This window comes from Ochotona curzoniae, unplaced genomic scaffold (genome assembly GCF_017591425.1).
Source record: "Ochotona curzoniae isolate NIBS_2020 unplaced genomic scaffold, NIBS_Ocur_1.0 scaffold_1852, whole genome shotgun sequence".
Taxonomy (NCBI): Eukaryota; Metazoa; Chordata; class Mammalia; order Lagomorpha; family Ochotonidae; genus Ochotona; species Ochotona curzoniae.
This window is the reverse complement of record NW_024467087.1, coordinates 10,849,382-10,993,560: the sequence shown is the minus strand read 5'-3', so window position 1 is coordinate 10,993,560 and position 144,179 is coordinate 10,849,382. Positions and strand designations below refer to the sequence as shown.

Below are 144,179 nucleotides of genomic sequence, written 5' to 3'. Positions count from 1 at the left end.
AGATGTTATGAGAAAACACACACACACACACAAACACACACACATATCGAGTCGGCAAAATCCTGTCCAGCTTAAGGCCAATTGAAGAGATTTTCTGGGATCCCAGTATGTTGGCATTAACGGAAAAGTCATGCAGAGACTGAAAGACGAAATCATTTCCTGGAAGTGAAGAATAAAAATTACTTGAAACTCATAAAAGGAGGTGAGGCTGGCTTCCCTGGCAGCTACACTCAATCATCCTGATTTGTGACTATTTCCTTTAAAACCTATCTGGATGTATATTTTAATTTGATTTAATCTAGATTTTAAAAAAATGAACTGCAGTAACTGCAGAAGGCATTCTGAGGTGACTTTTCCAGGCCCCTACTGATGCTTACTGAACATCCACCATCTCAGTCCGGTCTCCTTCAACTTCACCATCTCCAGCATTTCTCCTGCCTGAATGTTCATTAGCTGGTCTGTGTGACTACAGGGACTCTTCAATCCCCCTCCCCACAAATGCTAGAATGATGACCCTTAAACATAGCACTCACCATTCAAACACTCCCTGGGGTAAACTTTTCAATGACTTCCAGCATTTCCAACAGCAGAAAGTTGAAATAGTCCACCCAAACTCTCTACTCAAGCCTTGGCCTGGCACCCAAACATCTTTATTTCCTACAATTCTTAACATTTTTCTATATCGTCTGTTTTTTTTTTTTATCAACTGTGTTCTATCAGAAATTGTCATATTACAATAGAGCAGCTGTCCTCACTTCATTCACAGACGTATTGTGGACCTAATCTGTGCAAGGATTTTGATGAGATGCAGATCACAAAAGTGAACAAAATCATTTCTAACCGTCCGCTGCAAGTGACAGGTGAGCTGGCAATTACTTTGCAGCATGATAAGTGGTGTGACTAAAGAGGTCCAGGATGAAGTGCGAGTCCAGGGTAGAGGCACCTAACTCGAGCCAGGGAGAATAGGAAGTGACTCAAGTAGTAGCACCACAATTCTCAGAGATTAAGGATGAATAAAAGCTATCCAAACAAACGCTTAGGAAGAGAATGGGGTAGTCCCAGCGAAAGAGCAACACTGACAAAGGCCTGGAGGGCGATTCTGACCTGTGTGTGGCCAGGCCAGTAATTCCAACAGCTGAAATGTGAAGTGCTGAAGGGTGGTGGGTGGGAAGCAGCTGCATTTTGAGAGAACACCAGGAAAAGCATTTGGTTTTGTCTACTGGAAGAAGGGGAAACCAAGGAAAACAATAGAGATTGCAGGGAGTTTGAATGTGTCTCAAGTATGTTCATATTTTGTAGGTACCTGGCACTTCCCCACGTGCATGGAACCACTCAAGAACTGAGCCTCAGTTCGCCATTGTGTCATTTCAGGAGCTGAGCCATTTGATTTGTTTGGGAGAAGAAATGATTTATTAGTTATGCTGTGGTAATAACCAATGCAAAAAAAAATCTTGGTTTGACTATAATGGAATTTATGTCTTCACTCCCATAAAACCCATTTTAGGTACAATTAACACTTTGGAGCAGTTTTCCTTCAAACAGTAACTCCAGGACACCTGCTGCTTTGACCTTGTGGCAGCTTCCGCTCAGTGCATACCTCCACAGTCATTGTTGGGAGGGAAAGAGAGCTTGGAGTGTCACATTCAGCAATTAGATACTCTAGACATGAAACAGGTCACATCCTCTCACAAGCCATCAGCCACAAGTCACATGGCCCATCTCAGTGGCGAAAGCGGAGATTGGGATACAGGCTCCATCCAAATGCTCAGAGGGAAGAGTTAACCAGCTGAGTGCTGGATTTCACTTAGACATTTTATGTTATGCTATGTGCTGAGTATGTACCATAGGGTTCATAGGTTGGACCGTAATCACCAAGGCAATGATATCAGAAAGTCATGATGAATATGGAGTATTGCCCTGATGAGAAAAGTCCCATAGAGCTGCCTTGTCCTTCCTCCCCTGTGAAGATAAGTAGAAGGTCTCAACCATGTAGAGCACATATTTATCAGATACCACATCTGCTAAGACCTTGCTCTTGAACCTCACAGCCTCCAAAATTGTGATGCATGGATTTCTATCACTCATAAATTATTCTGTCTACATCAGCTTAAATGAATGAATACAATTTAGTGATATTGTAGGCTGAGTTGATCTGTTGGCTGCTGGCTGCTAGGCTTGGAGAAAACTCAAATGGCTGAGCTTAGATTGTTCAGTTATAGTTGCTGCTTTACTCAGTTGGAAACTATGCCATCAACTGTTCTTGGATTTGAACCCACAATTCTAAGTCATCTTGGCAGACCTGTTACGTTACTTGAGTCACTGTAGTAGTAGTAATGCTGTTCTCATCATTTGGGAAGTGTGGTTTGTATATGGTGCAAACAAAGTAAGAGTCAAGTGACAGGCCTGGGACAGATGCACCACACACTATAAGGTCTTTGATCTCTGATGCAGATTTTGTTCCACTATGATTTTCCTATTAGCTCTTGCAAGTCTGGCATTAAAAATAGTTACTCTGGGGCCCAGCACGATAACGTAGTGGTTCAAATCCTCACCTTCAATGCACCGGGATCCCATATGGGTGCCGGTTCTAATCCCGGCAGGCCCACTTCCCATCCAGCTCCCTGCTTGTGACCTGGAAAGCAGTCGAGGACGGCCCAAAGCCTTGGGACTCTGCACCTGTGTGGAAGACCCGGAAAAGCTCCTGGCTCCCGGCTTTGGATTGGCTCAGCTCTGGCTGCTGCGGTCACTTGGTGAGTGAACCATCAGACTGAAGATCTTCCTCTCTGTCTCTTCTCCTCTCTGTATATCCGCCTTCCCAACAACAACAACAAAAAATCCTTAAAAAAATAGTTACTCTATTCATTTGTGACTTTTGTAAAGATTTACTGATTTTAACTTGAAAGAGACAAAAAAGAGAGTGAGGGAGAGAGAGATCTTTCATCTGTTGGTTTACTCCTGAAGTTGTTCCAACAGCCATAGCTGGACAGGTCCAAATCTGGGATTCAGGAGCTTCATGCAGGTTTCTAACATGGGTGTAGGAGTCCAAGGACTTGCGCTATCCTCTGCTGTGTTTCTAGGCACATTAGCAGGATTGGGATCAGAATTGGAACAGCCAGGATTCGAACCAGTGCCTGTATGCAATGTCAACACCACAGAGACTTAACCTACAAAGCCATGGTACTTACCTCTCATTTCTATCTTTATTGCTCATGTATTTTCTACACACATACACACACACACACACACACACACACACACACACTACATGTATATATCTATGTAGCAGGTACATACCTGGTATGTATTTAGGAGTGAGTATCCAGCATGTCAGGCTTTGACAGCTCTGTGAACTTTTTGAGGGTATTTGTAGACCACGTGGAAGAATTACACAGGCCAGCTAACATTAGCTTTCTAATTCGTGGATGCTGATTTGTGATAAATATTTCCCATTGTTATAGACAAGATTTTAAAATGTTACGGCACTAAAAAGGGTATGGTTAGGCTAGCACACTCACTGAAAATGCAAACTGTTCTAACATCTTCACAGGTTATCTGGTGGGGCCGCTAACAGGCAACCTTTCAGACCGTGAGCCAATATCTCTGCTGCTAGAAATGTTTCATATGGAAGCATCAAATGTGCAAATTTATGCACAAGGCTGTCTATTTCAGTATTGTGTGAGAAAAAAAAAAGAAATAATTCAAATGATTATCCATTGAGGAACTGAGAAAATATACAACGGTGAATTATTTTGTAAAAATAGCATTTTTGCATGTCAGTGAAATCGGGGAAAATAGTCAATCAAAAGCAGCCTGAGTAGTTAACAATTATTCCTCCTAACAAATGATACAGTATATATCAGAAAAGGGCCTAGCACCTGGTGGCACATGTGACATCTGAGACTGGGAGTGGGCCTGATGGGGGAACTTGGAACTTCCCTGGTGAGCCATAGCTCCCGCTGGTGAGCATGTGATTCAGACCTGGGTGTTAATCAGGTTGGGCAATGTAGCTCCACTTGTTGACAAGTGTGTGTGTTGGTTCCGGAGGGGGTGGACTGCCAACCTTAGCCCACTGGCAGGTGCAGGAGCCAGGCTGGAGTGTGGATCACACTGGGCTAGGCTATCATACCTGCTGGTTTGCATGAACCAGGGATGGGAGCAGACTGAGTAGGGCCAGCTTGCAGCACCTGTCAGCCAGAGTTTGGACCGGGGGCAGCCTGAGACAGGTCAGGCTTCAGCATCTGATGGCAAAAACCAAGATAGTAGGCCCAGTGTGATGGCCTAGTGGCTAAAGTCCTCGGCTTTAATGTGCTGGGATCCCATATGAGCGCCGGTTCTAATCCCAGCAGCTATACTTCCCAGCAGTAATACCTCCCTACTTGTGGTCTGGGAAAGCAGTCGAGGATGGCCCAAAGCCTTGTGACCCTGCACCCGCGTGGGAGACCTGGAAGAAACTCTAGGCTCCTGGTTTCGGATTGGCTCAGCTCTGGCTGCTGCAGTCACTTGGTGAGTGAACCATCAGACAGAAGATCTTCCTCTCTGTCTCTTTTCCTTTCTGTATATCTGATTTTCCAATAAAAGTAAATAAATCTTTTTTTTAAAAAAAAGCCAAGATAGTGGATAGGCTAGTTCAAGCTGAGTCAGAGCAACCATTGGCATGCGCAAGATCTATGGCTGAGAACAGGCCTGGCCTGGTTGTGCAGCTTAGGGAATACCTCCGCTGGATTGTGGTTCCCACTGGTGCATGTGAGAGCCAAAATGGGGTGGTGATCTGGACTAGCATGGGTGTAGACTAGGTCTGGGTTATGCCAGAATGGGCTAAACTCTAGTACCTGCTGCTGCTAGTGAGAGTCAGGGAGGCTGTAGGATAGTTTGGATCTCAGTACCAACTGAACCATGCAAGAGCTGTGTCTGGACTTGGACCAGGTATGGGTGGGCTACAGCAACCAACAATAAGAACCAGCATGGGTGTGGATTAGTTGGGCAAGGACACTGTTCCAGCCAGGACAGGAAGTGGACTAGGTCAGGCTGGGCTAAGGACCCACCAGTGTGCATGAGATTTGCTACTTGGAGGTGGCCTGATAGAGAAGCTTGGAACTCCTCTGTCAAGACACTGTCTCTACAGGTGAGCACAAGAACCAAGGCTGGGAGCAGCCCATACCAGGCCAGGTTATGGTACCTGCTGGCAACTTATAGGTCAGGTCTGGAGGGCAGGCCAGGTTGGGCCAGTCAATAACACCCACAGCAGATGTGAAAGCCAGGATGGGATGCAGGACAGACCAGCTTGGGCCACAACATCAGCCAGTTTACATTAGGGCTGGAACTGGAAGTTGGCTGGTTTGGGCTAGGCTTCAACATTCATCAGCATGAGCTGGAACTAGAGATAGACCAAGCCAGGCCAAGCTGCAGCAACCACGAGCAAACGCTGAGTTGAGGTGGGCCATGCCAGACTGGGCCACAGCAACTACCAGCACACACAAGACCTGGGTCGGGGGTGGTGGCTGTGAGTCCTTTGGGGAGGGGCGGCAGGCTCCCCTTCTGAGTCCTGCCCTCACAGGCAAGTGTGAGAGCTGGGATCAGGGGCAGATCAGGCTGGGGAAAGTAACACCACCTATTGGCCTGCAAGTAAGCTGGGTTAGAGGGAGAGCCAGGCTGGGCTAACCAACTGTACTCACTGGTGCATGCATGGGCCAGAGTGGGTGTAGGCTGGTTGGGCTTTGCCACAGCATCAGCTGGCAAGTGCTGAAATTGGGGCAAATCTTGTCAAGCTAGAGTGCCCTGGAAAATGCATGATCTGGGAGTGGGCCTACTAGGGAAGCTGTGGGCACCTCTGATGAGTTGCAACTCCCACTGGTGAGCCTAAGAACCAGGGCTGGAGGCGGACCTGGCTAGACAGGTGGTGACACCAGGCAGCATGAGTGTGGGCTGGATAGTGGGGTTTGTGGGGTTGAACGGACTTTAATGCCCATTGGTGTGTATAGAGCTCAATGTGATGTGGGACAGATTGGACCAATCTGCTTCATATATTGGCATGCACAGAAACCAAGACTGGGAATGAGCTTAGTGGGTATTATTGGGGGCCGCTCTGACTAGGCTGCAATTCCTGCTGGTGTATATGAGGGCTGAGTGTGTGGTGGGCAGGGTCGGGCTGGGCTGCAGCATCCATTGGTTTGTGTAGGAGAGTAAGAGACAGAACTGATCCAGCAATTGCAACTACCGCTGTGTGCATAGGTTGATGTTGGTGACAGACTAAGCCAGACCCTGTACTGGCAAGTACTCACATGAGTCATTTTTGGGATCACTTCAGACAAGGTTTCTTCAGGGATCTCCCCAAATAGATCATTGGGCTCAGAATTCCAACCATGGGAGAAATGCAGGATCTGACCATGGAGTACATATGTCATTGCTGAGCCTCCTCAGTGGCTTAAATGGGGCAGTGGATGGTATACCCAAAAGCACATGAAGGATATGGCAGTCCATTGGAGTTGGCAGAGGACATCAGGTACCATAAGAGGAAGGAGGGCAGAATAAACAGATCAACTACCCCATCTAAACATTGGCAGAAAATATCTGGGCAAATGGAGATTCTAAGTTGAACTATGTCAGCCAGTGGACCTTGGAGGGATTTCATCATCCTTGGAGCAATGAGATCTACAGCATTTCAGAACAAATGAGCTATTGAAACCACTTGAACATGACACTTGGAGCAGGTCCCACATCTGGGACCCTGGGATGACATGGGGTGGCCATTCCCCGTCCTTGGATACAAGAAGAAGAAAAATGTGGAAACGATGGTCTCACCCACTTTTCCCTAACCCTGGACCCTTCCCACCATAATCAACTATGTAAACATCATCAAAAATAAAAATTTTTTAAACAAGTTCAATAATGAGAAAGTCTTGGTCTACCCTTGAGTTCAGGAGCAGATTTGACAGTTCTTTACTTGAGCAGCCTAGTGGAAAGGAGTGGTGCTTAGCCAATGGCTCTCAGTAATTAAGGCTGAAGAATAATTATCAGCCATCAAAGCTTTGGATGAAACTGGGCATTGTTGCCTTTAATCTGTTTTCTGGCCCCAACTTCTTAGTTCTCAGAGTTTGGGTCTTAAGTATAAGTCCTTTGATCAAACCACCTCATTTTTCTTCTTAAATGTTTTAGCCATTTTTTTTTCTTTATTTGAGAGAGAAAAAAAAAAATAAGGAGAATCAGAGAGAAAGAGACAGCCACTTAGAGAGCTCCATTCTGCTGTTTCACTGCCCGAATCCCTGCAAAAACCAAGGCACCTCCAGGAACCCAGAATGCAATCCAGGTATCTCAAATATATGGCAGATAACCAAGTTTTTGAACTATCACTACTGCTTCTCAAGCTCTGTATTAGCAGGAATTTTGAATCTGAAGCCAAAGTTAGGCACTAAACCCAATTTCTGTATCTGGGATGTAAATGTCTTCACTTGTAGGCTAAATGCTCACTCCAAAACATTTTCTTTAAAACTGTTCATGGTTACCAGTTACATACAGAAGGAAAGCTAAACTGTTGAACATGGATTCATAAGAGTACAGATTTCAGAGCTTTAGCCAGATCCAGGATTAAATTTCCTGTCTCACCCCTACTCTAACAAATGTGTTTTAAGACCGAATTATTTTACCTTTATGTCCCCATCTTCCCAGATCCCAGTCAGAAATCATTAAACAATTTACCCTTCAAATTTCCACATAATGTTTGTTGTCTGTGTGACTCTCATGGCACTTACCCTTTCTAACAAAGTACTTTCTTTGCCACGACGTTCCTGCTAAAATAGCAGCTCCAAGACAATAAGACCCTCCACAGCGCCCAGGACTTAGCTTGCATATACCAGCAAAGATTTGTAGAAGTTTATGAATAAATGAATGACTTTTCCTTTAAACAGTCACTCTGTCAGTTTCTCATGCTGCCAGCAAGTGGCAGTAGTCTCCTTTGGTTCTTCTGGCCATTCCGGAAACAGTTTCATCAAAGCTTAAAATCATTCTACAAGCAAAGCAATTTCCAGTTTAAGATGGCTTCGGCAGAACTACAAATACTTAAGTCAAGGTGAAGTAGCCTAGCCTTTAGATCTGCCACTAACTAGACAAGGGACTTTCGAGCAGATGTTTTTGTCTGCAAAATTAAAATGTAGAATGGATAATTTGCAGAGCCTGGCATTCATGGTTTTCATGCTATGCAACAACAACTTAAGTAGAGCTATAAGGACTGGAGCAGAAATGTCTGCCACCTTGCCAGGAAACAAAGCTTAAGGGAGTTTCCTTTTCCTGTTCTGAAGATAAGCTGAAAACTAAGGACCCGTTCCTTTGACAGTGACCCAGAGATGACATCAGTGTGGGCCAGTCTCCTAGCTCTAAGAAATGGGGATTGATATGTTGACTCTATTCTTTCGTTCTCTCCCAGAGAACCTGCTCCAGGAAGAGTGTGGAAATAGGAGCAAACCCCATTTTTACATTTTGAAATATATAAATACAATTAATTATATTTTTTAAAAAGATTTATTTATTTTCATTGAAAAGTCAGATATACAGAGAGAAGAAGAGACAGAGAGGAAGATCTTCTGTCTGATCATTCATTCCCCAAGCTGCCACAACGGCTCAAACTGAACTGATCTGAAGCCAGGAGCCAGGAGCTTCCGCCACAGGTGCAGGGTCCCAAGACTTTGGGCCGTCCTTGACTGCTTTCCCAGGTCACAAGCAGGGAGCTGGATGGGAAGTGAAGCCACCAGGATTAGAACTGGTGTCCATATGAGTTCTCGTGCTGGATGGAAGATCTTCCTTTCTGTCTCTCCTCCTCTCTGTATATCTGAATTTCCAATAAATAAATAATAAATAAATGATAAATAAATAAATAAATATTTTAAAAATTATGTTCTGTGAACAGCAATAGCTGCTTTTTAAAACAGACTTATTTTTATTTTACTGGAAAGTCAGAGTTACAGAGAGAGAGAAAGAGAGAGAGAGAAAGGATCTTCCATAGACCTAGGGCTCTGAAAAGCCGAAAGAGCTTCATCCAGGTTTTTCATGTGAGTGGTAGGGGTCCAAATGCTTGGGGCATTTTCCTCTACTTTTTCCCAGGCCATTTGCAGGGAGCCAGACTGGAAGTGAAGTAGCCAAGACATGAACTGGCACCCATATGGAATGACAGTGTCACAGGTGGTGGCTTTATCCACTACACCTTAACACCAGCCCCAATAATTACTTTTTATAGCAACTATGATAATTAAACTATTTAACTGTTAGGATGCTGCCTTCTTGAGAAATAAGTAGAGGTTTCAGAAATGTTATACCATCTCCTTGGCTACTTGACTAATTATTGCTGCGGCTTCTAGAATTAATGAGGTGGGTAATTTTTGTCCCTGAAGGCCTTATGTGAATACCTCTTTGATCTTACCTTAGAATTTTTTATAATCAATCAAGGTGGATAACCTTCAATTAACAGTATCCCAGGGCTATCTCAGGTACCAGGTCAACAAGTTACGCTCTATTTGATTTCCCATCTAAAATGATGCTCAGTTTGATTATCTCAAGAGAATCACCAGATGGGATTGTATAGTATGTGCCAGATGCTAACATCCCTCAGAGTAAACTACACTTCTGACAAAATTAATACTGTGACGGTCCAGAACATGAGCTCTGAAGTCAGCTAGATCAAACTAATACTGGCTTTGCCCTTCTTTTGGGCATGCAGTACAAAACTTTAAAATGTTACTTTCCTCATCTGTAAAGTGAGACTGTTAATAGCTAGGGTTTGAAAAGCATCTAACAGCAATTGGAAAAACGGTAACTGTTACTGCTGTTTTGTCATTTCCAAAAGAAGATATTCAAGTAAAATTATTTACAAAGAAGTCTACCTCATACAAGTCTGCTCCAGCACTGTTCGGAGCTGTCTCAAGAAGGAGCTATCTTGAGTGAAATATTCAGTGTGATTCTCAACTAGTAGCAGTCTTGCTCACTAGGCAATATTTGACAATGTTTGGAGATGATTTGGTTTATTACAGTGGAGGTGGAGGGAGGGGATGCTAAACATCCTAAATGTACATTACCACCACCACCCCTGTCCCACACACACACATTTTGTAGTCTGAAATGCCAATTAAGTTGAAGCCTGGAGTATCATTTACAGGAAAATACACAGCTCCTTCAACACCTCTGAAATTGGGTTACTCAAACCCCACGATTCCTCTCTTCCAAAACTCGTAGAGCCATCACAATCTATAGCACAGCCAGAATAAATGTTGACCCATTTCTAACCATAAAAGGAACAAGATAGAACATCAGCATAATAGTTCATGTTTATTCACTATTCATGTATTTTATATTCAGGATCTCATGTAGTACTTACAGAATGAGAAATGTAAGTTGAGTACTATTGTAATTGCCTCCAATGTTACGCTTAAGAAAATTGGAGGTCAAAGAAGCAAGGTGACATAGAAATAGTTGAGATTCCTTTCTTGAGTTTTGAGGGATTATTTTTGTCTACCAAAGGCAAAGAATAGTAACACAGCGTGGTTGAATTAAGAGTTACAGATTTCAACAAATCAGAAGACCTAGAAGAGATGGATGGATTTTTGACATGTACAATCCACAAAAATTGAATCATGAAGCAATTAATAATCTAAATTGACCTATAATATGCACTGAGATTGAATTGGTAATTAAAGCCCTCCCAACCAAGGAAAGCCCTGGGTCAGATGGCTTTACTGCTGAAATCTACCAAAAGTTTCAAGGGGAACTTACTCCAATTTTCCACAAGCTTTTCCAAACAACAGAAAAGGAGGCAATCTTTCCAAACTCTTTCTACGAAGCCAATATCACCTTAATACCAGAGCCAGATAGAGACACAATAGAAAAAGAGAACTACAGACCAATATCCTCGATGAACATAGATACAATGATCCTCAGCAAAATACAGGCCAGCAGGATCCAACAGCTCATCGGGCAGATCATTCACCTGGACCAGGTGGGATTCATCCCAGGCATGCAGGGATGGTTGAACATTTGCAAATCAATAAATGTGGTACACCACACGAACAAATTGAAGAGTTACAGATTTCCCTGGCTTGATAAAAATGTAAAGACATATTCTTCAAGTTGCGCCTAAAATTTTATTTTGGGTATCTAGTAACTATATTGATGTCCCACTGTTTTGATGTTTTACATTTTTACCAGGGAGATATGAGCACAGGTACCAAGGAATTTAAATGAGATATTAACTCATTTAAAATAAATATTTGGATATTCATGTGCACACTGTAACACAGTAGTCTTCATAGTGTGGCCTGTGGACTAACATTCTCTGAGATACTTCTGGGGAGTCCACAAGAATACAAATAAACAATAACATCAAACTATTATTTGCCTTTTTCTCTATGTGGAAATTTGCACTGATGGGGTAAAAGCAACAGTGAATAAAACCATCAGTCCTTTATAAGCAACAGGGCAATGAAGCTAAACCATTAGTAGTTACTGCAGAGAGTAATAAGATGTAGTTTTCACTTGAAAATAACTTTGATGAAGGGTAGAGCCTTGGGTCAGAGAGTAAAACATGGAGGGTTAGCCTGTTGAACCACAACACCAGCTCCTCCATGAACTTCTTAAAATAATCTCTTATGGGCCCGGCACGGTGGCCTAGCGGCTAAAGTCCTCACCTTGAATGTGCTGGGATCCCATATGGACACCAGTTCTAATCCTGGCAGCCCCACTTCCCATCCAACTCCCTGCTTGCAGCCTGGAAAAGTGGTCAAGGATGGCCCAAGGTCTTGGGATCCTGTACCTGTGTGGGAGACCGGGAGGAAGTTCCTGGATCCTGATTGGCGCAGCACGGGCTGTTGTGCTCACAGGGGGAGTGACTCATCAGACTGAAGATCTTCCTCTCTGTCTCTTCTCCTCTCTGTACATCTGACTTTGCAATAAAAATAAAATTTTAAAAATGATTTCTCATATATACAATCTTTAAAATGGAACCAAAATTAACTTATCTTTTAATTCTATTATCCGTGAAATTTTTGAAGTACTCTCGTGTGGCCTTGGCAATAAAGTAAACAGCAGTGAACTATACCCTTTATAAGCATGAATTTTATGGTATGTGAATTCTATAGCAACAAAAAATTCTATTTGGCAGATATATGTTACAATAACTGGAATGGTGCAATACTATACTTCAAAAAAATTGCAAATACTGATGAAAGTCACCAAGAATTTTAAAATATCCACGTGAATGATTTATTCTCATTTCGGCAGATCACTGTTTCTAAACTTGTCTGATAAAACACTTGAGAGCTTATTGAAACTGCAGGGTCCCAGACCCTATGGGGAGGATTTAGGTTCTCAATTGTAATCAGATGAAGGATGGTGCCTGTCATCCATTCTTTTAACAGTACTTGGGGGGGATTCTGCAAGTTTGGGAAACAGCTTTAGAAAATGTGGAGCCACTGAAAGCTTTTTCTCTTTTAATTGAAAATACTTTATTCCTTGAAATAGCTCATTGTTTTGGTAGCAGTTCAGAATAGTTAATTTATCAGAATTTTAATTGACCACACATGTTTGTGAAGGAGCAATTAAGTGTTCTTACACTGTGAGCTGTGTTTAACAATGGGAAATGGTCTGTGTATTTGTAAGTCCATTTGATGTTAAGTCTAATTACGTCTCTGTAGTAAGTTCCCATAGTTAACAGATGTGAATTTGTGTCAACTGCAGATTTGTTACTGCTTTCTTATTGTTTCCCCTTTTTATCCTTTTTCCTTTTATCCATGTGCGCATTTCTAGAATTTACATCATTTATGCAATGTTTTTCAGAATGGAAAATTTCTCTTTGTTTGAAAATTGTTTTTAATTTACACAATGAAAGATAGAATTCTTCATATACTCTCCTATTTCCCAGAAATGACTTCTGTTAAAGCTATTATACATAACTTTCAGACACTTTACACACATGCAAAAATAGAATCATACTATAACTTCCTTTTGTTCCCTTACTATGACATACAACTTATCTGCATTATCTACTTTAATGATTGTGTGTCATTTCCTTCTATGTCTATACTGTAATCTATATAAGCCATAGTCTTTTCAAAAGACGGGTTGCAATCCATCTTGTGACTGCTATGATTTTTGCATTTGTGCTAAATATTAAAACACTCAAAATATAAAATTATGAGTGTGCTAGAACATGCTACATTTCCACGATCTGATATTAGATCTTAAACAAATAATAAGTTACCCAGAAGCTGTGAACATTTTCTGATCAAGCCTGACAACAGAAAACCTGCAACTTTTAACTGATACCCATAAAAAATTAAAGCATGTGTTAACAGATTGGACTAAATGGTTGCAACACATGGCAGAGGTAGATCCTGATCAGTATTGAGAAAAAAAAAAGCAAATTTCAGTAAGCAAACTGGTAAAGGAGATGTGTCAATTCAGAGGAAGTAAAATACAAGCGGCCCAGAAACATGAAAAGCTGTTCTACTGCCCTAATTAAATAAAGACAAATTAAAACAACAATGCATTCGTATTTTGGCCTAGTTTGTGAAAATTAAAAATGAGTAATACCCTGTTGAGGCTGCAGTGTGGGAAAGCGGGTATTCATACACTGTTCCAAGGGTGAAAGCTGGTCAAACCACATTAAAAGGCCAATTTTGCATTCCCTCCCAATATTGAAAATGTGCACATGCTATGATCTAGTCACTCATTTCCAGGACTCGCGAAGCAGTGTGAGAGTGTAAAGGCACATGCACCATGATTGGATAGTAAGATGGAGAAAAAGCGAAATGTTTTCACAAAGAAATAGTTGCCTAAGTGATGGTGTCATATTATACAACTTTATTTTAAAATAAAGTAGAACTGCATGGGCTCTTAAGAAAAGATATCGAGGTACTAATGTTAGGTAAATACACATATAATTTCAGGAAAATTCGGTGATACTGTTTTTGTAATGAAATATTTCTTAAGTGTATTTTATTACACAAATGAATGTAATATGTAGCTCTGTGTGTTTGACATGTTTGTATATACATAAATAACTTGAATACACAAGAATAAAAATGCCTAGAATATAATATACCAAAAGTTAACAGTAATTGCTTCTCGTGAGTAAAACATTCTCTGTGGATTTGTACAATACATATGTATCATATTAATCATTGCAAGAACAATTATTCTTTCTGTGAATTTACTTTTGTAAGTATATTTTAACATAAAGTATACAGAGTTTATATATATAAACAATGTATATATGTATGTGCATATACATGGACCAGTGCCCATTTGGGATCCCTGCAGTTGCATGGCAGGGATTTAGTCACTGAGCCAAGGCACCAGGTCAGACTGGTCCAAGTTTTTGGAATCCTGCCAACCAAAGAGGCTCCTTACAATGGGTCCCTGACTCCTGGCTTCAGCCTAGCTCACCTTTGGCTATTGTAGACATTTTGCTAGTGAACCAGCACATGGAAGGTTTTTCTTTCTCTCTCTCCATCATTCAGATAAATATTTTTTTAAATATAATTTATTGAAACAGATTTAGAGATGTCATTAACCTGGATATAAATGCCAAAGTAGTTCATTTTGAGGGGGAGATGACTAAACTTACATCGATGCACTAGTTATTTAATACTATAAAATAAGTTAACCCCAAATTTAAATAGTAAGAATAATTTCTCCTTTCTACAGTTTTCGTGGGTGAGCAAATCCGACTCAGGTATGGCAGGAAAACCTATCTTGGCTCGGTCATGTATGTGCCCTCAACTGGAAGAGCCAAAAGCCTGGAGCTGGAATCATCCCATGGTTCTTTCATACACACGCTGGACGGCTGACAGCAAACTGGTGATGGTGTCGGCTTAGGAATTAGTTGAGAGTGCTGGCTGAGCCTCCCCGGAGCGAGCTGTGTCCATGCTGGGCTGCTTCTATCCTGTGTCTGCTCACAGGCACTCAGCACCCACCCCCACCTCAATGTTGTTCACACAGAGTAGCAGAGATAAACTTAAGCTTAGGCTCAAGGGCAGGTAACAAACCAGCCACGGTTCTCCATCACCCCATCCTGGCTGAGGAACAAGAGTTGCTGCCCGGGAGTCAGATGTGCAAGCACCCCACCCCAGGCCCTGCACACAGTTCTAACGAAAAGAAGCATTCACAACTCCAGCAGGTTCCCCAGCACCGGCAGGAGCAGCTTCTTCCTGATTGGAGTCATTTTTGTGTACTTGCTTCAGCCAGCTCACCTTTACTTGCGTAACCCACAGATAACTAGAACACATCCTGTCCACCAGCACACAGCCATACCCTACTTTTTTTTTTTAATCCTCACCAGATAGACTATGTTTAGATGTTTATTTGCTGATGTATTTCTAGCTTCTGTAACAAAGCCCAACACATGGTATGTGCTTAATTAACGTTTGTGTAATGAATCCCTTCCTGAATGCATCTCTTCCTTTGTCCCGTCTCTCAAACAATGACCCCACAATTTCCCTGTTGCTCAAGCCAGAAGAATGGTTGGCCTTCACTCTTCCCTTTACTTCATCACTTATGCTCAGTCAGTGACAGGGGCCTGCATATCCACTACCCAGTGTACCGGCAGCCACATGTTCCCTTACCTCTCACTTGCCGTCACTGCAATTCAGCGCACATCATTTGTCAGCCCTCAGTTGACATACTCTCCATGCTAAAGATTGAGTGATGTTGGCATATCACGATCTATTTGCTTCCTTGCAGGAATGACTCAGCGCTGCGGCATCTGCCTCCTGCTCACCTTTCCAAGCTCATCTCTAGCACCGGTCTCCCTGTCCCATTCCACACTCCAGCTCCCCTACATTCTGGCCAGGGAGTGCTCCCTGCATGGAATAAAGGCCCTCTGTATGACTTGCGTCTGGAGCCTTGGCCTAGTGGCGAACATTCCTGACAGCAGGGTTTCTTGTTCAGTGCTTTTCATTATCTTGCAGTGCTGAGGTGAGTGCTTTGCCTCATGTATACCATTCCTCACAGCTGCCAATCCTCTTTCAGCAAGTACTTCCTTTACTCCTGTTACTGACAACTTCAAAATCACATGCTTCCAGTTACTAATTTAATTTATGCCGTTGGATTGATGAGTTTAAGCCATTTACATTCAGGGCTAACATGAATAGGTGGTATTTTGGCCCTGTCATTTTAGCCCTGTTCATTGTTGGCTTTAGTCTTCTGTTGTTATTTTACTGGGATGATCTTCACATTTGCCTTTGGTTTTGGTGGGTACCATTACTTTCTTTTGTGTGTGTGATTATATTTATGTTTAGCAGGTTATAGTATTCAAGCGAGATTTTCCAGCACTTCATGCATTTAGGATAATCAAAACTGATTTATACAAAGCCCACCTGTCTCTTGCCTATACGGGACACATTGCACCAACAAAGATCAATAGAAACTATGTCTAATGGATTTTGATGTTTTTGTTTTTATTTTCATTTCTTCAAAGCAGTTTTTCCTCATTAATGTCTTCACTGACTCATCAGTCACACCATGTCTGCAAGGAGGTTCCTGATACTCGCCTTCGTTGTTTCACTTACGTATTAGTCACTCAATAGCAGGTGATTTAACTTCATGGCACTGTAAATTTCTGTTTTTCTTCCTGCTGTTGATTTTGTATTGTGGCTTTTCATTTAAGGGGATGTATAGTAACTGTGTAATGGAGACTATCATATCCAGATGTGAGGATACAATGCAGTATGCATCCACTTCCAGAACAAAGATGGATTCCCCATGGAACGGCTAACTATATCTTGACAATAGGATGCTGGACTCCCTGCCATTGTCCATGCCCACAATGATGGATTTATGGCTGTTTATGAGGAACTATACTACTGCATTAAAATAGGGGAAATCAGTGGGGGGATTTTGGGGGAGGGAGAAGGGAAATCCCCAAACCTATGGAACTGTATTATAAAATAATAATAAAAAATCACATGCTTCAAATAAGCCTTTTCTGAAACACCTATCTCTCCACCCATTCAATAGGTTTGTTCTTTCTCAGTGCATCCATAGTATCCTATATTTCCTCTCACAGCACTTCATACAATACTGCATCTATTGTATTCTCTGTCGCCCCACTAGAATGTAAACTCTACGACATTCATGAGTCCATTCTTGTTTTAATTGACCACTAACACTGAACTTTCTAGGTATTAAGCCCTTCTATAAGGTCTTTATAAGAACTAATCCATTTGGGGCCCGGTATCGTGGCCTAATGGCTAAAGTCCTAGCCTTGAACGCACCAGGATCCCATATGGGCACCGGTTCTAGTCCTGGCAGCTCCACTTCCCATCCAGCTCCCTGCTTGTGACCTGGGAAAGCAGTCGAGGACAGCCCAGGGCCTTGGGACCCTGCACCCGTGTGGGAGGCCTGGAAGAAGTTCCTGGATCCTGGCTTCGGATCAGCATAGCATCGGCCGTTGCACTCACTTGGGGAGTGAATCATTGGACGGAAGATCTTCCTCTCTGTCTCTCCTCTTCTCTGTGTATCTGCCTTTCCAATAAAAAGTAAATAAATCTTTTTTAAAAAAAGAATTAATTCATTTAATTCTCATAACAACCCTGCATGGTGCTAATTAATACTACTTTACATATATGATGAAACTAAGGCAGAATGAGCTTAACTAACCTGTTTAGGATCACATAGCTAGCAAATGGCACAACCGAGATTTGAACCCCTAAATCGATGCTCTGAACAATATAATGTTGCTCTCCAGTGGATTTTTATTCCCTCTAGCATAGAAGGCACATCCCTGAAAATACTTAAATAGGGCCGGCATTATGCATAGTGGATAAAACCACTGCCTGTGTGGGTGCCTGTTGGAGCCTCAGCTGTTCCACTTCCAATTCAGCTGTTGCTTATGTACCTGGGAAAGCAGCTCAAGTCCCCCGGCTCCTGTAAGCACATGGGTAACCTGGGAGCAGCAGCTCTGGGTTTCTTGCTTTGGACCAGCCCAGCTCTGTTCTTTGTGAGTAACCAGTGGATGGAAGATTGGGCATATGTGCATATATGTGTGTGTGCACGTGTGTGTGCGTGATGTCCGCTCTGTAAACTTTGTCTTTCAAAGAGACAGATCAGGCTCGGCATGATGGCTCAATTGGCTAATTGTCCACCTCCAAGCAAATCCCGATCCTATATGGGTGCATGTTCGTGTCCCATTTGCTCCACTTCTCACCCAGCTTCCTGTTTATGACTTGGCAAAACAACAGAGGATGATCCAAAGTCAGAATGGAGACTGGGAAAAGGCTCCTGGCTTCTGCCTTTAAATTGGCTCAGCTCTGGCCAGTACAGTCATTTGAGCAGTAAAGCAGTGAACAAAGGATTTTTCTTTCTGTGTCTGCTCCTCTCTGTAAATCTGCCTTTCCAATAAAAAAATAAATTTAAAAGAAATAAATATTTAGGGGCCCAGTGCAATAGCCTAGTGGCTAAAGATCTCACCTTACACTTGCCGGAATCCCATATGGGCACTGGTTCATGCACTGGCCACCCCGCCTCTCTTCCAGCTACCTACTTGTGGCCTGGGAAAACAGTAGGACGGCCCAAAGCCTTGGGACCCTGCACCCATGTGGGAGATCTGGAAAAACCTCCTGGCTTCAGATCGGTTTAGCTCCAGCTGTTGCGGCCACTTGAGGAGTGAATCAGTGGACAGAAGATCTTCTCTGTCTCTCCTCTTCTCTGTAAATCTGAGTTCCCAATAAAAAGAAAAACAAATCTTTTTCAAAAGGAAAGAAATCTTAAAAAAAAAAAAAAAGGAAAATACTTCAATAAATACTGTGGAAATAATTCGCTTCATTGTGGAAACATTGGAAGGAAAAGAGAATAAAACAAAGATTAAGTTGAAGGTGGAAAAAAAATAGGTCAATCTGTGTGAAGATTCCAGGCAAAGTGACAAATAATGAAAAGCAAGATGGGGAGAAGTTCGGAGGGGGGGAGGGTCAGTAACAAATAGTTCTGCAGTCAGCAAGTGAAAATTTAGAACAGACCGTGGGGCTTGGCCAGGTGGCCAGGAGCACGCCGCTGGGGGGCGCACAGCACTTACTGCAGAGTGCGGCAAGAGAGAAACCAGACTGCAAGGACTTGAAGTGGGGAGTAGAGAAACCACAACGGGAGCTTCCTGTTCCCTTGGGGTCACGGAAGGCGGACTGGGGGGATGCTCATCCAGGGAAGTAAGGTCTTCGTCAAGACGTGGTGATTGGGGCCTTCTTAAAGTCCGAGGGAGACAAATGTTTGGACAGTGCGAAGCCAAATCCACCAAAGTGTCCGCTGTTGTGAGCTGGACCGTCGTGCGCTCAGCCACATAGAAGAGAAGCACGGGCCAGCCGCAGACACAGGCGTGAAGGGAATGGAAGGCAGGGAAGCGTTGCTAGATAGCAATTCCTTCCTAAGAGATGTGTGATAACCGGAGGCATGATTAGGGAAACCTGGACACAGGAGTATGAGGTAGTAAAGGGAATTGATTTAGGAGCTACTTGTGAAAGAGAAAACAGATAAAGAGCAGAGCCCTGAGGAGGAAAGAGGAAGGTATTTTCAGAAGCTTGCAAGTTCAAAAAGCAAGAGAAAACTGGAAAAACGGCAAGTTTGCCCAAGCTATACAGCTGCCACAGGGTTGAGAACTGGGGGCTGGAATCCACTAACTGGCCAGAGGGCTGGCAGTAAAAACAAGCTTGAGATTTGGCCAGAAGATTTGACTGAGGGAGACCAGCAATCAGCATTGGCCCCAGAAAGAGGCGTTGCATAAGCAAGCGTGAGTAGAACAAAAGAGAAGCTGCCAGGACTGGTGGTGGATCCGAGGTGGCAGTGGGGTGGGGGGCAGTGTTCATTCAAGCACTCTGGCTGGGACCATCTAGTGGGGCTGAAGTCCGAAAGGCCCGGGATCCATAGAAACAGAAAGTGCTGCCTGCAATCTCGCTAGGGTGTAGAATGACAGCCTGGGGCAACAAGGTGAGGTTAGGGCAGCAGGCTTTGATTATAAGGTCTTCCTGCTCTCCAGGGGTTTACACTGCAGCAAGAAAGACAAATCCAAGGCACATATAACTTACAACACTAAGGAGCTGATGTTTTGCAGCTGAAAAAGATGTAGAAGAGGATCCTGAGGTGTTAAATGTTGATGTGTGAAAGAAATGGGGCAAAGGTGTCTACACACAATAGAGCAGGATGTAGTTTACCCTCTTTCAGGAAGTGAATAACGGAGGCTGCGTGCTGAAACCTGAATTTGGTTTAATTTATACAAGCCTGTGTGTCTACTTAATGATTATTTTTATATGCAGAGTGACAGAAGAGAGCAAAGTTCAAGATGAAGAACTTCCATCCCCTGGTCCACGCCTCAGATGGCGTCATAGTCTGGGGCTGGTCCAGGGCAAAGCCAGGAACCAGAAGCCACATGATAGGAAGTTTTTCTGGGTTTTCCATGTCACTGTCTGGATCTAAGGAGTTAAGGACCATTTTCTGCTGCTCTCCCAGGAATGTTATCGGGGACTTTGATGGGAAGTAGAGCAGTGGGGACTCAAACCAGTGCTCATATGGGATGTATAGCAGATGGTGACCTAGCTCACTATGCTACAACACTGGTCTCATGTTGTCACTTTTATTATTTATAATGAGACCCAGATAGTTTTCAGCTTCTATGTTTAAATTATTTTGATTCCATTTGAATCTCTCTCTCACACACACAAACCTAAATGAGTTAAAAGTTACTCATGTGCACAGGGAGAATATATTTTACTCAGTGTCTATCATGTTGAACCTACACAGGTCAAACACTTGAGAATTGTGTCACTAAAATCAGCTGTGCTTCCCGAGTGCTGGTAAGTAATTTTGAAAATTGGTTTCAGTGGCATTCATGTTGGAGGGACTTTTTTCAATGTGCTGTAATTTCTAACTTAAGATCTGTTCTGATAATAAAAATAATGCACACCCATTGCAAAAATGTTGCAATCAAACTATGAAAGAGACTTTTTTTGTGTAATCTTAAAATATGTCTTGTGACCTGGGGCATACCATGGCTCAACAGTTCTTGTGTGATGTATGTGTGTGTGTCACTTTTTAAAAATTCACGAAGGAGCCAGAGTTAGAAATGTGGCGTAGCAGGTAAATTTTCCCCTGCAATACCAGCATCCCATATGGGCAATTGTTTATGTCTCAACTGCTCCACTTCTGATCCAATTACCTGCCAGTATCCTAACAAAAGTAGTGGAGGATAACTCAAATGTTTGGACCCCGTGACCCATGTGGGAGACCAGGAAGAAGTCCCTGGTTCCTAGCTTCAGTTTGGCCCAGCTTTGACCATTTGTGTCAGTCTGAGTTTCAAATAAATAATCTCAAAGAATTAAAATTTCATGGAGGGACAGACATTGATGCATTGGTTAAGTTGCTACTCGGAATGCCTGCATTCAAGTCTCAGCTCCACTTCTAACATTATTTTTTTTAAGATTTATTTTATTTTTATTGGAAAGGCAGATATACAGAGAGAAGAGACAGAGAGGAAGATCTTCCGTCTGATGATTCACTCCCCAAGCGGCCGCAACGGCTGGAGCTGAGCCAATCTGAAGCCAGGAGCCTCTTCCAGGCCTCCGAAGCAGGTGCAGGGTCCCAAAGCTTTGGGCCGTCCTCGGCTGCTTTCCCGGGCCACAAGAAGGGAACTGAATGGGAAGTGGAGCTGCCGGGATTAGAACCGGTGCCCATATGGGATCCAGGGCATGCAAGGCGAGGACCTTAACCACTACACCATTGCACCGGGCCTCTTCTAACATTATTTTTAAAGAGTTACATATTAAATAAAAATATAAAAAATATATATTTATAAAAAGAGTTATATATTTATTCTAAAGGTAGAGCAAAGAGAGAGGGGGAGAGATAGACAGAGAAAGCCATTTCTTATCTGAGGGTTTACTCGGGAAGTGCCCAGAGTGGCCCAGGAGGAAAGCAGGAGGAAGCCAGGAGCCATTCATGCCTCCCACTTGGCTGGCACGGGCTCAGGGACTCGGGCCAGCTTGTATTGCTTCTCAGGTGCATCAGCAGGGAGTTGGCCTGGAAGCATGGGAAAGCAGCACTGTGACGTGAGCTGCTGTTGCCTCACATGTGGCCAGATGTGCTGTGCCATGACAGCCCTTGGTTTTTCCACAGTATTAACATTTTCCACAAACTTTTCAAAAATATCTGTTTATGGATATTGGTGTGAATGTACTCACAAAAATACACATTTTAATAAGGAATCTTGTAATTCTTCAACCAAAAGATTGTTTAAGGAATCAGCCAGTCCATCATACTCAGTTGATGGGTTAGAAGTGGCATATCATTACATAGGTTGATTTCAATAAAGACCCTGGTCAAGGCAAAGGTTTTTTTTTCCAGGCAATGATCCCCTCCTGGTATAACGTGAGACATAATTCTCAAATGGCTTTCATGATCTGCACTGCTTGATGCTACAACCCTACATAACCCAACTCCTTTTCTGAGTGTGGGCAGGACCTATTCCTTGCCTCTGGTCAATACAGTATGGTAATGGGTGTGATGCTCAAGATCATGTTATAGAATCTAAAACTCTGCCCAGCTGTGAGGCATTTTTGGGCTGGTGAGGGAAGGAAACAACCGTGTTGCAAACAGTCAATAGAGAAGGCTACAAGACAGGGAACTGCAGCAGCGGATGGCCCGGAAAGTAGCCTCCAAACTCCATTCGGTAATTAGCCACAGGGAAATGAATTCAGCCTTTAATCTGGATGGACCTTGCAAGTTGATTCTGTCCCCAGGCGAGCTGCCAGATGAAAATACAGTCTGGCTCATATGATGATTGCAGCTCTTCTGAGAATGAGCAGAGACCCCAGCTAAAATGAGACACCCGATGCATGAGAATATGGAGAGAATAAATGCCAGGGCTGCTGAGTTCATGCTAACTTGTTCCCAGCAATTTTAAAAAACCAACACACCATTTTCCACTAGTCCTGTACCTGAGTACCATGGCACATATAGGCCTTGCCTTTCTCCAATAATATTTTTTATCAGAATGGAAATGGAGGTTTCAACCATTCCTTATTTTTTCATTAATCCCCTTATTCCATTGGACCAGCCAGAAATGCACCATGCACAATACTCTCTCTAGCTGAATTTCTTTAAAATATATTAATTTATTTCAAATGCAGAATGACAGAAAGAGAGGAAGAAACACACACATACAGCGAGACAGAAACAAAGAGATCTTCCATCTGCTGGTTCACTCTCCAAATGGCTGCAACTGCCAGGGCTGAGCCAAGCTGAAGCCAGGAGTTAGGAATTCCATCTACATCACTTACATCATGGGGTGGGGAAACCCAAATATGTGGGCCATACTTGCTGCTTTTCCAGGTGCATTCACAGGAAGCTGGGACTCAAAGTGTTACGCAGATATTGGATGCACATGGCCCAAGCAGCAGCCTAAACCACCACTCTAGCTGAATTGCTGTTCACCCAATTCTTTTCACTGCAGATTCCCGGCCATCATCATACTTCGGACCATTATTTTCATATTTTATTTGTGTCAATTCTTTGTCCAGATCCACTTACTGTCATATGATCTGTTTTGAAAATGTATTTCTATGAAAACAATCATAGAATGTACTGATGTAAAATACGTATAGGACATACATATGAGGGCACTTAGCGTTTTTCATGGAGAAATTGAATTAAAAGATAAGGTTTTTTTGCTTCCAAATTTTTGAAATTCATCCATATTTTTTCACAATATTTTCAATGAGCTTTTTGAACTACCCATGCATATATAATACACGGAATGCATATTTGAGCATATATAATGTGAACCTAAAATATATGTGTATGCATCTGTGATGTTTCTCTCAGTTAAATTGAAAGCTCATCGAAGCCCAGCATTCCTAGTATGCTGCCAGGACCATACACCTTCGTGTCTTAAAATTGTGTCACATAGGGCCCGGCGCGGTGGCTCAAGTAGTTAAGTCCTTGCCTTGCACGCCCTGGATCCCATATGGGCGCCGGTTCTAATCCCGGCAGCCCCGCTTCCCTTCCAGCTCCCTGCCTGTGGCCTGGGAAAGCAGTCGAGGACGGCCCAAAGCTTTGGGACCCTGCACCCGCGTGGGAGACCCGGAAGAGGCTCCTGGCTTCGGATCTGCATAGCATCGACCGTTGCGGCTCACTTGGGGAGTGAATCATGGGACGGAAGATCTTCCTCTCTGTCTCTCCTCTCTGTATATCCGCCTTTCCAATAAAAAATAATAAAAATAAATCTTTTAAAAAAGATTGTGTCACATAAAGTAATGAGGCAGCCCTGGGAGCACCTCCCATTGTTACCCTAACTGATGAGATTGTGCAGGCAAAACAGTGGTGGAGTTATCACCAACAGCCAATGCTCCAGAGAGCTCAAAGAAACTGGAGAAGTCTGTACATCTAGCATACTAGTTGATGTCACTGTTTAAAGTTTAGTTTAGTTTTTTTTTTTAATTTTCAAAGTAGATATATGTGGAATGAAAAGCCAGCAGACATCGCACAAATACTGATCAAGAAAAGGTACAGGAATCTAAAGGAATGCAAGTCAACCTGGCCAGGAGATAAGTTTAGTGCTTCTGATGTGTGTGTGTGTTTTAGGATTTGCAGGGTTGGCTGCAGTTAGGAACGCATTTTCTGTGCAGATTGTTTATTCGTCGGCTTCTGCGCTTCTACACAGTTGTTGCTCAAATTCACCCTTCCTTTCGAATCATCATGTTTGAACAGCTGGAGAAAATCTGCAAAGCACCCCAAATAATAATCCCGATTGCTCCCGATCCTTTAAAGGAGAATGCTACGGAGGGTCCTTAGCATTTTTCCCTTACCCCCTGTTTAGGTTCAAACTTCAACTCCCAGGGTTCGCCCAAGTCCCTCCTCTTGCCCTGTCATCTAATGCATATGCAAATATCACATAATTGGCAACCAATGGCGTGGGTTCTGGTCACATGGTGTACATGGTAGGTGAGAAGAGAGAAGTTGTGTGTTGGTGAACAGAGAGGGCTCTCAGTCTGGGGCGAGAGCTTAAGTGAGCACACACGGATGCTTAGGCAGTAGTGCTGGCGGTGGCGGCGCAGCAGCAGTGGCGGTGGCGGTGGCTGCAGAGGTGGCAGGAGAGAGGCGAGGAAAGGAAGGAGGAGGGCCTCCGAGGGCTGTGCACGCTCACACTTTCAAGTTCCCTAGGAGGGAGTGGAGGTGGGGCTGCAGCAAGAGGAGGCCAGGAGAAGTCCTGTCTGTCCTGCCCGTTCTGCCCCCTCTTCCTCTTGCTCCCTGCTCTCTGGCTGTGCCAGAGTTGAGGATTCGGGTAGCCATACGTGGCAGTGAAGGCAAGAGAGCCAGGGGTGCAGGGGAAGATGCCCATCCTGCTGTTCCTGATAGACACATCTGCCTCTATGAACCAGCGCACTGACCTAGGCACTTCGTATTTGGACATTGCCAAAGGCGCTGTGGAGTTATTCTTGAAGGTAAACGGAGGGGAGAGGGAGAAATGGGGAGAGAGCCCGAGGGACTGCGGGATGGATTTTAGGTGATTCTGTAACGTTTGTATCGTCTCCTTCCTTTCCTACCCGATTCTTCTGTCATCCCTCGCCCCGCAGCTGCGCGCCCGCGATCCAGCCAGCCGCGGCGACAGGTACATGCTTGTCACCTACGACGAACCTCCGTACTGCATCAAGGTAAGGGGTTCATCAAGGGGGTGCTGGCGGATGGGAAGCGGGAGCAGTCGACAGAGGCTGCTTGTCCCCCCTCCCTCCCCCGCTTCCACCCGTGTCGGTCCTGCGTCGCCTGGCGCGGGGAAAGGGGGGCTGCTGCGCAGAGGGCGGGCGGAGCGGTGTCGTCCGCGGCTTCCGAGTGGCGGCAGCCCCGGGGGTCCCGGAGGGCGTCCGGGGGTAGGGACAGCCTCGGGGAGAAAGCACCGAGAGTAAGCTCATGGCGCGGCGACCGCTGCCGCCTCTGAAGATGGCGGACATTTTGCTTTTGTATGAACCATGGGGAGAGAGACTGAGGGCGCTGCTGAGATGGAAAGGAGGGAGGGGAGGGGAAGGAGGGTCCGAGACCCGGAGGGAGGTCGCCAGGCTGGCCCGCCCCTTCGGGGCGCCCCACGCGCGGCCGCGGTCCCGGAGGCGGGAGGAGCGGGCCTGGCGGGCGACTCCGCCCAGGGGCGTTCGCGGCCGGCCGCGCGGGCTTTCCTAGCGCCGGGCTCCTCCTCAGGCCCGCCCCATCGCCCTGGCCCGGCGGACTCCCTGCCCTTCTCCTCCTCCTCCTCTCGGCGAGCTCCCGCTGCCCTACCCTTCCTGCTGCGAGCGTGGCAGGCCCGCCGCGCGCCCTCTGCCTCGGCGCTCCTGCTCTTGTCCTGGGGGGCCGCCAGCCCGCACCCGCCCAATCGGAAATCTGTCCGCCGAGCCAGCAGCCCGCCCCTCAGCCGCCTGGACGCTCTTGGCGTTTTGGCGCGCACCGTGGGACTTGGTTAGGTTCTACCCGGTGCTCAGTTACTGGAGCTACTGTTACGAGCTCATTTGGGATCCCAGGGAAGCTTAGAGGCGGGGGTGGGGGTGGGGGAGTGGGGAGGAGGAGGAGGGAGGCGTGGGTGGTCAGGGATGCCAGACCGAATCTTCTGGAGAAGTGTAGAGCTTTTTACCCACCTGGCCTACCTACTTACATCAGAAATTAGAGTTTGTACAGTGTCGTGACACAGGCAAACAGCAAAATGTTGCAACTGTGACTGCAGTTGTAACAATATGGGGGTAAACGGGAATGAGGAATGCGGAGGAGAAAAGCAAGAGAAAGAAGGGAAGCCTTGTACCTACAAAACTGCGTATTGGAAAATAACAATAATACTAAGAAAAATAAGAATAAGAGAAATTAGGTTTCTGTCGCCTACATAGGGGTCTGTCTAGGCACACACACAGTAAGAAGGAAGGTGCAGAGTGGACTCTGAGCGGAAAAGTAGGAGGGACTTCGCTTCAGTGAGGAAGTTAATTTATGCTCCTATAGTGAGGAGATAATGAACTGCTCTGCCTGCTCTGGCTAGATAAAATAGAACTCGAACTGTACAGTGAACGTGCATGGGAGTCTTGTTTGTACATTGAAAAATTCTAGAAGCTTTTATCATAAGCCTCCATGTCTTTTGCCAGTCTCTCTCTCTCTCCCCCGCCCCCCCCACCGCGAGCACTCCAGAATTATCTTAGACGCAGTATGGACGTGTCCTAAGCCATTTCAGTACAGGATGACTTTTTTTTTTTTATAAAGGGGTATAATAACACATCGGATTCTGAAGGTCATAGCAAATGCATGGTTATTACAATTCTCATCAACTCCCAAGTCAATGTGATATTAATACAAAGAGGGCAGCTTCACTTTAGTCCATAGATAAAATTCTCACTGGAACCTACTAAACAGTGGCCCAGTCACACTGTTACTTTACAATAAAGAAAACCAAACTTGTTTCTTGAAATTCCAAGCCTCTATTTATAGTTTCATAAATATGTTCTCCTTAAAACTAGCCTGATTTTAAAAAATCATTTATTTGAAAGTGAGGCTTAGAGAGGGAGTTCGAAAGAGATTTTCCGTCTTCTAATTTGCTCCCCAGGTGATGACAAAGGCTGGGCAGATTAAAACCCAGATAAAGTCAGGGCTTTGTCTATGTCCCCCATGGGTGAGGAGACAAGCACTTGGACCATCTTTTGCTGCTTCCCCGTGTACATTATCAAGGAGCTTGGTTGGATGTGGGAGAGTTGAGACTGGAATCGGTGTCTATATATTGGTGCCCATATGGGCTGCTGGTATCACAGCTGGTGACTTAACCTGCAGTGCCACAACACAGAGCACAGGAAAATTTAACAACCATCACAACGCCATCCTTTTTCGTTAGTCCTTAATCACAGTACACAGTTTACTTTATGTTCTTCTTTTCCTACCAGTTTTATCCCATAAGTGAGCGATTCCAAGTTACTATGTTGTCTTCACACAGAAAATTTTTATTGGCTTTGGTGACATGTTATGGGAGAGGCTCCAGATAGTTCCATGGAACACAGGGAGGATGTTGGATGTTGTTTTTAGTGGAAGTTTCACCTGTTACACTGTTTAGCCTATCTTATTATTTACTATTTTTTTCTAAAGCAAAAAAAAAATTGAGTTTTATTTTACCTCTGGGTAAATCAAGTATGGGAAGATACTGTGTGTGACATAACTGTATTATTGGCTAGCTTCTTTATTCAGTTTTTTAAAATTTTATAATTAGATGGTGATAATACTTTCTAGGTAAAGGTTGCTAGTCTTTTTTTTTTTTTTAGGTTGTATTTGTTTTTATTGGGAATGTGGATACACACAGAGGAGGAGAAACAGAAAAGATCTTTTGTCCAATGATTCACTTCCCAAGTGGCCACAATGGCTCGAGCTGAACTGGTCTGAAGCCAGGAGCCAGGAGTTTCTTCTGGGTCGCCTATGCAGGTGCAGGGTCCCATGACCTTGGGCCATCCTCGACTGCTTTCCCAGGTCACAAGCAGGGAGCTGGATGGGAAGTGGGGCAGCTGGGATACGAACCAGCACCCATATAGAATTCTGGCACATGCTAGGTTACTGCACCCAACCCAAGGTTGCCAGTCTTAACAATATTCTTGTCATTTTGCTTTCTACACCTGACTCAATAGCGATATACCAGATTTTATTAACATTTTATTTTGCTGAGTCTCTTGCTAGCATTTCGTTTCATGCACATCACACCCGTTCTCTTGGCATTTGGTTCTTTTGCTTTGAGGATTTGGCCGGATTAGTAACCGTGCAATTTTAGAACATCCGGTACTTTTGCCCTAAAAATGAATCTTTGACTTTCGAAAAGCCACCATGTCTGTTTTCTGTTACTTTGGTTGTCATGTAGCTTTTTCTTTGCTAGCAGGAGTGTTAGTTGCTGCTTAAAACTTCTGTGTTCAGTAAAGAGCCTGAGATCCTTAACAGAACATTGTTAGATAGGCTTTGATTGCTAGTTCATTCTTCTGCAGAGCAATCGGGTCTATTTCGCAGTTTCTCTAAGGTTGAAGACCCATTTTACCTCTTAGGATAACTGCTTCTCAGATCTGTTATATCCAACTGCAAATACTGTGAAATGAACTCTTTTTTCTTCTTCCTTTTTTTTTTTTTTAAATAAGGAAGGCATTGCTGTAGAGAAAGGAAGAGAGAGACGCTGAGAGATCTTCCCCCACTGGTTCACTCCCCGAGGGCCAGGGCTGGTGTGTGTGGGTCTCCCACACAGGTGGCAGAAGCCCCAGCGCTTGGCCCATCTTCCCTGCTTTCCTTGGCACATCAGCAGAGAGCTGGATCTGAAGTGAAGCAGCCTGGACTGGAACCAGCACCAGTCTGGGATGCTGGCATCACAGGCAGTAGCTTCATCTGATGTGCCACAGTGCTGGCCCCATGAATTTTATTTTCTACTAGAAGATTCATTTTTATTGGTGTTAATAACAGACATGTGTTGTACATTTGATTGGGGGCTTTTTTTTTTCCTTAATAGGCATGCAAGTATTCCCAGTATATCCACTTACAAACTGACAATAAATCTTGTTATGAAAAGTTAGTGTGACAGGATTTTTTTGGTTAACATACTGTTGAGAATTGAATACAATGTTTCACCAAAGACATAATAACTTTTTACTACTAACACTTAGTGTATAGCTATGTATGTTCGTTTAGAAGTAGTGGGACTTGTTGCTTGAAGTCAGCATTGCCTGGGTAGAGTTAAGGTTGAGTTGGGATCATACAGACAGCCTATGAAATGCAAGCCTTTGTGTGCGCCATCTGCTTTAAGTGTCGCTTCTTAGGCAAACTTTACATTTCCTGCTCCAAGTTAACACTACATTTCTACAATAGCATTTTTTGTATATACAGCTAGGATGAAACCTGTTCAAGATTTTTGAATTATTGATGTATTCTTAGAAGATGAGTATGTGGATTTTTAAAATGGTATGTGTAAATTTATATATATATATATATGTATATACATATAATAGCTCTAATCTTGGCTGAGATTCTGCTGTCTTAAATGTCTTGCTATGATTCATGGTTTCTCTTTATTTAGTGTGGGAAACACAGACTTGTCATTACTATTAACTTGAAAGAAGTAATCTATTAGACATGATTGTAAGTATCCACAGTAGTTTTGTGCTTCGAACTACTTTGTTGTTATTAAAGAAAATTATCTTTAAGATAAAATGAAAATTTTCAGGCACAGTTGAAGAAATGCATACATGGTAGTCAGAGGTTTCTATTAATAAACAGGAAGAGACTTTTTTTTCAAAGAAATATCCCTGTGGTTTAAAAGCAACAGCATTTGAAAACGTCAAATTTGCCCTTGCTTGTTGCTTTTACAAATCCTGCAGCTAATTTTGCTTATGGTGTCCATGCACCCTTGTCAACACGTATCAGCAAGAAGACAGAAGTTTTCCTTACACTTTTAGGACTAAGCTTCCAAGATTTAAAAATGCTATTTGCTGTACACATTATTGACATTTTTAGCTAAGGCATAACTTTCTCATATCAGCATAAATGTATTTTATGGGCCTTATTTGGGCAAAGAGCAGCTTTCAGGGGAGGGAATGTTTCATTCTGGTGCAGAAGCTGCAAGAGGAGAGTTCTTGATGAAGTAACAGCAACATGGCTTGTGAAAGAATCTTGGACAAGGGAAGAGACGGGACAACTCAGATGCTGTGGAGACTGGGCTGGTGATACGCTCTTTCTCCTACGGTTTTGCTTTCTTTTTCACCTTCCTCCCTGGCCATCTCAGACTTGTAGGGAAGCTTGTTTTGAAAGAACAGGGAAGAATCAATGGGAGAAGCCTAGGTCTCTGAGCAAAGATATCAGTGTAATCTTTAGACTAGGAACCAGCTGAACAATGACTAGGGACACTGACAGCATTGTGGAGGCTGGGGAGGGCTTATGGCGCAGAAGTTAAAATGACACTCATGTCCTATGTTGAAAGGCCTTCGTTAGAACCCTGGCTCCACTCCCATTTCTAGCTTCCTACTAGTGCACACCGTGGGAAACATCAAATGGTCACTCAGAGAATGGGTCCTTCTACTGAGGTGGGAGACCTGGGGAAAGTTCCCAGCTCCTGATTTCAGCCTGGCCCAGACCTGACTATTGCAATCATTTGGAGATAGAACCAGTAGGTGGGAGATGTATTTCTGTGTCTGTTTCTTTTGAGTTCTCCACTTTTCCAAGGAAATGAGAATACATAGATAGAATTTTGTAAAACTTACTGAGACCTGTCTGCTCTCTAGCCTCAACCTGCCTTGTATTCATCCACTCTACTTTGCTCCTTGCTGCCACTTTCATCATTCTCCACCAGGATCATTCATTCAATTGTTCTGTCATACAAAATGTCTTTCCCTCAGGAAAAATCCTTCAGTAGCTTCCCATTATATTTCAGAATAAAATCCAAACTCTTAAGCCTGACCTCTAATACCTTTCATGATCTGTTTCTCTTACCCTTGCAGGCTTTATCTTTTAACTCTCTTCTAAAAATTATTTTAAATGATTATTTATTTGAAAGTTTGAAGGCATACAGAAGGAGTGTTCTCCCAACAATTGGAGCTGGACTGGGGCAAAGCTAGGAGCCTGGAACCCCTCTGGGTGTCGCATGCCGGTCCATGGCGTTAGCAGCTGAGTCACGAATCGGTGCCAGAGTCACAGGCGGAGGGTTTATCCAGAAGGATAGCCCGCAAACTAATTTCCTAACCTTTATCAGTTCTGACACTGTCAGCTGGATTTGTTTCCACCACCGCGTTGGGGGCTGGGGTGCTTGAGGTACATTGGCCATCACTTGCTGTTTCTCAGGATACGCGTTAGCAGGCCTCAGGAGCTGAGCAGAGACGCCAGGCCAGGAAGCAGTTGCACGCAGCTTCTTCATTGCTGCCCCAAACACTGCCTCTCTCCACTGTGCTCGCCCTCAGCAGGCTCCAGCCACAGTGAGACCGTAAGCTTGGGACTCAACCTGTCTGTTGCTTCTGTGCCACAATCTGTGTTGTTCCCTCTGCTTGGAACATACTGCCTGGCCTGACATATCTCAGCTCTTGCTTCTGCCTGCTTGCAAGTCATCTGGTCCATGTGCCCCACCCCTCTCCCAACTGTAACTACTCCGCTATGCATCCTCAACTGTTTGCCAATGCCTTAACTATAGAGCACTTTAGCAGGTTATATGGGGAACAGTATTGTTCATGTTGGCCCATCTAATATGAGCCTTTGAATCCCTATTACCTAAGGGAGTGCCTAGATCTTGGTAAATTACCAATGTCAAAAAGGGTTTCAAGTGATATATAAGTATGGAAATCTCTCAGTTCCCCTCCCACATCCCACTTCCGTTATTCTTGCCCAGAAAATGCTCACTATTAACTATGTGAGATGTTTGATGCTTATTACAACCTGCATTTTTATGTTCAGGTTTACAAAAAATAAAACCATGTCTAATTTTTACAAGATCAATGTATAAACTTCCTCTTTCTTCTTTGGTTTATTGAAGCATACATTACATATAGCTAAATACGTGAGTCCTAGTAATTTGGTGCATTTGTTTTTATATATTGATATAAGTACCACTACAGGGCAAACCATAGAACCAGAAAATGTCTTACTTCTTGCAATCCCTCCTTCCTCTGCAGTTAACTGCTCGCTTCATTACTTTTTTGAAATGTTTATTTATTTTTATTGGAAAGTCCGTTCTACACGGAAGGAGAGATAGAGAAAGATCCTCCATCCGCTGGTTCATTCCTCAGATGGCCACAATGGACGGAGTGGAACCAATCTAGGAGCCAGGAGGTTCCCCCAGGGCTCCCACGTGGGTGCAGGGTCCCAAAGCTTTGAGCCTTCCTCAGCTGCCTTTGTAGGCTACAAGCAGGGAAATGGGGCAGCTAGGACATAAACTAGCAGCAAATGCAAGGCAAGAACCCTGGCCGCTAGGCTTCTGCACCAACCCAATTTGACTTTTTAAAAAATTGTTTTATTCAAAAAGCAGGGAGAGACAGAGAGAGTCCATCCACTGCTTCTTTACCCAAATGGCTGCAAAAGTTATGGCTGGACCAGACTGAAACTAGGAGACGAGAATTCCATCCAAGTCTCCTATCTGGGTTGCAAGGACTCACGCACTTGGCCCATCTTCCACCACTTTTTTTCCCAGGCTGATGTCATAGATGGCAGTGTAACCACTGTGCCATAATGCTAGCCTCTGGGCTTTTAGTACCATTGCAGTGATGGAATCAGAATGGTGTTTCTGAATTTGTCTGACACTGAACAGCTCCTATAGCAACTGAGTTCTCATTTACCATAGGTTTATGGAGCACACACTGTGTGCCAGGTTTCTTTTATAACAGGCCTAAGGTGGCACAAAAAAGGCCAGCCTAAGAGGGGACCAGAATAGTAAAATACAATGGCTTACTTGTCGATTAAGAGGTTAGGGGAGAACAGAGGTCAGGATACAGAAGATGTCAAGGGCAGTGTCCTGGTAACCAAAAGAGGGGAGGAGAGGGGAGTGTGCAAAACTCTGAGGATTCAGTTTATTTGGTGAAGATGCTTGGGAAATGGGCTTTGGAACCCATAAATTAAAAATTGTACATTTCTAAGTGGCATGGGGAGGGGAGAGTGAAGTGTTGGGGAGAAACAGAAAGATGCATTTGAACTTGTCTAGTTCTGCACTAGTTTAGCTGGCTGCCTGAGATTTGGGGCCTTGGGATAGGGATTGGGGTGGGAGGATGGCAGAGGAGAGGGTGCAGGTAAGGAGAAGGCAAACACTTTCCTTTTCCATTTGCCTCTGCTTGAGAAAAATCATATACACTTCTCAGAACAGAGTTCTCAGTTTCACAGTGACCAAACATGGCAGCTGGTCCAAATGTCAGGCAGAAATGTACTTCCTCGGGAAGGACTGGGCTTGAAGGACTCTTCTGTATAGGGGTAAGAGGTGGGAATGGAAAGAATCGACTTATTTCATTTCAGTCCTTACATGGAAAAAATCCCTCTTTGTAAACATGGCTTCCTCTTTCCTTTTACCAAGACAGTGTAAATGAGAGATCCAGGCAAGCCCTTGTGTGTACATTGGGGCTGGAACACATTCTCTCCTGGACACAAGGTTGGAAATGGTGATTATGTTCCCAGACCTTCTTCCCCAGGAAAGCTTTCTTAACTCTTAAAGTCACTTAGCCATACATCTATTTTGTTCATTATTATTTCTCCTGGGAAATGTGTTTGAGTTTGCAACTCGATTTGTTAAAAACACATCTTCCCCGTAATCCCAACACACAAACACACCTCCCAACATCTCTACGTGGCCGAGTACTTTTCATGAGGTGTGGGGACACTGTGAGGGTTTCAGCAAGGAGAGAGGGGCCTGATCTGGCATTGGAGATTGGCATAGCTTTTGAAATAAGCCAGTCACTCATGTAGATCAGCTGTATTGACACCAATCAGCACAGTGTCTGCTAGCTGTAAGTGCTTGTTGAGCCCTGGAAAGGTGGCTCATCTGTGAGCACATACTGTACCAGTGTTAAATTCAGAACTTTGGATAATTAATTATTAACATTATTATTCATTTTTGGCTATTTTTAAAAAATGTGCCTCCTTTGGCCCGGTGCGGTAGCCTAGTGCCTAAAGTCCTCGTCTTGCACGTGCTGGTTCTAATCCCTGCAGTCCTGTTTCCCATCCAGCTCTCTGCTTGTGGCCTGGGAAAGCAGTAGAGGACGGCCCAAAGCCTTGAGACCCTGCACCCGCGTGAGTGACCCAGAGGAAGCTCTTGGCTCCTGGCTTAAGATTGGCTCAGCTCCGGCCATTGTGGCCGCTTGGGGAGTGAATCAACAGATGGAAGATCTTCCTCTCTGTCTCTCCTCCTCTCTGTATATCTGACTTTACAATGAAAACAAAATAAAGAAATGTGGCTCCTTGAAAATATAAAAATACATGTGTGGTATGCGTTGTATCTCTATGAAACAGCAACTTCAGTCTGTATTTTGCTGTTAAGATTTTTTATGGTATTATGTCCTGAAAACTGTTTCTGAAGGAACCTTTCTCTTGAAGTTCTGTTTAAAAGGAACATGGCCATAAAGGACTCATTTGTGCATGAAAGGTTTTCATGCAGTTGACAGTGGATAGCTTAATCAGCCTTGGCCCTGGAGCAGAATATGAAAGCATCCCATTCTTGTTTGTATTGAGAGCCAGGTTGGTTCCTTCGCCTTTTGGATGCAGTTGGTGATCCAACTGGTTGGGTTAGAAGTTGTTTCCTGGCCATGTATACTCACACACACACACACATACACACACACATATATTCTGTTAGTTCAATATTTGTATTTTATATATTTCAATATATTTCAAATTGAATATGTTTATATAGTTCATTATGTATTTTATACATATACATAATGTAATCTAATGTAACTGCAGTAGTTCAGGATTCTTTTTATGGTGTGTGCTCATACGTGCTTTCAAAGTTACTAGATAGATGTGTCATTTCTACTATCACACTTGGATAGCTATTTTTTTCCAAGAATTCTCAGGATAAAGGGAAAATTCTCTAGCTCAGCATAGTGTAAAACCTGCAAAACGAAGGGGGGTTTGCAATGCTTCTCTTCCTGAAAGCTTTTTTGGGCTTCTCTAGCAGGACCCTAACCTTACATTGTGGGGAGTTATTAGTGGCATCAAAGGAAAGGGAAGTGCACGTGGCAGGCGGGCTCCCAGGATTCTGACTTGTGGCAGTTGTTAACTTTCTGGCAGACCAGTCCTTCTAGTGTTACAGGAGTGGCTGATCATGATGGTATAATGTCCCTCTGTTTAAGAAATGAATACCAGCATTTAATTCTGAGCCTGAGTAGAAGTACAACTGTCCTGATGAATAACCTGTGAGAGTATAAGAGGTCGGACCAATTTATAACCCTGCTTTTAGATGCTCTAAATCCTGCCTTATAGTCAAAAGTGTTATTTGTATTTTATCACTTATCTTTATGTTTCAGATATAATTGTATTTGTGTCTGCTTCCTTATAATAATGAACAAATATCAGCTTTTTAATAATAGCAGCTGGCATTTTTTTGAATAATGTTTATGTACAGGGCAATGTGCCAATGAAGGTAAAGTTTATTTAGTTTATCTTTCTGGTCAGTCTTTGTCACAATTTCTATTATGACTGCCACTTTAATAGATAAGGAAATTGGCACCAGCCAGTGTAGCACAGCCCGTGCTAAAACAAAATTGTCTTTAGAGTATTAATTAACCACACCATGTTTTATATCAATTGTGATAGAATATCCCTTTTGGTAACTTCTAATGTATATTTTCTCTTTCTTTCCTTAGATCTAAGATCAGATTTCTAGCAGCATTTAATATAATCGGACTTGGGGATAGAACACTCAGTGAGCAAAAGTCATTGATCCGGTGTTATCTTTTGCATTATTTGCCTATTTCTGAGTAAATGTCGTGGTGCATTTGGTTGTAAAATCAACTTCCACCTTTGATGCACCCAGTTATGCTCTGACTTGGTCAGCTGTCGAGGAGTTTGGTTTCTAATTTGCTGCAAGCTTACCTAGTATTTCTTCAAAACTTTATGGAAAACCAAATTAAAGCATAGGTTTGTTTTGTTGCAAAACTTTTTGAAATTCATGCATATCAAAGATTTTCAAAAAGTTCATGGAAAACATCTATTATGAAAACACCATGTACAGATTTGAAAATTTTGTGTACCAAAAAAATTTTTTTTGAAATTCCATTTCCTATTACATTTGTTTTAAAACAATGTATGTATTTTTATTGGAAAGTCAGATTTACAGAGAGGAGGAGAGACAGAGAGAAAGAACTGTCCTGTTTCACTCCCGAAATGGCCGTGACAGCCTAAGCTGAGATGATCCAAAGCAGGAGCCTCTTCCTGGTCTCCCACGTGGGTGCAGGGTCCCAAGGGCTGTAGGCCATCCACTACTGCTTTCCCAGGCCACAAGCAGGGAACTGGATGGGAATTGGGGCCTCCGGGACACGAACCAGCACCCATATGGGATCTTGGCATGTGCCAGGCGAGGACTACTGGGCTATTGTGTTAGCCGTCTCCCCCACTCTCTTACAATTTTGAAGTGCCCTCATGTGTATTCGGAAGGGAACGGTGAAGTCTGGTGGCCTTCACTGAGTAAGCCCAGGAGGAACAGGCCCTGATTGTCCAGTGACCACTAGAAGCTGTTATGCCGTGTTTACATTACAAATCTCCTGATATATGTGCTTCCTACAGAGCAAAGAAAGACATTCATTCAGCTTATGTAACAGTAACCCATGGAGAATGTGTAACTGGTTTTTGCCAATTCTTGAATGCACTATCCTGCCCTCTTGCAGTGTCGAGCATCAGTTGCTGTAATCCTCCTTTCATCTAGAGCACCCATTCTAAAGTCGCAGCCTCTCATGGCCAGGATAGCTTGGCTTCGATGGCTTAGTTAGATGGTTGGTAGCAAGCGCTGGGATTCAGGGAAGAAATGGGAGACCTAGCAACTCAATCACTGGGATCTGAACCAGAGAAACATTCCAGGAAAACTTTTGTGATAATATGCCAGATCTCTGTATAAAATGTGGAATTCTGGGATGGGTATTTGATGTGGACAGAGGTTAAGGTGCCAGTTAAAGATGTGCCAGTAAGGGTGCCTATGCTCCACATTGAAGTAACTGGGATAGAACCCCTGCTCAGCCTCCCAGTTGCAGCTGCCTGCCAGTGTACACTCCGGGAAGCAGAGCTTATGGCTGCAGCAGCTGCATTCCTGCCAGCCCTGGGGAGGCCCGGATTGTGATCTTGACTCCTGACTTCAGCCTCTACGCTACTTCCAGTTTCGGCAAGTATCTGGAGAGTGAAGCAGTGGGTGGCAGTGCATGTTTCTCTGCCTCAGAACTAGTAATAATAACAACAATAATAATAATAATGATAAAACAGTGATTTAGATAATACAATGCTATATGTTTAACCATATTTGGTTATTTATACTAGTTATTAGTGTCAGTTACTCTTTCATATTTATATAGCCCTGTTTAGTTTGAAAAGCTTAAGTGAATTTTATACCAAGAGCCTGTCTCTGAATACTGTTGACTAAAGACACAAAACAGTTTGGGTTTTTCTACTGAGGAATAGTAATATTGAGTTGTAATATGATTTAGTGAAGGTCTTGAGGATTTCCTTTAGTGCTACTTGGGATAGTTTATCAATGTTTATTCTCCTTGTCCTTGACTGCATTTGAAACTAACTGCGTCTTTCTTCTAGAAACTTGGCACTTTATTCCTCCACCCCTGCCTCTGACAGTTCTTTCACTGTATTCCAAAATCCTTTGTTGACTACATCTTAGCTCATGTTTGATTTCAAATATATCAAGTGTCTCAGTTGACTACTGTCCATCACTGGCTTAGCTATCCTGACATCAGCAAACAGCTATACCTCCTGTATCTCTAAAACCTGTCCCCACTTGCATACTCTGCATCTATTGGTCGTCCAGGATTGAAAGGTCACCATTATTCCTTTCATGTTCATCTAAGTCCCATCCCTCCCTCATGCCTTTGAAATGTTTCTTGTATATGCTCCTTTAATTTAAATTCTATGAAGCCATCACCATCGATGCAGTCCAGATCCTCACTTTTTTTTTAAAGATTTTAAAATTTCTGTTTATTGGGAAGTCAGATCTACAGAGAAGAGGAGAGACAGAGAGGAAGATTTTCCATTCGCTTACTCACTCCCCAAGTGGCCGCAACAGCCAGAACTGAGCCCATCCAAAGTCAGGAGCCAGGAGCTTCCTCTGGGTCTCCCATGCGAGTGCAGGGTCCCAAGGCTTTGGCTTTCCCAGGCCACAAGCAGAGAGCTGGAAGGATGTGAACCAATGCCCATATGGAATCCTGGCACATGCAAGGTGAAGACTTTAGTCACTAGGCTACCACGCCGGGCCCAGATCTTCATTTTTTATGTTTTGTCCACTTACTAACCTTGTAACCGTCTTCTAAGTTCCTCTCAATTCTCTGTCTACACTAAGTGCTAACTTTCAAAAACCAAACAAAAACAAAAAACAAAACAACCAAACTAGTCTCTTCATATCATCCTCCTAACAGGCCTTCCAAGATCCCTTATCCCTCCAGGGTCAAGTCTGAATTACTCAGGTTTACATTCAGAGCTCTCTGCGATCTGCTCCATGTGCCTGTATAGTTATTTCCCATCACTTGTGCAAAAACTCCACACTTCGTCCATACCTGTCTCTTCCACACCAGCAAGTCTCCCTGTTTCTGATGACAACCATTAGAATATCAAGCAAAGGAAGAGGGCATCCAAAGGCAGACAGCTGAAGGCTTGGGGCACTGGAGGAAGTGAACTGAAAGCATTCCTTTAAGGATGCGACCTGAGGAGGAGGATGTGACAGGAGGTGCTTTTTTTTAAAAAGATTTATTTTTATTATTTTTTCATTGGAAAGGCGGATATACAGAGAGGAGAGACAGAGAGGAAGATCTTCCGTCCGATGATTCACTCCCCAAGTGAGCGCGACGGGCCGATACTATGCCGATCCGAAGCCAGGAGCCCCTTCCGGGTCTCCCACGTGGGTGCAGGTTCCCAAAGCTTTGGGCTGTCCTCGACTGCTTTCCCAGGCCACAGGCAGGGAGCTGGAAGGGAAGCGGGGCTGCCGGGATTAGAACCGGCGCCCATATGGGATCCAGGGCGTGCAAGGCGAGGACCTTTAACCACTTGCGCCACCGCGCCAGGCCCAGGAGGTGCTTTAAAATGCTGTTATAACCAGGGGAAGTTGCAGAAGGAAGGGGAGAGAGAACAAGAGTATAACCTTTACAGGATAATTAGCCTGAGCGGGACCAAGATGGTTCAATTTAAATTGCCCTGAAGTTGAAGTTGCCTGGAGGCACTGCTGTTTAATAAGTCTTATTTTCTATTTACTTTTCTATATCTGTCAGACAGCCTACAGAACTAGGTAATATACAAAAGGGTTCTAGGGAGAGTATCTCGCATTTAAAACAACAAAGCATTGGAAAGTTGGGGTGCCTCCTGTACTGTTTCTTAAATGAAAGTACTGACAATGTCCTAAGCAAAGCTCTCTATTTTTCTTGAAAACTTACATTTGTATGTAGACATTGTCCACTTTATTTCAAATTGATGTTTTTGAGCTGTATGTTAGAAGGAGAATCAGAAAATTACTTAAAAAAAAAAAACGAGTCAGGTTTTAGAGGTGGGGCTTTTGCACAGCAGTTAAGAGCCTACTTGGGACATCCATACCCCATACCTAAGTGCCTGAGTTTAAGTCCCAGCTCTGCTCCTGATTCCGGCTCCCTGCTGATGCCCATGCTGGCGAGGGGGCCCGTAGGTGATGATCCATCACCTGTGTCCCTACCTCCCGCGTGGGAGATTGATTCCTGACTCATTTGGGAAGTGAACCACCCAGTGGTTGAAAGATTTCTGTGTGCCTCTGGTTCTGTGCCTTTCAAAGAAACGAAAAGAAATACATGGAAATTTGAAAAAAAATTAAATAAATAAAAACCCTCAACGATTTCTTAGATCGTATTTTTAAACATGGTCAGTACGTCCAATGGTCCTATCACGGTAAGCTGTGTCACTTCAGCAGCTCTGTCAAGAGTGCTGGACTGCAACTCTGAAAATTGAGTGCTTGGCCTGAGTCTGCTACTAATTATACACGTGACCCTAGGGCAAGTCACTTAACCTTTTATGGTGTTAGTTTCTTCATCTGTTAAATAAAGGGATTAGGCCAGATTACTTTCCGGGTTCCTACGGAAAAAGTACAGCAGAGAATTGTATAACTGAAAGACAGGAACTGATATAATTGGAGCTTGGAATTCAGGGCCATTTCAAATTTGCTTTACATTTGAGAAAGTAGTTCGTGGATGAGCTTAATGTGCCACATTGCATATTTAGTGGTTAAATCGGTAAATGTCACTCCTTATTGGTGTCATTTCTGTTTGCTGCTAACCGTTTAATTCTCAGGACAGAGTCCCTATTAGTGGTTATTTCAGGAGAGTGCATTCCACTTTTATTGAAAAAAGTTCATTAATTTTTTTTTTGAGGAGAGGGAGAGTTTTTTAAGAAAGCATTAGTCCGAGGGAAATAGATGTTAGTCAATCTACAGGAAGAACCCTTCCGTGATGTTATTCCGCGGACACTTTGTGCGGTGTTTGGGTGGTTCCATCTCCTACCTTCTGTGTGTTTTGCCCAAAGACGCCTTTGCTAATCACTGTTGTGCATATGCATCCGCAAAAACCTTGCTTATCAGAAGCCCAGCTGAACAACTGAATGACTGACCCACACAATAGCGTTGTTCCTGACACAGTGGGAATGGCAAGCGACTGGGAAAGGAAGCGTGTAATGCATACGTCCGCCCAAGTTCACCAAGTTCTGGGGTGTTTCTGCAGCACTCGCAGTGCAGTTGGATTGTGAAACGGGGAGGAAAGTCTCTCCAATGACTGGTTTCTGTGTGTTGCCTTCCACCGGCGAGGATCAAATTTCTTTTGATCTTCTCTCACTTCCCAGGAAACTCTGAGAGGTGTGCTGATTCATAATCTGATCTTTGTTCCTTGGTGTGAAAAGTAAAACTTCACCCTCACAAACACAGCAGATTCTCTAGAAAAAGTCCTTAGGATTGTTTATCCAGTAAAAGAAGTCGTTAGGTTATTTTAAAGAGTCCGATAATGCAAAATGGTGGCTGACTGTCAGCACAATCATGTGTTTGTCCCGTTCACTTCAAATATGTGGCCATGTGAATATTTGTTGAAAAACATTTCAGTAGGCCACAGACTGTCAAATAACTGTATGCAGTGTATTAGGAGTAATTTCTTAGGAACTCTTTTTGTGAAGTGGAAAGCTCAAGTAGGCTAGCTATCTTTTATGTGGTTTGGGGCTGGCAGTGTTTCCTGAAGCATGCAGATGGAAATTGGTAGACCAAACCTCAGAATGCAAGCATTCAGGGTTCTCGGGGGGAGAACGAGTTTAATCAAATCAAGTAGACCATTGGAGTAACACAGTAGGCCTGTGTATGCCCCCCCATGGCATCCATCTTCCGACCCCCAGAGATAAACACGACTCTGACTTTTGTGTTAGGATTTGTTTTCCTACATTTTAAGGACTTCAGGATATTAAGAAGATGTCTTAGGGTAGTAGCTTTAACCAAATATTCTTAAAATAAATGGTTTTATGGAAGAAAAAGGTATACTAATACATGAAAAACACAGGATTAATAAAATGTCTCCATTGAACCTAGAAGTCTTGAGCCAAGTAAGAAAACCACAAACAGTAAAATCAAAACAAATTGCTAAAGGGAAAAAGTGTGTCATAGGGTCAGAAAATATGTTGCAAAAAGGGAGCTTTAAGTGCACGAACAAGAAGCAAGACAATTCTTTTATAATTATATAGTGTCTTCATAATGTCTACTTCATAATTTTTAACAAATTCCTTTATAGATGTGCTGGCTATAAAAGTTATTTTAAAAGCGTTTTAACATTTTTAGACTATTCAGTTGTCATGTGCTTTGTTATCTAGGAAGGCAATTCACCGTTAGATTGTATTGATCAAAATTGGAGTGCATTTTCACTGCAAGAAGGTAATTCTTGACACTGGAAATTTGTAATTTGCACAAATATTCTATATTAGACTAAGGGAAGTGACCACGAGAAAAAAGTCATCTCTCCTTAGGAGAAAGAGTTGGTAGAAAAAAATGAGACTTCCAATTTTTCACATCGTCCAAACACACTGGTCAGTTTTACCATTCGAGGATAGTTGTGATGACAAAGATGATTGAATGTTAGATTTAAGGAAAAAGTAAATTGGTTGAACAGCAATTTATTTATTGAAATTCTCTGGGTTGTTAAGAGAGCAAGTTTTCCTTAAACTTACGAGAAGCAGATGGAAAAAGGAAAATAGTTTATCTTTCAACAAGAGAAATGATGGCCCTGCTAAATTTAGACTCCGGCTTTAGCTTGTGACATCTGGGAAAATACTCAGATTCGTTCACCATCTAGCTTGCATTTACCTAGAAGAGCCTGAAGTTCAGACTAGGCCTCTAACGAGGGCTTATGAAGGCAAATATTACCAAGCTGATTTCACTTCCTTTAATAAAAGATAACAACATTCTTGTCACAATAGGGAAAGCAATATGCACATAGTCTCGAGAAGCTCATAGGGAATGTGCTTTGTGAAGACACTGTACATGGATTTCAAAAACATTTTTACACAAAGCAAACATTTCATTCTTTCATACTCTTTTTTTTTTTCCTGCAAGGGAGACACTTGGGGTGAGAGACATTGACAGAAAGGAATTGGAGGAATTGGAGAGACAGAAATTAGAGGCCGATCTTTTCATCCCACTGGTTCATCCAGGTCTCCCAAATGTAAGAAAGTTGGCCAAATACTTGGGTTCTCTTCCACTGCCTTCCCTGGCACTTTAGCGAGGTGTTGGATTGGAATCAGAGTGGCTGGGACTCTAACTGAAGCTCCTGTATGGGTTGCTGGCCTCACAAGCGGCAGCTTAAACAGCTGCACTGCAGTTCTGGCCCCTTTCCGTGAACCTTTTGGAGCTGCCATTCTGGATGTCAGTGAGATTTTTTATTTATTCTTTGTGAAGGGTTTCCTAACAAGAGGGGAAACTTGGGCTGGACTGTGCTACTGTTCAAGGTCCACTGGCTCCACTCCAAGTTGGGAAAACAGCAAGCAGTGCCTTCCTGAAAGTTCTCTGTGACGATCTGTGATCTTCAAGGAGCCTCCTTTTTCTCTTTGAGAAGAGTCACTTCCTATCCCTGTTAACAGTTACCTCCCAGACAATCTTAATTACTCAATTATTCTTTGATTTACAGATTTCAGTTTGCCTAGTTTATAAGGAGAACTTCTTTTGTGGAAAGTTAGATACGCTTGCCCTCAATATCTTACTCAGTTACTTTGATGGGGAAATGAATAGCTTGTTTATTAAGCCTGTGCGTTATACTAACTCTAGCAAGGCTGCTACTGTCTGGGCCGGTATTACAGGTGACCTTTAGAAAAAGAGCAGGGGTTTTCCGGGAGAGCGCTAATCCCAATCCCACAACCCCTTCACGGACAGCTGATCTGTTTTTATCTCTTCCACTTATTTACACACCCTGACAAGATTTTGATGAACGAAAAGGTTCCTGTATTTAAAAAAAAAAAAAAAAAAGATAGAAATAAATAAATAATTAATTGGAGAAAGGGGCTGGTTAAAACTGGGGCAAAGTCTTGGACAAATACTAGGAGGCTGAGGTTTATGGGAGCCATCAAATAACATCCATGCCTCCGTTTGAAACGAACAGAGGAGTAAGACACAGGAGCCAGCCAAAGTGCTAAATAACAGCCATGCCTCCTGAAAGCTAGATCAAAGGCTGGCGTTTCCATGGGTGTTTGTGAAATGCTTCCGAAAAGTTCACCTATTGACAGATCTTCCCTGCTGGGGGCAGCAGTTGCCCACTCCTTAAGTACTACACGTCCTAGAACAAACCAGAATGAAAAAGAACTTCACAAACAGGCCTAAGTTGAGCCTGCCTGTTTCCAAATAGCACTCAGATAAGAAAATGAAAATGACAGTGCTGACCATCCTTGCTTTTATGCTTCACCCCCTGAGGAGAGGAGCATGCATCCTCTCCAGCTGTGGTGGCAGAGTGCAGCGGGTGGCGGGGGTGGCTAGCGGCCACTCCCATAGAGCCAGGACCAGGTCGCTGAGGGGCTGAAACTGCTGTGCTCTCTTGGCATGCCAGGACGTTTTTAACTGACCATACAAACTGAAACCACACCTGACAACGAGGCAGACGGTATTTGATTTCTCTAAGTCAGTTTTATATAAAGGGTGGTGGCAGTAGAGAAGGAAAGGTTATGAAAACTGGAAGGGAATTCAGAATTGTTTGTGTGACCTTTTCATTCGTTGGGTGAGGGCACAAGCACCGCGGTGGGACCAAGTGATTTGACACTACTGGCTGAGCTAGTTGGCTGCAGTCAGGCACACAGACCAGGGTCTTCTCCTTCCTAATTCATTGTTTTTGCACACCCAGTGGTTCTGTATTTAGACATCAGAAAAAGTGAGCTTAAATTAAGTGAAACTTGGCGATTCCATTAAGTGTGGAAACTTTTGACTTACTCTAATAAGACATGTCTATGATGTGAATATGCAGAATACATGTAAGAGTCCTTAGTCTAGTGAACTACTGGATGGAACATCTTTCTCTCTGACCCTCTTTCTCTGTGCATTTGCCTTTCCAATAAAAATAATTCTTTAAGAGAGAATGAGAGAGAGAGAGAACCAGTATTGTGGCATGTGAGTTAAGCTACTGCCTGTAGCATTAGAATCCTATATGGGTGCCAGTTCGAGTCCTAGCTGCTCCACTTCTGATCCAGCTCCCTGTTATTGTGCCTGGGAAAGCAGTGGAAGATGACCCAAGTACTTGGGCTCCTGTACCCACATAGAAAAGCTAGAAGAAGCTCCTGGCTCAACCGTGCTCAGCACTGACCATTGTGGCTACCTCAGGAGTGAATCAGAGAATCAAAGATCTCTTTTTTTCTCTCCTTCTCTATGTAACTCTGCCTTTCAAATAAATAATTTAAAAAAAGATTAAGATGTAAAAATGCTTCAAATGCTTTATTTGCATATTATAAAGGAAGATTTAATTATTCTGATGAGTATGACTACTAACAACTGGGACACATTTTTTAAAATAGCTTGCAGGCTGTTCTTAAATCTTTATTTTTGCTTATTTAATGGTATATGTAATTTTAAAATTTATTATCTAATGTTTATGTGAAGAGGAAAACATTTTTGTTCGCTGATTCACTTCATATAGCACATTCAAGACTGAGCCAGGCCAAAGGCAGGGGTTCAGAACTCCATCTGAGTCTTCCATGCAAGTGACAGAGGCCTAAGCACTTGGGCCATAAGCTGCTGCCTCCCAGGGTGGATTGGAAGTGCAGGAGACAGGACCTGAACTGGAACTTCAGTCTGGGTTACTGGCATCTCAAGCAAGGGCTTAACCTGCTACATCACAAGGCCTACCTAGCCCAGGAGACATTATTAAATATTGATGAGTTACAATTTGGTATCCAAATCTTATCCCATCCAGCCTTTTATGAAATAAAGTAATTCAATTACTTTTCCTGCATCATGTGGCCCCTTTAGGAATTCAACATTTATATATAGAACTGTAAGTCTGCAGTGTGGAGGTGAGATTGGTAAATGAAACAACTACAGAAAGGGTAGAGTACAGAAATTACGGTTTCTGGGCAGAAGGACCTCACTAGGCATGCGTTTTTCCAAGGGAAACCTCAGTACAGTGCACAGGCCCCCTCTACCACCCGTCCCTGTAATTAGTTATGAAGCCCTCGCGACTGTATCTCTGAAAGGATTCTTTAATCTGCAGCCTCCTCTCCAGCTCGGCTGCCCGAGCTCAGGCCTGCATGACTTCTTTGAGGAGCTATTGCAACAGTCTCCAAACCAGTTTCCCAACCTCGAGCTTCAGCCTCCCTTCCACCCTACAATTTATTCTCCAACTACCAGCAGAATGATCTTGCTGAAACACAGATCTGATCTCTCCCTAATTAGAAACCTCCAGTCCTTCTCAGGGCCAACAGACACAAGGCAAACTACTGAGCGCTTTCCAATCAAAGCCCCATTATCTTTATCGGCTTTACTTCCTGTCGTGTACCCAGGACATTGATAATTAGGCTGGCTACTCAGGGTTTGCCAAGAAGTCCTATGCTTTTATGTACTCTCTTCCTTGGACTGTCCCTTCCACCCCTTCCACCAGGGGCTCTTGTGGAATCTTCATCCTCATAGGGTTCCTCAAATAACCCATGATCTGTGAGTAGCGTTGCACACACTCTCTGGCTCAGTTGTTATTTTGCTCTCTACAAGTGCCTCTCTTTTTCCTTCGTGACAGGGATCCCTAAGGCGCGAATTCTCCTTAATATCCTTAACAGGTGCTATTCTGAGTAGTAGCACATGGTTCATCAGTAAAGATGTGCTGAATAAAGAATTGAAGCTACACTGTAACTCTACACCTTTCTCTTTTACTCCAAAGAAGCCTGCTTTCTGAATGCAGTATGCACTGATACGTTCAGATATGACAAGGCACTTTCAATCATAACCCTTACTTTTTACTAACGTTTAGTTGCCTAATCCACAAAGATTTTGCTTGCAACATAAGAAATTGGTCTCACTCCCTACTTTCGCCAGGTATTCAAAGTCATATATACATATACAATTTGGCCACAGGAGCATGTTTAAAGATTTTTTTTTAACCTTTTGATCTTTGACCTGTAGGATGTATTAGGAATGTTAAAAGCAAAAACATGGGGTTAGTGTTGTGGTGCAATGGCTAAGACAGTGCTGGAGAAACCTGCACTTAGCTTCAGAGTGCCTGCTTCAAGCCTTCTATGTCTGGTCCAGCTTCCTCCCGATGGGCTGGTGGTAGGTGCCAGCTGCAGTGCTGGCTCCATACCACCCACGTGGGAGACCTAAACTGTGTCTCTGCCTTCTCCTGGTCCAGTTCTGGCTATTGTGGCCATTTGCAGTATGAATCAGCAAATGGAGTATCTTGAAATGAATATCCCCCTTTGTATGTGTCACTTTCTCCCTTATTTTCTTCCTTCTTCTTGAATATATTAAAAATAACAGGAGCCAGCACTGAGGCATAGTAGGTATAGGCTTCACCTGTGGCACCCATATCCCATATGGGTGCCAATTCTAGTCCCAGCTGCTCCACCTCCGATCCAGCTCTGTTAATGTGCCTGGGAAAGCAGCAGCAGATAGCCCAAGCCCTTGGACCGCTGCGCTCACGTGGGAGAACCAAACCAGCCCAGCTCCAGCAGTTGCATTCATTTGGGAAGTGAATCAGCAGGTGGAAGGTTTCTGTCTCTACTTCTCTCTTGCTCTGCCTTTCAAACAAAAATAAATATTTTTTAAAAAGATAACTTTTTCACTGTTTATTCCTCTATGTGATGCTCTTTTTCAAATAAATAAATCTTTAAAAAATAACAACTAAGCACATTTTTAGTTTAACAAAATCCCAGACCTGGAATGCATTTTACCCCCAACCGCCTTCTCCTAAGGTGGTCATGCAGGTTGTGAAGTATTTAACCCCTAAGAGAGCCATTCTCATAGATCACAATGTGACCTGCATTTTCATCATCACTCAGTACCCTGCTTATCTAATCCGTCCATTCTTCCCCTATTTTAAAAAAGGATTTACTTATTTATTTTAAAGTCAGAGTTACAGGAAGGGAAGGATAGACAGAGAGATATTATCCATTCATCAATTCTCTCCTCACATGGCTGGCAGCATTAGGGCTGGGTTAGGCCAAAGCCAGGAGCCAGGAGGTTCTTTGGGTCTCCCACAAGCGTGCCAGGGGTGCAAATATTTGGGTCATCTCTTGCTGCTTTTCCAAGGCTGTTAGCAGGAAGCTGGAGCAGCTGAGCCTTGAACCTGTGCTAAACACAGGATGTCAGTATATCGGGTGGCAGCTTTAGCTGTTATGCCACAATATTGACCCATTTCTCTTTTTTAAAAACAGAAAAAAATATGTATATCTCTATGTGTGTGTGTATATATACATATACATATATACATATACATATATACATATATGTATGTATTTGTTTGGAAGACACAGAAATAGAGAGAAATACAGAGAGAGATCCATCAGTCACTGGTTCACTTTCCTAATGTCTAATGCCCATAATAGGGCTGGGGCAGGCCAAAGCCAGGAACTAGGAACTCCATCCAGGTCTCCTTCTTGGTGTCAGGGACAAAGCACTTAAGCCGTCATCTTATATCCTCCCATGGGTTTACATTCACAGATAACAGGATCGGAAGCAGAAGCAGGGCTCAAACCCAGGCATTCCAATATAAGATGTGAGTGTATCAAGCAACATTTTTACTGTTGCACCAGATCAAATAGTGAAACTTGGGTTCTAAGAGGCCAGTGGGTTTGCTCAAGAGCACACAGAAGTTACTGAATTGTTCTCATTAAGCAATAACTTGCTGCCTTTGTAGCTCTCAGTCATTCTCCTAATCCCAGTTGCATTGGTAGACCATGAGACTAGAGAAGAGTGTTTACTGTATTTGTATGGCTAATGGTCTGGAATGCCTTAAGCTAAGCATGCAATGTAAGTCATTTAGCATTTCTCTAAATTTAAGTTATTGCTACTCCTTTAAAAAAGAAAATTTTCTTTGCTTCAAAATCAGAGAGAGAGAGAGAGAGAAAATTTTCCACCCATTGGGTTACCCCTCCCCGGAAGACAGTCTGGGAGGGCTGGCCCAGGCTGAAGCCAGGAACTTGGAAGTTAGTCTTGGTCTTCAATGTATGTGGCAAGGGTCCAAACACTTAGGCCATCATCCAATACTTCCCAGGCACATTAGCAGGGAGCTGAATCACAAGTGGAGTATCCAGGACTCAAACCACCATTCTGATTATGGGGTGCCTGTCATGCAAGCTACAGATTAACCCACTGTGCCCCAACACTGGCCTCTTGATTCCCTCCTCCAGCTGTACTGCATGCTTGACACAGCATCAGCATGCACTATAGCAACCAGTTGCCCTCAAGGTTACTGAAGCTCAGGTAGCTATTTAATCTACCATGTTGCCAAGCTGTGTGTTCTTGATCTTGCTGACCCTCTCTGATTAATCATTGACTGCTGTCATCTTGTGGATTCTGTTTTTAGCATTGCTTTCTGCTTTGCTTTTATAACTCACAGATAAGCACAACCGTTTTCTTTCTTCTTTTAAAAACTGTTTATTACATACAGACGGAGCCAGAAAGTAGAGAAAGACAACCTGCAGCTATGTTCTTTTAAAAATGTACTTAGACAAAGGGGGAGAGAGAGAGGGAGGGAGAGGGAGAGAGATCTTTCATCTGCTGGTTCACTCCCCAGGTAACTACAACAGCTGATGCTGGGCCATGCTGCCGGAGTCCAGCTCCAGCTGAGTTCGGAATTCGCGAAGGGTGCGTGGATGAGGCGCAAAGAAAGAAAGAGACGGACCACTAGGAACTCTTGACCATCGTGGACGACGCACAAAAGCTGTCCGCTTTATACAAAATCAGTCAAACTCTGGCTCAGGCTTTTTACATCACGCTCAAGCGGGGGTTTCTAAAGATAACTCTGCCATTAGTTTCACCTAAGGCTAGGTTGCTATTCACCTGGCACCTGGCGCCTGGCTAGGAAAAGGTACTCAATAGATGGTGCATATCAATCACTAACACATTCCTACCACAATTGCTTTACAGCTTGGTCTTGAGACAGTCAAGGAAGGAAGGGCCCTAAAAGATCAAAGAAAGAGGGAAAGAATAGATTCCCACTACACCTGAAGACAGAACACCCTTGATTAGCATAGGACCAAAAGGGGAGTTAGCACCCTTGATTAGCATATTGCCACAGGATGCAGCCATAACAGCGATAACAGCTTTTTGGCTAAAAAACGGCAACAGCAGCATCAGCTTCTAAGTTCCCATTGATATTTAACAGTAACTCCGCAGAGGCAGACAATGCCTAAATAGATTACAGAATACTCAGTGGGGTTGTCCGGTGTCCATGCAAAGGGAGGCAGAGCTGCATTCAGGTATTGTAGAGACATCCACTGGGCCTTGCCACACAGCGGGACATTCCTTGCGGCCTTGTCTGCAAAGGAATGATACTCTTCACACCTTCCCTGTCTTCCACATCCATCACATGGACCCCAGCAGCATCTCCCCCTCTCTTATTATTAAGTTGGAGGGTGCGGAGTTCTCTGCGAGTGGCTTGAATCGTGGAGCTCAAACGTCAGAAGATGACTGGGCCAAAAAACAATACAAAAAGGAGAATAATCAGTGTGATTCCTAAATTTATAAAAAATGAGAAGGAGGTCTTATCAGAAATAAAAGATGAAAGAGATTGTAAGAATTGATTAGTAACACTTCCTGCAGAGAGAGCTTGCAGATGAGAGTGAGAGATGGCAAAAATCTGGCCATGTAATTCCTGAATGCTAAGGCTAGTCGATGTGTCATTCCATACACCTTGGAGATGAGTCTTAACATTACCCCAAGGGACATGCGAGTCATTATAAGGAAGAGGAGTGACACAAATCCATTTGTAACTGCTATGGCAAGTAGTACCAAACCTGGTTTTTAAATGTTAAGTTTCAGTGCCAATATAAATATCTGCTTCTTCTAATGCACCAATCTTGGCCTCTAGATTTGTCAATACTTTCCTATGAACTTATTGCACCAGCTGTAAGAGGTCCAGTAAGGGTAACAAATGCAGTCAGGCCCAAATATAAACCACAAAGCATGGGCGAAGTTGTTGAAAACAATTCCAAAGCATAAAGATCAGCATCATACCATGGTTCAGTCAAATTTACAGGTAACATTACATATGAGGACCTTCTCAAGACACCAAAGGTACCAGGCATAAAGTTAGAATTAAGACAATCAGTGACAACACACTTTGCACAAGTTACAGCGTATACAGCGCCATCTCAGGAAAGCGAGAGGAAGCTTAAGGCTCCATCTTGTAAGGGAGGAATGTTACTTATCAGCAGTCCTTTTGGAAGTAGCTTGAGTCCTGCATAGGGATGTCTTCGGTGGTAGATGGTAGTCAGCAGATGTACACGTGACGTGTCCTCATGGCAGGTGTTGATCTGTGCAAACTTCGCCTTTAAAACATTTCCGGGTGGAAGTCTGTTGACCTCAGCAAGGGTAGCACTGAGGCTAGTGAAACTTTCTGTTGTTTTGGCCAGAGGGAAGCAAGAAGGAGAGATGGCATCAGGGTTCCTCCTGGTACCTAGCTTACTACTCTTCCTCTGGGCCTCTGGGAAATTGGGCTGTAAAGGCAGTCTTTGGGATGTCAGGTTTATAAGTTAATCATACCTACATAAATTCTGGAGGTCTACCTGTATGTTCTGAGAGGCCTTTTGGAGTTTTTAGAGAAGAAGTGGAAGAGAAGTGAAGAGAAAGCTAATCATGCTTAGTAACAATATCAGGTGAAAACTATTAAATAATAAATTTAAAATAAAGATACAGGCTTAAATAGTACATTGAAAAGGCAGTGAGAATATACCATGAGTATCCTGGTTATTAAGTGAACTTCAGCACAAGCATTTGGATGACTTAAAACATTTTCAATGACAGTCTGAGGCTTAAATTATGTGAGCCAAAAGCAACCTTAATTTAGGAAAAAGCAATAAAATAGTCTCAGTAATGATCTAAGATCTTAGACATTTTGAAATTATAAATTGGTTAGAATAACCTGTTGTTTGTAGTAAAATAAGTTTGCATGGTTATTCAGTTGGTTTATAAATATAGATGGAGAATACAGAGTGGATTATGATAAAGATTTCACCAAGATGACTTAGGGAACATATATCAGGCAAGTACATCTGTTCTCTAAATAATTTTTGTTACAAAAACTTTAAGAGTTAGTTAAAATTATAGCATTTCCCAACTAGCAAACAGACAGCAACGTCTAATAAAAATTAAAAATTGTGTTTGCAATAACTACCTGGGAAAGAATGGCATAAAACTAAGATCTATCATGTGCCCATTTCTCATCTGATCAAGGAACATTGAAGACAAACAATAAAATACACACATCACACATACACTCCTTTTTTTTTTTAAACTATAGAGTACTGTAAGAGTAAAATTTCAAACAATTCTGACAGAAAGACATACAGTAAGATAGACATAAGTGGCCACCACACTCATTCAATTTTAAATAGCTAATGAGGGTCTCATATGACCTTGACTCAAGAAGTTGTGTTGTATCCAGCCCTCTTGAGTCTGAGATGAGGATGAGTACTCAAAACAAGCAAATTTGGATGATGATGTAACTGTATATAGGCAGAGGTCAGTGCAAATCCTGCGAGCCAGGAAGCCAGGACTGGCAGTGGGGCCGTGTAAATCATCACGGTGGCCTCCCCAGATGACCAAGCCAGGCTCCAGAACACAGGATGGCTACTACCCTCTGACTGAGGCCTCCAAAATGTTACAAAATGCAGGACAGATCATGTCAGATACATTTAGGATTTACTAAGGTGTCTTTGTAAACCAAGCTTGGTGATAGCAGTACCTATTAAAAAATTAGTAAGCGAAAAGTCAACAATGATAACACAGTCTGAATTGAAACCCTGAGAGAAAAATTTGGTCATTACTGAAGACCCTGATTTTAGTTATCTTAGCAATATAGATTAACCCAAGTCAGCAGTCTAGACATATTTGCAGAACTAAACATTTATCCTTATCTGGCTTTTTGTTGTTAAGCATTACCTGTCCTGGAACTTTTGGAAATACAGACATTTGAATTAGACTACTGTAAAAAAAAAAATTTTTTTTGTAGTATATATTGATGACAAAATTTTACCCCACTTGGCATCTGACAGTATCTTTAATACAACCCAAATGCCTACTCAGTTGTATCTACTAAGTAAAACTTTTGAATTTTTAAAATGCATAAAGGATGTCAAGATTTATAACATCTAGTTGAAATAGAATCTCGTTATATAACACAATATAGATGAGATGTAATTATTGGCATTAAGTGATCACTTTAAATACCTATAAAATAAGTACATAACTTTTATCAATCTGAAGCAATGTGAACATACTGAAAGGCAGAAAACACAAAGATCACTTCAACATAGAATCTTATCATATTCTGAGACACTTCAACAAAGTCAGGTCTGGAGTTCACTGGAGCTAACTAGAAGGATGTAATCATTAATTAGATAAAAACAATTAAGAGGAGATGTTATAATAATATGTGCTTTCAAAACTTTGTTGTAATAACAGAGGATCAGACTTTAATTCCATGAAGCAATAATGAACATTTTAGAAAACGCTGCAAACAGTATTTTAAAGTTGATATATTTAAATATAAAGACTAGCAGATAAAAGCACATGGGTGCATCCCATAGCTGGAAAAAATTTAACAATGGATTAGATGTTACTTTGATTCCAATTTATGTTTGGTGTAAATGTTACACTTTTAAAGGAATGTCTTAAACATACCTTAAGTTATATTCATAAAATTCAAAAATTCAATATAAAGATTCAATAGAGTTAAAAAAGAGATGTTACTTATGAGAAAACATTATTTATAAAGTACAAGATGCTAGATATTTTTCTGTTTACCCAAGTTAGTTCATCTCCTACCCTGCCGCTTTTGGCTAAAAAAGGTTGGAGGTGGGAGGCTTGACAAAGGGAAAAAAAGTAAAAGGTCCTGGGGAAACTGCACCTGTGGGCTGAGTATCCTAACAGAGAGGAGGGGGAAGAGGTTAGGGAGAGTGATTGTACCTGCTGGAGAGAAGAGAGTTTAACCCTGAAGTTGCTGGGCAGGAGGAGGAACTTCTGTAGAGGTGCTTGCCGCTGCAAAATGGCAAGTGGGTGGAAATGCAAACTGGACAAGGATGTCTAATCAGTCGATCAGGAATCCACATCAGCAAGTCCATGACCTGTGGAAAAATGAAAGCATTCCCTCCTCCAAATTTTAAGAGGAAATTGGGTTCTTTCCATTGGTCAGTAAGGATATTTTCAAAATCTATGATTAGAGAAACTATTTTGTTAGATGACCCATCTGTAAAGACTAAAGAAGCAGGTTAAGGAAACAAAAAAGGGTTAAAAACAAAGGAGTTAAGGAACATCTTTTGAAATATAACCGGATGACTTTTAACAAGAAGGAGATTTTTAGTTAAATGGTATGAAATTGTACCCACAAGGGTTAAGAATGCTATTTGTCACGTCTCATCCTTGGGTATTAGATAACTAAGCTATTAAGAGCTATAAGAAATAATTATTTAATTTACATCTTTGCAAACAGGCTCCTATTCCTATGATATCTCTTAATAATTAATGTGGAGACCAAAGCACAATAAGGAGTAATAACCTTTTTATACATGGAAAGGAGATGCAGCCACTCAAAAGACCCTTGTTGCCACAAGCATCTAGTTGGGGTATGAACAGTAGGTAGCATAATTAATTGCCAAGGAAGATACCAACTTTTAATTAGCATTTCCATAATCAATATCAGATTTTAAGTCTGTTACTCTTCTATAGGCACAGCTTGGGTAAAATATTGCTGTCTTTTAAACCTCTGATTATTCAAGGCCTGAGACTAGCCCCACCAGGAGTTTCCTGACAACAGGCGCTGGCCATCATGATCAATTTTTGATTTACATTTACATATTTTTGCCCAATGTACACCTCTGTGACATTTAGAATTTATCTTAGGGCATTGATCCTTAACAGTATTAGTGCCACATTTTTGAGCTAAAAGAGGTGCTGCTTGGCATTGTTTTGGAAGGTGGCTGGGTTTCCCACAGTTAGAACACTTAGCATTCATTTGCTTCTGAATAGCAGTGGTTTGAAACCTTGCAAGGTGAGTAGGGTGTTTGAAAATCCCCATGTTACCACAGGCTTTTAGATAACCCATAAGTTGTTTACCGGATTTTTGGGTATTTGATTTCCTACAATCTTTCCACATATGTCCCAATTTGCCACAATTATGACATTTAGATCTATTTTGCTTTAAACCATTGCTTAATGCAGCACTCATCATTTTAGTTTTGTACCTTTCAGAGACAATATCCATACATGTCCTCATTACTTGGGGGGCCCAGGACAGGGCCCATCTCTCGTTTCCCTGCACCTCATCCTGTATAGACTGTTTACTCAATTTAGATCGACTGCGAGGCAGTAGAACTGTCCCATTCTTGTGGAATTTAGACTGACAAGTCTTTTGCCAATGAAATCCCTTCTCATACCGTGGACAGACAGTGCGAGGAATATTTAAATTGGGCTTAGAAGTGTCCCTATAAGTTTTTCCTGTCTGAAATTTTGGGATGAGTTTCTGGCAGGACGGCTGTGGCTGAAATGCCCTACTCCACCACAAGAATAGCAATTGTTTCTTTTTCTATTTCTTTGATTGCCTCTTATGTTCTTTAAAATCTGAGTAGCAGTTTGACCCTGAAGAGCTGCAGCGATAGTTAACACTTGCATATAAGATGGAGTTACCTCAGCACAAGCTCGAACATAGTCTGACAAATCTCCTGTCCTTCTCACTGGCTGAATTAAGATTTGGCAAGTTGGAGTGGCATTCTCAAAAGCTAGCTGTTTAACTATGAGATCTGTAGCTGTATTGTTAATTACTGTCCGGTTCACGGCCTCGGTGAGTCTAGCTACAAAATCTTCAAAAGGCTCCTCAGGCTTCTGCTTAACATTTACAAAACCTGGAGACTTTTGATCTGGAGATGGCAGGTGTTTCCACGCTCCTATTGCCAGGGAGGAGATAAGCTGTAATGTCTCCTTAGGCAGAGTGAGTTGTTCTGCAACGCCAAGATGAGTGCCCTGTCCTAAAAGCATGTCTAAGGTAAAAGAAAATTTGCCACACCTCACAGATCTCTGAGACTTTACTTCTGCTTTAGCTAATTCCTCATATTCCATTTTCCACAAAAGGAAGTTTCCGCCAGTGAGGCAAGCCTTAGCAACCTGAAACCAATCATAAGGAGTCATCCACTTTGCTGCTAGGCTCTCCACTATTGCCATAGTGTACGGGGAGTTTGGCCCGTAGTCAGAGACAGCATGCTTTAGTTCTTTAATAATCTTATAAGACAGTGGCTCCCATTCAGGTTCATCGCATTCATAGACAACAGGAAAACAGAAAAAATCACCTTCCTTCTGTGCCTGCTGCATTGCTCCTCTAAAGCCAACCTTTGCTGGATCTGGTCTTGCTGGAAGGGGCTCACAAGGCTTAGCAGAATACCTTGAAGGCTTATCATCAACAGAAGGAGACCTATTATCATGTAACTCAGCCATTTGCCCCTTTTCACAATCTCTAACTCCTGATCTAAATATTTCTGGTTTAAAAAAATCTTCTTCCTCATCTGTTAAACCTCCATGATCAGTTTTACAATATTTTACTTTATCTTCAGGACAGACACTTTCCATTGAGCTATAACTAAGGCCTAAGCCTCCCTTCTCAGGATCAAGAAGGGGAGTATGTTCTCCCTGCTGAGCTGAAGGCGCAGGATAAGACTCAGGACCCACATCTAGTGCCTGCCGTAAGACATTCCAAATGGCATATGCAGAGGATGGCATGCCCACTCGTCCATTACTCCGATACCACCTTTTCATATCATTCCCTACCTGGTCCCATGTGTTTAATTCTAAAGTGCCCTGCTCAATAAACCATGGGCTAACTTTTTGTACAAATTGTAAAAATTCTAATAATTGCTTCTTGCTAACTTTAATGCACTTCCTATATAAGGTATGTTTAATAATATCAGCATATAAACTTCTTTCACTAGAATCGTTCTGGCCCATTTTTACAGCACAGAGGGTACATAACTTATCAATATAAGTTCTGACTATTCACCCCTCCTAACCTGACCTTCTGTCAGGGGGCCTGCAGCACCCTGGGTGAAGTCCTATCCACGCCGCAAAGAGAAAGAAAAGACTTACCTTCGTCGAGTCCCTGTTCAGGCGCCACTTGCTGCCGGAGTCCAGCTCCAGCTGAGTTCGGAACTCGCGAAGGGTGCGTGGATGAGGCGCAAAGAAAGAAAGAGACGGACCACTAGGAACTCTTGACCATTGTGGACGACGCACAAAAGCTGTCCGCTTTATACAAAATCAGTCAAACTCTGGCTCAGGCTTTTTACATCACGCTCAAGTGGGGGTTTCTAAAGATAACTCTGCCATTAGTTTCACCTAAGGCTAGGTTGCTATTCACCTGGCACCTGGCGCCTGGCTAGGAAAAGGTACTCAATAGATGGTGCATATCAATCACTAACACATTCCTACCACAATTGCTTTACAGCTTGGTCTTGAGACAGTCAAGGAAGGAAGGGCCCTAAAAGATCAAAGAAAGAGGGAAAGAATAGATTCCCACTACACCTGAAGACAGAACACCCTTGATTAGCATAGGACCAAAAGGGGAGTTAGCACCCTTGATTAGCATATTGCCACAGGATGCAGCCATAACAGCGATAACAGCTTTTTGGCTAAAAAACAGCAACAGCAGCATCAGCTTCTAAGTTCCTATTGATATTTAACAATAACTCCGCAGAGGCAGACAATGCTTAAATAGATTACAGAATACTCAGTGGGGTTGTCCGGTGTCCATGCAAAGGGAGGCAGAGCTGCATTCAGGTGTTGTAGAGACATCCACTGGGCCTTGCCACACAGCGGGACATTCCTTGCGGCCTTGTCTGCAAAGGAACAATACTCTTCACACCTTCCTGTCTTCCACATCCATCACATGGACCCCAGCACCATGCCAAAGCCAGGAGACAGGCGCTTCATCCTGATCTTCCACTTGAGTGCAAGGACCCAAGCGTTTGGGCCATTTTCTGGTGCTTTCCCAGTCCATTGGAGTCTGGATCAATAGTGGAACAGCGAGGAGTCAAAGTAGTACTCATATAGGATGTTGGCATCACAAACAGTGGCTTTTCCCATGATGCCACAACACCAGCCCCCTTTCCTTTCTTCTGTTCTCCAAACCAATGCGTAACCGCATGTTGGCTGTTGACCATGGGTCCTTGGTTCTTTACTGCTGTCTTCAGCTGTCTGGGATGCCTTTAGGATATTGGTTCTTTGCCAAAATAATTTGTTTGTCTCTTCGTTGCATATGGGGGTGTTGTGAGTGCTTGAAGATGCCAGCAAGGTTTTCTCCAAATAAGTGTGACTCTGGTCCTATAATTGTCTCTATATGATCATTTAAATACGAAATATTTCTTGGGAGAAAAAAATCTTGTTTAGAAAAATTCATGTTGAGCAGACACTCTGTGACTAATTGTTGGTCTGTAAAGGAAAATTCATTGGAAAAATACCTACTGCTTCTTCTGTCCCTTACTCCATGCTCATTGGTACCACGCTGAGAGTGCCGTGATGGTTTTGGTAGGTTTGCTTGAGCATGGATAGAAAAATGGACGTCTTGGACCCAGTGCCATTACTCAGGAGCTAAATCTTCATCTTTCAAGCGCCAGGATCCCATATGGACACAAGTTAGTGTCCTGGCAGCTCCACTTCCCATCCAGCTCCCTGCCTGTGGCCTGGAAGAGCAGTCAAGGACGGCCTAAAGCCTTGGGACCCTGCACCCATGTGGGAGACGTGGAAGATGCTCCTGGCTTCAAATCAACTCAGCTCTGGCTATTCCAGCCACTTGGGAAATGAATCAGCAGATTGGAGATCTTTCTGTCTCTGCTTCTTTCTGCAGCTCTGCCTTTCCAATAAAAAGAAATAAATTTTTAAAAGAGGACTTCTTAAAGCCCTAGCTCTGACTATGATTGAGGATTATGTTACTTGCTTGAATTCTTTGCTTTGGATTACTAAAGCTAACTGATCTTTCTGAACGAATTGCATGCTGGAGTTAATCAGTCAAGATATAAAATTGAATTAGGTTAAGGAGCAGAAATTTTGTTAGAAGTTTGATATTTGCTGTTAGTGGTTATTGGCACTTGTTTATTGTTCATTATATAATTAGGAATTTCTTTGTAAATGTTTTTCAGGCTGGTTGGAAGGAAAGTCATGCAACGTTTATGAATGAATTAAAAAATCTTCAGGCTTCTGGATTGACTACTCTTGGTCAGGCTCTGAGATCTTCATTTGATTTGTTAAATCTTAATCGATTAATATCTGGAATAGACAATTATGGACAGGTAAAAAAAATTTGAGTGAGTATAGCTAATTTATTTTGGTGACTTGGGATAAGAAAATTAACTTGAGTATGTTTACCAAGCTTTCTGCTACTTTTCATAACTTCGCAGAAGAGGTACATTTATCTTTTAAATACATCCTTTCAAAAAGAGTCCCAGTTTTTAATTCTCAAATGTCGCTTGGTTATTTAAATAAATAAATAAAGTTGCCTAAAATTAAATCATTGGACAACTGAGAATTGGTTGAGTAAATTACTGAGAAATGTTGGAATAAGAAAATTGGAAGGTTTCAGTATTGTTGACTGCCCCATCACTTGCAATCTGATGAAAAAACTCTAGTATGAGATGAAGGCAGAGTAGCATTCACTGCTACCACCATTGTTCTTTCATATTCTAAAAATTCTTCTCACAATGGTCAGAGTCCAAGTGCAGAGCAGGAGTTACTCCTGCCCCGTATCTTGCAGGTTTTGACTCACATGAATACATTCATGAGTATGGATTATCCCACTGTTACAACTTCCTTAATATTGCTTTCTGGCTACTTGGAAAATAGAGGGATAGAGGTGTTTAGATATTGTAGTGTGGGGAATTCCTGAATTATCAGAATTTGTTTATACATAGCTTAACTTTTCAGAGATTGTTATTTTCATTCCCTGATTTTTGCTGCTAATATTTTTCTTTTTATCCTGGCAATTTTTATCATATACTTGAGAAATCATTGGCAAGGCAAATGTAAAAGTTTAAATACATTTTATTACCTTTCTTAGATTAATGCTTTCTAAATGTATTTTAGGGGAGAAATCCATTTTTTCTAGACCCATCTATGTTAATCACCATCACCGATGGAAAGAAGTTAACAAGCACAGCTGGTGTTCAAGAAGAGGTGAGATTTAATGCTTCACATTTGTTTTAATGGCAAAGACAATGCAACCATTTCTGAGGAAGGTATGTATTTCCCCTGGAAAATAGGTTGGGGGCTGGCTTTATGTCACAACAGGTTATGCCACTGCTTGCGACACCAGCATCTCATTTATAAGTGCAAATTCCAGTACTGGATGCTCCACTTCTGATCCAGCTCCTTGCTAATGCACTCTGAAAGCAGAAGATGACCTGGACCCACAACAGGTTGCTTGGACCTTGCCACCCATTTAGGAGACTAAGAAGGGGTTCCCAACTCCTAGCTTTGGCCTGGCACAGGTCAGGATGTGGTAGCCATTTGGAAAGTAAATCAACAAATAGAAGATTTGTCTCTCTCCCTGCCCTGCCACCTGTCCCGCTGCTGAGAAGCCCACATCTCTTGTTGAATTTTATTGGTTTATGTCTCAGGTTTTGCCCCTTGGAAACTGTAATTTTGACTCTCTCTCTGGGACATCTAAATTGAGCTCCTGGCTCCAAACTTCAGCCAATCTCAGTCCTAGCCATTATGAACACTTGGGAATTGAATCAGCAGATGGTAGCGTACTATTATCTCTTTGCCTTTCAAATAAATAAATAAATATTTTATTTTAGAAAGAATAAGGGATGGGCATTGAGGTGTAGTGGTTTAGCCATGTGTGCATCTCATATTTTGAGTGCCTGGTTTGAGCCCCAGTTCCTTTCCTTCTAATTTAAATTCCTACTAATGTGTACTCTGGGAACAGCAAGTGATAGCTCAAGTAGTAATATTCTTGCCACTCACGTGGAAGACCCAGATTGAGTTTCAAGCTCCTAGTTTGGCTTGTCCTTGTCGTGGCTGTTGCAGGCATTTGGGAAACAAAACAGCAGATGGAAGACTGATATCTCCACCTGCTCACCTACCCCACTTCTGTCTTTCTCTGCCATTCTGTCTTTAAATATATTTTTTTAAGTTCATTCAAACTTGGTCATCTTTGAAAGATTGCTTAATTTTATTGAGTTACAGGAGAGAAAATGAAATATTTAATGCTTCCTTCTCTTTTGTATGAATTGCTCTGGTGAAATTTTCAAATTTTACCTTATCAGCTTCATCTTCCCTTGAATTCTCCTCTGCCTGGAAGCGAACTAACCAAAGAACCTTTTCGTTGGGATCAAAGATTATTTGCCTTGGTGTTACGTTTGCCTGGAGTGGCTTCTACTGAACCGGAGCAAATAGGAAGTGTACCAACTGATGAATCCGCCATCACACAGATGTGTGAAGTCACAGGAGGTATGGATAACGTTTACTATTTCTGTAAGAATTCAGAACAACAGAGTGTAGCTTTCATGAAGTCCAGTCTTGTTTTCTTTAAGAATCTTTTAACTCTGCTGCTTAAACTCATGTGGTTGTTACCTCAAGTGATATTTTGGATTCCAAATGCTTGTGTTTTATTTTTATAGTAATTTTTATAACAATGTTTGATTTTTAGCATACTTGATGCTATTGTTTCTTCTTCTGATATAGGTCGCTCCTACTGTGTTAGAACACAAAGAATGTTAAACCAGTGTTTAGAATCTCTGGTTCAAAAGGTTCAGAGTGGTGTTGTTATTAATTTTGAAAAAACAGGACCAGATCCACTTCCTGTTGGAGAAGGTACAGTAGATTACTTTTTTAACACTAAACTGTTATATAGAGGACTGACCTAAGATTTAGAAGACACTAGACAAATTACAGTAGACACAGTCTTCACTTTCTGAATACAGTAAGTACTTCTAAACATTCATCCAATGACTTCCATATATCACTGCCTATATGTATGCTTAGGTAGCCAATTTATAATAGTTTTCATCTCATGTTGAATGTTCCCAAGAATATTCCTCCTTTCAACAGTCCAACTTATAATTCCCTGATTCCAATCTTGGGATGATACTGACTCATTCACCTTTCTATTCAGAATATTTCTTGAAATTAACTATGATTAGTCACTTAAAGTAGTAATCTGATTTTTACCTTTTAAGTGCCACATATCTTCATGTTCAGTGTTAGTTTACCATCCTTAGAAAAAGGTTGTGAATGTTTACCCAGGGACTAATTATATAATCTAGAAGATTATATACTCATATATTCTAGGCCACGTTTTAACTGCAGAACCTTGTTCTTCAAGTAAAGTTGTCAGGAAATTGAACATTTAGACGTAAAGAACGTCATGAAGTTCATAGAAAAATGAAACTAAAAGATAAGTTTCGAGGCTGGTATTGTGGCACAGTGGGTTAAGCTGCAGTTTCCAATGCCAGTACCTCATACTGAGGTACCGGTTCAAGCACTAGCTGTTCTGCTTTGGATTCAGCTTCTTAATGATGTGCCTAGGAAGGTAGCAGGGGGTGGCTCAAGTACTTAAGTCCCTGTCGCCCACATTGAAGACGTGGATTGTGTTGCTTGCTTCTGGTTTAGCCTGGACCAGATCCACTTATTGTGACCATATTGGACGTGAATCAGTAGATGGAACAGCCACCCCCCCCCACCGTCTTTCAAATAATTTTTTAAAAATTAGAGTATGTTTATTACAGTGCAAAAATTAGATACATATACCTAATTACTTCATAATATGCATTTTCCATGGATTATTTTTGAAGTCCCCGTGTATATGGATATATTCATATTATGATTTATACTATGATATTATGTAGTCTGATTCACACATTATTTATTACTTTAACCAAACCATAAGGGGTGAGTGTGCAAGGCAGAAAGCTACACATTCTTGAGGCAATGGATTCTGTTTCCTGGCCTATTTATTTATTTATTTATTTACTTGCTCTTTTTTCATATCCCTTTGAGAAGCTATTGTAAAAACATAGACCCACTTCCCTATAAAAACACACACGTGGCCACTCACGCACACACACATATATAGAAACACACATTTTTACATGTGGGTTTAGAGATTTCTCAGATTCCTAACTTAAGATCCTCCTTCCCTATATAACAGTGTGCCTTCACAGTTTATTTAAAGTCAGTCATACTGGCAGGACAACTTATATTGCTATCAATTGACTATGCAGTCGAGAATTTTGTGTACCCTACACTAACTTGAATCAGCAACTTTCATATTGAATGCTAGTGGAATTTTGTTTCATGTAAATAGCTCAGCTTGTCTTTCTAGGTGTAATTCTCCTTCCTTCACAGTTCTTAACTTTCAGATTCTAATGAGAGAAATAAACTTTTTATCAGAAAAACACACATCTTCAGATTTGTGAGATCAACTTCAAAGGAATCTTTTTTAAAGATTTATTTATTTTTATTACAAAGTCAGATATACAGAGAGGAGGACAAAGTGGAAGATCTTCCGTCCGATGATTCACTCCCCCTGTGAGCACAGTGGCCGGTGCTGCACCCATCCAAAGCCAGGAGCCAAGAGCTTCCTCCTAGTCTCTCACATGGGTGCAGGGCCCCAAGGTTTTGGGCTGTCCTCAACTGCCTTCCCAGGCCACATGCAGGGAGCTGGATGGGAAGTGGAGCTGCTCGGATTAGAACCGGTGCCCACCTGGGATCCTGGTGCATTCAAGGCGAGGACTTTAGCCGCTAGGCCATGGCGCCGGGCCGCAAAGGAATCTTTCAAAGCTGTTACATCATTTTTCCTAGCTGTCATCAAACCTGGTCTAAAATATTGTGGTCTAAGTAGCTCCCTGGTAAAGCAGTTCGTGAATAAGTAAATCAAATGACTGGTAATTTAAGAAATGTGAGACTCAAATGGTTGAAGCATTTCTTTTACAAATAATTTATGCTGATAAATCATCATATAAAAGATTATATAACTGTCTTACCATGCTTATTTTTGGGGAGTGAGGACTAATGAAATATGCAGTTTAAGTAATTTAAATTCATTTTGCATACATTATTCAGCAGGATACTGCTTTAAGGACTGCTTTTTGTTCCTGCTCCCCAATACATAGAGTATGTGTGTGTACACATATTATATAGAGTGTGTGTGTATTTTTTTCTAGTAGCTCTTTCTACACTGAAGAGAATTGAACAATTTTTATCTTGTCTCTGTGGTCTTGGTTCTATTTGTTCAGTTAAAAATGATCTAATTGGGAAGAGAACAGACATAAGGTATTTCAAAAAGTACATTGAGATGGAATTAAATAGTAGGTTGATTTTGGTGCAAAAATGTTGAAATCTATTCATTCAAAGAGTTTTCTAAAAGTTTATGGGAGTGTACTTTATGATTAAAAAACCTAATAATAGATTTAAAACTTTTTGCACCAATATAAACTTAATTGCTTAATTTTCCATACTTTTCGAAGCACCCTGATGCATAAATGGAATTTGCAATCTGTTTTGTCAGATTTCAAAAATGTAAACACCACACCAGGTAATAGATGATTTCATTTACACAGTTTGCTTATTCTTTAAAAATAACCATTGTCTTGATGTGTTCAGGTATTGTATGTGTTGAAGTGTAATAAAATTTAAAACTGGTTTCACAATAATTTTAGTATAACTATAATCTTACGTTAGATTTTGGATTAGAGAGGATGGATTAGATGGAAAGAGTTGTTAGGGAAAATATTTAGAAGTCTTACTAGAAAATTTTCCTTGTCCATTTTCCGTGAAATATGTTTTGTTTCATTTACTAATTTTTTTAACTTGAAAATTTGTATAAGTAAACAGCTATAAAAAAAATCATGACAGTATATGTCTTGTTTAACTTTTAGATGGACTTATGGATTCATCAAGGCCAAGCAATTCATTTGCTGCTCAGCCATGGCATAGTTGTCATAAACTCATTTATGTACGACCTAACTCTAAAACTGGTGTTCCTGTTGGACATTGGCCGATTCCAGAATCCTTTTGGCCAGATCAGAATTTACCTTCACTAGTAAGTGTCATGAAACAAAATGGTAAACATTATTCTGGGATTTCAATCCTCGAATCACAGTGAAAATTTTAGAATATGGGTGGGCATCTGACATGGTAGTTAAGGTGACCTTTGGGATGCTCGCATCTTATAACCAAGTACTTTGATTTGACTCTACTCCACTCCTGATTTCAAGTTCCTGCTAGCATATAAACCCCGGGAGGGTTCAGATGATTTCTCAAGGACTTGAGTCCTTACCAATCAGCTGTGAGACCCCAGTGACATTCGTAATCCTTGGCTTTGGGTTTGCCCAGCCTTAGCTGTTGTGGACATTTGAGAAGTGGACTAGTTGGTGAGAGAATGTATTTGCAGATTATGTAAAACTGATAAAGGATTAATATCCAGGATCTATAAAGAGCTCAAGAAACTCAACAGCAACATAACAAACATCCAGTTAAGAAATAGGCAGAGAACATGAACAGACATTTTTTTTTTTGTCTTCTTATATTGCCCTTGCTGTCCATCTTTCTTTCTCTAGGACTCTCTGATCATCCAAACTAAAGTTATTAATAAAATAGCTTCCCTATTAATATGGTCTTGTACCCAAGCATGCAGGCCTATTCCAACTCCCCAAAAGTATCCCCATCTCCAGCTAGTCATGGCAAGCATGTGGGTGTGACCAGCACTTAGAACAAAATTCTCTTTGACAAACTTAGTATTGGTCTTCTTCTCCAACAACATCTGAGCTATCTGTGACCTCATGCTATAATGGAATGAAGGGAGCTTGGAAGTTGCAAAAATGGATGTGAAATCCAGGGTTAATCCTATGGATCCTAATGGCTTCTTAAATATGTTGAAAGAGGGTTTTACTTTTTATTAATTATTAGTGTTGTAATTTATCTTTCCCCTTCCCAATGGATGATAGAGATTAAAAAAAAAAATCTGAGTTTTTAGGGCCTATTGTTCTACCACAACCGGTTAAGCTATCGCCTGTGATGCCAGCATCCCATATAAGACACTGGTTCAGATCCCAACTGCTGCACTTCAGATCCAGCTCCTTGCTGAAGCACCTGGAAAAGTAGCAGAAAATGGCCCAAGTATTTGTGCCTCTGCACCCATGTGGCTGACACTGAGGAAGCTCCTGTGTCTGGCCAGTCCCAGCCCGTCACTAAGACCATTTAGGGAGCAAATTAGCAGAAGCAAGATCTCTTCTGTGCCTTCCTCCCTGCCTTGCTCCTTCCTGGTTTGCTTCTCTTTTGCCCCTCCCCCTGTAACTCTGCCTTTCAAATAAATAAATCTTTTAAAAATTCTAAGCCCTTCTTCCTCACAAAAGCTATTGGCGATTCCTGGAAGTCTAGTAAATCTTTCTGAAAACATTAGTTTGTATCTTATTGATGACATAGCAAAATATAAAAGGGGCTTGCAAATTACTGTGAAAAAATATGTGGCTTGTTTGATATATGACCAAATATCTTCCTTTCCTTTCTTTTAGCCTCCACGAACGTCTCATCCTATTGTGAAGTTCTCCTGTATAGATTGTGAACCAATGGTAATAGACAAACTACCCTTTGACAAATATGAACTTGAACCTTCGCCTTTAACTCAATACATCTTGGAACGAAAGTCTCCCCATACTTGCTGGCAGGTACTTATCCTTTCCTATTAGCCAAATGTCTGTAACTGCACTGGAGTTTGTTTTAAGAAATGTTGAAAGTTAATGTGCAAATAATTAGATTAAATCTGTTAACACTATTTTTGCAATGCTATCAAATTAGCAGTAGGGCCGCAATAGAAATGATCACATCCTACATTACTATCTAAGGCATCAGAGAAGGCACCGGAGTATGAAGAAATTTCATATATTTATTTATTCCCCCATCAAGCCTGTCTATGAGCCCCAGGCTAAGAATTCCTAATTGCAGAACATAATTCTTTTTAGTTATGGCTTCTAGAGCTGGAGCAAGGTTCTCAGTCCTTAGTTTATATAATCCTTTAAACAGATGCTGTATTTATTTGAAAAGCACAGTCTGTCTCTGTCTCTCGTTCTGTCTCTCTCAGAGAGAGACAGAGATCTTCCATCTACAGGTTTATTCAGCAAACTCCCACAACAGCTGTGGGACTGGGTCAGTCAGAACCTCGTCTGAATCTCCCACAGGAGTAAACAAAAACCCAAGTATTTGAGCCATCATCACCTGTTATTTCCCTGGATGTTCACTAGTAGGAAATTGGATCAGAAGCAATGATAGACTCCCATCTAGGGAACTTTGACACGGGAAGCAGGCATCTCAAATTGTAGCTTAATCGTGCTGCGCCACAATGGCCACCCCTCAGCTTTATTTTTGTAATGTTCCATTTTCTGAAAGCCTATTGTCTGGGCCTGGCATTGTGGCATACAGGTAAAGCAGCTGCCTGTGACACTGGCATTCCATACAGGTGCTGGTTCATATCCCAGCTGCTCAACTTCTGATTCAGTTCCCAGCTAATGGTCTAGGAAGACAGCAGAGTGCTTAGGTCTCTGCCACCCAGATGAAGTGCTTGGCTGCAGGCTCCATCCTGGTCCAGATGGCCCTGTTGCAACCATCTGAGAAGTTAATTACTTGATGGAAGATCTCTATCCACCTTTCTGTAACTCTGGTTTTTATTGTTGTTTTATTATTTTTATTTTTGATGATTTTTACATAGGTGATTAGGGTCAAGGGCTACAGGAAGGTGAGTGAAATCACCATTTCCACATTCTCCTTTTTTCCTTCCTGTTTCTGAGGGAAGGGGAGAGGCAAGGAGAGAAGCCACACCCAGCCTCTGAAACACCTCTGCACCCTGGGATGGAGAGCAGACACCTGACATCACCCTAGGGTCCCCGAATTGGGGCATGCTCTGAGGGTCCTGCTCATTCAACAGTTCTGAATTACTGCCAATCTTACACTCCAAGCACAGTGAAAGCTCTCCAGAATCTACCAGTTGACATAGTTGGCAAATCTCCATTTGTCCAGTTATTCACTGCCACCACTTGGCCTGGGTAGTTGATTGATTTGTTCTGTCCTCCATCCTCTGTTGTGGTACCAGGTGTCCTCTGCACTCTGATTTTAAAATAAATGAATTTTTAAAAAGCTACACTTTTATTAATTTAAGAACTTAATTTGTCTTAATGAATATTGTTACTAAATGATATTTCAACTTATGTTTTCCATTTTGCTAACCAGGTATATGTTTGGGTATTTATGTTGTGGTCTGTGATTGCATAGTTTTGCTTATTTCCTAAATAACATATAAAGAAAATAAATGTGAACATTGTATTTAATATATGGTATATTCTGACATAAGCAGAGGCTAACAGCACTCTTTCTCTGCCGGTAATGTTGCAATGAACTGATGCTATGGGTTTGGTTTTACATAAAATCCTTACTGTCCTAACTGTACACTACTTCATGTTCTCAGGTATTTGTTACTAGCAGCGGGAAGTACAATGAACTTGGGTTTCCATTTGGTTATTTAAAAGCCAGTACCACTTTAACTTGTGTAAACCTCTTTGTGATGCCTTACAACTACCCAGTTTTACTTCCTCTTTTAGGTAAGTAAAATGCATAGTGACACTTAATCATCTCTAAAATACAACAATGAAAAACAGTGGAGGAAACATTCTGAATAAAATCAAAGATTCATTGATACCAGGATAGACAGAAATCTAAAAACTGTTTCAAAAGGATAGATTCTGCACATATATGTTTTATTGTTTTCCTTTAGTTGCTTTTTTTTAGATCAAATAAAGAGATACCCTTGACTTGTAGTGTATGCTCCTTATGCTGTTCTTTAGGTTTCATATTGCTATGCGCACTCTTCCCTTGGTATGAAATGTACTTGGCTTTTTCATAGACTCATTTGGACCAAAACATCCCATTGATTCGGGCTAGCTTTCCAGTGATTTGATGGTTTTTCTTTAAAAATAGAACTTTGATGGCAATATCAGCTTGCATTTTTTTCTGCCCAGGATACTAAATGCTGTTGAGACATCTATTTTAGGGAGGGTAACGAATTAAGGAAACAGGCACAAGAGTAAATTCTGCAATATCTGCTGTACCAACTGTGGTTTCCCTGGCAAAACTGTGAGGGGAGCACTTCAAGAAGCTAGTTCTCAGATACTACTGAACACGTGTGTGGAGAGCCTCTCTTGAAGAGCCACATCTATTTAGAGCAATACAATGTTGTGTAATAGCCTTCTAATTATAAAGTTGTGCATGTTTTTATCAAGTGGAATTTCCTGATTTTTGCTAAAATAATCAAATCTTCACTAAGGTTTTGTATGACTGTTTAAAGCCCAAGATTTTAGTATTATAAACACAATATATATACATTAAATGTATTGAATATGTAATAATTATAAATATTGAGACTTTAAAAGTTTAAGAGTAGGTCATCATAAACATATGATATTTTAATAGCTTACCTATTTTATTTTAGTCCAGTTTGAAGCTACCTTCTATGTTGTGTCTAACTTAAACATAAAGGTATCTTTGAGATTAGTAAGACTACCAATAAAGTTAATTTTGTGGTTTATGTCTCTTTGGTTAAATATACGTATGACTTCACTTCCTACAGCTATAAAATGAAGATATTATAATAGATAACATCACTGAAACTATTATCAGTATTGTTTTTTTATTTTTCAAGGATATTTTTGGATGCACTTATTGCAGTATAATTGCCATAAAAAGCTGTATGTGTAAATTTAATGTATACAACTTGACGATATTGGAGATAGGCATACATACATAAAATCGCCTGTCATTTCAAAAATTTATCCTTGCCCATTTTATTTGTTTATTTATGATAAGAGTATTTAACATAAGATCTATTCTATTAGTACATTTTTAACTAATCAATACAATATTGTTCACTGTAGGCACTATGCTAGAAGAGATTACATTGAGTGAAACATAACAGAAACAGAAGACAAATACTATTCTATACTCCTTTACATAATTTTTTTAGATTTATTTTTTCTTTAATTGAAAAGGCAGGTTTACAAAGAGAAGGAGAGACAGACAGAAATATCTTCCATCCATTGATTCACTCACCAGGTGGCCGCAATGGCAATGGAGCAGTTGATCTGAAGCCAGGAGCCCGATATCCCATGTGGGTGCAGGGTCCCAAGGCTTTGAGCCGTCCTCGACTGCTTTCCCAGGCCACAAGCAGGGAGCTGGATGGGAAGTGGAGCTGCCGGGACACGGTGCCCATATGGGATCCCAGTACATTCAAGCCAAGGATTTAGCCATCGAGCCTTTGTGCCACACCCTACATACTTTTTATTTTGAGATAATTGTAAGTTCACATACAGTTGTGATAGATAATACATAAAGAGATGACACAAAAAGTATAAACCACAAAAGCAAAACTAGACATATGAGGCTATATCAGATGTAAACCTTATATTCACCAAAGTGTACAACAAAGAAAAGGTGACCAATGACATAGCATAAAATGTTTGCAAATCGGATATTTGATAAGGGGCTAATACTCAAAATATATAAATAACTCCTATCAACAACAAAAGCGACAAAATGCGTCGATTAAAATGGGCAAAGAAGTTCAATAGCGTTTCTCCAAAGATTAACAGATGGTCCATGAGTATATGAAAAGATGATCAACATTACTAGCAAGGAATGGAATAAGGAGCAAAGCTGGACTCGAACCCAGGCACTCCAATACTGAAATATGGAATATAGGCATCCCAAGTGGTGTCTTAACCCACTGCATCAAATTCCCTGTCTGCATTTTTAAGTGATTACAAATGGTACAATCTTTTTATTGGTCTTATCTATATAGTCACTGTTGGTAAATAGAAATCCAATTGGTTACCTTTCAGTCTTTTGATTTTTAACTTGTAATGGTTTATTTATCTTTATTTAAAAAGTAGACTTTACAAAAGGAGGAGAGACAGAGAGAGATCTTCCATCCAAACCTAGGCAGATGTGAAGCCAGAAGCCTTTTCCAGTCTCCCACATGGGTGTAGGGTCCCAAGGGCCATCCTCTGTTGTTTTCCCAGGTAACCAGCAGGGAGCTGGATTGGAATTGGAGCAGCCAGGATACAAACTGATGCCCACCTTGGATGCCAGCAGAAGCAGGTGGAGAATTAGGCTGTTGAGCCCCACCACTTCTGTGATTTTTAGAATCAATGATCGTTAGAAGACCTGTTTGCTGCAGTGAGCCAGGAATTTGTCTAATAACAAAACAAGTGGAATCAGAAAACAAAGCACTGCATTTTATGATCTTGTGAATTCACCAAAATGAGAATAATTGATTATATATCTGTAAAAAGAAGAAAATGTCTAGTTGCTTTCCATAGGTAACCATTAAGAGTTTCACATAGTCCTGTTTGCAGAGAACTTAGACACATGGCATTGGGATAGTTTTGTTTCTGAAAGTAAAACATTTTTAAACAAGAACTAAAAAAAATCCAAAGAAATAAGGCAAAACAGGATAGATTTATAGTATCTTTAGTATATATACTATAGCTGTAGCAGATTCATATTTATTTCTGGGGATATCAATTTTGAATTATTATATTAAAATATTTCTCTTATATTTGGAAAGAAGTAAAGAGATGTTTCATACATTTGGGGGGGATGCAGCTCAGTTCTAGAGAAATTGCATGCATTTTCATGCAGTGTACATAATGTACCTGGTTTGTTAGAATAATTAAAGCTAATTATGAAAAGATAAGAAATGTTTGCTTATTTAAGCTAAATAAATTCAGGTATATCACAGAACATGGTACTCAAGGAGCATACTGACTATGGAAACCAAAGAAATGATGAAAGAGAGATCTGGTTCAAAAAGGATGAGATGCTTAAGGAAAATCTGAAATAGAGTTTAAGGATTACCCATGGTTGCTCAGAAATTTAAGGCTTAGCTTTTGTTCTCATATACTTGATAAACTCTCTTACCTTGACCTTCTAGCACAAAGTATAGCATCCTCTATGCTTAAATGAAAAAATAAAAGTTATTCTATCAACCAGGGACCCATGGATTCCTATCCTTAGGTGAAAATTACTACAATAGTGTTATCAACACATAATGGTTTACAGAAATATCTCAAGGAAATCAGAATCATATTTGATATTCTATTTGTATCAAAGATGGAAGAAAAATGTGTAACTCAAGAACTTATTTTCTACAAAAATATTGCAGATAATTTTGGTAAATAGTGCAAGAAATTACAAAAGCCAATAAACTACAGTGACAATTTTATCTAGTGCAATTCCAATCTGAAATATCAAAATGTGAACTGCTTAATGTAAATATTGGAAGTTAGGACTAGCTTAATGTAATATTTTATTTGGTTTTCTGTTCCAGATGACTTGTTTAAAGTTCACAAGCTTAAGCCAAATCTGAAGTGGCGACAGGCTTTTGACAGCTACTTAAAAACTCTGCCTCCATACTACTTATTAGTATGTATTTCTGTGTATATATACATAAACTGTATCAATGATTGTTGTCCTAAGAAATGCCAATGAATCAGTTTTGCCATGCAATAAGAAAGCCATCTTTTTAATTTTACAAATATTTGTGTCATCATTGTCTTCTCCAATCATGTGTAAAAGTTTGGAGATGAAGTGGTGCCACAAAAAAGGAACTGCTTTCTCTATTTTATTTCTTTTCCCTGCCATGGTTATTTGTTTGTTTATTTATTTATCTATCTATTCATGTGAAACACATCTATGTTTGTCTTACTGAAGCGAGGCTTATAAAATTGAAGTTTGAAATTTAAGAACAGATCTTTTTCGTATATGACATCAACTTTCCTTTGTGACTCTAGACATTCTCTGTGGGATTTCCCCATGAAAAAGGAGACTACAGCTGCTTATTGATTGTTAAATGTATTTTAGATAGAGCATGAAATGTAAGAAATGATAGGCAACATCCAAAAATTACTTGGCCTCATTTTTATTTTTATAGTCAGGAGAGTATTCATGATCATTTTAAATTGGTAGTATAATCTAAAGCAAGATTATCTGAACTATTTCAGAGGTTAATATGGTAACTTTAAGAAAAGTTTCTAGAGATGACATGACAGAGTCTTAAATTATACCAATGGTGTCACTGGGAGGAGAAACTGGTGTGTTGGTATTTATCATGACAGGAATGGGGTGCACAATAAGATACAATGTTAAATGTTTTTATGACGTGGGGATTAAGACTGAAAGCAATTTACCTGTTTGAATTTGCTGTTGTTCTTCTTAGCCCACTCTCTTCTGATTTTTTTACTTTCTGCTTCTTATTTCTCTGCTATTTTCATTGCCACTTTTTAATGTTCCATGTTTGGTTTTATGTGCAGCACCTTGACTTCTAAGAAATGAATCATGTCCCTTTGCCTCCTATAGCTGAACTTTGAGTATTTTAAGATTTATTCTATTCTTACTGTTGTGTATTTTGTTTCCTTATAGCCATTAAAGAAAGCACTAAGGATGATGGGAGCTCCAAATCTGATATCAGATAATTTAGATTGTGGACTTAGTTACAGTGTTATCTCTTACCTTAAAAAACTCAGCCAACAGGTAGTATTGGTAAAAACAAACAAACAAAACTCCTTTGCCCTCGGAAGTGCATTTCCTTATTCTTTAGTGTAATTGTAATTTCTCAAATTAAATGTGTATATATCTCTACACTCTATGAATTAATAATAATGTGATTCTCTATGGCTTCTAGCTTAAACATTTAACTACAGTTAAAGGTCTGTCAGTATCATTTGATGCTGTGCCATTTTTCCTTTTGCCTGCCAGTTTGTTCTACCCTCAAGCTGGTTGCTCGTGGCCCAAGAGGGGGAGAGGCTTAATAAAATTCTCTCGTGGGTCACGTTTTGCCTGTTCTCAACCTAGTTTCTTCTCCAATCACTTTGGGCTAGAGAATTTCCCTCTTGTAGGCCAGCACACTTAGGCATAGTGCGATTCACTGGCTTGCCTGAAATTGGTTTTCAGACACACACTCACATGCTGGCCCTTGGACAAACGGTCATATGCTTTCCTCTGGAGTGTGGACAGCTGAGACCAGTATTCCTCCTCCTGGAGCATAATGGGGCCTCAGGAGACCTGAAGAGTGGAGTTCAACTTCCTCTCATTTTGCCCTGCAGCTATGCCTGTATAGCCCCACCTCATTTATCATTATTCACCTTGTCCCTTGCCTGCCCCTCTCTATTAGTACCTCATCCTCCACTCACCACTCCTTGTCATACTTCTCACCTCTCCCTAGCCCTTTCTTGCTGAGTAGAAATGTCAGAATTACTGAGGGTAGAGCCTTACTGCTATACAAATGTGTTTTGTTTCAAGGCAAATTATCTAATAGGACAGATGCATGCATAAATGTGTTCCCAAGTAGGAAACTACAGTTACATTTTCAGGGATTAAAATGCTTAAAGTCAAATATGTTTGGAAGTTTGGCTTTTCAAAACAGACAGTAGCAAGCAAAGTGTCAGATTTCATTAAAGGATCAAAAAAACTCCACAACTGAGATGCTGACACACCTTGCTAGGAACTGGCCAAAAAAAAAAAAAATTATTCTAGAGCTTACTAGCTCTTACCAGTCCAGTGTGCTCAGAAATACAAGAGAAAGTGAAGTCAAAATCTTGGTAGATTCATGATCTACTGAGTGTCCCTTATTGCTTTTTCCTCTCTGCTAATGGATTTTCTTTTGTTGTTATAAATGTTTTGGTTTGGTTACTTATTTATCTATTTATTAATCTATTGATTTGTATGATTTCTATTTAATGTTTACCCTGGGCCTTTAAGGCTGTCTCAGCAGGGTTTGACCTCAAGGAAGAAAGTGAACAGAGTTGAAAATAATAAAAGTTCTAGAACTTTTGGGGGCCAACATTTGTCTATATGAACTTTCAAGACCATTTAAGAAAACAGAATCTTCATCTCATATTTCATGTATTAAGAATTTTGGCAGTTAACAAACATACTTAATTCTAGTTTTTAGAGAAATTGATAAATGTCTCTGGCCAAACCACAAAAAATCTAAACTTATTTTGGGCTTACTGGACATTGATGGAGTTCCATGATTTAGAGAGAAAGAGAAAATCATTACTAATTTATTATAGTTCTATTTGCTATTCATTTAATTACTCTGTCATCAATGTTCCTTGAACTATCTCACATATAAGTAAAACACACAGTATGCCAAATGTATTGCTATAATATTCACGCAAACAATATCAAGCCATATGATAGGATTTTGCATTGTAAGTTAGCAAGATACTTATGGAATTCACATTACAAATTCTTTACATAATCTGTTAACTATCACCTTCTATAACTTTTTTATAATCCTATATTAGAAATAAGCAGATTATTTTTTTCAGATATTTTGCCACTTTGTGTAATCTAAATTTGAGAGCTAATTTACATTTATAAGTATAGAATCTTGAACTTTTTTCCTGGATCTGAAATTAATATTAACTCTGACCAGATTTTACAGTAACAAAATGTGTTTTTAGATGTCCTTGAGTGAAATTCTTTCCTATGATTTCCATTCTTTCCATAGTTTAATCCTAATTTTGGCACTAGATAAGGAAAAAAGGTTTTATTTATCTTTCTAGCCCATCTCGCTTTGCTGTGGTAATACAGAGGCACAGGAAAAGTTTAATTATCCACTTTCCTGTGATTTGCAATTGAAAGTTTTTCTGTGGGTTTCTTAAAATACTGTCTTTCTTAAGTAGTAAAAAATGACAGTGATAATGTAGATATTTTCATAACATACTATCTACTTTCGTTTTAGACCAAACTAGAGTCAGAACGAATACTAGCATCAGTGGGGAAGAAACCTCCCCAGGAAATTGGAATCAGAGTGAAAAATCATTCTACAGGTGGTGTGCCCTTGACTCACAATACAAACTTTAGAAAGCTATTGAAAGAAATCACAGGGGAAACTGCACCAAGACTGACAGAATTTAATACCAAAGAATTTGCTGGCTTTCAAGTAGGGCTTTTAAACAAGGTAAATTGTAATACAAGTCATTTCATGTTTTGAACTTGCCTGATACATACATTTTGTCTTCCATATTTCTTTGAGTTCAAAAAATGACAATCCTGCTTTGGCATGATGAGCTGCTAACTGACCAGGTTGAGCATTGTCCTGCCGGTAGAGGCCAATATGGAATTAAATGTACATGTTTGGGGGACAACAGTCTATGAAGATGAAGGTGCCAGAAAGCTGGGGTACGCAGAGACACAGACGTCAGTGCTGATCTCGTGCCTTTGAGAGGAAGGAGACGGAAGGCTGTGTGAAGTGATGCAGGCATTGACACAGTTGGGAGACAGTCTTTGCTGCTATCCCAACAGGGACCTTTGACACCAGGCTTCCCTTTAGAGGAGCTTCCTGTTGGGCAGAGTTGGTGATTCAGCTGTTCTCCATCACTGGCTGTGGGCAACCTGGACACAGTGTGGCCTCGGGGCCATGCCTAATGTGCTGCCAGAGGCTTCCTGCCAGCTGTATTCATTGCAGAATTAGTTATCACCTTCCTGGGGGGTAGGGAGGGAATCCCAGCCGCTCACTGCCGTGGCTGCCAGAGGACTCGATGTCCTGCCAAGCTGCCACAGGCCTAAATCTCGCGAGATCTAAATGATACATGAAAAGAGATGTTTCTGATGCCTAATTGGTTTGGATATGTAGAAATCGAGACAGTGAGAACTTTCTACCAGGAAAACTCTGATGTACTCAGTAGTATTGGATATTGCTTTCTGCAAGAAAAGTTTAAGAATGTGAAGTACTGTATTTCTATATTAAATGCCTCAGGAGTAAACGGAATTGTTTCATTTCACATAGGATTTGAAACCTCAGACGTATAGAAATGCTTATGATATTCCACGTAGAGATCTTTTAGACCAGTTAACCAGAATGAGATCAAATCTACTGAAAGTACACAAGTTCATAGTTGGACAAGATGAAGGTAACTGAGCAGCGAAGTACCCTCTGTTGATTGAGAAAATACCATGTGTGGCTTCCATGAAGGTAGTCACAGAACGAGTAGGTAGTTTAGAACATCACTTTCTTTTTCCTGGTGACCTTGCAGATGCCCTTCATAGTGTTCCAGTTGCCCAAATGGGCAACTATCAGGAGTATCTGAAGACTCTGGCTTCTCCACTACGAGAGATTGACCCAGATCAACCGAAAAGACTGCACACTTTTGGCAACCCATTTAAACAAGATAAGAAGGTACAACACCAATTCCTATATCTAAATTATTATATCCTTGCTGCAAGTTTTTTTTTTTTTTTTTTTTAACAGCAAGATGAACATAAATCCGAAGCTCTTGGTCTGTTAAAAAGCTAAGGTTCACACCATGGCTCTTCAGAGATGACAAGTGGGAGACTTTATATGCAGAAGTGTGTTGCTTGAATAAAATAATTGCTGCCATTTATCGACTGCCGAGTAGATACTGTAATGGTGCTTTAAATAATGGCATCTGATGTTGCAGTTGTGTTGTGAGGCAGATGTTGCTGTCTGCTCCTTAATGAGAAGGGGCAAAGTTTTAAAGTGGTCAAATGACTTACCCTGTGGCATAGTGACTTAGCTGGTAAGAACCAGGCTTTGAAAGCACATCTTTCTGATTGAAGAGGCTATATTCTTCCCCAGCTTCACATGCTAGTGTTAAAACTATTGAGACGTCTATTTATTTCACATATTTTTATGATTCAGGTTTGCTATGGCCTAGTTAGGCAGTGATGAGAACTATCAAATACTAGGTGATGTTGCCAATTTGAATTGTCCTACTACAAATCTAGATTTGAAGGGTGTGTGTGCGTCAGAGAGAGAGGGAGGGAAAGTTTTACCATTGGAACATGAAGAATGAGATTATATCTTATGAAGGAGACTATTGGTTTAAAGGCTTAGAACATGCAATAATATCTATAACATTAAAACTGGACTCAAAAGTATTCTATCACACCCTAATCCTCAATTAACTGGAGCTTTTATTTTTATTTCTCTGCCTTGAATTCCTCATCGTGACAGTAAGGATACCAATTACACTTACTTGGTAGAACTGTACAGAATATTATGTGAAGTAATACATTCACATTGTCTAGAACATTATCAAGAATGTACTAAATGTTCAGCAAAAATGTTTTCCCTTCTCTATTCTGTTTATGTGGGAAATCATTTGTAGAAGTGATTTGTCTTGATTCTATTCAAATAATGAGACTCGAATTCTTTCGTTGCCTGTGGATAGTTTTTAGCTGGCTTTTGTTTTTATGTATTGCTGGCTTTCATCTTTCATCTGTAAGCTTCAGAGCGAAAAGCCTCCTTACTCAGCACCAAGACAGATTTATGTAAATCTATGTTTGAAGTGGTGGTGGAGGAAATGATATCACCGTCTATGTATAGCATTCCACACAGTTTTATCCAGTGTTTCTTGATAATGGATTTGAAACAGAAAAGAACAAAAAAAGCTAATTGTTTCCCCTACCAAGAATTGGTGCAAAATGATTTGTACTGCTTCAAAAACAGTAGTTGTGGGTTTATCCCTTCTGATGATTTTGAGCTTTTTAATGACTCACTGTTGTAGTGCATTTGGCCTTGTATTTTAATAGTTTTGTTCCTATTTAATTTCTGAGAATGTAGTTTATGTGGGGCATGGTAACTGATTGGCCCATGACTAATGAAATATTACATGATTGAGCACATTTGCATATGAACAGTGCTTACAGTTTTGTTATATATATATATTTTTAATTTTAGTCTTTAGTGGAATTTGTCAACTTTTTCCTTTTTTTAGGGAATGATGATTGATGAAGCAGATGAGTTTGTGGCAGGGCCACAAAATAAAGTCAAGCGTCCTGGAGAACCCAATAATCCTATGTCATCTAAGAGAAGGCGGAGCATGTCCCAGCTGTTGAGGAAACCACAAGCCCCGCCTCCTGTAATTAACCATGTGGGTGGAAAGGAGCCATCCTCAGCGTTGTGGTTCCCATCTTATCCAAACCTCATAAAATCTACTGTTGGACATTCAGGTATAAAGTAGTAGTTCTGATTTCCTTTTGGTTCCTAGAGGAATGAGACACTAACAAATCTCACTTTCCTTTGTATTTGTTTCTTTTGTAAGGAGTTTATTCCATCATCTGTGTTGTAGCTATGATAGCCCCATGGAATTCTCGAAGAATACTTCAAAAACTTTGTGGAGGGGCCAGTGCTGTGGTGCTGTAGGTTAAGCTGCTGCTTGCAATGCTGGCATTCTCATCTGAATGCCAGTTCGCCTCCTGACTGCTCCAGTTTTGATCCAGCTCCCTGAAATGCACCTGTGAGAGCAGCAGAAGATGGCCCTTTGTACCCCGCCCCCACCCACGTGGGAGACTTGAATGGGGTTCTGAGCTCCTGGCTCCAGGCCATTTGCAGCCACTGGGGGAGTGAACCAGCAGATGAAAGAAATCTTTCTCTCCATAACTCCATTTTCCAAATAAATAAATGAATACCTTTGTCTTTTAAAAAAAAATTGTGAGAAAATAGAATTAAAAATCAGTGTATGGAGAGACCTTTGGCACAGTAGTTAAGACAGCTGAAAATAAATTTATTTTGTTGAAAAACTTTTAAAATCTGGGCATAATTTCATGGTATACATCTTCATGAGCTGTTTAAACAGCTTTTGTTTTCATGCACTTCAAAAATTTTTGCACCGAAATAAACACTTTTAATTACATTTTTCATTCACTTTTTTGAGGTATACAAGGAGAAAAGATCTATAATTATGTAGTAGTAGCATAATAATCAACAGCAATTAATATGTAACTTAGCAAATAGCTAACACAGTAACTAATGGAGAAATTAATGTTGTGATCCAGGGAAGCATGGAATCTGCCTCCCAACCCCACCCCCCACCCAGCAATAATCAAGGTCACCAGCATTGCACACCATTGTTCACTCTCTCCTATATAGAAACCTCAGGGTCCCCAACACCACAAGCTCCCAGTTTTCTTTTCCCTTTAATGATGATTCCTTGTTATCCTCTTTTTCTGGTTTCATCATTTCTTTCCCACCTCTAAGTAGTGTAGGACCTCAAAATTCAGTCCTAGGATTTCTTTCTTGCCGCCCCTTTCTCTCTGATCCCATGTAGCTTTGGGACTTTCTATTTGTCTTTCACCAAGTCCAACATTCATCCTTCTAGAGTGTAACTTGCCCCTCAACGCTAGACTCGGAAATAACCACAAACGTGGCATCTCCATTTAGGTGTCTAATAAGCGCACAAATCTGTGTAGGTTTTCTAACATCTTAAGCCTCTGACATTACTCTTCTCCGAAGCAGATCTACTTGCAGCCTTTTCCGTGGCGTTTGATGACACCCGTGGGGTTTGTAAAGGCTACAGCATCCCTGGATTGTATGTCCACCATCTCCTGGGCTGTCCTGGGTGATGCTCTGCTACTCTCCCTCACATCACGGCTTCCTTCTAATTCAAGTCCAGCTGTGCTTTTTGGTTGGCTCAATAGCGCCTCCTGTCTCTCCTCCCTGGAATGTGAATTGCATGACTTCAGGGGACATTTCTTTCCATTTTCTTGACTGTTGATGCCCAGACAGGGGTGGCACAAAGGAGAAACACAGGAAACTGAGTCATTTGATTTGGAGAAAGAAGGAACCCACTTCTCTGACACAGAAGGGAAATTTGAGGAGGATCCTATACAGATGGGAATTTGGGGTGATGGAGTAGATTGCTCAGCTAAATAACATCTGTGTTTTCTCAGAATATTTGATGTAGGAGCTGGGTGCTCATGCAACAGTTAAGTTACCATTTGGGGTGGCCATTGTGGTACTGCAGGTTTAAATGCTGCTTGAGAGGCCCATGTTAGAGTACTCAGTGGGATCCTGGCTCTTACACTTCCAATCCAGCTTCCTGCTAATACACCTGAAAACAGAGGTTAATGGCTCAAGTACTTGGATCCCTCTCTCCTGCCACCCACATGTGAGATCAAGATGGAGTCTCTGGCTTTGGCCTGCGTAATCCAGGCTGCTTGCAAGTATTTGAAGAATGAATTGGCCGATAAATGATTCTCTCTCTCTACTCATTCATTCTTTCTTTTTCTGTCTGCCTTTCAAATAAATACTTCTGGAAAACAATGATGTAAGGAAGATGCAGGTTGGTATGCCTGCAAGTTTTCTGACTTCATGCTCAGTGAAGCATGTCAGCTTGTACATGAATTTGAAAAGTCATCATGTCATGTGAGACTTGCTGCTTTTCCACTTGTAAATCATAACACTCTTGACACTAAATAATGAATGCCAGGGATCTGCGAATGGTTGTTGAGTAGTTGTGTTGTCTTTCTTAATTTCTCTAGGTTCACAGTGTCAGAAAGGGAAGAAGATGGTTTAATTGTATTATCTTCCTGAGCTCAATTTGAAGGCTCTCTAATCTTCTGGTTGATCATCCCAATTTATGAAACAAGTAATTTTGGGACTGGCATTGTGGCATTTCAGATTAAGCTGCCATCTGTAAGACTGGAATCCCATATGGTTGTTGGTTCAAGTCCCAGCTGCTCCACTTCTGATTAAAAGCCTAGGAAACACAGGAGATCGGGTTCCTGCATTTGTGTTGGAGACCTAGAAGAAGCTTCTGGCTTTGGCCTGACTCAGCCTTGGCCACTGAGTAAAAGTAAAGAATGAGGCAGCAGATAGATCTTTCTCTCTCTCTCTCTCTCTCTCTTTCTCTCTCTCTCTCTCTCTCTTTCTCCCATCTCTAACTGTGCCATTCAAGTCAATAATGCATATTTTTAAGATGAGTAATTTCCTTGAAACTGTAAAGTAGAAAGATGCACCTATGGGGTTGACTTAATGCATCCACCTCACAGCCCAATCTCTTTTTGCTTTCCAGATATTGTTACTCACGATGCCCATGAGGAGAAGATGGAAAATGGTCAAAGCCCTCCTGTTGGATTCTCACCAAAATCTGCCCTGCCAGAGCTGATGAGTGTGACAAGAGATGGTTTTCCCCACAACCTACCACATTCTTTACCAGATGACCTCACTCGGCCTGGCAAAGAAGGGGTGACACACATGCCTGTTGGTAATGCACCTGTAGGAAAAGCCAAAAATCACAATTTCTGCAGAGATGACCGAAAAGTTACAGTTCCATCAACTTTTGAAACCGTGTCAAATAGAACACAAATAACTCCAGCTATGGCACAAGGAATTAATGCTGACATAAAACATCAGCTAATGAAGGAAGTTCGAAAGTTTGGGCGAAGTAAGTTAAGAAAATGATATCAATAAAACTGTAGGAGGTGCCTTTCATTCTGTGGTTCAGAATAGTTTTCAGCTGCCTCTTGAAGTTCATTTTTTTTTTGAAGATTGAGTGTGTTTCATATACATTTTTAGAGATTTATGTTATTTGTATTTGAAAGGTAGAGTTACAGAGAGAACAGGTGAGACACAGAGAGATCATCCACCCACTGGTTCCTCCCCAACTGGCTGTAAAGACCTGAGTTAGGTAGGTTCAAAGCCAGGAGTCAGGAGCATCTTCCACATGGGTGCAGGGGCCCAAGGATTTGAGCCATCCCCCACTGCTTTTCTGGTACATAAACAAGGAGTTGGATTTGAAGTATAGTTCCCATGTAGGATACAAGCAGAAGCTTGGCTTACTATGCCATTGTATTGGTCTCACAGTTTTCACACAATTTAAAGCAATTTGGGGGCACTTTAAAAGACCAATAAAGAGGTCAATGTAATGACATAGCAAGCTAATCCTTTGCCTGCAGCATTGGCATCCTATCTGGGTACCAATTTGTGTTGTGGCTGCTCTATTTCTGACCCAGCTCCCTGCTTGTAACCTGGGAAGGCTGCAGAGGAAGGCCTAAGTCTTTGGGCCCCTGCACTCACACAGGAGACCTGGAAGAAGCTCCTAGCTTTGACCTGGGATTCAGCTCTGGTTGTTACAGCCATTTGGGGAGTGAACCAACAGGGGTCCTTCCCCCTCTGTCTCTCCTGTTAGCAAGTCTGTCTTTGAAATAAAAGTAAATACTTTTTACAAGGACAAATACATATTTTTCTCCTTTTTGTTTTTCATAACAGTTTATTTCTTCTGCTAAAAGAAATTACCACAAAATTTGTTACTTGAAACAAACCCAAACAATGACATTATGTTTACTGGGCTATAATGAAGATGTTGACAGTCCAGTGTTCTATAAGCTCCAAGAAGAATCCATTTCCTTGCCTTTTTGTGCTTCTAAAGGCTACCTGTACTTGTGGGCTTATGACACCACTCTCCATCTTCAAGTCAGCAGTGTTGGTTAGCTTTGTTTCTCCTTATGTCACTCTGATCTTAACTCTATCATTCTTCGATCCTTGTCATTACACTGGGCCCAATGCATAAACCTGGATATTCTCCTCAGGAGTGTTAATCACATCTGCAAAGCAAATCTCTTTCACAACAGAAGATAACTTACAAGTTCTAGGGTGTAGAGCAACACTAGTCAGCTATTATTCAACTCACAATATTTCATCATTGCTTACAAAAGTTTTCTTAGTAGATATGTGAAGATTTTTCTTTAGGAAACAATCATCCTTTAGCTCCATTATCCACTTTTTTAAAAGATTTATTTATTTTTATTGGGAAGTCAGATATACAGAGAGAAGAAGAGACAGTGAAGAAGATCTTCTGTTTGATGGTTCACTCCCCAAGTGGCCACAGTAGCCAGAGCTGAGCCAGAACTGAGCCAATCTGAAGCCAGGAGCCAGGAGCCAGGAGCATCTTCTGGGTCTCCCACGTGGGTGCAGAGTACCAAGGCCTTGGGCTGTCCTTACCTGCTTTCCCAAGCCACAAGCAGGGAGCTGGATGGGAAGTGAGACCACCAGGATTAGAACCGGCGCCCATAAGGGATCCCTGCGCGTGCAAGGCAAGGACTTTAGCCACTAAGTTACGGCGCTGGGCTCTATCCACTTTATTTTAATATTTATTTGAAAGGCATAGTTACAGAGTGGGAGGAGAGACAGAGACAGAAAGACATCTTCTATCTGCTGATTTTCTCCCCACGTGGCCACATGGGCTAGGGCTGAGCGATACCAAAGCCTAGAACTCTGAATCTGCAGCATGAGTGGCAGACTCCTAATCACTGAGTTCATCTTCTCGTGCTTTCCAAGGTGCATTAGCAAGGAGCTGGATTGGAAGCAGAGCAGCCAGGACTGGAACCAGCACCTGTATGTGATGCCACTGTTGCAGGAGTTAGTTCATAGGGGAACCACAACACCAGCCCCAATGTGCAGCAGAGTTGATTGGGGTGCTTAAACTCCAAAATTTCTGTTTGGTGTAGTGGTTAAAATACCCTCCAAATGTACACATCTCATTTCAGAGTGCCCGGGTGTAAGACCTCAGCCTTCCCGATTCCAGCTTTCTGCTAACAGCGTACCTTGGAGGCAGCATGTGATGGCACAAGTTCTTGGGTGCCTGCCACTTCCATAGGAAAGCCATATAGAATTCCTGGGTTCTGGCATCAGCTTGCCCAGCCTTGCCTGTTGCATTGGAGAAGTGAACCAGCAGATGGTGGATCTCCTATACAAATAATTAAAATAAAATTTTGAAAACTCTAAGAACTGAACTGGTGCCATGGTATAGTAATCTAAGCCACTGCCTGCAGTGCTAGCACCCCATATGAGCATCAGTTTTGGATCCCATTGTTTCACATCCAATCCTGCAGCCAAGTGGATGGAAGATCTGTGTGTATGTGTGTCCTTTTTTTCTGTAATTCTGCCTTTCAAGCAAAATACATATTTAAAACACTATAACTACATGTACATTTCTGCATATGATGAATGATTACTGAGGATGACTTATGCATTTTATGTCTTATATATATTTAAGTACTGATTCGTATAAAATATCTTTAGAGTATGAAAGAATTTTCGTTTTGCTTGAAGAAGTGCAAGGACCTCTGGAGATGAAGAAGCAGTTTGTTGAATTTACCATCAAGGAAGCTGCAAGGTGAGCTTAACAAGAAAATTGGAAGCTTTTGTTTGCTTGTCAGTGAGCACTGAGCCTCGACACAGAACATAGAGGAACGGGCTCGCTTTTCACAAAACTTGGTCCTCACTTATATTTCAGACTGTCTTGCAGAGTACTTAGATTGATGTCATCCGGGTACACTCATTATGCAACTAGTCTGAATGGGGGCTTGAGGCTTCAACTGACCTTGGAATTTACTACTCTGTGACTTTCCATGAGGACATATTTTATATTTCCATGTATTCCTCAAGCTCCATTTGTCTCCCCACATAGTGTCTTGCACATCATAAGTGCTTTCAGCATCTTTTGGCTAATACTTTTTTTAAATCTATTTTCAGATTTAAAAGACGAGTTTTAATTCAGTATCTTGAGAAGGTACTTGAAAAAATAGATTCCTGCCACCTTCTCAACAGCGTTAATCACATCAATAGCAGATCATCATGTTGATGCAAAGATTGGTGAGAAAACAGGATTGGTCCTGCGGGATGAAGTGGGTCAGGACAGCTGCCTTCCAGAGGATAAGAATAATGGAGAGTTTCTCATTTGTTTTTCTTATTTGACAGGAAAAAAAAAAAACAGCTAGACTTTTATGTTAAGAATGTTCTCGAAAAGTATTATTCTGCTTGTGTTGTTTGTTGTTTCTTCTCCCATTTGAAGAAGGGGACGTTATTGAATAAGCTAAATTTGGTAATGCTGCTCCCCTTTACCACAGGTAATATAAGCTGTCGCTCATTTGCATTGTACTATTCCAGGCATTTTCAGAGTGACTAGGGGCCCCCTGGAGGTGGTGCACTATCTGGCGCTTTTGCTGTATCCTTTAGGAAGGAATAGACAGGAGAATTGTGGTGATTTCGTGTGTGCTAAACAGTTTTCAGTAAATCCCAGTTGTGCCTTTAAACCTGCAATATTCAGGGGAGCTTCAATCTAAGAATAAAAAGCTGCTATTCAGGTAACTGATTTCTCTGCAGGGGGGAAGGGAGAGTCCCCCAGCAATCTACCTCCAGCTCTCTTGTGTTTGTCTAAAGGCCTTACAAAGTGCACTTGGGGCTAGCTCAGCCTCTGACACTTGTTCTTGCATGTGACAACAGAAAGTTTTCAGGTGGACCTGTGCATTCTGTGCTTTGGAAGCAATAGAACAATAATGTGTATATTTCCTTTCATGTTTATACAAAAGTTTATATAGAGCAGTATTGTTATGTTTGTACTGATTTACAAAATTCAACTGTGCAAAGAGATGTCAACTTTGTATATATGAAATAAATCATTTTATTGGTTTACACAACCTCATTATTGTTGAGATAAATGACCAGTAGTATACTCCTTATGATGTTGTTTCTTTGTAGGAAGCTGTCTCACAATGAAACAGATACAGATGTTACTTAAACTTCAAAACACCACTTACAGAATGGAGATGTATTAAGAAAGTCTGTTAAAGGTGACTGTGTTTCAAACAGCAAAACAAGGAACAACCCCTGATGATGACCACTGGAATTTGCATCCCTTTTAGGAAAAAGTTTACAAAGTTGCTGACAACCAGGAAAACTTGTCTCATGTTAAGCAGAAATACGATGTTGTCATTGTCTTTAGAGATTTCACACAGTTGAGGGAGATGGGCATGGGTAATACACGACAAGAGGTACTCCTTATAACGTGTTCCCTCAGGTGGATGAATTCATCCCCATCTGCTTTTGTGTATTTTTAAAAAAGATTTATTTCATTTTTATTACAAAGTCAGATATACAGAGAGGAGGAGAGACAGAGAGAAAGATCTTCCATCTGCTGATTCTCTCCCCAAGTGGCCACAATGGCTGGAGCTGAGCTGGTCCAAAGCCAGGAGCTCTTCCAGGTCTCCCATGCGGGTACAGGGTCCCAAGGCTTTGGGCCGTCCTCACCTGCTTTCCCAGACCACAATCAGGGAGCTGGATGGGAAGCGGGGTTGTCAGGATTAGAACTGGTGCCCATATGGGATTCTGGCATGCAAGGCAAGGATTTTAGCCGCTACGCTTATTTCACCAGGCCCAAATTTGAGAGTTTGAAGTCAATATTTCCTTAAATGTTCTTTATGCCAACTTCTCTCTTTTAAGGGATCCCCTTAGCCTATGTTGCCTTGCTGAAAGAAAGGAAATTGATTCTTTGTATGTGTCCTGGAAATCCCCTAGACAAGTTCAAACAGACATAATGCCTTATGGATAAGATTCACTCTCCTTCCCCCAGAGACAGGCTCTCATAGTTGAAATACAGGCTGCTATCTTCAAAATCATAGCCGTTTTATTAAAAAGGCAGATTGGGCAAAGGAAAATTCCACAAAGCTCACCTACTGTGTTTCAACAGATTTTCTCCTGATTCAGCATCTACTTGGCTATTGTGAACTATTAATTTTATTCCAGCATTGCAGTGAACTTGATTTTGACAGGCTCTCCCTCATTGTTTCCAGTATTTCTTGGAAGAACTGCAGGTCCAGATGCTGGATCATACCAAAAGGTCAGTCAGGAATTCAGGAACAATGAATATGAATAACAAAATGGCTACCATTTCTTTTACACCACATTTTGCAGTCTTCAAAGAATCTCCCAAAAGCAAATAGGGATGAATTCACCAGCTGAGGGAACATGTGACAAGGAGTACCTCTTGTCATGTATTACCCATGCCCATCTCCCTCAACTGTATGAAATCTTTTAAAGACAATGACAACATCGTATTTCTGCTTAACATGAGACAAGTTTTCCTGGTTGTCAGCAACTTTGTAAACTTTTTCCTAAAAGGGATGCAAATTCCAGTGGTCATCATCAGGGGTTGTTCCTTGTTTTGCTGTTTGAAACACAATCAATCACCTTTGACAGACTTTTTCTTAAATGGTTTAGAAATAGAGTTTAACGCATTGTAATACATTTTATTTTTGTAGCTAAGGAGATGAAGGGGACTCAAGCAAAAAGATAGCTTGTAGGTTTGTACACATGTAAACAAAGGATGTAGTAGTTTTTAGAAATGCCTCTTGTTGCATATGACTAAGATCTCTCTTACACTGTGTATCCCTATTACTCTCAAGAAGAAGCTTCATGGTTAAGGTCCTTGTCCTGTTGGTATGACCCAAACCCTCATTCCTAGTGTTCATGGCCACTGACAGTGTTGAACAAATTAGATTTTCACAGCTTTCAATGACTTTGATCATTGGAAGGATGCTGTAGCGTTGAGGAGGGCCCTACAGGATCTTCTGATTTTCCGACACAGGTACCTTACTCCCAAAAAGCATTAGGGACCCCTAAATCAACACATTTCAGATTTGGCTTAAAGAATACAAGCTCTTATGTTTGGAGGGAAGGAATCCTGAACAAAGACACTTCTTCGCTGACATTTTTCATTGGTACTTTTCCCTCTCTGTTCTTATACAGCACTTTACTGGAGTACTGTGTACTGAGAAAAGAAAGTAATCATGTTTCTTAATGATCATGGGACCCCAGATTGGAAGTGGAACTATTTTCTAGAGACACGATTCTCAACCTGAGAAACATTTAACCAAATTTAGACTGAATACTAGAATGAGTGACAGGTCATGTATCCATGCAACGTGGGTTTCTCATTCAAATGTAGGCAATGTCTTTACTTTTTAAAGGTTAATTAATTAATTTTATTGAAAAATAATGTTTTAAAAAGTGGGGCGAACGCAGAGCCACAGCAAGCTAACCCTCTGCCTGTAGCGCAGGTATTCCATATGGACGCCAGTTTGTTTTCAACTGCTATACTTCCCATTCAGCTCCTTGCCTATGGCCTGGAAAAGCACCAGAGGATGGTTCAAGTCCTTGGGATCCTGCATCTGCACCTTGGGATTGTGCGAGAGCCAGAGGAAGCCTCTGGCTTCTGGCTTCAAATTGGCTCAGCTCCGACTACTGCAGCCATTTGGGGGATGAGCCAGGAGATGGAAGACCTCCTTGTCTCTCCTCTCTTTGTAAAATCTGTTTTTCAAATAAAAATAAATATGTGGGCGGATCTCAGTCAGGTCCGGGCTGGAGGTTAGAGATTTTTGCTCCCCAGATGCATGACTGGCCAGGGGAACTCAGGTGGGGCTAGTCTTGAAGCTTGGGATTTTAGCTCTGTTCCCTGGCACCATGCAGTAGGCAGATCTTGAGCTGGTCTGGTCTAAGGCATCGGAATTTTTCTCCATGCATGGCTGCCATGCTGTGGGCAGATCTTGAGTGGGTGTGGACTTCGGGCTCAGGATTTTGGCTCCACCTATCACTATGTCCTTGGGCCACCTGGCAATGTGCTCTGGGGACTTGGGGCTGTGGGGTTACAGGGAGTCTGGGGGATGGCACAGGTGGGGGCGAGCAGGGACTTTAGTGTTCATGTCTAAGTAAAGAATGACTTCGGAGGGACTTGCATATGGAAGGCCACTATACAAAAAGGGCTAGATCATGGAATCCAGCAAGCATCAGAACAGGGCATGGGTTCTGTGAGGCTAGGCCATGAAGTCGACAAACATGAGTTAATTGGTTCTGGGGGCTAGAATCTGCAGGGGATTATGTGGGCTCACTCAGGAGGGACAGCAATCTCTGTTGGCACATGCAATATCTGGCTGGCAACAGGCCTGGCTGGGGAACTAAGGGGACGCCCTAATCTGAGACGGAACTCCCACTGGTGAACATGAAAGCTGGAATGGGTATAGTGGACACAGCTAGACACGGCTGTAGGCTATCCCTCAGCGTGGGTGTGGACTGAGTCTAGGGATGTGCCAGGCTGGGCTAGACTCCAGACCAATGGTATTCATGAGAGTCAGGGTGGGTATAGAACAAGCTGGGCTTGGTCTCGGTTCCCAATGAACCGCATGAGAGCTGTGTCTGGGCATGGACCAGGTATGGCTGGGTTGCAACACCCAACAGTAAGAACCGGAAAGGGTGTGGGCTGATTGGGCAGGGACACCAGTCCTACCAGGACAAGAGGTGGACAAAGTCAACCTGGGCCAAGGAGCCACCAGTGTTAGCAAGATCTGCCACTGCAAGGAGGCCAGATAGAGGAGCTTGGGGAACGCCTTTGTCAGGTTGCAGTCCCTGTAGGTGGGTGCAAGAACCAAAGCAAGGAGCAGCCCAAACCAGGGCACGTTGTAGTACCACGGGCATACATGTGAGTCAGGACTGAGGGTGAGCCAGGATGGGCCAATTCATTACATTGACTGGTATATCTAAGAACCAAGATGGGGTACAGGACAGTCTAGGTCAGGCCACAAAATCAGCCAGGTTGCACTAGAGCTGGGACCAGGGACTCACTGGTTTGGGCTAAGCAGCAGCACCAACCAGCATAAGCTGGAACTGGGGGCAGGTTGGATTGAAACAAGCGGAAGCACCAGCTGGTGGATGCTGAGGTGAGATACATGCCAGTCTGGGGGTGGTGCATGCCGGGTCCGTGAGCCCTGGGGACAGAGAGCTCTGGTGGGGCCCTGGTCAGCTGACCTTGGCCCTTAAGCCTGGCTGCGACATGGGTGCTGCTACAGTGAGCTCCATAGGTGGGGGTTCCAAAGGGTCTGGGTAATCTGATCTGGGTCCCTGAGCCTGCCTGTTCTGTGGGTGCCAGGTTCATTAACTCCAGGGGCAGGGACTCCAGCAGGGCCTGGATTGCCTGGCCCAGGTTCTTGGGCTTGCCTGCGCAGTGGGTGCTGGATTCGTGAGCCTCAGGGGTGGGGGATCTGGTAAGGACTGGGTCTCCTGGCCCAGGTCCTAGGGCCCACCTTCATGATGGGTGTCTGGTCTGTGAGCCCCATGGTTGGGGGTTCCAGTGGGGCCTGGATTGCCTGGCTCTGATCCTTGGGCCTGCCTATGCAGTCGGTGCTGAATCTGTGAGCCTCAGGAGTGGGAGTCTGGTGGGGTTTGGATTAGCTGGCTTGGGTTCTTGGGCCCACCTGCATGCCTTGTGGGTGCCGAGTCTATGAGCCCTAGGAATGGGGAATCCAGCCAGACCCGGGTCACCTAGCCTGGGTCCATGGGCCCATTTAGGAGAACTGGTCCTCCTTAGTGTAAAGGATGGAGTGCTGGACGGCAGACCATAGTGCACATAGAGGATATGTTAGCACATTGGGGCCTGCAGAGGGTATCCAGTACCATAGCAGAGAAAGGAGAACAAAACATATAGACAACTACCCCAGCCAAATGATGACAGCAAATATCTGAGAGAAGGTCGACAGTGTCAGCCGATTGTCATTGGAAGGAATTCTTCATCCATAGATCGGCCAGATTGACAGCATTTCAGAAGTATTGCATCCATCTAGGCAAAACATGTGCCACATTGGGGCCCTGGATTGATATCAGGTGGCCATTCCCCATTCTCGGGTACTGGGATGGTAGGGAGGCTGGGTATGGCTTCTCCTTTATCTCTCCCCTCCCCCACAAAATGGGAAGAAGAGATAGAAAGTTTGGAAACAATGATCACCCCATCTTCCCCCAACCCTGGGTTTCTTCCCACTCTGATCAACTATGTAAACATCATCTAAAATAATAATTTTTAAAAAGAGTAAAAACATAAATCCTAAAAAAGAAAAGTGTGGCCACAAGAAGCACAAGAAGATGAAATATTAATGAAGCATGAAAAGAATTTGTCAGTTGCTGACTAAGAAACAAGAGGCAGCCACATGAAAATACCAAATGCCAACTTCTGTCAGTTGACAATGAACTCCAGGGACTTAAGTTGCATGTGAAAAAGAAGCAGATTCAGCCAAGAATCTTAATGAATTTGGAAGTGCATTTCACCTCACATTTCTATAACATATGACAGATTGTCCCAAATTTTGACTTGAACCTTTTATGGCCCGAAGTAGAGAACCAATCACTCAGAATTTGAGCTGCAGAACTGCACGTTAATAAATGAGAAACGGATGGTGTTTTAAGCCATTCAATTTGGAGTCATTTGCTTTGTGGCCATCAATCTAATACACGCACTCTGTGCCCAGATCCTAATGAGGAGTCCACCACAAACAGCTGACTCAAGAAGCAGTAACTTAGACCTGGCTTGGAGATGGAAGTGAGATAATCAATACAGTAAAGTGAGACTGGCAAGCTTGGGAGTTCTCCCTTGCCCTCTCTCCAGCCCAGCCCAGTCCATGACACCCCTCCTCACCTCTCTGTGATCTTGGAACCACCGACCTGCCAGCTATGGTAGCTCTGAATGCCAGCAGACTGTCAGCCACTGGAGGGGACAACTTGGAGTTCCCCACGAGTCTGTTCTCAGGCATCAGTCACTGTTTGATATGCCCAGCCACTCCCTGTGAAGCACAAATGTGTCCTGAGCTACAGTCTCAGAGCTTGATCTGGGTGTACTGCCCAGCTCTGCCTCTAGGGGAAGCTAGCAATTCCCAGAGGGCAGGGCTGTCTGATGTGAAGACCACGGGCAACCTGGGGTAGTTTTGATAGCTCAAGGAATACTTCCGATTTTCACGTAGGAATGTCACATGCTGTAGCAATCTGATACAGACACTTCTTAAAATTGCTTTATATTTTTCCTGCGTGGTTTTGCATCCATTAGGATGATCATATAATTATCTTTCTCTCTCTCTTAATACAGTATGTTAGCTGCTTCTTGCTTGTCAGGTATGAATTTGTTGTTTTGTCCTGCTGGGCAAAAAAGAGTCTGGTCCCTTTAAAAGTTTTCCATCTAGGAAGTGACACAGAAGATGGTCTGTAGGGGTGCCAGACAAAGTGGAAAGGGAAGTTCGGTTTTCTGGATCTCATGGACTGGCAGGGTTCTCCTGGAGGGTACCAGGATTGGCAACACCGCATTCTGGCGCCGCACCGAGCTATTGCAGTGGCCAGCCTGGGCAGGGAAGCGTGACCAACAGCACTCTGCTCCCCCATACTTCTGGCAGCAATCTGTTTCTCTGGTGAACCACCAGGTGGTGTTCAGTACTCCCGAAATCAATCCCTAGGAGTCGCATCTGCCACAAGCCACAGCGGGAGAGCAATTTTCTAGAAAGTCTCCCAGTCGCGGCACTACAATATTACCATTCCTGGCTAGGTCGAGATTTCAGCACCTTGAGAAGGAAAAGCCTGTTTTTAGTCTCTCATTTAGCCCTGGAAGGCATCCCTTCCCTTATTGTCTGTGTTCCCTATTGGTGGAGCACTATCTTTGGCTGAGTGCCGGAGACTTTTCTTGAGCTATCTTGGGGTAGCTGTGCTGAGTGGGACTTTCTGGAATGTTCTACTGATCTACCTCAGGCCTCTGGGGGGACTCCTGCCGGAGGTTTTCCATTTTCTTGGGAACTCTTTTCTTTGGGGCGGAGGGAGAGGGTGCTTTGACGTAGGGCGTGGCTTTCCCTTGGATGAACCATCTCAGCCCTGTGGACTCTCCGCGGGATCTGGAACGCAGCAGGTGAGAGACTGGGCCCTGGCCGCGATATGGCGGTTTTTCTTTCTTTTTGCCTGTCCTTACCGAGGACTGTCCGTAGGCACTTTCTGTCTCAGTCCTAAGGAGTAGTTGTCCATCCTCAGTTCTGGGTGGGAGTGGGGTGGGAGGCCTGGACCTTGGAGGCCCTAAGTCTCGGGTGGTACTCTGTGGGCTTGCCGCCAGCCAGCGGCGCAGCAAGTTTACTTCCGAGGCTGTCTCTCAGACCTGAGGCTTGCCCTATGTATGCTGCTGTCCCTGAAGTGTGCGGCAGCCCACGTTACAACGTCAAATGTGGTAGAGGGTTCCTTTCCTGGCTGAGCTTCCTGGGTACTAGGTGGGGATGAACGATTAGGCCATCCATCTTAGATACCAGCACCTTGGTGAGTACTGCTACTGGAACATTCTGTCTCGCCCGCTGGGGTGGGACGCGGTCAGACGCTTTTGAATCTTAGCGCTGACAGAGCCCCACCTTGGGGCACCATTTTGTGTTCCCAAGATGCACTTGAGTGTCTGTATAAACGTGTCTACCACACGCATACAGGCATACTGAGCCACCACGTACTGATTCATTTCAGCCACTCTAATGGGTTATGACTTTTGTTTGTAGCTGGATTTCTCTGCTGATTGAGGTGGATCGCTTCTTTGCTTCTCAACTATTTTGGTATGTTTTTGTGATACGCAATTAAGACCTTTCCCTAAAATTGTAGTGGGATGTTAATATTATTGTGTATGTTACGTATTATGTGTTATTTGTATATCAGACAGTTCAAGAATATATGCATATTATAGAGTGCATTATAACATAAATGTTATATATACATATATATACATAGCATATTATATAGTATACTAATATACATAGCATATTATATAGTATACTAATATATTATCTATGATTTAATACTATATGTTATATATGTTATATATAATGTTATATATGTTATATAATTATATGTATGTTATGTATGCTGTTAATTATGTTATAATTACATATCATATCATGTATTATATTGTTATTATAACAGATAATATATAATTATGTTAAATATAAGATTTTATACTATTATGTATAGCACTACATAGTGTATCTAATAAACAATTATGTATGGTAGATTCTGTATATCTGTTCTGCGTTGCATTCCTTCTTAGAGGACACCTGAGGGGCTGGCATTGTACCATAGGGTGTTAAGTAGCCATTTGTGATGCCAGCTTCAGTCTGAGTGCTGATTGCTTGGTTTCTGAGGTGCACTTTGTTAATGCCCCTGGCACCCAGGTGAGCCTGGCATCCAGGCTTGCAAGGTCAGCCTGGCCGACTCTGGCCATCACCGCCCTTGTCACAGTGCAGCAGCACAGGAGAGATTTCTCTTAGTCCCTCCCTCTCTCTCTGCCACTTTACCTTGGAAATAATAAACAGATCTCTTAAAATGATGAAAAGCACATGCATGCATATACAAATTTGAGTATTTTCTACAAATATACTTATTTTCCTCTCCAAATATTGCCTTTTTTAAATAAAGGCACGGTATTTTAAATAATGCACGGTATTCATAATGGCTAATTAAACAGTCTGTTCTTTCTGGTTAATAGTTTTTACTCATTAAGATAATTTTTGCCAGGGCTTATGCCATGCATTGTAGCCTGAGCTTCTGCCTGCGGTGCTGGCAGTCCCATATGGGCACTGGTTCGTGTCTCAGCTGCTCCACTTCCCATCCAGCTCCATGCTTGTGGCCTGGGAAAGTAATGGAGCAAGGCCCAAAGCCTTGGGACCCTGCACGCATATGGGAGACACAGAAGAAGCTCTTGGCTTTGGATTGGCTCAGCTCTGACCATTGCAGCTATTTGGGGGGTGAACCAGTAAATGGAAGACCTTCTCTCACTATGTCTCTTTCTCCCTGTTTAACTCTTATCTTTCTAATAAAAATAAAATTAATCTTTAAAGGATCGGCACCATGGCATAGTAAGCTAAACCTCCGACTGCAGTACCAGCATCCTATATGGGCACTGGTTCTTGCCCCAGCTGCTCCACTTATAATCCAACTCCCTGCTTATAGCCTGAGAAAGCAGTGGAGGATGGCTCAAGTCCTTGGGCCTCTGTGCCCATGTGGGAGACCTGGAGAAAACTCCTGGCTTCTGGCTTCAGGTAGGCCTAGCTACTGCCAGTACAACTGTTTGAGGAGTGAACCAGCAGATAAACATCTCTTTCACTCTCTCTCTCTGTCTCTCTCCTGTGTCTCACCTTCTGTGTGCAACTCTGCCTTTTAAATAAAAAAATATATAATCTTAAAAACCACAAAAATATAGCATTTCTAAAAAAAAAAAAAGATTGCTTGCCTTAGATTCATGAATGTAATATCATGGCTTGTTCTTTTAGAAATATGTTTATTTTTGTTTCAAAGAAAGATTTACAGTGAGAGAAGAGACAGAGAAAGGGTGAGATTGTTCATCTGCTGGTCCACTCCACAAATGGCTGTAATAGCCAGCGCTTAACTGATCTGATTCTGGGAACAAGGAGCTTCTTCCAGATCTTCCATATGGGCACAGGGACCCAAGCACTTGTGCGATCCTCTGCTGCTTTCCCAGGCTACAAGCAGGAAGCTGGATTGGAAGTGGAGCAGCCAGAACAATACTGACACCAAATGGGATGCTGGTACCGCAGGCAGAGCTTAGGCTACTACCCACGGTGCCAGCCCCTGATTTTATTCTTATTTATTTATTTATTTTTAAAAATTTATGTATTTCCACTGGAAAGGCAGCTTTACAGAAAGAAGGAGAGACAGAAAGATCTGTCTACTGGTTCACTTCCTAAGTGACCACAATGGTCGGAGCTGAGCCAATGAGAAGCCAGAAGCTTCTTCTGGGTCTACCACACAGGTGCAGGGTCCCAAGGACTTGAGGCATCCTCCACTTCCTGCCCAGGCCACAAGCAGAGAGCTGGATAGCAGCTGGGGCAAGAACTGGTGCCTGTGTGGAATGCCAGTACAATCAGGCTGAGGATTAGCTTGCTATACCACCGCACCAGCCCATGATTTACTTACATACTTACTTATTTTTTTTTTACCATATGTTTCATACATTCGAGCATAGTTTTACAGAATACAAAGAGGTTTATATATTTTTTTAAAGGTTGGTTAATTTGAAATGCAGAGAGAGAGAGAGAGAGCACACTTCTATGTGTTGGCTCACTCTGAAAATGGCCACAACAGACAGGCTTCTGTCAGTCAGAAGGCTAAACTCAGTCTAGGTCTCCCATATCAGTGGCAAAGACTCAAAAATGTGGGCCATCTTTCACTGTCTCTCCAGATTCATTTTCAGGAAACTGAATTGGAAATGGAGTACCTGGGACTCCAATGGGTGTACTAGGACATGTGATGACAGCATTGCAAGTGGTGTCTTAAACCACTGTGCAGAAATGTGGACCCCCAATGAAGTTTATATTTTCCTTGTAGTAACCAAGTAGACTTTTAAAAGAACTCTCCTTCCCACAGTGAGTTTCAGGAGCCTTCTGAAATACATGTAGCTATTTACTATTTCCAGGTTTGTTTCTGTGCTCTTTTTCTCCTGATGGATTTGCCTGTAATTTCTCTTACTGCAGCAGTGTTTAAATTTATTCTGCCCTTTTAATGGATTTTGCATTTTCGAATGTGTCTTTCCATCTCGTTCTTTTACTTCATGATTGTCTTTGCTTGTCTAAATCTTCTATTTCCTATATACTTATCATCTTACCCATTTTCTTTTAATACGGTGGCACTTTAAATAAGATTACTGTAATCATTTTTGGAAAAAAATAACAATAATGAATTTTAATAACCAGTTTTCCAGTCAAGTGGAGTAAAAATTCCTTCTTATTAATGAAAACTTCAATTTCTCTCTGATGTCTCAAAATTTTTGTATGCTCTTGAATATCTTTCATTAGTTTTTTTCTGAGACACTTGATGTCTGGGTATTATTTATTTTGTTTAAGAAAAGTGATTTCAAAATTTCTATCAAGAGAGGGAGGGAGGAAGGAAAGAAGGAAAGAAGGAAGGAAGGAAGGAAGGAAGGAAGGAAGGGCTCCTGTCTGCTGCTTCACTTCCCCAAATGGCCATAACAAGTGGAGGTGAGTCAGGCAAAAGCTAAGAACCTGTTAACTCAATCAGAAACTCCCAGATGGATAAAAGGGACACAAATGTTTGATCTGCCATCTGCTGTTTCCCAGGGTGTACGTTTATGAGAAGCTGTAATTAGGAACAGAGGAGAGGTTCCAAGCAGTGCTTTTTAAAAAATATTGAAATACAGTGTGCATATCAAGAAATTCACATATGTATATGTTTAAACTAATTTTTTGGTCCTCTGAACACACTCACAACTGACCCAAAGTAAGAACAAAATAATGCGCTTGACAGAATGTGAAAAAATATTTGCAAACCACACGTCTAATGAAGGATTAATTTCCAAAATATGTCAGGAGTTCAAGGAACTCAACAGAAAAACTAAAGTCCTCCCTATTCCCCTCCTCCATGTTTTTACATAGGAAAAAGGAGTATATTATCACTCACATGGTATGATTCAGTAAAACAAAATTTATAACTGTATAGCAAATTTACAACTGTATAGCAAATTTACAACTATGTATCATAGAGTTTTTTTCTCTATTTATTAGATACCACAAATAAGATAAAAAGATGTCTTTTTTTTTGGGAGTGGGGGAGCTGGCTTAATTCACTTAACAGTAATAATCACCAGTTGTATCTCTTTTGTTGCAAATGTCAAAATTCCGTTCTGTTTTATGGCTGTCTGAGTAATATTCTGCCATCACATTCTCTTTATCTAATCATCAGTTGATGGATTTCACATCTTAGCTATTGTGAGTTGAGCTGCTACAAACATGAGTAATATAATTCTTCCATATGAGAATTTCATTTCTTTTGAAATGAATAGTGGATAGTGGGGCATTTGGAAGACCTATTTTAAGCTTCTGTAAGAATCTCTATATTGTTTGCCCTACTTCATGTATTATTTACATTTCCACCAACAGCTTATTAGGGTAATTTTTTCTCCACAACCTTGCCAAAAGTCATTATTTTTCTTCTATTTTTTCAATAATAGCCTTCTAACAGAATGAGGTCATACTTTGTGATTTTTGTTTGTATTTTCGTGATTGCTAGTGATCCTGAGCATTTGTTTTCATGTGTCTTTGACTATTTTTATTTTACCCTTTGGAAAATTGTTTTGTTGTTGTTGTTGTCTTAAACTCTTTATATATTCTTGAAATTAATCCTTTATTGCATGTATAATTTACAACTATTTTCTCACTCTCTGTCAACTGCCTCTTCACATTGTTTCCTTTGTTGTGCAGAAGCTTATTAACTTGATGTAATCCCCACTGTCAATTTTTGCTTTTGCAAAAAAGTAATAGAAGACAATAAAACCAATTGGTGTCTCAACTGCCACGCCAAATACCCACTACCTGGATACCATTTTCAGCGATATTTTTAGAAAGATTTATTTTGCTTGAAAGTCAGAACTACAGAGAGATGCGCTGCTTCACTCCCCAAACAGCCACCATGGCCAGAGCTGAGCCCTTCTGAAACTGAGAGCCAGGAGCCAGAGCTGGGCCTGTCATGTGGGTGTAGGAGCCCCGGACCTTCAGCCATCCTTCCACTACCCTCCAAGGCCATGAGCATGGACCTGGCTCAGAAATGGACCTGGCTCAGTAGTGGAGCAGCCAATACTCAAATCTGCACCCATATGGGATGCTGGCACCTCAGGAGGAGATCTTACCTACTAAGAAAACTGTTCCAGCCCCTCAGTGACATTTTAAGTTTCATTTTCTAGTTATTTGTTGACAGTATACTGAAGTACAAGTGTCTTAAAATCATTTACATACTTTCATTTTGTATTTGAAATGCAGAGATTCCGAAAGATGTCTTTTAGCCATTGTTCCACTTGCCAAATGCCCACACAAGCCAGGACTGTCTGGCTGAAGCCAGGAGCAAGGAACTGCATCCAGAGCTCTGTGGGGGCGGGAAGGACCCCCAGTGCCCAAGTCGTTGTCTGCTATCTCCCAGGGTGCACTTTAGCAGAGAAGCTAGGTCTCAAACTGGCACTCTAGCATGGAATGTGGGAGTGCCTTAACCTCTGTGTCAGACACTTGCCACAGTGATTTTTTTCTTCCATTCAGTAATTGACTAAATTTGTTTGTTGACTCTAATGATTTTTTTTCCCTTTTGCCTATTGCAAATACAAGACAGTGTCATCTTCAGATAATGAGCTTCACTTCTTTCTTCCTTTTGTATTTGAACTATGAGATGCCTGTGCTTCAGGCAGAGGATCAGCCTCTTAGGCCACTGCACCAGCCCCAAGAATATGTCTATTCTAAATTGCTGATATTTTTTGTCATGCATAGATTTTAAACATGAATCCATCTATAAAAACATTGGTGCTGTTGCAGTATATTTTATTACATTGATTTATTTTCAAAATAATCTTTGCTTCCTTCAGGGTACTCCTCTGTGATTGACACATATCTTTTCATGTACTGTTGTGTTTTATTTGCTGGTCTTGTGCTTAAAATTATTGTGTATTTGTTATTTGAAAGATAGAATCAGAAAAAGAGAGAGAAACAAAGAGAGAGACAGCCTGTCTGCTGATTCACTCCCCAGATGCCAGGCAAAAGCCAGGACTCGCACTGGGGTGGCAGGGAGCCAGGCATCTGAGCCATCCCCTGCTGCCTCCCAGGGTGTGCATCAGCAGGAAGCTGGAGCAGAAGTAGAGCCAGGATTCAAATCAAGGTATTATGATATGGGGCATAGGCATCTCAATTGGCTTCTTTAAATTTTTTTTTAAATGCAGAGCCCCAGAGAGAGGGGAGAGAGACAGAGATCTCTTGTCTCTTAGTTCACCCCCCAAATAGCTGCAGTGGCTAGGAATGACCACGCAGAAGCCAGAAGCACAGAGCTCCATCTGGGTCCCCCACACAGGTGCATCATGTGCTGTTTTCCCAGGTGCGTTAGAAAGAAGTTGGATCAGAAGTGAAATAGGACTCAAACCAGCGCTTAAAGGGATGCCATCACCACAAGTGGCAGTTTAACCTGCTGTGTCATGATGGCCACCCCATCCCAAGCAATTTCTTAACCACTATGCAGAATATCCACTCAGTTGTTTAAGATTTTTGTGTAAGTTTCACAGAAATTTTGGCTGTAGTTTTCTGTTCTTCTAATGTACATGTTAATATATTATATCAGCGTCCCTAAATGATGCAAAAGCAAAGGAATTACTTCTAAAAGGCATTGATGCAGATTAGTTTATACTTCTTCAAAAATGTGCTCATATTTCCATGCACTTCTGATTAAGAATTGCTCATTCCCCAGGCATTCTGACTAATCCTTAATACACCATCTTTGACTTTAACAGTAACTTGTGTGTTAACTTCCTCCTTTTTCACCCAGAGTAAGAGTAAAATTAGTTTGCCTCTTCTGAGAAATGAATGTGTGTTTGGTATGGTAAACTGTAGCTCGTGTTTAAAAACTCATAGTAGGGATCAGCATTGTGGCATGGTAGGTAGTAAGTAGGTACAGCTACCACCTGCAACACCAACATCCCATATGAATGCCAGTTAGTTTGGGGTGCTTTGCTTCCAGTGTAGCTTCCTGGTAATGTGCCTGAGAAAGCAGCAGAAGATGGTCCAAGTGCTTGATCCTGGACCACCTTTGCAGGAAACCCAGATGGAGTCCCAGGCTCCTGGCTTTATCCTGGCCCATTTCTGCCTATTTCAGCCATTTGGAGAGTGAACCAGCAAACGGAAGATGTCTCTTTTTCTGCCTCTTAGTAACTCTTCCTTTCAAATAAATAAGCAAATTTTAAAAAGCTCAATAATGATACAAATATATGATGCATATTTATTTGTGAAGTCTGAAATTTTGCAATAATTAGATTCTGGACATTAATGGATATGTTTTCAGAAAATGATGGCTGGCAAAGGAGATGAACTTACTGTCCAACTTGAAAGTACCTTGAAACGTCCTAGGGAAAATCAGAGTCCAAAAGTATCTAAGAGAAAGCCCAGTGCATCCCTGCCATTAAGCAAACAGGAAGAAGAGAAACAATCCCTCTCTGTGAACTCTTTCATGTTCAAGGCAGTGGGTAAGTAGGTCTGTCCTCACCTGTGTATAATCCAGTGTGATCTGTTTACTGCTACCTCTGCTCCACCACAACTGTTCTTATCAAGTTAATAGTGTTAGCAGACATCACCACTAATTGATTTTCCAAGTTATTTAGTTATGAAAGAGAGAGAAAGCCCCTTGACTGATTCACTCCCCAAATACCCAGGCGAGCCTCCAGAGAAATCCTTGGCCAGGGCTAAAGCTGGAAACTGAGAACTCAACCCAGGCCTCACGCATGGGTGGCAGTAAGTGTTACTTCAGCTCTTACCACTGCCTCTTGGTGTGTGCATAGAAGCAGCGAGATGAATTCAGGAACTGAAGCTGACAACCAAACCTAGGAACTTCAGTACGAGCTACAGGCATCTTAACCAGTATCTTAACCACGAAGCCAAATTTCTACACACTTGTCATTAATTTCTCAATAGCACTTAACACAATTATTTATGCCCTTGTCCATGTAACCTTTTTTGGAGCCCCGTATTCACAACGTGCTAGAATTTTTCTCCTTTCTGAAACTCCTTTTATTTTTTTTTCCTGATCTTCTTTTTCATTCTCCCCTCGGAGCCCATGATTTCTCTCTTAATCCACAAGTCCACACTGTTAATGGTTCTTGGCAGGCTACTGCAGTAGCTTTTCTGATCTCCATGTTTCCCCTCCTATCGTAGGTCTCACCCCTGCTCTCTGACTGTGCAGAGTGATCGTTTTGCTGAACTGCATTTGGTCTGCTTCCCTGTCGTAACTGCAAAGCAGTCACACTGTGTAGAGCAAGGAGTAAGGGCAGATAATGGCTGTTTCTAAAATCTCTCAAGGATTAAGGACAAGCAGTCTTAGAGACTGAAGTTGCGATTGAACAATGTGGGATCAGCTTGCGCACGTGGCCCTGGCTCGTCTGTAGTGTTCATCATCCTCCGTCGAATGGTCAGCGGCAAGATGACCAGCATGTCCTTCTGAGAATTCTACTGATGATAGAGTACAGCTGTGGTCAGTCTGACTTCCGTACAGGTGGTGGTTGTTCCCTTTTCATCAGGGCCTGTGGTTCCTGCAAAACATGTCAAGATAAGGCCTAACGCTAAGCTGCTATTTATGAATGTAGGCACAAACTGGGAGTCTTACGGAGTTAGGCTCTGTGGTGTCATCTTGACCCATGTACCGCTCCCTTAATTTGCAGATTCAACACATTAACCTTTAGCAAGAGGCTGATTTGTATAACATCAAAGTAGGGCAAGAGAGAGCTATACAAGCATTTGGGAGAGAAGCTAAGACTTGATGGGGGGGGGGCGCATTAAAGGTGCTCAGTATGAGGGCTGAGTTACAGTGGTAACAGGGTATGTAAATGAGGTCACGCTATGTGCATCCTGAAACTCCTGCCTCAGCATCTCATGTTACTCAGAATAGAACCTGAGTTCCTTTCCTTACTGGTTTACAGGCTATGTAGGTCTTCCTACAAGTCCTGTGGGGTTCCTCATGGCTTTGCATACCTCTGCGCTTCACTCTGGCTCCCCACTGTTCCCCCAACATAACCCCTGCCCTTGCTCTCACTACTGCTTCTAACTCTCTCTCCCTCTGCACCTGAATATGCCAGTGTGTCTGCTTTTCCACGCTCTGCTCACAATGTATGCCCGCCAGGCCCCTTCCTGCACCCACTGGCCAAGGGGGCGCTTCTCACATGCTTGGCTCCTTCTGACTGAATTCCAGCGGTGCTGATTTGGTTGGTTCCGTGCGTGCCGCCTTGGTCTGACCTCCCTAACAGAATGGGAATTACATGAAGGCAGGAACACCCATCCAGGAACACCCATCCAGGAACACCCCTCTTTTTCACTGCTGATCCCTAGAAGGACGTGTGTGCGTGTGTGTGTGTGTGTGTGTGGCGGGAGGGAGAGCACACAGGAGGAATGAAAGAAACAGAACTATCCAACTTGAAGTAACAAAATTTTCTAAGATGAAGAGAGGTCTCATACTAACATGGATTTTCGGTTATGGAGTTCATGTAGAACTTTCAACCAAAACGACTGGTTCTGTTTTCTGAGAAATCTTATGGCAGAGAGGTTAAGGTAGACTCAGGTTTTCTGGCTTCAAGCTCAGTAACACATGACAGTTTATATGCAAATTTCAGAAATCATGACATCATGTGATACTAATAATTTTAATTTGTACAAAACATTATAGTGCCATTCAACCATGAGTACTGTGAATTTCTGACAGTTTATTATGTCTGTTGTCTTGCTTGGTTTCCGTATGTGTTCATGGAGCCAGAACGTAAGAAATGATTTCAGTGTGTTATGGGTCGAATCGTCAGGTCTGATATTTCCTCCTCCTGTTCTATGAAGTAAATAATTTTCTAAAAGCTGAAGAGTACATGGATATATAATGATACCTGGAAAATGTTTTGGGGAAATGGGATTTTAACATCTCTTTGATGCAAAACTTGAAACCCATACGAAGCTTTTTAAATTTTTATTTTAATTTTTTTATTGGAAATTCAGATATACAGGGAGGAGGAGGGACAGAGAGGAAGATCTTCTGTCTGTTGATTCACTCCCCAAGAGGCCATAATGGCTGGAACTGCGCTGATGCAAAGCCAGGAGCCAGGAGCTTCTTCCGGGTCTCCATGCAGATGCAGGGTCCCAAGGTTTTGCACCATTCTCGACTGCTTTCTCAGGTCACAAGCAGGGTGTTGGATGGGAAGCGGGGCTGCGGGATTAGAACTGGCATTCATCTGGGATCCTGGTGTGCACAAGACAGGGACTTTAGCTGCTGGGCTACCGCGCCAGGGCCCAAAGCTTTTTTTTTTTTTTTAAATATGCATTTTCCATGAACTTTTTGAAGACCCTCTCCTGTGGGATTTATCTGATGTCCTGCCTCATAGCACAACCTATCAATTTGGTCTCCAGGTTCTACTGTCGTTCATGATGTCCACAATAAGAAGATGGAAAGTCTTCAGTCACCTGCTCATTCTGTTTCAAAATCTGCTCCATCAGAGAAGATGAGTATGGTAGAAGATTATTTGCTACCCGAGCCACTGCCTTTGGATGACCTCACCAGTCCCACCCAAGATGGGGCGATACACAAGCCTGGTGGGAAGGCACATGTGCGAGGAATCAATACCAGCAACATCTCTACAGATGAGGCAAAAGCTGAAGAAATGTCCTCTTTGCCAAAAAATCCAGACATAATTAACGCTGATATAAAACAGCAATTAATGAAGGAAGTTCGACAGTTTGGACGAAGTAAGTTGTATAAGAATGTGTGCCCTCAAAAAGTGTGTGTGTGGGGGGAGGGTTCTTTTATTCTATGATTTAGAGTCCATCCGTGTGACCTTTTGAATCTCATTCTTTCAACAATAATTTAACTCCTATTTTAACTGATGAAATCATCCCATTATTTTTTTTTCTTTTTCTCTTTTTTACTTGGTTATTCTTTATGAGTTCCACTAGGAAATGTTTTGGGTATCTTAATTTGAGCATTAAAAGGACACATCCTATACAACATTTTAGCCAATCAGGCATAATAAGGCATGTAGTTCTGTTCCTTCTTTGTTTTTGAGAAATACTGAGGATTTTTTTTTAATATCTGCAGAATATGAAAAAATCTTCAAATTGCTTGAAGGAGTGCAAGGACCTCCCGAGGTCAAGAAACAGTTTGTTGAATTTACCATCAAGGAAGCGACAAGGTGGGGAGAAAAGAGGAGCTGTCCAATTTCTGCAGGCACTTGTGCTGTGTGGTACTGGATTGTGTGAGCCTTAGGGAACAGCCTCTGCCTTGAGTTTCTCAAACACTAGCTCCCATTCTTAGTTAAGGCTGTCTCCACAATTATTTAGGTTGCCAATGCGAGTCTGACTTATTTTTCCAAGCCTGTGATGCCTTCTGTTCTTCCTGTAGTCTGAGGTGGCCATTGCTCCCCAATTGATGCTCTATGTATTTGCTCAAGTAGCTCATTTTAGGCAGATGGATTTTCCATTCCACGTAGATTGTAAGCTCTTAACTCTATTCTCTACAGTATCTCTTTTATCTTATGTTATCTGGGTATCTTTTGATTAATGACATGTCTCTTTGTTTTCAGATTTAAAAGACGAGACTTGATTAAGCACCTTGAGAATATACTAGAAAAGACCGTTGCTGAATGCTGCCTCAACAAAGATAATCACTCTCTCGACAAATAATCCTGTTACCACAACAGTTAGTGGGAAAAAATGCCATATTGCTGTGTGTTGGAAAAAAAAAAGTTGAATATTGCTTATGCCCCTTAGACTATGTTACTTGACTTTTAATGTTATGAATTTTTGTTAGTAAAAGTGGGGCTTTTACCCTAAGCATTTTGTTCAAATATGACTTGTTGATTGTTTCTTTTTCCACCTACGCTGGAGGGTATTAACTCATCATGTCATGTTGCAAATCATAGCTTGCTTTTATGATTGCCCTCACTGCCTGCTCAACCATCCTTTACCTGAGACAGCATCTCAGCCTGTCAAAGTTCTTGCTCTTCAAGGATGACTCAGAGTTTCATTACTCAAGTTTCTGGGTCCCTCATGAATTGGGTTGTTATAATTTTCCCTTACCTCTAATCACAAATCATGACAGTATACTAAGAAGGGCTGTAGAAATTCCACACATGCTTCTCCTATCCCCTATTGGGTAGCAACGCAGTTGCCATTGGTAGTCAAATTCTGTCACCCCAAAGAGCATAAAGACCCCATTTTCTGGAGAATTTATGGAGAGGGATAAAAACCCAAAGTCGGCAGCTGGCTGCCTCCATTACCATTCCAACAGAGTCCTTGCTAGAGTCAATGTTGGAAACATTTCTCCATTTGCAAAAGGAGGCTTGTTTTCTCACTCTGCCTATAGAAGAATGAGTTCTATATTCTGGAATCTGAGCTACAGCACCAAGTTTTAAATCATGTTCATTCCACTTCCTAATGCATTGCCACGAATCTGGAGCTAAATTGAGGCTTAAAAAGATCATTTCAATGGGTTATTATGGCATAATGGCTAAAGTCATAACCTGTGAGTTGTTTATCTCTTCCTCTGTGCCTGGACACTTGGGTGGCTTATGTGAATAATGCTGCTGCGGACACGGGAGTAACGCCTCCCTGCTCAGGACCCTGCTTGCTGTTTTTCAATCATTTACTCTGAAGCAGACCAGAAGTGGGATTTTTATACACACACACACAAATGTTTGTGTGGTATGTATATATATTTTGTTATCAGAATGTTCATGAAAATTCATATTATGGGCAAATTTTGTATAGCATTGAAAACATACATGAACTAAAATAAGCTTATCTTCTAGTCCATTTAACCATAACATGTTTTTTGAAGGAATGATTTTATTCAGTTGAAAGCCATCATTACAGAAACAGAGGGAATGGCAGAAAAAATATATTTCATCTAGTGATCCTTAAATGGTCAGTCACCTGCACTGGGCCAGGCCAAATCCAGGAGCTTGGGACTTCATCCAGGTCTCTCATGTGGGTGGTAGGGTTCCAAGTGCTTTGTCATTTTCATTTGCTTTTCCAGGCACATTAATAGCAAACTAAAAAAAAAAAATAGCAGACTCATTTTGAATCAGATCAGCCATGTCTCTTGTAGTCACTCTGATATGCCATTGCAGTACTGTAGTCAGTGGCCGAATGCACTGTACCACAACACCAACTCCAACATATTTTGATGTTTAACAACCTTTATTATTTATACATTTAAAAAATATTTTCTCCCACTCCATAGGTTTTCTTTTCTCTCTGTTATAATTTTTGATGCACAGTACCTTTAAAGTTTGATATAGTCCAATTTGTCTTTTGTTTCTGTTTTTGATGTCTATGATTTTGGTGTCATAGTCATGAAGTCATTGTCAAGTTCACTGTCATTAACACTGTCCTCTATGCTTACTTCTAGGGTTTATACAGTTTTAAGGCCTACATTTAGATATTTAATCCACTTTGGCTCAACCTTTGTAAATGATTTAAAGTACGGGTCCAACTGTATTATTTTTTAAGTTTCATTTGTACTTAAAAGTGAAGCCTTTGAGTAGACATAGCCTCTTATTTCTCTGGAGTATATTAAGGTACTGTTGTTGGACCATTCAGTAACTTCCTGCTTGAGTCTTGATGGAATGCCAGATTTTTTTTTCCACAAATGCTGCATTGTTTACATTCCCACCAGCAACTTTTGAGGATTCCAAATTCTTTACATCTTCAACATGAATTAAACACTGCTTAAGAGCCATACCAGTGATATGAAGAGGTATATCCTTGTGGGTTTTTAATTAATTGATTGATTTTGTTTGGAAGTCAGAAATGCAGAGAGAGGGAGAAACACAGAGAGAGGTATTCCGTCTGCTGGTTCACACTCCAAAGTGGCCACTCAGAGTTGGGTTAGTCTGAAGCTGAAAGTGAAGCAGCAAGAGCCTCCCAAGTATGATGTTCTCTGTCTAAGGGTTTATACCACAAAGCAGAGTTTGAATCAGGAAGTACATATAATTCCAAATATACATATCAGAAAGGATCCTCATTACAACACATTATAGTCAAATTTTCAAAAACAGAACATGGAGAGAATATAATAAAATCTTGGTTCCAGGGCCCAGCACGGTAGCCTAGCGGCTCAGGTCCTCACCTTGCAAGCACTGGTATCCCATGTGGGTGCTGGTTCTAATCCCAGTGATCTCACTTCCCATCCAGTCTCCTGCTTGTGGCTTGGGAAAGCAGTCGAGAACAACCCAAAGCCTTGGTACCTTGTGTCCGCATGGGAGACGCAGAAGAGGTTCCAGGCTCCTGGCATTGGATTTGCTCAGCTCTAGCTCTTGTGGCCTCTTGCGGGGTGAATCAATGGATGGAAAATCTTCTCTGTCTCTCCTCCTCTTTGTATATCTGACTTTCCAATAAAAATAAAATAAATCTTTAAAAAATAATTTTATTTGAAAAGATCTACTATTTTCTAAAATAATAAAATAAATTCCAAATTTCATTATACACACTGAAACAGAGAGGATTGAAAAAAGAGACAGAGAGGAAGATCTTGCATCAACTGATTCTACTGATTCACTCCCCAAGTGAGCACAACTGAGCTGAGCCGATCCGAAGCCCAGAGCCTCTTCCGGATCTCACTTGTGGGTGTAGGGATCCAGGGCTTTGGGCCACTGTCCACTGTTTTCTCAGACCACAAGCATGGAGCTTGATGTGAGGCAGGGCGGCCAGGACACGAACCACCACCCATATGGGATCCCAGCAGTACATAGAGATCTTGGCATCCACTGGTTCATTCCTCAAATACCTGCAGTAGCCAGATCTGTGCCAAGCCAAACCTGGAAACTGGGAACTCAAGTTCTCTTCACAAATAGTAGGAAGCCAACATCTTGGACCCCTCACCCTCTGCCTCTCAGTATACATGTTAACACGAAGCTGAAACTGAGATCAGACTCAGAACTGGAGCCCAGGTGCTCCGATAGGGGACATGGATATTGCATAAGCAGCGGTTTAACCAATTAAAAAGAAAAGAAAAAAAAGACAGTTTTGCTCTAGAGGACCAAAGCTCAGCAAGTTCATCCTCCTGTTGCGGTGCCAGTATCCCAGCAGAGGTGGAGGTTTGTGTCCCAGCTGCCCACTTCTCATTGAGCTCCCTGCCTATGGCTGGGGAAAGCAGTGGAGGATGGTTCAAGTTCTGGGGTCCCTACACCCATGTAGGATACATGGAGGAAGCTCCTGGGTCAGAAACGCTCAGCTCCAGCCATTACAGCCTTTCATGGAATGGAATCAACAGCTGGAATATTCTTTCTGTCTTCTTCTCTTTCTGTAAATCTGCCTCTCAGCTAAAAATAAACTTTTTAAAAATGTTGCTTCAAATTTTTTTTGAATCATGTTTTATTTCCATTTTTCATGAACTTTCTGAAGTATCCTGGAACTGCTTTTGTATCCACGTCAAACTTACACATTCTGTGATTTTGAAAACAAAATTTTGCATAGTTTTCCCTGGAACTTTTCACAGGATTTACACTTAATATGTGATTTTAAAATTAATTTATAAATAATTTGTGCAAAAAGATTCTGACTTTGCATATATAAAAATGAAACATTTTAATTTTTTATTTCATTAATGCCAGAAAAAGTTCCAGCTGCCTTTTTATTTTTGTTCCTTTCTAAAAGCACAAACTAAACCATTTTCTTTTAGAAAATTTCAAAGAAACATAAGGATTTAGATTTCAAAATGTCATTAATCATCAGCTGTAGTGTTAGTTTACGCTTGATTTGGAAATACTGAACTGAACAGCAGGGTAATTTTGAGATATTTCAGGGGCTGGTGTGGTGGCTCAGCAGGTTACTTTTCTGTCTATGGCATTGTCATCCCATATGGACTCAGGGTGTACTCCCAGAAGCTGCGCTTCCCACCCAGCTCCCTGCTTGTGGCCTGGGAAAGCAGGCCCAAGTCCCTGGAACTCTGCAACTGTGTGAGAGCAGAAGCTCCTGGCTTCGGATCAGCTAAGCTCTGGCCATTTTGCCCTTTTGTTGAGTGAATCGGCGGATGGAATACTTTTTCTCTGTATCTCTCCTTCTCCCTCTGCAGAGAAAGAAATCTGCCTGAAATCTGTCTTTCAAATAAAAAATAATCTTTAAAAAAAGAGAGAGATTTCAAGATAGACTTACAAGTTCTCAGCACAGAGGAAACCCACATAAACTCTAAGCAGGTGATGCAATGGAGCTTAGCAAAGCAGGGGATTGACAGCTTGGTTTGCTCCAAGGGACGCGGGAGGCAATCAAGCAGTCAGCCTCTGTGCTTGCTGTCAGCTCCACTAAGGACAGGGAGGTACCAAACAGGCTGAAACTCGCAAATGCGATCTGAATACTGTAAGGACAGACTGAGGTGTGCGTCTGCCCTTGTCATCACTGCCTTTGTTAGCATAGGGCATCCTGTAACAGTCATTTGTCACGGAGTTTTAATGTGCATACCTGGCCCAGGAGATTCAAAAGCTGAGGGAGGATCCAAAAGGAGAGTAGAAAAATGCCAGGTCCCACTGCTGCCTCGTACAAGGAAATTAAATCCGAGACCATCAATGTGAGTGTGAGCTACAATGGCTGTAGCTGCCCTTCAGTCATCACGCACAGCCTTCACAGCTCACTGTGGTATACCAGATACACTCCATAAAGAGAACCATGTGTGGTGTGATTGGGCTTCTCCAAGATGACACACTACAAGGCACAGTCTCATTACAAGGTGTCCATATGCTACCGTCATACACGATATAATTCAATTCTCCTATCTAAAAGGGACAACACTTCTTTTAAATATGTTTATTTTTTTAAAGATTTATTTTATTTTTATTGGGAAGGCAGATATACAGAGAGGAGAGACAGAGAGGAAGATCTTCCGACCGGTGATTCACTCCCCAAGTGGCCACAACGGCCGGAGACTAGCCGTTCTGAAGCCAGGAGCTTCTTCTGGGTCTCCCAAACCAGTGCAGGATCCCAAGGCCTTGGGCCATGCTCCATTACTTTCCCAGGCCACAAGCAGGGAGCTGGATGGGAAGTGGAGCTGCCAGGACATGGTCCAGCAACTATACGGGATGCTCGTGCCACAAACGGAGGCTTAGACTACTACAACACAGTGCAAGTGCTACTATCTTGCATCTTAAATACTGAGAGTGAAGTTAATTTTCATTTCTGTGTGTGCTCAGTTCCACTCTACATTCTTTTCCACATGGCTTTTGTCCTCAGCAAGCACCTTCCATGGTTAAGGTTCTTTCCCTGGTGGGCTGACCGAAATCTTTATTACTGAAGTTCATGGTTACTATCAATCTGTTATGAACTAGACTGTAGTAGTTTCTGTTGACTTTGACCACTAGAGATGGAAGTACCAGGAGGTAATCTAGTGGCCAGTGCAATGGCTCAACTGGCTAATCCTCCACCCCCAGGCGTTGGGATCCCCTATGTCCCAGCTGCTCCACTTCCTATCCAGCTCCTTTCCTATGTCTGGGAAAGCAGTAGAGGATGACCAAACTCCTTGGGACCCTGCACTCACGTAGGAGACCCAGAAGAAGCTCCTGGCTCCTGGCTTCAGATGAGCTCAGCTCTGGCTGTTGTGACCATTTGGAGAGTGAACCAGTAATTTACCTCTTTCTTCTATTAAAAAAAAAAAAAATCTGTCTTTCCAAGAAAAATAAATCTTTTAAAAGAAAAAAGAGGTGATCTACAGAATATACCTCTTGGGTATTTTCTTCCTTAAGGCCTGGACATTTGAGAGATTGTGAGTCAAGCAAATCCACCAAATCTTGGACTGAACTAGTTTTAGGCCCTAAAACCTCACAAATAAAGGAGACTCTCTTGCCACACTGGAAACATTTACACTGCTCATCTTTGTCCCACTTTAACTCAGAGAAGGCCTATGGTTCTTTTTCAAGGTGAGGGTATCTAGGGGAAGAGAAAAAATCAGTTCAATGATTACAGGACCCAGCTCTGAACTGATATGGGTTTCCTGGGGACAGCATTTATTTCATTCTGATCTGTTAGAGAAAAAAAAATTGGTTTGTGCTTCTGCCTTTTTGATAGTGTTTTACCATGGATACCAGGTTGCCATGTACCCACAGTACATGTTTTACCATGGATAACAGGTTACCCACACTTCCAATTCTATCCCAGGTGCTTTACGACCTTTTAACTCATGATAATGCATATACACAGAAGAGCCCCATCTTCAAACTGAAGGGGTAGATACACAACTAAAGCAGGTGCTGAAATCAACAACAGTAAGTTCCACGTAAAAGTGGCTGGAGTATGCGTGGGCCCAACTCCTCCGTCATCCTCTTGCCCAAGCTTTCAAAATTCTAAATGGTCATCCATATGCCTTGTTAAAATTATAAGCCAGTTTGGACTATCCTAAAATCTGCCAAGTTCAGCAAAATTATGTTTCAATACAATAAACTGCTAAATACAAAAATGAAAATAGACACGAGACAGCTGAATAGTATCCTATAGCCATTTTAAGGTGGATAGAAGCCGGTTGTGTATAAACTAAAATTGAAATGTCAATGATGTGGTTAAGAACTTGCATTTTCTAACATATCAGTCACTCAGTACCATGTCAATTAACTCCATAATGTTGTAAACTGTTGTTGATGTTATGTTATGGCTTTTAATTGGTTGGGACGATATTCTGCCAGCTCTGCTTTTAGACCTCACTATTGACTTCTGCAAGATCTGACCACCCCTGACCGGTGTGAGTATTTGGGAGTGGACCACCATAGGGGATCTCTGCCTCACTCCCAATAAATACAGTGCTAATATATATATAAAATATAAAATACTAAAAAATAGAATCCATATATGATCAACAAGTCCCATTTCTGGTCCACTTCAGAGTAAATGATTGAAAAACAGCAAGCAGGGTCTTGAGGAGGGAGGCGTTACTCCCGTGTCCACAGCAGCGTTATTCACATAAGCCACCCAAGTGTCCATGCACAGAGGAAGAGATAAACAACCCACAGAGGGTTGGAGATAAAAAGGAATATTACTCAGTCTTAACAAGGAAGAAATTCCCCGGGGCTGTGGTGTAGCATAGTGGATTAAGGTGTCACTTGCAATATAGATCTCCAGCTGCTGCATGCTGGTTCGTGTCCCAGCTGCTCTGCTTGCAAACCAGCTCCCTGCTATGTGCCTCAGAAGAAGCAGATGGCCCACAGGGCTGGCTCCCTACCCCCATGGGGGACACCCAAGCGTGCTTGCTGGCTCCTATCTGTGGCCTGACTCAGTACTGACTGACAGATATCTGGGGAGTGAGCTAGTGGAGGGAAGACCCCCTCCTTGTGTCTCCCCCACTCCCTGACTCTCCTGCTCTATCATTCTCCTTTCATTTAAATTTTTAAAGAAAGAAGTAGCAAGATTTCTGACACATGTTGCTACATAAGTCGGCTTTGGGGACATTATGCTAAGTGACCTAAACTTCCCAAATTCCCTCCTCCCCACTGACTTCCCCTATATTATTACAATTGTATAGTCCTTCATAAGCAGGCACAGGTCTGTGAGTGCATCTTTAAGCCCACTCTCACAAACTCACTGGTGTACCCAGCTAGAGGGTTTCACTATTCTTGGGCATGTGAAAGGTTGTGGCCAAGAACTTAGTCATCGGCTGCTGGGAAATCCTCACGGCTTAGTGTTCAGCTGTCAAGTCAGCAGGGCTGCTTGTCTACTGTTGGGGCAGCCCTGCTGCTGGAGAGGCTGGTAGCATAGCACTGAGTGCAGGACCGCAGGCTGAGGTCGGGCTGCAGCTGCCCATCATCTGACTTTATGCACACAACTTCATCTCCCCCCAGGACAGTCCCCTCAAAGGTTTAAGGGGAGTCCCAGCCCCTACATCAGGTTGGAACAGAGACCTAAGGTCAGTATTTCAGGAACAGGGCCCAACCGATGCCTGGCACAGTCCAGTGTTCAGGCCACTATCTCCCCGGCTCGGGGAGGAGTCCAGAAAGGGTTGTGGCCTAGCATCTGGAACAGGAACGCAGTGGTGGGGTGTGTCACTTGCTGATGTGCAGTGTCCCCCTGGGGAGCAGAGAGAACACAGCAGCTGAGGGAGGTGACTGGGCCCTCGGTGGCAGGAAGCAGCTTCCCAGGAGTGCCCTGGGCTGACAGGCTGAGTGTGACGTGCAGGCAGGAGCACACAGGCACGTGGGCATGGGGCAAGTCTCCGTGGAGAGAATCGGTCAAGAAGGTCGGTGAGTAGAGAATGTTCTCGACTCAGGTTCCCTTGCGTAGGCACAGTGGGAGGATGGGTAAGGGTCGTCTAATTTTGCAGAGTCTGGGAAAGCTGCTGTGGAGGCATCAAAAGTGCTTTGGGCTCGAGACAGATCTGACTCTGAGGTGCTGTGTATGTCGTGCGGCTAGGCCAGTGTATCCGTGCAAGCATGTCTTCTGCAGGAAATAAGAGTGGCTTCAGCATCAGCTTCCTCAGCTTGTTTTGACAATTACAAAACAATTGCTTGTCCTTCAGCATCTCCTGAAGCCCCAGGTGAAAGGGCACCGGGCCCTTGTCTGGGTGTGCACAGAGAGAGAACCAGACTCATGGTCTCCTGGATGCTCCGTTCTGGCTGAGAGACACGGATGCTAAGCAAGAGGAGCAGCCGTCATAGGAAGGCTTCTACCGAGAGCTGAGGCCAGGTGAGCACATGCTGAGGGCTATTCCTCTACATGTGGTAGCCAGGAGTGCCTTGAAGACACAGCTAGCCTGAGCAAGGAGTCCAGGGCCTGCAGCCCTAAACCTAAAAGGCTCTGGCTTCTGCAGTAGTAACGCTTGCCTGGGATCAGAGCAAACTAAAGGGCACAGGGTTTTCTGGGGCTTTTGGGGTGTGCAGCTCCTGTCTAGGTTGCAGCTTATTGTGAGGTTTGCTTTGTGACTGCTCACCATGTTCCAGCATCAGAGGTCAAGGAACCCTGCAGACTGCCTAGTGAGCAACACTTGGCATAAGGTCATTCCTTACACTCAACACGCACACACACACATGTGCCTACATACAGGTTGAGGCTCGCTTTACTCTTTGTGCCTCTTCCTTTCTGGTGGGGCCTGCTGTATGAAAGTGGACATTCTGGCATCAAGCATACTCCCTGGAAGTGTGGATTCTTAAGGACCAGTTGTCCGAGCGACTCCTGCGCCTCCATGGTTCCTTCTTTGATCTGGTTAGTTTACAAGCAGCAGGAACCCTGTCTCAGTGCTCAGATAGCACTGAGAATCTAAGGCCAGGAGTAGCAGGCGAGATTCTCAAATAGTCACTCTTCAGTGCCTGTCAAAGGATAGCTGTGCAATGCGAGAGTCTAGGTGACCAAGTGTGTGGTGTCTGTGAACACTGTGATAAGAACGGGGCAGTCACAGAAATCACTGGTTGCTTCCAAATGTGCTAGATCTTTCCAGGAGGCAATTGATAAGCTCAGGACTTATACACTGCACACGTAAGAGCTGCATATCAGTCCTGAAATGTACTTTGATTGCCATTTGACTCTGTGTGTGTGTGTGTGTGTGTGTGTGTGTGTGTGTGTGTGTGTGTAAATATATATTTAAGCAGTAAAGCTTCAGGTGGAAGAGTTGGAGAAACCCAGGTTAAGTTGTATTTTGTGGGTGGGTGAGTTACCACATAAATTAACCTTGGTCGCAAAGGTCTTTCTGTCAGTGTTACATCATTTTGAGAATTAATGTAGTCCTAGAGATATTAGTGGGACCTATGAGCAGACTCTAATGAATCTGAAATCCTTTAATTAGTTTTTGAATGATTTATTTATTTGAATGTCAGAATTTGTTGGGTTTGTGGCAGGGAGAGAGAGAGTGGTAGAGACAGAGAAATATTCCATCAGCTAGTTTATAATTCAACTGGCTCAACAGTCAGGGCTCAGCCAGGCTGAGGCCAGGAGCCTGCAAGTATATCCAAGTCTCCCACGTGGGTAGCAGGGGACCCAGCACTTGGACAACCCTCTGTGTCTTTCCCATACTCATTTGCAAGGATCTATACAGGACACAGGGTTGCTGGCACTGGAACCCATATGGGTTGCAGGTGTTTTGGTGCTGGCTTCACCATCTGAGTCACCGTGCCTGGCCCCTGTATCTTTAAAGTCTCATCATTTTAAAGCTTATTTGTTTGCAAGACAGAGTTTTTTTTATTTATTTATTTATTTATTTATTTATTTATTTATTTATTTATTTATTTATGTATTTAGGGAGAATCTTCCATTTGCTGGTTGCTGGTTCACACCCCAAAAAAACTGTGACAGAACTGAGCTAATCTGAAGTCAGGAGTCGGGAGGTGCTTCTGGGTCTCTGACATGGGTTGCAGGGCCCAAAAATTTGGGCCATCATCCTTTGCCTACGCAGGCCATAATCAGAGAATTGAATCAGGAATTGGAATAGCCGGGACTAGAACTGGTGCCCTTATGGCATAGTAGTATAACAGACCACAGTTTAACCTACTATGCCATGGTGTCAACTCCTTTTATTTATTTATTTAATCATTTAAAAGTTTATTTATTTATCTTAAATGTAGAGTTTTATATGAAAAGATGAATCCAGAGAGAGAGAGAGGGGGGGGGGGTTCCATCCATCAATTCATTCCCACAATTGCTACAGCTGCTAGAGGTAAGCAAGGCTGAAGTCGAGAGCCAGGAGTTTCTTCTGGGTCTCCTATGTGGATGTCAGGGACTCAAGCAACTAGCCATTCCTCTGCTGTTTTCCCAGGCCACAAGCAGGTAGTTATATAGGAAGAAGAGCAGCTGGGACTCGAACCAGCACCCGTATGGAATGTTGTCACAAGTGATGCCCCTACCTGTACTCCACAATGCCAGCCGCTATTCTTAAAATATTTATTAAATGATTTGTTTATTCACAAGGCAGAGGGAGAAGTCTTGGGAGTATGTGTGTGTGTGTGAGAGAGAGAGAGAGAGAGAGAGCGCGCGAGCGAGAGAGAGCGAGAGAGAGCGAGAGAGAGCTCCGCTATGCATTGTTTAACTCCTCAAATGCCTGCCAGGAAGCTTTGAGCAGGAATGCAAAGCAGGCCTCCACCGTGGGACATGGGTGTCTTACCCAGTTTTTTACCTTCTGGCTGAATGTCTGCGCCTGAGTCCTTAAAACTCTTTTAGATTCTTTGTCAATAGACAGAGATTATTCCTCTGATACCTGAGGAACAGGCAATGATCCCTCTGGAAGCAGTAGCTTTGCAAGCACTGCTGACCCTCCTGCAGCTACATCCATCAAGTGAGGCTCCACATGTGGCCCACAAGCACTTGCAGCACCCACCAAAAAATCTGTATGACTTTCCTCAGTTCCTACGAGAAACATCATGCTTCGGCCCCTGCCACCATGCGGGAGACCCTGATAGATTTCCCAGTCCTTGGCCCATCGTTGGTCTTGCCCAGCCAAGGCCATTGGGGTCATTCAGGGAAGTGAACAAGTAGGCGGATGATCTCTCTTTCTAACTCTGAAATAAGCAAATTATATGTAAAAGCACAAATAAGAACTCCTACAACTGAATAACAGAAAACCAAATAATCTAATTTAGAATGGGCAGGGGCTGGCATAGTGTTGCAGTGGGTTAAGTAGCCTCTGTGATACGGGGGGAAGCCTGTATTGGAAGCCCAGTTCAAGTCCCAGCCAATCTGCTTGCAAGCCAGCTTCCTGCTCATGTAACTTTGGCTGTGGATAATGGCCCAAGTACTTGGGTTCCTGCCACCCACAAGGGAGATCAGCATAGAGTTCACGGATCCCGGCTTCAATCTGCCTGACTTATCTCTGGCTTCTAAGAGTAATTTAGACTAAGATAAAAGTAATTAAAATATATGTGGAGACAACTCTAAATATGTGTGAATGCTGGGGCTTGAGAAACAGGACTGAGCCTGTACCCACTGGCTCTATCCTGAAGGGGGCAGCAATGCTTTAAAAAAAGATTTATTTTCATTGGAAAGGCACATTTACACAGAGACTGTGAGAGAAGTTCTTCCACCTGCTGGTTCACTCCCCAAATGGCTGCAATGGGTGGAGTTGAGCTGATCTGAAGCCAGGAGCCAAGAGCTTCTTCCCGGTCTCCCAGGCAGGTGCAGGGTCCCAAGGCTTTGGGCCGTCCTCGACTGCTTTCTCAGGCCACAGGCAGGGAGCTGGATGGGAAGTGAGGCAGCCAGGAACATGAACCGGTGCTCCTTGTCCTACACTCATGAGGCTGTTCCGCTTCTAATCAAGTTCTCTGTTTGTGGCCTGGGAAAGCAGCAGAGAATGGCCCAAGGCCTTAGAACCCCCTCATTATCATGAAATACCTTTAAGAAGCTCCTGGCTCCCACCTTTGGACTGACTCATCTCTGGCCATTGTGGCCATTTGGGGAGTGAATCAGTGAATGAAAGATTCTCTCTCCCTTTCTAGCTCTGTCAGATAAAAATAAAATGATAAATCTTTTTTTTTTTTTTTTTTTTTTTTTAAGTATCTTGGATCCAACATTGTGACACACTGGGTCAGTCTGCTGTTTTGGAAGTTGAGCACCAGTTCTAGTGCCGGTTGCTCCACTTCTGATCCAGCTCCCTATAGCAGATGACTAAAGTGGCTGGGCCCTTGCCTCCCACACAGGAGACCTGGGTGGAGTCATAGCTGCTGGCCAAGCCTGGGCCAAGCCTGGCTATTGCAGCAATTTGGGGTGTTAACCAGTGGATGGAAGATTTGTGTATTCTTCCTTCTTCCTCTGTCTGTCACTCTGCCCTTCAAATAAATAAATCTTCTTTAAAAAATTTCAATTCTGGGACAGGCGCAGTACCAGTTTGTGTCCTGGCAGCCCCACTTCAGATCTAGCTCCCTGCTAATGTTCTGGGAGAGGAGTGGAGGACAGCTCTAGTCCCTGAGACCCTGCACCCATATAGGAGACCTGGAAAAAGCTCCTGGCTTTGGCTCCAGCTCCAGTCATTGCAGCCACTTGGGAAGTGATCAGTGGACAGAAGATCTCTTTCTCTGTCTCTTCTCTCTGTAAACAAATCTTTTCGAAAAATGATTCAATGCCAAAGGTAGCTTGTGCCTATTCTGAATAAATGGAGGAGACTTCTCTAGTGTCATTGGGAGACAATCTTTCAGTGCTTAGTCTAAAATAGTTTCCTTCATTGATATTTGATATCAGGATTGATTTTCTCTGGACATGTTAATTAAGATGTAGTTGTCATAGTTCCCAAAATGAACACATCTATGTCTTCTGGACCATCCACAGAGAAATTGCTGGTAACAGTCGTGCTTCCAAGCATTACCAAGAAAGCTGGGCTGAGTGATGTCATCTGGCGGAGAATGCAGTGAGTCAGGTGGAAAACCATCCCTTACCACACTCAGCTCTGGCAGAGTCTATCTTGACAAGGAGCCAGCAGGAGGGGTTTGACCGCCTTCTATCTTCTCATGCGCATCATGAAGAGCAGTGGCATCTGCAGTGAGGCTGAACTGCGAGGCGGGTGTACTTCATTACCCCTGCAGGGCCACTCTGGCTCCACAGTTTCTAGGAAACATCTTGTAGGAAAAGGGTGAACCGGGTGGAAATCTCAGACCTTGCGAAACCGAGTCTGGGAAAGAGAACAAAGCCACCTGTTGGTTTGCAGGCACTACTTGATACATACAGAAGCCAAGTGACACCGTTCTGCTAAGAAGCATTTATAGATTTCTGGGACTTTTCAATTAGAGTGCCTTTTCCCTTTGATAACTTGATGAGCTGAAAGTCTCACTTGATGTCATCACTTATGAAATTTTACATGTCATCTACCATACTCCTCTGAACTGTGAAGCAGGTAACATGTGTGTACACCCACCTCTGAACCTTCAAATGTCTAAGGAGGAAGCACACGAGACCATTAAAGCCCAATACTGTCATCTCCACTCCATCATTCTAAATCCCTTGTCTGCAGGATCTTTTCCCCCTTCTCTTCTCTGTCAAAGACAAGGCTTCCTCCCCCCGCCCTGCTCCCCCCAATCAAAACATCTCTGCAGGATTCCTCTTCTGTACAACTTTCACATCCGTCTGAGCATCAGCAGTGGAGACTGTGAAAACAAGGAACAGCCCTGAGACTGCAGCCCTAAGACTCACACTGTCCCTAGGAAATTCCCTGAGCCAACCACAGGGAACAGGTGGAAATGAGCCAGAATAAGGAAGTAGGAATGAGAGGGACAGCAGCAGAGCAGTCTCCAGGGCAGTGAGTTTGTGGGGACAGGACCTGGGGAGGACTCATCTGAACAGAGCTTGGATCAGAAAACACGATGTCCTGTGCAATGCGGTGGGGGGGAGGGGGGGAGCGCCTACTTCAGGAGAGGAGAAGGCCAAAATTCAAGGTGGGACTTGATGTAGCTGGGAGGACATGGAGGATGTCAAGAGAGCCAGGGGGAGACTGGGGGGAACTATGGGAGCATAGGATGGCACAGTCAGGCCGGACAGAGCCCTGCAGACCAGTCAGCAGTGCGGGTTTTTTTGGTGAATACATGGCGATGCTTGGGACAGGGTTTTGGGCTACGCATAGCCTGATTCTTTACAGTCCAACCTGCTCTCTCTGCAACAGAGTTGGAGAGTGTGAGGGAGAGAGGGCAGAAATGATAAACACAGAAATAGAAAACAAATCATAGTGCCAATAGGATCCTGGACTGTCTGCCATTGTCTGTACCCATAATGTGAGGATATACTAAAATAGCAGAATGATGGACTTTTGACTGCTTATGAAGGACTACACTATTGTAATAATATGGGGGAAATCAGCTGGGGGGTTTTGGGGAGGGGGTAAGGGAAATCCCATAGCCTATGGAATTATATCACAAAATTAAAAATAAAATAGAAGAAAAAAAGAAAACTATACTTTGAGAAAATGTAATTTGAGAAATTATGGAAACATGTCAGTCTACAGAACACTTTTTCAGAATAGTAGATATCTTCAAATAAAATCATTTTTGAAGATTTGTTTTATTTTTATTGGAAAGTCAGATATACAGAGATGAGGAGAGACAGAGAGGAAGATCTTTCATCCACTGATTCATTCCCCCAGCGGCCGCAATGACCAGAGCTGTGCCAATCCGAAGCCAGGAGCCTGGAGCCTCTTCTGGGTCTCCCACACGGGTGCAGAATCCCAAGGCTTTGGGCCATCCTCGACTGCTTTCCCAAGCCACAAACAGGGAGAAATCTATAAGCAAAGATAAAAGATCGAGAATAGACAACACAATGCTTAAAGACAAAGTGGGAGGATTCACATCATCCAGTTTCAATAGTCAAGACAGTGTAGTATTGGAAAGACATACACTGATAACTGGACCAGTACACCCAAGAGACCCAAACACATATATCCAACTGGATTTTGAAAAAAGCAAAAAGGCAATTCAATAGAGAAAGTATAATATTTTAAACAAATGGTGCCGAAAATAATAGATGTCCACATTAAAAAAAATAACAAACCTAGACTCAGATCTTATATCTACACAAAATTAACTCAAAATGTATTACAGTCTTAAAGGTATAATGAAAACTATATGACTTCTATGCAGAAACATAGGAAAAATGTAAATGAACTTAAGTTTGGAAATGAGCTTTGAAAAGCATGCTCTATGAGAAAGAAACTTGGTAAGTTGCGCTTTATTAAAATTAAGAAAGTGAAAAGATAGGGACTTCATCCTATAGCAGAGTGCGTGGCATCAAATATTGACTCTGATGATTGAGCATTGTACCAAAGCACCTGAGAGGCAGGAGATGAGGGCCCAAGTACTTAGGTTTTTGGCACCCACATGGGGGACCCAGATGGCACTTCTGGCTCCTGGCTTAGGCTCTGGACTGTTTGTTGTGGGCATTTTGGGAGTAATTCAGCTGATGGAAGATTTGTTTCTCTATGTGTCTCTCCCTCTGTGTCACTTTGTCTTTCAAATAAATGAAACTTTCTCTAAAATTTATTTATCTATTGGAAAGGTAGTTAGAGAGAGAGAAAGGGACAAATAGACCTTCCGTCTCCCCAAATGGTTGCAATGACCAGAGGTGGGCTGCTCTGAACCCAAGAGCCAAGAGCTTCCAGGTCTCCCATGTGGGTGCAGGAGCCCATGTACTTGAACCATCTTCCACTTCTTCCCTAGGTATATTGACAGGGAGTTGATTAGGAAGTGGTGGAGCCAGGATCAAAACAGTAGGCTCTATAAGTTGCAGCTTTACCTACTACACCAAAGTGCGGGTTCCAGTAAAATCTTAAAAAAAAAAAAAAAGTAAAAGATTAGGAGGCCAGTGATGCGAACATCCCCTATGGGCACCAGTTCCTGTCTAGGCTGTTCCATTTCCAATCCAGCTCTCTGCTGATGGTCTGGGAAAGCAGTGAAGGCTGCCCAAGTGTTGTGCCACTGCCACCACATGGGAGACCTGTGAAACTTCTGGCTCCTGGCTTGAGCCTGGCTTACTCCTGACCATTGCGACCAATTCAGGGGTGAACTAGCAGATGGCAGATTTCTCTTTCTCCACCTCTTCCTCTCTCTGTGTAATTCTAATTTTCAAATAAGTAAATAAAAACTTTTTAACTAGAAGGCAAAAATAAACCAATGAAAAGGAGAAAATATGTGTAAAGTACACATCTGTAAAGAACCTGAATTCAAAATACACAAAGAAGTCTTAGAATTCAACAATACCAAGACAATTAAAAACAGGTGAAAAATCTGAAACGAAAGAGTAATAGAGATGACAATCATGCAAAAAAGATGTCCAACATCACTTGGCTTTAAGGAATGAGGAATTAAAACTGAAGCATATCATTACAAATCGATGAGAATTGCTACTATTTAAAAACCTGACAATAAGTGTGATGGCGAGGTTGCAGAGCAACAGGAACTGATGGGAATTCAAACCAGTAAAACCATTTTTAAAGATTGTTGGCAATGTCTTATAAAACTGAAAATCAGCTTACCATATGACTTAGTGATCGCCCAACTTATTAAAAATCATGCCTGCGCAAAGTTCTGCATGTGAGTGCCTGCAGGAACTTCATAACCATCAAACATGAAAGCCACCAAGATGTTCTTCGTTAGCTAGATGTCTAAACAAACTTTGAAATCATCCGTACACATGATTATTATTCAGAGGTAAAAAGAAATGAGTTATTGGGCCCGGCGCTGTGGCGCAAGTGGTTAAGGTTCTCGCCTTGCATGCCCAGGATCCCACATGGGCGCCGGTTCTATCCCGGCAGCCCCGCTTCCCTTCCAGCTCCCTGCCTGTGGCCTGGGAAAGCAGTCAAGGACGACCCAAAGCTTTGGGACCTGCACCCGCGTGGGAGACCCAAAAGAGGTTCCTGGCTTCAGACCGGCATAGCATCGGCCGTTGAGCTCACTTGGGGAGTGAGTCATCGGATGGAAGATCTTCCTCTCTGTCTCTCCTCTCTGTATATCCGCCTTTCCAATAAAAAAATAATAAAAATAAATCTTAAAAAAAAAAAGAAATGAGTTATGAGTTATCAAGTCGCATAAAATACACGGAAGAACCCTGATGCTGGGGAAAAAAGCCTAGCTCTACAGGCTAGATACGGTCTGGATGACATTCTATGAAAAACAAAACGATGGACAATTAAAAAAAAATGTAGTGTCTAGCAGGGGTTCAGGAGAAGCGGAGTGATGGATGAAAAGATGAGACACAAAGGATTTTTAGGGCTGTGATACTATTCCACGTGGGTCATGCAATTGTGGATAAATAACGTGAGGGATCTGTCAAAACTCTTTTAACAATAAGTATGAAAGTGAACTTTAGTGTATACAAATTCTTTAACAATCATTTAGGAAGGTAGGGGAATGCCAAACTGTAATTAAGAATGTGACAAAACTATACGTATTACAACTATATGAGACAAACAGTGGAAATGCAGGCAGGGAGTGCTGACCTAAGTTCTTGGAAATGAGAAGTCTGTAAAACTAATGGCAAATGAAGAAACAGGAAAATGTACATAATCACTATGGTTTCTCTAGTGGCTAACGTTGTTTCCCATGAGGGGAAAGGTTAGCCATTCTGAAACCACTGCACATGGAGACTGGAATGAAACAAATCAAGTAAGTCGGTGACAGGTGGTGGGAGGGAGGTTTCTCAGTTGGAGTGGAAGTTTAGAGATAAGCAAGGAAAACCAAACAGAATGATCTATGTGGTACCGAATTGAGCATCACCAGGAACTCATGTTTCACTGAATAGAAATACAAATATTTACTCTTAACTTAAATGAGACAAATGTGTAAGAGGGGACAGAAGCGCTCTAAAAGCACTACCAATAACCAAAACTGGAAACATTTTCTGCAAGAAAATAAAACTAGTAGTACATGGTAGTTTGAAGTATAAAATAAATATCCCGGAGTATCAGCTCATATAAATGAATGAAGATTAGTAAGGGGTGAGACAAGAAAACATCTTTCATGCTGTGGAATTTCAAATACATTATGTAGTTACTTTATCTTCAAGGGGGTGGAGCATAACTCCTCACTTGCTACATGTGGAGTGTTATAATGAATTCCTTCCAAAAAGTGCAGCACGGGGAAGAACCTGGACAGACTCTCAACCAGGTCATCAGCATCAGTGAGAATACAGGCTCCTGATATTTTGTGAGAAGGGCACTTTGCCTTGCTGGCCTGCCACCCAAATACACATAACCCCAGCCTGATGCCTAGGACAACATCTGAGGGATCCCAGTAAAGAAACATGCTATCAAAACAAACCTGACCAGTGCTCCTCCAAACTATCAAGATAATAAAAAAACAATAGAAGTCTAAGAAACTGTCTCAGCCAAGGAAACCATGAATTGATGATTAACTGCAATGTAGTTCCTTGGACAGGATCCTGGAACACACAATACTATCAGGTAAAACCCGTGGAAACCTGAATAAAGCATGGGCTTTGCTTAGTAATAAGGCATTAACATTGGTTCATTATGTCAATGTATTCACATTTTAATTTAACTTAATTTTTTACTATTGTTTGTTTACCTAGTTGAGAGGAATGCATGCCTGTGTGGGTCTCTGATTAGGGTGGGGAGGGTCAGATATGGAAGATGGATGGCATAAATTTTTCTGTTTCTTTTTTTTTTTTTTTCTCGAATGTCTGCAGGGAGGGAAAGTGAGGGGTCCGCTCCTTGTTGTTAAACTACATCAGCAGAGATGTAGATTTAGAGATTCTGATGTAGGAAGGGTGTTCTGAGGTTGCCTCTTGAATGGCCTTGATAGTTCTGAGACATTGTAGCTTCTTTGCACCGGGGTTGAGAAAATCCAAGGTCTGTTGGCTTACTATGACCTTAGTGCCTCCACAGGCCCAGGAACATGCTGTAAAGCTTGGCCAGGAGAGTGGTTGAACCTATTCTGCTTTTCATCCTCTGACAAGGCAGTTGATGTCTTCTGCTGGCCTAGATGAACTGGCCGTCATGTCCCCTCCCCCGTGTGCCTCTGAGCATGCTCTCTACTGCACAGGCATCAGCAACTGAGTAGGCCCAGTCTCAATACATGTACTCTAAGGTTAAGGTCATACCACATACATTATGGGTTTTCCCTGTGGTCAGTATTTGAGTCCAGTGATCTAGTTAGGGAGTCCCCCAAGAAACCTCACCTGTGGTGATCTCAGACTTGATGCTTCTCTGTGCCTGCTGGTGAGGGGTCAGGTTCAATTCATCACCTATACCAGCCAACGCACATACTGGCAGATGCAGGCACCTGGTCATTTCCACCTCAGCATGATGTCATATGCAAACTAATGGGTGCTGAGACCTTGCTCAGCCCAGCCCACCCCAGACCCAGTCTTCACACACACCAGTGAGTGCCACAGCCTTGTCATGGCGACTCCAGTAACTCCCACAGGCCTGCCCCCACCCCTGGTTTTCACTTGTGACAACATGTACTATGGTCTTGCCTGGTCCATCCTGTATCCCATCTGACTCTCATATTTACTCATTGGTAATTGTAGTTTAGTTCAGCCTGTCTTACCCCCAGACCTAGCTTACCCCCAGACCTAGCCCTGGGTACCACTGCCTTGAATAGTTTGGCCCGACCCCCAGTCCCAGTTCTTACACTCACTAGTGGAAGCAGCACCCCAACTGTCCCGGAGGCTCCCCTACCAGGCCCACTCCCAGTACCAGGTCTTGTGTATGCCACCAGATGCTGAGGCCCAGTTTGAGATGGCCTGCCTCCATTCTCGGCATTCACCAGCAGATGCAGCAGCCTAGCCCAACCCGGTCCACCCACAACCATCATGTGAATTGTGAATGCTGTGGTCCAACCCAGCCTGACTTGCACACCATCCTGACTCTAACTTGTGCCAATATGTGCTTGGACTGGCCCAGCCCAGCCTGCCCCCCAACCCAGCTTACACATATGGTGAGAATGCTGTAGCCCAGCCTGGCCTGGCCTGTCCCCAGCCCTGGCTCTGTGCCTAGTTAGAGGAATTCTCCAAGTTTCTGAACTACCAGTCCCACTCCCAACCCTGGATCATTTATGTGACAGCAAGTGTTGCAGCCCAGCCTGACATGGCCTGCCCCGAGTCCTGACACTCACCAGTGGGTATTGTGGCATAGCTTAACTGGCCTGCATCCATTCCAGCTCCTACCAGCCTCACTCACCCTGGCCTACCCCGAGACCCAGCTCTCATGTGAACTGGTGGATATCATGGTTTAGCACAGCCTGTTCACACTCATTCTGGCTCTTCCAAGTTCTGGTGGGTACTGGGGCCTAGCCTGGTACGGTCTGCTACCAATCCCAGCCCACAGGCATGCCAACAGGTGCTGCAGGTTTGCCCAGCTCAGTCTGCTTCCAGCTCCAGCTCTCACACTCACTGGTGGAAGCTGCAGCCCAGCAAAGGAGTCCCCCAAAGTTGCCTTACCAAGTCGTTCCCAGTTCTGAATTGTGCACATGCTGGCAGGTGCTCCTACCCAGCCTTGCATGGCCCACAATGTCTCAGGCTCTCACTGATAGGTACTACAGCCTAGCTCAGCCAGGCATGGCCACACCTTGTCCTGGCTCTTGTATATGGCAGCAGGTGCTGAGGCCTGGCCCAGCCTGGCCTGCTCCTAGACCTAGCCCACACAAATGCTAAGGAGTGTGGCAGCTTTGCCACACCTGGCCTGCCCCAGCCCCGGCTTTTGTGCTCCCAGGTGTAAGTTTTGATCTAGAAAAGGAATTCACCAAGTTCCTGTACTAGGTCTGATCCCAGCTCAGCAACTCATGCCTGCTGACAGGTGCCGCAGCCCTGATTGTCACGGTCTGCCCTCAGTCCTGGCCTTTGCATGTGCCATCAGGTTGTGCAGCCTGGCCCAACCTGGTCCCTCCTAACCCAGGACCCTGTGAATGTCAGTTGAGCTCCTTGGTCCAGCCTGGCTCAGCCCATCACCACCGCTAACTGTCCGCACAGACAGGTTGCTGCAGCCTCATAGAGGCAAGGTCACAAGACCCTATAGAACTTGCTCCCAGATTAGATTGTTTCACATTCTGGTGAGTGTTGCAAGGCTAGCCTTACATGGCCCACTCTGATCCAACACTCGTGGGTGAATATTGTGGCCTAGCCGAACCAAGCATGCCCCTTAATTCCAAGTTCTGTATATTCCAGAGGATGGCAGGTGAGGCTGTTTAGCCTAGCCCAGGTTCTTCAATTGGTGGATGCCTCGGCCTGACCCAGACATGCCCTTTGGTTTCCCCCATCTAAACTTCTCCAATCAGATCCCTCGCCTACCTGCAAGTACAGTGACCCGTCCGTGCAAGCCCCCAGAAATCATTCCCCACCCTGTCAAACATACCCTCAGCTGCTCCCACTCCAATACATACCCAGACTCCCTTCCCTGGGGCAATCTGCAGTGCCCCCTCCTGGGGACTGGGGTGGCATGTCCCAGCCTGGCATTCTCCACCTTCCCACTTATTTTGAAAAAAAAAAAATAGAATAGGCAACTATGCTGGCACAACAAAAATTTGGCAGTAACCAGGCTCATAGTGCCTGCCAGCTATTGCCTGCTTTTCTCCCAACAGTGTAACACAAGGCAATCTAGGCAGTTGCCTACAGCTGGAGTCATTGTCTCAAATGTTATCATGCCAAATATTCACAATACAGAAATCCCGGAGAATGTAGGAACCCTTCTTCACTATCTTCCTATTTCTCTATAAATGGAAAATAGCTCTGAAAAAAGTTATTTTAGAAACTATCACTTTAGGTGCAGGAGTTTAGCTCAGTGGTTAACAATCTTGCTTGGCAGGGAGGGGCAGCAGTGTGGCACAGCAAGTTAATCCACCACCTGCAGTGCCAGCATGCCATATGGGAGCTAGTTTAAGCCCAGACTGTTGAAATTCCAATCCAGTTCCCCGATAATAAATCTTAAAAGTAAGAACAGTTTGTAACATCCACATCCCATATCTGTGGCTTTTTTTCGGGGGGGGGGGAGGATGGGTGGGATCAAGTCTCCACACCACTTTAAGTTGTTTGCTACTATGCACTCTGGGATGCAGCAGATGATGGTCACGAACTAGGCTCCCTGGCACCCACGTGGCAGACTGGTTCCAGGCTCCTGCCTTTGGCCTTGCCAAGCCTCATCTGTTGCACGCACTTGGAGAATGAACTAACACATGAAGATCTCTCTCCTTCCTGAGTAAAAGGAAAAGAGGTAGCAATCTAAAACGTAAACTGTTACTTTGAAGCAGAGAGGCAGTTGTGGACTACAGAGCTATATTAACTAAAGCAATGTGTGGCTCCTGGGGGAATTGCCTGCAATTTACCTCAGAGAATCCAGAGGGAGAAAAAGCCGAGGTAAAGGAGCGAAATCAGTGGGGAAAAAGAAAGGGGGAGTCGACGTGAAGGTTGCTCGGCAGTATTCTGTAGGTTTGGGATTTTTCAAAATAAAATGTAGGGCAAAATATCAATATGATTTTAGGTTTGCACAAAATAATACTGAAATATCTGGGGATCACTGCTCGGCCTTTGGGTAACATCAAGTGTAAAGTGTCTGGAGAAACAAACATGCAAAAACAATTAGAAAAAAATCCTGAGAAATAAGTTATTGTTAGGGCCTGGTGTGGTATCCTAGCAGCTAAAGTCCTCGCTTCACACGTGTCAAGATCCCATATGGGAACTGGTTCTAACCCAGCGGCCCCAGTTCCCCTCCAGCTCCCTGCTTGTGGCCTGGGAAAGCAGTCAAGGATGGCCCAAAACCTTGGGACCATATACCCGTGTGGGAGACCCAGAAGAGGCTCTGGGCTCCTAGCTTCGGATTAGCATAGCTCGAGCTGTTGCGGCAGTCATTTGGGGAACGAATCAACAGATGGAAGATCTTCCTCTCAGTATATCTGACTTTCCAATAAAAATAAATCTTTTTAAAACAAGAAATAAGTTATAGTTAGCAATGCTAAATATGAAAATATGTAACAACTTGTAACAAATTGAATGACTGAGTGAGGTGGTTTTTACAATCAGTATGGAAGCAATGTGAACAAATGATGTACTACCCAGAAAGCTATTGGGAGAAGAAAATGTTTAATCTTTCCTTTGTTGCTACTATCTAAATAAATTCCAAAGAAATAAAAGACTTCAAGGGTAAAAACAAAAACTTAAAAGTACTGGAAAAATACATTTATTCATAAATGTAAATGCCTTTCTAAGGAAAGAAGCCATAAAGACTGATAAATTTAACTACATAAATCAGTAACACACAGGAAAATGTTATTAAACATGTGACAATGGACCAATGGACCAATTTCCTTAGCTTACAAAAAGCTCATACAATCAATAAAAAATAAGTCATCTAATAGGAAACAGAACATGACCATACAGTTCACAGAAAATGAAATAGCAGTAACCAATAAACATGAAAATGTGTTCCATCGCCTCATTAAAATGCAAGATACCATTTATCCACTTTCACATGATCAAACATAAAAAGTAGTACCCAGTATCACAGGCCTCATAAACAATCATTCTCATACATTGTATACACAAGCACATGGGGCAAAGGTTTCCAGAGGATAATTCAGCAAACTACTGAACTGAAAATGAAAACTACTCTTTGATCTGACAAGTCTATTCCTATACATGAACCCTACCAACATTCTCATTATATGAACAAGTATGTTCACTGCCATATAAGTTAATAAAATATTGGAAACCTAAGAGTTCACTAATGCTTGAGTATTTTTAGTACACTGGGATACCACAGTTTTTAAGAAGCATGATTTCTGCACAGATCTAGAAAGATTTTACAAAACACAGCAGAAAAAAAGTAAGGTACAGGAGAATGCACAGATATCGGTTTTTAAATGTTTTCAATGATTACTGGCAAACCAAAGCTTTTTGTCCTGTAAGAACATCAAGACTCTCGATATTGGTTATCGTTTGAGAAAAATATTAGTGTACGAAGGAAGGAGAACAAAAGTTGTAATATCTATGCCTTTCTGTACTGTCCAATCGTTTTGTCATGTGTGTGTAGTTTTCTCCTTTTATAAGAACACTGGTTTAGCAGTTAATTTTGAGGTAGTCCTAGGAAGACTTGAATACTGGTGGTGTTTTCAAAAATACTGTAGGTAACTGCCAACTTTTACAAACTAGGATTTCTTCTCCTTACACTGTTTTGTTCTCTTATGCTTTATATATCATGCTTTTCTGTTAAATACAAAGTCACAGTTTTAAGGGCAGTTTGCCTTTTTCTATAAGAAATTTTTCACGAAATGATTTTAGACACTGCTCTTCAAGGACCAATTCCTGTACCTCAAATGGTATTTTCTGCTTCAGAAATAGAAATGAGATCATATAATCTACTATGGCTATGACAACTTAAAATTGCACTAAGAGTTTAAATGTACAGTTCAATATAAAATATCCACTAAATTTAGTAAAATAGAATCACAATGGAAAAATACAGTCATGAAATTAGCTCGTAACATTTTTTTCTGGGGCCAGACAAGAAGAAGAAACGAGATTAAAAATCAAAAACACACATACACAAAAACAAAACAAAAAAAAACACTACCAAAAAACAGGGTGAGACAATCATTTATTTATTAGACAGGGTAAGTTCATTTAAAGAGAGAAAATATATCCAAAATATAAGTTTAGTTTGTTGTTACAGGCACTGATGCTCCCAACAAACAGCACTCAATACATCATGGAAACAGGCCACATACAACCAGGAAGATGCTGTTGTGCCACAGTGCTTAGGAAACAACCAGTACAAAGCTAGAGCGCACAAGATTTCCCAATTCATCAATCTGCATTTTCTGCCACAAGGCCATTTGGCTGGCTCCCTCGTTATTAACAAGTGAGTCTTTCTGTATTCTCAAAACTGTGATTGATACACACTTCTGAATGTCATTGAAATCATAGTCCACTGCAGACTTAGCTAGCTCACATGGTTTTGAACTGTCCTAGGCAGTAACTGAGTGTCTCACTGTGCTGTAAATTAAGTGCCATAGTTAATACATTTATCAGGGTTACAATGCACCTGAATCACCTTTAGTCCTATGTATATACTTGGAAAAGACAGCAGAAATTGACTGGGGTCAATTTGAAGAGAAATTAGGTGAGCTCACCTGGCCTGAGGTATACAAGCTGCTAGCACACTCAAAATTATTATGTCAATTATAGCCAAATTATTTGGCATCATTTTTAGCAGGTCTTTCCTAACTGGGCAGGCAGAGAGTTCAATATCCATTCTAGAAGCTAGTGAAAACATTGTAAAGTAATACACTGATTACTATGAAGAAAAACTATTGCAAATGATCAACTGAGAAATCTGCTAAGTCTGGTCTTCTCTCAAATATATTAATTTTGCCAACCATGTCCTTTCACAACAATAAGTAATCACAAGATAAAGAATAACTTTTCACTCCACATAGAAAGCCTCTGGGGGAAATCCACTCACAAAAGACTCACACTGTATAAATTCATTTATATTAAATGTCCAGGAAAGGCATACCCACACAGAGAGAAAGTAGATTAGGGTCGGGGGCAGAACTGGGTGAAAATGAGGCAACTGTTACAGGGCAAGGGGATTCTTTGTGGGGACTACAAAAAGTTCTAAAAGTGATTGTGGCCAATATTGCACAATTTTGTGATTTACTGAAAGTCACAGAATTGCACCCTTTAGTTGGGTCAACTGTAAGGTAGGCAAACTACATCTCACAACACCATGGAAACATATTAGGAAAGGAATTCAGCCGCAAGAGAAGAAAACAAGAGACTCTGCCAAGTCAAGTGATACCTGAGGAAATGGTAGACAAAACTGGCATAAGGAGCTTGCTTTTTTCCACACTACTTTGATTTCATTATTACTTTTACCTGACTTCACATTCTTCACACGTTTCAAATTATTTTAGGCTATCGGCAGATTCTAACTTTGTTCTCATTAGAGAGCAGTCAGTGTTCCACAGAAAGACTAGATCAGCGAAACAAAACAGAACAAAACACTAATAAAAAATGCAATGACAAATTCATCTTATGCCTTGGGGCTGTGCGTTACCAGGCAGAACAGAAGGAGTGAGGTTCGGTTCTAATGGAAAATGCCATCAAGTATAAGGACATCTTATGAGTCTTGCTTTAAGCATATTTCCTTTTCAAATCTGCAGACATTCCCTTTACACCTATACAATTCAACAAAAGCAATGTGCTTACACCTGTACAATTCAAAAATGCATTATGTCCTACATCAAAACATTCAGTTTCCTGCAGCATTCTGGATCAAAAGGCTAGCCAATTGCTCTAAAAGTAAAATTACTCTTTCTAAAAGAATTTAATTCTATGTCTTCATCCTCACCAACATAGACTGAAGACAGACAGAAAACTCCAAACCTGCTATAAATCTCAAATGGCCTTGCATTTTATTAAAAAAAATTAAATAATTTGTTCCAAATATTTAGAACATATTTGGCCCAATTTCTTTAAGTCTGCCTTTAGATTAATGAGACGTTTTATTTTCATTTAATTCACTAGTTTAGCATGAAAACAGCTAACAGCAACTCTAAATAAATTAAATTAACAACAAGCAATCAGCTTTCCTCAACAATTATTGTTCTACATAGGCAGGATAATGAAATCACAAATAGTCTTTTGGTCTATCTTTAACTATTCCTATACTATATAATCACTTAGAGCACATTTTAACACATAAAGGAAGAGAACACAAATAGTTTTACAGCAAGTTGAACCTGTTAAATACTTCTGTTACGACACAAAAATTTCATACTGTACACAGAATCTGAGAAGTGATTACACAAGACAGTCAATGCTAGAAAGTATACAGGAGTGGGGTGGAGTCAGAAACCATGGATAAATGAAAGATCGGCAAATATTTGCTGAAGCAGAGCCACTTGTGAGGGGATATAAGAAGAAGGTATATGTCACCATTTTGGTCTCATTAGGGAAGTTCATTTCCTAAGAACTGAAGATCATTTTACTATAATTCATGCTGCAAAATGCAGTAGTCACACAGTAATTCCAAAAGGATCCTAAAAACTGTAGTGCAAAAGAAAAGAATTTTAAGAAAATAAATAATCACAGAAACCATCAACATTTTTCAATGTGTTCAAAACAGTGACTTTACAAAATACGTGAATTTGTCTTAAATGAAAAAATTTCCTTATATTAAATTCAATCAAAGATTCATTTCATAGATAACCAATACTGCATTAAGAACTTGACCAACAATGTACAAACAATGGCCATAGTTTTTTTTTTTTAATTGGTCTGAGAGATCAATATAAATACTAATGGGGGGAGTGTGTTTTATACCCCAAACTCCAATATTCAGCTTTGTGTCCTGTCATATCCTAATTTGTAAAAATCTTAACGGCGCAGTGATTCAAGTTTTCGTAACTTCAGTGATGTGCTAGAGGACAATGCATCCTGATTTGAAGAATTTGTGGCATCCGAAGGCCGGAACAGTACTCGACCACGATGATTAAATACATAAAAGGATGGGTGATTCCTTAATGTATCAAATGTCCTTAAAAGAAAAAGAAAGCCATCAGTTTTAGGTAATCTTTATAAAAGCCTAACTGAAAACAAACAAGTTTCCAGTGAATTACACATTTCCTACGGGTTACATTTTTAAGTATAAATTCATGAAATCAGACTGTGAATGATAACCATGCTGTATTTCACTTTGCCTATAGGTAAACAATAAACAACCTGGAAAGGCAGCATTAAACCATCAAATTACTTTTTTTCCCTTTTATCTGAGAGGCAGAGAAACAAAGAGACAGAGAGCTCCCATCTGCTGGTTTATTCCCAAGATGCCTGCAAGGGCTAGAGTTGGACTAGATCCAAGAGCCAGGAGTCAGGATTGCAATTGAGGGCTGCCACACAGGTGGCAGAAATTCAGTTACCTGAGTCATTGCTAGTGCTTCACAGGGCCTGCTTTGGCAGGAGGCTGACTCAGGAGCCAAAGACAGGAATCGAGCTCAGGCAGTCTGAGGTGAGATGCAGGCATCTTAACTGCTAAGCCAAATGCCAGCTCCCTAACTCACAAATTTCTTTTTCACTCAGCCATTCCTTCCAGAATGCCTCTGAGTAATAACGCAAATACTAGCTCAACTTTCATCACCTCTGTAAATCTAATAGTAACCCATGCTCCACGGTCTTTTCAAAAAACATTACATAGACTGTTACTTGATTATGCTCATTTGGTACTCACTATTCAAGCCATGACGAATTCACAGATTTGGTTTCTAAGAATCTTTCAAGTACAACAGCAACAACAACAATTAAAAGCTCCTGCCATTGTCCAAGTTCATATGCCATTTTGTTTTACTTTTTTCTTTCCTGGCTCCTTGCCAGAGATTCTACATAGACTCTTTGTAACTGCAGTCATCAAATCGGAATATCCTTTCTTCCTTTTCCCCCAATAAGACATATATGGTCTAAATAAAGTAAGTTCACAAACACCTCAGTGTATGGCCTTAATTGTATTTGTTTTTAATAATGTTCCTGGAAAGAAACAAAATAATTCTTCCTTTGATCAAAACTCAAGTCTCAATGTCAGCCCATCTAACCATGCAAGCATCATCTGATACACAAGAGGCCCGATACGTAACTATTAAAAATGTACTAACAAAGCCAGGGTGATTTGGTTTCCTCTAACATATGAGTGAATTCTCTAACATACATAAATTCTTCCAAGAGAATATCATAAAGGGTTATTATTTCCAGGATCGGGAACATGAATAAAATCCAAAGGCAAAATTCAACAAAACTAAAGGATGGTTTTAGGAAAGTAAAAGTATGCAAAAGAAAGTAAACAAAGCTCATGAAAATAGCTTAGAAGTATAGAGGAGGAAAGCAAGTGGATAGCAAACATTCCTTAATTCAGGAATAGAAAAGGCCGGAGAGGAGAGTGTATGTCAACATAAATGTAAGTGAGAGAGGAAACAGAAACCCTTTATTCTTCCAGAGAGCAATCTGCAACAAGAGGATACAAAAAGAAGAATGGAGGAAGAGCAGGCGGGAGGAAGGGAACAAAGCGGGGAAAGGAGGGAGCAGAGGAAAGAAGCTGGGTTAGTATTTCTACAGGGTTACTCCTGGTTCTGTCTATGGTCAACCAGACAACCACCTGACATTTTAAGCAACTAATGGTCACCACAACTAGTATTTTATTCTAATATCTAAATCTGTCATTCAGCTTCTAATTTTCCTATCATATCAAACACTGCCTCAATATTTTCACTTCATTACTCATACACACTGCATAAATAAAATATAAACAAAATCGATTTTGATGTACCAGAAAACACACATTTTCAATTACATAAATAAAGCAAACCCTTATACAATGAAATGCCTATGAAAAGCGAAAAAAGACTTACTTATTTTTTAGTTCTGAAGTAGCATCCATGTCTTTAAACTCCCCTGCAATATGAACTATACCATAACAGGTAACTGCAAAGGCCAGAAGTGTCTGAAGCACTATCTGCGAGTATAAAGATTGAGATTACTAAACAGCACACAAATGTTACTGTAGGCATTTACAGTCCTCTCTGACTCCAAAAGGGACTTCTCTCAAAACAAATCTAGAAGTTCTGTGCTCAGTGACAACAATACATCGGATGCCTTGATAAATGAACTTAGTGACCTGCCCAAACAAGCAAAACAAAGGAGTACTGCCATGCCAGTGAGTTATGCAGAAGTCAATGATCAAACATGACCTGCTTCCAAGAGCAGCTAAGAATTTTTCACTGTATTATTCTTCAGCATCATACATAAGGAACCTAAATCATATGTATACAGTTCAAAGACAACACTGCACACCCACCAACCTGGTTAAAAAAAAACAGAATACCACCATTATCTCTCAAGTCTCAAATGTCCCTGTTCAATTACATCCTGGATTCTCTCTCAAATTAACTACTGTATGTAGTTGTGTATTAATCAGTTCATTGCTTTTCTTCTCTTGTAAAACAATTATTTATTTGAAAGGTAGAATTAGATAAAAATGGAGAAACAGAGAGAGGTTTTCCATCTGCTGGTTCACTCCCTACATGGCAGCAAAAGTGGCTGGGCCAAGCCAAAGCCAGTAGCTAGGAAATGCATCCCTGATCTAAGTGGGTGGCAAGGATCCAAGCACTTGGGACATCTTTCACTGACTTTGCAGGTGCAATTATCAGGGAACTGAACTCATGCTGCAAATGGTAGCTTAACTTGCTGTGCCACAACACCAGCCTCTTTGTCTTTCAATTTTACCAGCCACATCCATATTTCTAAAACATGTATGCTTACTTTTCCCATTTTGAATTTTTAAAAATAGACTCAAATGTACTCTTTTTATGTCTTGTCTTCCTTGCTCAACATTATGTTTGTAAAATGTATCTGTGCTATAGTAGTATGGTTGTAGTCTATGCAATTTCATCGTGTCTTGTATTTGGTTATAGGAAGATATCGCAATTCTCACATTACATGTTGTCATCTGCTGCCATCAGACAGTCAAGGGCTTGTTTATTCAAATGGCTGCAGCAGCCAGGGCTGGGCCAAGCCGAAGCCAGGAGCTGGGAACTCAGTCTTGGATTCCCACATGTGTTTCAGGGGCTCAAGCACTTGAGCCATCAGCTGCAGCCACATTATCAGCAAGCTGGGCTAGAAGCTTTGCAGCCAGGGCTCAAACCGGCTCGCCAAGGCAGGATGTCATTGTTACAAGCTGTGGCTTAACCCGTTGCACTGCATATTTTCTGGCATATTTTCCTGACTCCAAATTTTCCAACTTGTAAACAGAATGAGGTGGTTTAAAATAGACACAGTTGCACCTCTGAGCATCTGTACATATGTGCTTGTGTATCCACAAAGAGCAAAGGTGACAGGAGATGAACTTACTAGCCTTATTACACACAACTACAGCCAAAATTAGTCACAAGGCACTGTTGTGTCTAAATTAAAATCTACTTTCAGGTAATACCAGTTTACATTTCCATCACTGCTGTACCAAGAACACTTACTCTACACAATGCAAACAATGGCACTGTTACAAAGAATACTGTAAACCTGTAAGTTAACATGCAAGAATAGTCAAGATAAACTGTTGAAAAAAATGTATCAACTAATTATAGTTGACAATTATGCACATTTAAGAGACTGTCTTTGATTTAGTAAAACTACACATATAAAGATACTATTGTTTATGCATAGGAAGGAGACTGAACTACTAGTCTACTCCAAGCTGGAGAAAAATGTCTGAGGAATGTGGTCTGCATCTTGTTGGTTTAATTGTGTGGAGTCAGTTTTCAGTTTTACAGGTTTTGTTACAAATAACCTACTACTTTTGCAATTTCAAATATACTAAACATAAAAACTGTGAATAAAGCACAAATATGTCATTTGAGGTTAAAAAATACTAATTTTTTGGTCTTATCACCTCTTTGTGTCCCTAAACAATGTATAAGTAGTATTCCTTGTTTTAAAATCTTATATAAGCAGGGACTTTTCTAAAAAACTAAAGCCCAGATGCCGGTATTGTGGGCACAGCAAGTTAAGCTACTGTTTGGGATGCTAGCATGCAATATCCAGGAGCAAGGCTGTAATCATGGCCACTTTGTTTCCAATGCAGCTCTCTGCTAATGCTCCTGAGAAGGCAGCAGAAGATGGCTCAAGCACTTGGGCCCCTGCAGCCATGTGGGAGCTCCAGATGGAACTGCTGGTTCCTGAATGCAGCCTGGTTAAGATTTGGTTGTTGCTGCCATTTAGGGAATGAACCAACAGACGAGCAATTATTCTCTCTCTCCCTCTCTTTCTCTCTTGCTCTCATTCTCTACCTTCCAAATAGATAAATCTTTAAAAAAAGAAGCCAAACAGTCAAAATTTTAAGTCCATTTTATGCAATCGACAGAGGAACTTCCAGAAAGACCACTCTATGGTTCTAGAAAGACTACTTTGGTTTCCAGAAAGACTATGTTTATGGTTCTAGAAACAGAATCTGCATACAGAGCAAAATTTTTGTATAAAGGGAACAGATGTTACTTCACATCCAGAAAATTTTAAGAGAATCAAAATCAGCAAAAAGAAGCTATAAGCTATGTGGTTAGCTTTAAAAAATATATTTAAAAGAATACAAATGACCAACTTACATCTATTGGCAGTGATTCATCTTCTTTTTCTGTTAATCGCATATAAGAACGATCTATAAATCAGAAGCATATCATTAAGGAAAGTATAGCTCATTCTTTGCTCTTAGAATGCAATCAAATCAATATACCAAAGAAGTGATTAACTTATAAGCTATACAAAGTAATGTTATCCCAATTCTTCAAAACCCTCTATTGGCAGCCAGCGTTATCTTGAACTATTTTATTCTCATTGTGACCTGTTTTGTCACCTTATAAAACAGGGTTAAAAAAAAAAAAGGTGGACAAGTATCAGGCAGAAATACCTAAGCGTAATTTTTCTTTCATTACTGCAGAAAGTAGAAACTATTTACTGTACAAACTTGTCAAAGAAATTACAATAATAAAAATAAACAGAAAATCTCAACTCTGCAATAGCACCACCACCACATAACACAGACAGAGTAATACAGAAATGTTTCTCCTAAGAGAATACTCTGGGGCAGTGAAAGAGGAATTCCAGGACATAAGTTCCTGTCTTTACTACTATTTCAGTATAATTGTGCTACTGCTTCAACCACAGGAGGCACCAAGCAACAAAAGAAAAGGGTCAGACTTGGAAACTTCAAAAACATGGAGTATGGTAACAAACAGCTCTTCCAACAGTTGTATCTCATTCAATTTAAGATACACTCAGTGATTGTAACACATTTTAATTTCACAGCATTAAAATGCAGTAACTTCTCAATGCCAAAGTTTCCCCAAAAGTAATAATGGTAATAACACGGAGATGAAATAAAATGCAGTATATGGTTAACATGTTTCTATAATAAAGTTCATTACGGCAAAGCTCAGAATGATGCAACACCATAGTGTGCTATCTCCTGCTACAATCTAATGTGACACAATCTCAAAGGTAAATATTAGTCTTTTCCCAACATCAGCATTATAAGGAGATCTCACTGTAGTGACAAACCCACAAAGCATTTTTTATCAATTGAAACACAAAATACAGAGTCCTCATTCTAAATGAACCTAGGACTATCTCAATTTAATAATGTACTTTGGACAAAAACATTCAAATTACTTTGAGCATACATTCACTCTTTCTTAAAATACAATGTGCTTATACATATTTCTTACATTTTAATTTACTAGGTTTATCATAATACAGTTGTAAAAGAAAAATCAAAACAATACCAAAAATAGATTTTGACTAACCTCCTACAGTCTGCTCAATTCCCAGCTAGCTTTTCTGTTTGCATGAAGCGTAATCTGAGTCTAACACTACCTTAGCCAGGCATTTCCTCATCTGCAAAATGAAGGGATTAGACTTCAGTACTCTCCAAGGGCCCTCCTTGCTCTATGATTATACAATTTCAAAGCTGAAGCTTGTTGTAGAAAATGACAGCACCCCCGTGTATCCTAGTCACCTCCAGGACTATACTTTTAAAACCAATGGGCACACAAATCACCGGGGATCTTATTAAAGTGCAGATCCTGTTTCAAGAGATCTGGGGTGGGGCCTGGGTGTCTAACAAGCTCCTTGAGGATGCCCATGAGGCTGGTCGGTGGATCACACTTTGTAATAGCAAGGCTCTAGGGTACTTAATCCCCCAGCTCCACACGTCTTTATATACTTTAACCACTGAATCCATATCACCTTATTGTGATTATTTCTCAACTCACTCACTTTTCCACTACTTTGAACTCCCTTCGGGCATCACTGAATCCCTAGCGCCTAAGCACAGTGCAATTTCAACCAGTGACCACAGACTGAATTTTATAACGCAGTGTAGCATGTATCCTTTGCCCAAGGTCATGTAGATACAGCAGTAAAACAAATTTTTAACTAGTCTTTCAGACTCCTAGTCCAGTGGTCTTTCCCCTGTGTCACCCTGAGGTCACGGATCATTTTACTTTTCAGTTTGCACCTGGACAGCTCGGGAGTGCCCAGAATGCTGTTCATCTAGCTGTCAAGAGACCATGAGCATCTGGAGCTCACTGTCCCGCACTGCTGCCTGTCCTGCCCCGTGCTGGATTTGACATCACTTGTCCTGGATTCCCGAATAGACACCCTCTCTTGAATCCTCTCCCGACACCCCCTTCCAATCTTCCCTCACTCTCTGGTGCCTCATTCGCCTTAAGCTCAAACTCCAAGGGTTCCACCCTGGACCCCAACACTGCTTGTCTTAGTCACCCCAAACTGTAACGTCTCTAATGACCGTTCCCCGGACACTCAATCCGACAGTCCCGTAGGGATGCACCTACACATTGTCCCCAGTGGTCCCACATGGGAGCAGTCCCTGTCACCCAAGCACTTACGCTGAGCAGCGGAAAAGGCGGCGTGGGCTAAAGCAAAGAGGCCGATGCCTACCAGCCCCTTCCACAGCGATGGCGCCATGATACTGAAGGAGCTGCAACCCAACAAAGAGGCGAAGGGCGGCGGAGCTGTTCCCTTTTTCACCGGCGGGTGTCAGTGCGGCGCCGAGAGATGACGTCACTGAAGACCTTAGCGTGTGAAGTGTCTCAGGGGTGATAAAAACGGGAGCAGCGAGAAAGCGGAAACGGGAATGTCGGGAAGGAGGAGTGAGGGACGCGGAAAAGGGTTCGGGAGAGCTGGGAGCTTGCGCTTTGGGCCTTGTGAGACGGGGTGGGGCTGAGCGGAGGGTGTAAAGGACTGGGAAAGCGGGATCAATGGGGACGCGAAGAGGAGAGGCGGCGAATGAGCGCTGGCCGCGGGAGAGGGGGTGGAGCCTGGGGAGACCAGGGTGTGGCTGAGGGACGGGGTACTAAGTGCCTGGGTCAAAGGTGAAAAGGCGGGCTGTACTGTACTGAGACCCCCGACGGTGGTGTTCTAGTTGGTTGCTTTTGGTTTTTCTTTCAAGCTGCGTCCTTTGTTCTCAGTAAACCTTTGCTATGCTTCCGCCTTCTGTGAACAAGGACTGCTGAAGGCGGCAAACGTGTTCCAGCCAAGAGGCAGCATGTCAAGGGCAGCAACCTGGAATTTGGAGCCCCAAACAACTGCTGTGCGGGGGACACACTCAGTAAACGTTAATTCTTTTTTTTCCCTCCAAAAGAGAGGTAGCGCAGCCCCTTAACGCACTAGGTTGCGTTAAGGAAGTGATCAGAGAGAGGAAATGAAAGGATGTAGCAGTCCGAGCGCTCACTTGCCGGCTGTCTCCCACCATCGAGTGAAACATGTACTCTTCTTTTTCTTTGCCTTTATCCCCTAAGACGGGCTGGTTTTTGCTCTGCTCTCTTTTGGTGAGCTCACTCATGATAATGCAGCATGGATATGGTTGTGATTTCAAATTCACATCCGTCTCAAGTAACTCCATAGCAACAGGCTTGTACTTTTTGACTGTCTGCTGGGCGTTTGTTCCCATGGGGGTGATCGTGTGGCACTTGAAATTTAATTTGCACTCAGCATTCATCCTTTCTTTTCCCCCAAACTCCACATCGATTCCTCAAGTACCTCTCAGCTGAGTGGCACAGCTGTATAGACTGTGTTACAAGATCACAAATCTTACCAGAATTCTACCTTTTTGTGCAATTTGCGTGTAGCTCAAAGTTGCCAGTCCTGACCACCGCTGTTGAACCGGCAACATCTCGGCTCTCTGTCCTCTCCATATCATCTTCTAACAACTCAGGCAGTTTACCTATTTATCATGTTTGCTTTTGTTTACTTCTCCCTTCCAGCACTGAAACTTAAGTTTCAGAAACACAGACATTTCTCTGTGCCTAGAACATAAATTGTCACATTGTATACTTTCAATAAATGTTTACCGAATGAACAATATGAAAAAACGTAATGCATGTATTTCTATTTGAAAGGCTTTCTACAGCAGAGTCTTTCTGTTATTTGAATTGAATTTAAACCCTTGTGGGTTTTCAGGCACTCTTCAATTTTGCTAATCTCTTTTGGATTGTAGAATTTTCCTAATAAAGTTGAGCTTCCTCAAACCTGACAAAAGAAGCTAGAAAATAAAGATATCCAGGATTTATCATATTTTGTCAAATTCACCTGTATATACTTCGGCCTGGATCCTGTTTAACAAAAGTCATAGTCATTTTTTTTCTGTGGTCCCCCTGCAACTTCTTCACCTCTTTGCCAAAATTATACATAGTATTTGATCAATGTGAAGTGCAGTATACGTATTTCTTACAAATGTATTTATTTATAAGTCACAATCGTGAAGAACCAGGAGGTAATAGGAATTCACAGCAAGAAAGCATTTCCTTCTCCACCCCTGGGAGGTGGTGAGTTGCAGTAGATGGATAACCAAAAAAAAAAATCTTAAAACATTGTTTTAACTTGAAGGATAAGCAAACTGAAATTTGTCTTTTCAGGTGCTCTACTGCTTTAATCCCTAATTTCCATGAATGTGGCAGAAAATGACTAGCAAGGTTTTTTTTTTTTTCCTCCACAACTAGGAAGGTTTTTAACAGATCCCCAATGTGTTTCCTTTCTTTTCAAAAGATCTACTTATGGGTGGGGGAGGGGTGGAGACCAGTAAAGAACCTGTACTTCGGGGAAATGACCCCATCAGACTCGGAGTTCTGCTTTCTCTATTGCACTTTAAAATCCCCACTCTCTTCAACCTTTTTACCCACATTCTGAATACAAGAGAAACTCTCCTGTTTCAGATTTTCCAGTAAGTGGTTAAACTGTGTTCCTGGTTACATTCCACCCTGAAGGGAGAAGCCAAAGTATTCAGAGTTGCAGTTACCAAGTTACCTTGGGTCCCCTGGGACATGGTTGTCTAGATTGGACCATTAGCTGTGGGAGGTACAGTTAATGACAACACTGTTTTCCTGAGATTTTAGAACATAGGTCAATGCTGTTGAGAAAGAATTTTGAAATTCTCAAATGACTGCAGAAGTGTCTTCAATTTTCCCAAAAGAAACAACTTTTCTCCATATGTCCCATGTATAAATTATGCAAATGTTACAGAAGGTGAGAATAATGCCTAAAACATTTTCTCCTGAGATGATACTTGTAAAGATTCTTCATGTTTCCCAGGATAGTCCTTTGATAGAGAGCACACTGCTATCAAGGATGTTATCAAGTTCATTAACTTTTCCTCGCTACACAACAACACAAGTATTTTCATATACCCATCCATGTCTGTGCTGCCCATGCAGATTTTCCCTCTGTCTGCTACTTTTGTTCCCTTAAAAACTAAAACACTCCCTAGGAAATATGTTGCTGACTATTACAGGTTTCTGTAAGAAGTATGTCTGTTGCAGGTACTAAATCTTTACTCAAGTTATTTATATTTAGCACAACTTTTTAGGTAACAAATTCTACTAGTTTACTCATTGTTAGATAAACTAATATTTCCAATACTGAAATGATG

General features: G+C 42.0%; 3 protein-coding genes across 8 annotated transcripts; 2 read left to right on the top strand and 1 right to left on the bottom strand.

Moving 5' to 3' along the window:
* The first annotated feature begins 24,998 nt into the window (after positions 1-24,998).
* On the top strand, positions 24,999-85,904 carry LOC121169058 (integrator complex subunit 6-like). 5 transcript variants are annotated; one of them, XM_040999519.1, is made up of 18 exons: positions 24,999-25,454; positions 25,587-25,664; positions 59,491-59,640; positions 60,431-60,520; positions 61,618-61,801; positions 62,036-62,164; positions 65,230-65,393; positions 66,865-67,017; positions 68,808-68,940; positions 72,723-72,817; positions 73,814-73,924; positions 76,143-76,361; positions 77,190-77,313; positions 77,437-77,579; positions 79,141-79,375; positions 82,219-82,590; positions 85,227-85,320; positions 85,680-85,904. In XM_040999519.1, exons 1-18 carry the CDS (start codon positions 25,344-25,346, stop codon positions 85,786-85,788), a joined length of 2,694 nt encoding a protein of 897 aa, XP_040855453.1. In that variant the 5' UTR covers positions 24,999-25,343; the 3' UTR covers positions 85,789-85,904. The 5 variants fall into 5 exon arrangements, with proteins under 5 accessions (XP_040855453.1, XP_040855456.1, XP_040855454.1 ...); XM_040999522.1 differs by lacking the exon at positions 73,814-73,924 and having other exon boundaries at positions 79,141-79,243; XM_040999520.1 differs by lacking the exon at positions 73,814-73,924.
* Positions 85,905-91,867: 5,963 nt separating this feature from the next.
* Positions 91,868-106,142, top strand: LOC121169390 (integrator complex subunit 6-like). 2 transcript variants are annotated; one of them, XM_040999972.1, is made up of 6 exons: positions 91,868-93,687; positions 94,310-94,363; positions 101,643-101,823; positions 104,735-105,070; positions 105,420-105,513; positions 105,904-106,142. In XM_040999972.1, the coding sequence occupies exons 3-6, from the start codon at positions 101,646-101,648 to the stop codon at positions 106,001-106,003; spliced, it is 708 nt and encodes a 235-aa protein (XP_040855906.1). In that variant the 5' UTR covers positions 91,868-93,687; positions 94,310-94,363; positions 101,643-101,645; the 3' UTR covers positions 106,004-106,142. The 2 variants fall into 2 exon arrangements, with proteins under 2 accessions (XP_040855906.1, XP_040855907.1); XM_040999973.1 differs by lacking the exons at positions 91,868-93,687; positions 94,310-94,363 and having other exon boundaries at positions 101,531-101,823.
* A 25,137-nt stretch (positions 106,143-131,279) lies between these two features.
* On the bottom strand, positions 131,280-141,529 carry MMGT1 (membrane magnesium transporter 1). The gene is made up of 4 exons (XM_040999795.1): positions 141,142-141,529; positions 138,841-138,893; positions 136,096-136,199; positions 131,280-134,237 (listed from the first exon to the last, which is right to left on the bottom strand). Exons 1-4 carry the CDS (start codon positions 141,218-141,220, stop codon positions 134,078-134,080), a joined length of 396 nt encoding a protein of 131 aa, XP_040855729.1. The 5' UTR covers positions 141,221-141,529; the 3' UTR covers positions 131,280-134,077.
* Positions 141,530-144,179: the final 2,650 nt, after the last annotated feature.

Excerpts from the sequence above, each read along its gene's own strand:
- LOC121169058 (XM_040999519.1), top strand. The coding sequence starts at position 25,344 with ATGCCCATCCTGCTGTTCCTGATAGACACATCTGCCTCTATGAACCAG. Across the intron at positions 62,165-65,229 it reads TCCACTTCCTGTTGGAGAAG|ATGGACTTATGGATTCATCA; the intron begins GTACAGTAGATT and ends TTTAACTTTTAG. Across the intron at positions 67,018-68,807 it reads CTCCCCATACTTGCTGGCAG|GTATTTGTTACTAGCAGCGG; the intron begins GTACTTATCCTT and ends TCATGTTCTCAG.
- LOC121169390 (XM_040999972.1), top strand. The coding sequence starts at position 101,646 with ATGATGGCTGGCAAAGGAGATGAACTTACTGTCCAACTTGAAAGTACC. Across the intron at positions 101,824-104,734 it reads TTTCATGTTCAAGGCAGTGG|GTTCTACTGTCGTTCATGAT; the intron begins GTAAGTAGGTCT and ends TTTGGTCTCCAG. Across the intron at positions 105,514-105,903 it reads ACCATCAAGGAAGCGACAAG|ATTTAAAAGACGAGACTTGA; the intron begins GTGGGGAGAAAA and ends CTTTGTTTTCAG.
- MMGT1 (XM_040999795.1), bottom strand. The coding sequence starts at position 141,220 with ATGGCGCCATCGCTGTGGAAGGGGCTGGTAGGCATCGGCCTCTTTGCT. Across the intron at positions 138,894-141,141 it reads CGCCTTTTCCGCTGCTCAGC|ATCGTTCTTATATGCGATTA; the intron begins GTAAGTGCTTGG and ends TCTGATTTATAG. Across the intron at positions 134,238-136,095 it reads ACTTCAGAACTAAAAAATAA|GACATTTGATACATTAAGGA; the intron begins GTAAGTCTTTTT and ends TTTTCTTTTAAG.